Source organism: Melopsittacus undulatus, chromosome 3, assembly GCF_012275295.1.
Source record: "Melopsittacus undulatus isolate bMelUnd1 chromosome 3, bMelUnd1.mat.Z, whole genome shotgun sequence".
NCBI lineage: Eukaryota > Metazoa > Chordata > Aves > Psittaciformes > Psittaculidae > Melopsittacus > Melopsittacus undulatus.
This window is the reverse complement of record NC_047529.1, coordinates 107960326-108100784: the sequence shown is the minus strand read 5'-3', so window position 1 is coordinate 108100784 and position 140459 is coordinate 107960326. Positions and strand designations below refer to the sequence as shown.

The following is a 140459-nucleotide window of genomic DNA, read 5'->3' as shown; positions in this document are numbered from 1 at the left end:
CACACGTTCCCTCTCTTCTGACAGAGAACAAGAGTTTTTAGCATGTGTGTGTGTGTGTTTAATTATGTTGTTTAACATATCCGGAATAAATTAACATCCAGACTGAAGAAAAGAATACACTTAACTACTTCTCCCTGGCAGGGATAGCTTTATCAGCATTGTGTCTGGGGGCACACATGCACAGATACATGGGCAACATATCCATCCCTGCCACTGTGCAGGCAACGATACCTAGCCGGCGTTGTCCTGCCTGCACCAGCACTCTGCCAGCCACCTCGATTGGAGGGAGAAGCATCCTGAACCCTGGCCACAGCCCTCTCCTGGTTAACCTTCAAAGGTGCATGAGCAACAGCTTCTAGAGCAGAATACAGCCTACCTGGCAGGGGAGCTTCTCCCCATTACTGAACTCTGAGGCAGAAAGACTTTAAAGGGACAAAGTTATAATGCAATTGGTCTCGGAGGCATTGCACTTGGACTGGTCCTTGCTTCAAGATGTTGGAGGAGAGAGGGAGGGAATTCAAACTCCTGTGAAAGTTGTTGTCAGACATAGAATCACAGAATAATTTGGGTTGGAAGGGACTTTAAAGATCATCTAATTCCAACCCCCTGCATACAAGTATTACATGTACAAATGTCACACGTTACACACACTCTGGAGTAAAATAAGAGATCACCTCTCAGCTAAGGACGGAAATCATTATTCACAAGGGATTGAACATTTACTCAATCCTGGCATCTCCTCCAAAACATTTATTTACCTGAAATCCAGAAAAGTGAAATCACACTGCAGTTTGCATCTGCTGCTCTTTTTGATTCCTATTCCTTCCCAGCAGGGAGAGATCCGTCTTCTTGCCAGCTGTCTCAGAGGGTTGAATTGTGAGGGTGGGGAAGGGAAGCAGAACAGTGGAAAAGCTACAGAGAGGATAAAAAGAGATCAGGTGTGACAGTTGGAAGGGATGGGGGAAAAAGGGGAATCCCTGAGGAAATCAGAACAAAAAGGTTGGTGAACCCTGCAGAAACTAAACCTGGGAACCACAAGCACCCACCATTTCCTTCATTAATCAGCTTAAAAACCAGCAGCAAAGGGTGTCTCTCGTTTCCCTCCAGCATTCATTCATGAAAGATGTCAAGCCACTATTATAATCAGGTACTCAATAGTGGCAAATGCTACTGACAGCTAATTACAGTTTGCATAAAGATTTATGTCAGAGTACAGACATAATTTCCTTCAATGGCTCCTGATATTTTTCACTGCGTAAAAAGTAAAACCAGGCAATTAGAAAACATGTGTCTGCTTCACAGTGAACCCTCTCCTCTCCACTGATTCCTCAAAACATTTCCATGCCATCATGGCTCAGCTGGCTTTCTGTACCTTAGCAAGAGCAGCTGGATTTTCCCAAACAACACAAAGAACACCAGAAAAGCCAAAAAGCCAGCAGCCCTTCTTTTCCTGTTTCCCCTCAAACACTCCAAACTATCAATGTACACTTCATCTCACCCGTAATATTCAATACATACTACAAGTACTTTTCTCCTCTAAGGCACTGCCATTCGTATATTTGGAGCATTGTAAAAGCTTCAGGGAGTCAGCTCCAGAACTGTCTTACAATGAAGGGAAGCATGAGTCTGTGAGCTCTCCTTGCATTCAGATTAAAAACACTGACAGCAAAATGAGCAGGCAGAGCAGAGACCTCAACTTGGGCATCCTGGACCTCAGATGGACAACATCTCCTTGTACATACAATGTGTGAAAGCCTTGAGAGCACAGAAAATCAAAACCAAAGCCAGGCATCTGGCAATCCTCCAGATTCCTTCCCCAGTGGCACCTTGCACAACCTTCTGCTCCAAAAAGCCTATGAAATACTCCCTTCTGGCTATTTATTAAGTCAATTTTCTCCTCATTTTGCATACATAGCATAGGACAGCTCCAGATACCTTTTTTCTACCTCATTTAACAGCAGCCTACAGTAACTATAGAGACCTCCTCATCTTAGGATATCCACTCCCACTTGATTCAATTACTTCTGACAACTTACCATTTTACTATGAGGCTCTTTCTAGGACAGCAAATTCATCTTTTCTTTCCCTCCAGGTAACATTAAGGACAGGGACTCTAATTTATTCTATCTCTCCAAGAGAAATAGTTCTCAGTGTGTCTGTGGTGCTTTCCCAGCACTATTACACATATTTCACCAGCTTCATCTTGTACTAAGGAAAACAGCAAAGGGATGTTTTACCTGCAATGCCTCCGGTGTAACCCTCCAGCCAACACCAGCAGTGACAAACAGGCTGGCACTACCCATTGTTCTCCTTTATAGGGCAGCTTTTGCCACGCCTTAAGTAAACGTAACTCAGTTGAAATCAAGTTCAAGGCCAAAAGCAAGCAATCTGACTTGGGTGTAATAGTTTCATGCAGACATCATACCATGGAGAGATATATATACAACTATTAGCCATCCAGGATGAGTTACGTATCAATGCGTGTCAGCTGACAGATTCCTGTTAAAGACATGCTTATTAGCAAACAGGATTTGTTTGCACCTCCCACATTTTTACGTTATCTGTTTTCCTCCTCAAACCATCAGGAAATGCAGCAATCTCCTTGGATCCAGGCACAGCCTGGCAGGAATCACCAGGAGAAGAGTTATCAGAGCTGTGTGTCATTCTTTCTGCAGCAGCAAATGCAGGCTAATACCTGTTAGCATTTACACTGGGCTTTTAAATTCACACCAGTTCTCCCACTTGGTATTTCATTTCCTTCAGAACTGCTTGAGGAATTAAGAGTTATCCATATATTCAGGAGACCTAGGGGACCAGACTTCATTAGCCTAAAACCTAAAGCCAAAGAACCAAAGAGTATCTAGCAAAAGTATGGCAAGGAGAAGGTTATTTCATTTTTGGAAGGCCAAACTGAGATAGCCTAAAGAGACACAAAATTCAAGGGAATGAGTGCAACACATTCTCAGGGACACATTCCCTGGCAGCAATCCTGAGTGTATCCCTATAGACTGTAGGCATGTTTTTGAAGGAAAAGCACTCAATGTTCTGGTGGACAGCAAACTGAACAAGAGCCAACAATGCATCCTTGCAGTACAGCAAACCAACAGCATCCTGGGCAGCATAACCAGTGGGTCAAGGCAGGCAGGTGATCTTTCCCCTTTGTGCAGTGCTTTTGACACCGTATCTGCAGTGCTGTGTCCACTTCTGGGCTGTCCAGTGTAAGAGGGACACTGAGAATGCAGTAAGTCTAACAGAAACCCAGCAGGATGGTCCGGGAGCTGGAGTACACAGTGTGAGAGAAGAGGCTGAAAGAGCTTGTCTGTTCATCTATGAGGGAGAGACCTAATTGTAGCCTCCCACTATCCAAAGGCAGTTACAGAGACAGACTCCTGAATAGGAGTAGCAGACAGGCAGAGTCCTATTGACTCTGCACAAGCAGCAACAAGGATAATTAACACAAGGTTGGAGTAAGAAAAGTCTTCAGGGTGGTTTAGCCCAGGAGAAACTGGAGCATCTCCACCCCTGGACACATCAGCTGATCAAGGCCATAAACAATATCACCTAACTTGGAAGTCAACCCTACTGTGAACTGGAGTAGGAGTCAAGGGCCTCTGAGATCCCTTATCTTTATGCTTCACTGTTTCTGGAGATGCAGCATCCAGGCTGGCTGGGCCCTATACAAGTGGGACACAGCAGTGGCAGCACAGAAGCTCACTGTGGTTGCAAAGGTCACTTAAAAACTGCTGTGGTTAATACCTTCAAGAATTGCTTTTCATACCCAAGCCAGCAAATGGAAAACCACCTCAGGTTCTGGTTGCATGTACATAGGAGGGTAGGTACTTAACTCAAGAAATTACCTTCTCTTCTTCAAGCTATCACAGCTTATTCATCAAAAGAACAGTTACTTTGCAGTGAATGTTCATGGAGTTTAGCATGTGGATTAACAAAAAAATTGATCAATGCATAGTTCTTTCCTTACCCAAAGTGATGGAATCACCTGATTTGTTCAGAACAAGACTTCCTAGTTGGACTGCAGTCTCTTTGAGGTAGAATGCTAGCAGTTCCCATAGCAGCTGGTCGCTAGGAGCTAAGGGAGATGAGAACATAAAAGTGCTCATAAGAAAGACAGTTCAGCTTCCTCATCAATATTTAGTTTTGCTCTGTGAGTCTACAAGCTGTGTACTGCATCCTGCCGACTCACATTTTAGGGCTTTTGTTTCCTCTTGAGATGTCACCGTTTAGCAACCTCTAACAGGAAACGCATCCATGTAAATTAGAGCAAAACCTGCCCCAGAGAGCAAAACAGGTGCAGTTTTCCTTTAAGAGCTGTTTTCCACAACCACTACATAAATAAAAGCTGATTGCTCCCCCAGAAGCAGGGAGCAGAGATTTTCTTCATTGCAGGAAAGGAGCTCTGGGGTGATAAATGCCAGTGCTGCTAGCTCATCTGACAGCACGCGTGCTGTTAATCGCCTCCTCTCTGGAGAAACGGCAGGTATATTCCCCTCCAGGTATGGTGATTCATTGTCTGGAACTGATATCTCTGCTTAGATGGTGGATTAACATGATTTAAGAAATATTCATTGCAAAGTTGATTAGAAAGCACCATCACCAACCTGGCAGGAGATTTCAGTTATTGCAGCATGACACCATTCCGAGATTGTCAGCTTTTCTGCAGAAGGCTGTATTGATGTGTCCATTTTCACAGTGGCTCCAGAGAAGGAAACCCATGAGGCTGAGGGATTTATGTGCAGTAATGAGCCTTTGGATTATTTGCTCTCCTAAAGTGTTTGTGGAATCCTCCCAGAGAAAAGAGGCATTTGAGTGAAAAGTAGAGGGACAAATGGGGTATTTTCTGTTAGCAGTACCATACCCTGCGAGGTTGTGGCAGATACAGCATTGCCCTGACTTGAGGTTTGATATTGCGAGCAGGAGCTTTAATCCACCTCAGGGTAGCTGCACAGTTTAATCCGCTCAGGAGCAAAAGATGCTGAGGGATCACAGGAAACTTAGAACTGCTTCTACTCTGTCTGCCACCACCTCAGGGTTGTTAAAAGCACAAACAAAGGAGGGGCCCCTGTGGTTCAGACCAACAACCGCCATGTGTTCCTTCCCCTGGTCCAGCAGGCACCAACATCAAAGTGCATACACCAAGACGAAGTGTTGAACCCCTGTTTTCTGTTAGCATGGCATATGAGGTCTCAACTGCACTACAGAGTTTCACCTGTTATGGGATTTAACAAACCTTTATTCCTCTCTGCCCTGGAATAAAACGACACGAAAAAGACACAAACCACAGGATTCTTTTGAAAGGGATTTTAAACTAAGTATATTTATCTGCTGCCCGCTTTACCCAGCATTCCTGAGGGCAGGCTGCTGTTCTCTGTAGCCAGCAGCAAGTTTTCTATCATTTTCAGGCAGGGAGGACAGCATAATGTTTTCCAAGTACTGGTGGGAGCTTTGGCATTAAGGAAGGCAACTCTCCTCCCTCCACCCACAGAGCGTATGTACCAAAGTATTAGAGATTGCTGTCTTCTGCAACACTTCAGACATATGTCTTCATTTCTTATTTCCATGGCCTTTACCCCTGTGAAGATCACACTCATTTTAGCAGAAATACTCCTAATTTACACCATGGTAAGTAAAACAGAAAGACAAGGGATGTTTCAAGGGTAGTAAACACAACAATGTGTTGCGTGAAGGGGGGATCTTCCTTTAATCCCCTTCACCTTTGTAGCAGTGACTGAGTGTCCCACTGCTTTTGCATTATGGGACTTACAGGAGAATGCTGTTAATCCATTTCATTTCCTCATTCATAATTCTGTATGTAGGTCAAGTGTTACCATTTATTTGCTTCTCTCAGTCAAGATGCAGGGAGGCTGTGAATAATACTGTACATAGACAATCTCCTTTGCTCTGCTTTTATGCACTCATATTTCTGGCAGGACCTGTCCTTCTAAAGCACAAACTTTTACGACTGTATAAACTATCAGGCAAATAGCAAAGTCCTACTTGAGCATCTGTTTTCACCCAGCCCTCGCCCACGAGCTGCCCCTTGGTGCAAATTCACCATGAGCTGCAGCACTTTACCATCCTCACATATGAATCATTTTGTTCGTAAATGAAGTACAACTGCTGCTGGAGTGAAATGTGGCAGCTGCTTAACAGTACATAATGAATCCGCATAGCCAGATCCTGCTGCCTCTTGATGGAAGGGGGATTTGGTGTAAAAAATATATCCCTCTGGAGTCCTTTTTCTTTCCAGAGGAATATCCACCAACTTCAGAACTACAGTGAGGAGTCTTCAAGAATAAAAATGAAAAGAAGGAAAAAAGAAAAACCCCAGACAGCCTGCTACTGACACCCATATTAGCACTCAAATTCCCCAATGGAATATTTTTCCTTCAGAAAAATGACAATTTTTATAACATGAAAGCCACTAGCAGTGAATTGTCACCATGAGAAAGACACAATGCATCTCAATAATGACACTAGGCTCCATTTTGGGTTTGGAATAGGTACATTTTTTGCTTATGAAAAACCCATCATTTCAGGATCCTCCCCCTATTATCCAAAAGATTTAACATTGCAATGTAAAAATGATTCCAAGTGTTGCTGCAATAGTTCACAACATTCAGTCCACATTAGTTAGCTACATTCAGTTATTTCTCAGAACATGATTTCCCAGGAAATTACGGACTTGGTTTTCCATTTGAATGAGGAACAGAATGTGAAAGCACTTTGAATGTACTGAGCCCCTATAAAATTGAAAGCCAAGTTTGGCCCCACAGCAGCTAACACTGAATCGTTCTAGGGTAAGAAAGAGTCCATCCCATCATCATGGGTAACAGAAAGCCATGACAGCCATGACATTATCCTTACAAGTGACATGGATACCCTATCATCTGTTCATAGCACTGCTGGTTTGCTTTACCAAACTTAGCTTCCTGAGCAGTAACTAGCAAAGTAAGTGCACTAAGTGAAGGAGCACTTTCGCCCTTCTCACCATGGTGTTCCTCATCTACCTCTTCATAAGTGGCTCTTGCGTTCCTTGCAGCAAGAAGGGCCTCTCTCAAAGTCAGACTTTGTGGAGGATACATCAAAACGAAGTTCTTGTTTTCATCAGCATGTTATCCCTTGTTTGGTATTGCTGCATCCAGCCCTTGTTAAAGCCCTGTAGGCATGAGATAATTTATTTCACGCCTTTTTGTTTTGGTTTTGTCTTAGTGAGAACAGATTGCAACAGTCTCACATTTGTTTGGTTTTTTGGAAGCATCCCTGCCATCCTCTAATGAAGAATCCTTGGCCTGCAGATTGTTCACAGACAGTTTACTAGAAACATTTGCAGTTCACAGTCCTTGCCTCAGTCTTTGCTGACTAGTGGCATATATTGCACAGCACAGCTTCTTCTTCCTTGACATCTTGTCTTTTGTAAGGCATTAAGAAAGACGCACAGCCGGTATTCCAGTCATAGGCAACTTGCTGTCCACCTTCCACAAGACATTCAACACAGAGAGATAGTAAGGACTGCAATTTGAGACAAGCCAGACAGTTGCTTCGGTATTCCATGTTCTTCAGCCCATACTCAAAACCTGAAAGCAGGGTAACCATCTAAACCAGGTCAGAGGCAGAAGAGGAATATGAAGTTAATTGTGGCAAACCCTAATATTGTCACAGTGGATAAGACCATGAGGTGGCTGGAAGTCACAAGCATAACATCCTGGCCTTGTCCTGTAAGAAGCCCTTGTGGCTCTTCACCACACAGCAAACATGTATCCTGACTGCTGGCCAATATATTCAAACATATTGGTTCCATGAAATACAAACAATGAAGGAGAAACTGAATTAATTTCTCAAACTAACACTCCCATCAACGAATTCCTGGAAAATCTAAAAGGTTAAAAACCCAGCAGGCAGATGTTTTTGATGACTTTGGCTTTATCTTCTCTTGATCCAACAGAAGTGACCTTGTCTGGAGCAATAATATGTAACTGGAAGGTAACTAGCACCTTAAAAAGCAAGACTGTCTTGAAAGAGGATGGAAAGCATGCCAAGAGACAGAAACCTGTTGATAATATCTGAAAGAAGCATGCTCATCTCAGTTGCCATGTTAGGCAAGACACATGTTAGGCACAGGTCTTCTGCCTCCAGACAGGGTAGCAGGAAGCTCTCCTTGCAGCCCCAGCGAGCATGGGCACAAGACTCCCAGGATCATGCCCCATTTTCCTGGAATACGCAGGGTGCCGAAAACAGATATTTGTGGCATTTGGACAGATTCAGAATGTGTCCCACTGCAACCAGGAGTTACCATCCATTGCTCTTGATAACTGACACTCCACAGTCTCTCTCACATACATTGATCCCAAACTCACACAGCATCTCCTGCCCAGCAGAAGATGAGCCATAGCACAAGGTGGAGTGTGTTTTCTGTCATTACCCTGCTTTCAGCTGCTGCTAGAGCTTTGTGTTACAAAACTCAATCCATGCTCCGTACCCCCTCTCACTAGAGACCCATTTGGTCTCTCTCTAAGAATAATTTTGGCCAAGAAAAGAGTCATCTCACAGTATTTGTAACAGCATCAGCACTTGCCAACATCACAGGGTTGGCCAGTTGGAAAAACCCAACACCACCACATAAAACCAACCAAACAAGCCAAACCTAAACATAACCACCCTGAGTATAGTCATGTTTTCTCATGCTGATGACTTTGTAGCCAGATGCCTCTGAACTCATTCATCTGATGGACAAGTGAGCAAAATAGTGCCCCTAATAAAGATAGTGCAGCTTATCCTTGAGGCTATACCTGTGCAACACCGTTCACTGGTGTTGCTTGAGCTCAAATCAAAGGAGATGATGACCCGTTATTTGAAAGGCATAGGAAAGGTGGCAAAGCCATCAAGAAAATCTCCAGCCAGAAGTGGGCTCCTCCAGTAATAGAGACAGTTTTGTTTTCGAGGGCTGCATTCAACAAAGGAGGAAAAAAGCAGCAAGAAGATATGGCATAGAAAGAGTTAAGGGATTTATTTGGATGAACTTTTAACACAGACTTGGAAGGAAAGACTGACTGTTCTTTTGCAATGTGGCTCTAGTGAGTGCTCTAGTGCCTGGGACACATGAAAGGCTCAAGCCTATTTGAGCCAAAAGCAAAGACTATCTGCTGAAGGTCTAGAGGTTAAGTATACAGTTTAAGGTATAGAGCTCAATGGTGCCCTCCCTGGGGCAGTCATCCTCAGCATCACAGCATCAGGACTCAGCATGGATTCAGGCATACAAATGGCTAAATGCCTGTTGGAGAAAAAGCATCCTCCCCATATTCTGCTATCCAAGAACTGTGAGAGTCTGGCTGTGACCTGTATGAACAAATACACCAGCACATGCCGCTGCAGTGCCCTTAAAGAGTTTATGTGTTTGCTCTCATTTTCCAGCTTGTTGCCACAAGCCTGCGGTGCACCAGGCATGCTGGCTGGCATGACATTCCTCATGCTGGCCCTTTACTGTAACTTCTCTCCCTGCAATGTGCCGGCAGCAGGCTCCCATTATGTGCATGAGCAGCTCCAGCCCTGAGCTCTTTTGTCAGGATGAAAGTCTCTTCTCTGAGCTGCACAACATGCTTTGATAATGCAGGTCTGCTCTCTCGGAGCTGCTCTATCAGTATGCAGAACAATGAGGATTGGTGTTATAGCTGAGGTATTAATTAAATACCTTAAACAGATAGATAAGGCATTTAGCTAGGGCTCAGTGCACGCAGGGAGAGCAAGGCACCAGTAGAGAGAACAGCATACAGTCCCTAATGAATGTTTCTGACACTTCTCATTGACATTTCAACTAATGTTCTTCCCTGATTACCTATATTTTACAATGTATTAAGGAAGTGCATCACAGACTGCATTTAAACTTTTCCAGCCAAACTGTGCTATACTGCTGAACACCTTTTCCCTGGGGGAGGAGAAGGAAGAGGACTAAATCCTAGAAAACTCATGTGGTCAAGCACAGGAGGCTATAGGTCATAAACCAGGATAGAAACAGGGCAAAATTATAGAACAAGAATATAAATAGAAATGCAAAGTCTTTAGTAACTTCTGTGAAAACTATTTCACTCAGTAAACAAGTGTCAAATGCAAGGCAATGCCTGAAAGGGAAGAAGGACACTAGGAGTGGACAGAGCACAGTAAGACTGGCCCCAGGGTACCAGACTTGGAAATGGTTGCTCCCCATTCAGGTGAGCAAAACTGCTATAATACCATACTGGGAAGCACCCTGAAGAGTTTGGAAATAGACTGGAAAACAATATGATAGTGCCTCAATTCCTGAGGCATTTTTAGTTTTAACTTTTTCTATAACAAAACATGTTAATTTTTAATTTGGTGAGCTTATTAGAAAATCCCACACCAAACCACAAATCTCAGTATACCAGCACTAATATAAGAGAGGTTTTAAGATGGAGCAAGAGCTGGATGAGGACCTGTCACATGCCCCATAATCCACTTGGTGAGAAAGGTCTCATCCTTCCCCAGCCTTCAGCTGCTCTGATGCTGGTGAGCCATGCAAGAAGGCAGTGAGTATGGAGCAGAGCTCAGCAAAAGCAGCTCTTCTGACTCACTAATTGGAAAGAAAAGGCAACACCATCCTAACAGCTCCCAAGAACAATCAAGGACCTTGACTGTGCCACAGTGAACCATCGAAAGTTTGTTCTCCAGAGCAAGATGAGACACTTTGAACTTAAAACAAAACAATGCTGGGACCATTCTGTACTGTCATGTTTTGTTTGCTAATGTGGAATAAGGCTTTGAGGCAATACTGAATCAAGCCCCTTGTTTACTGCATCCAAGAGAAAACTCTGTATAAGCATGTGTGTGATGTGCCGAAATGAAGACTAAGCTATTTCTCTCCTGCAGTCTGAATTTCAATTACTGTGCTTGTTGCAGTGTACTGAGACCAGGCCTCACTAGCCATTAGCTGGAGAATCAAACTATAATGTGTTTGACTCAATATATGTCCTAGTGAGTGACAGAGAATGGTATTGAGGAGGAAATATTGCAGGCTGTGATGGATCAGAGTCCTAGAACAAAGAATTACCTTCCTCTTCTCCACTCCCTTTATATCCTCCTACCAAAGCACCAGGGATGGTCCAATTAACTATGGGCTACAGATAGCGTTGAAGCATCTTACAAGGAAGTCACAAAGATGGGTATCATACTAAATAGCTGGATTGTCAGAGAGAGACAGATGAGGTCACTGTATTGCTGGGTGACAAAACCTGAAAATGGTGTGTATAGATACCCCATCCTGCAGCTTCTTTGGGGCTGCAGGCTGCTATTTATTATGTGCCTCATACAGTAAGACTTTGATCCCTGACTGGAGCTTCCAGGACTTCTGTAATCCAAACAGTAATAACAAGCAATTACTCCATGTCAGAATGATAAATTATTAAAAACATTTTATTGTGTTTTAACAATTCGGTATATAAAAAACACAGGGAAGTTTCTGAACACTTAATCTTTAATCTTTTTTCAATTAACCAAACTGATTAGTAAATCTCTGGGCATTTTGTTAATGAGCACAGTTATGTGCTGTGGAAAAGACAAGTGATTACCATAAAATTACATTTTATGAAGGTTTCTATGCTTTTGATTTACTTGCTGTGTAACCAGGCCTGCAACAGGATGGATATACAGCCACTTTTTTAACTCCCCCTCCTTCCAATTACACACCCGATGCCCTTCTTGCCACTACAACCAGTGGTACCTTAGAGGCAGATTAGATCCCATAATCTCATTCAACACTGAGCAATAAATGCAGAGTTAACAAATCCTTGTTACTACTCACAGTGGACTATGCTGAAGCTGGTGACTGGGACTGCCAGGGCTGTGCCCCACTGTGTATTATCAGGGCACTGCAAGGAGCTTGACCCATGTGCTTTTATACCCCTTGGTGTTTGTCAGAACCCCAGAGAGAAAGTTATACTGGTGAAGCATTCACAGAGAGACAATCTAAAGCGAAAGCAGAAAGCATTTAATTGGAAAATGAATTCCCATTCATAATTCAAGAGTCCATCTCTGAAACACACCTGAAGTCCTTGTTTCTCTAAGCAGGGATTAGCTCAAGGTCTAGATTTCCCAATAAAACTATATACAACTGCCTGCTGAGCTTCGGGATGTGAAACAAATGCCACTGGCTTTGACAGAACGAATAAACAACCTCAGTGTAGCTGGGAGCACATCTTTTAGGACAAGGCAGAGGTACCTTTGCCCTGCCTGGGGTCTGTGGCCACATCACGCACAAGCCACACACAACTAGACTTCACCAAATACAACAGGATATGCCAATGGCCTGAGTCTGGCACTAAGGCCAAGAGGCATGTGTCCATACTGCAAACTTTCTCCCAAAGGCAGGCAATCTGATCCAGGCTGGCAGGGAATCTTCACCTGCAAACTGGCAGATGGTAAATAATAGTACTTCTTTGCTAGCCATCAAAACCAACCTTTTTAGGGTTAGTTTCAGACCTGAAGAAAAGCTCACCTGTCTGAGTGCTTCCCTGCTTCTTTTCATCCGCATCTATATCAATAGGTCCAACATAAGATACTACATCTTTCTCCTATGCTGATTTTGCTCTTCATTTTCACCATTCCTCTCCAGCACTTTTGTAATGCCTGCCCTCGCATCTGCATCGGTGCAAAGCCATTTGTTAAAGCTTATATCAAGTGATTGAAAAATAAATATTTGCAAACACCAGATCCGCTGACTCTACCTATTGATCACTACCTGGTGTTGTGTTCCTCATGGGCAGCAAGTCAGGTGTCACCAAAGCAAGGAAAGTTGACTTGTGTTGCTTTCATCATCTGCAGTAGGTATTAATGCCTGAATTGTAGTGCCCGAAGTAGGATTATAGTTAATGCAACATCCAGAAAGCCTCATTAGCACCAATCCTTCCTTCTGAGCTTGGCTTTGATTCACACGTAGATGTGTTTACTCTTGATTACATAAATCATTTACAAACATCTCCAGTCAGCCCTGTGGCTCATAGAGCAGGGCTGGATCACAGAGTGTTCTGCCCCAAAGTCACACCAACACCTTTGGTTTTGCACATAGTTATACCAGGTCTGAACTCCACCCTTGCACGTAACTGGGTTACTCCCATTGATTTCTCTATCTCTTTTCCCAGTGACCAAGAGGATGTGTAGCCAGGAGGTGACTGGGTGGTGGCAGTGTGAGAGTGCCTTTCGTAATGGCGATGGCAAGGTAGCTCAGCAAGACTGTGAGCATCCCCATTTGGCAAGTAGGTCAATGGGGTGGCATTCAATGGAAGTATAATCCCCTTGTTTTGCTGAGGAATTATCTTTCTTCTTCTTTTAAAGGCTTTGTTGTCCATTTTTTTCCAGGTTCCTGCTATTGTCATGTCACTTTTCTACAGACTTGCTTCTAAATAAGTTTACTTGGGAAGGATATATTCAAAAATGGTATTCTGAGCAAAGCTTTCAGTCCCAGAAAATGGAATGAGTGTTGAGCAGACTGAATCACTGAAAGTAGACTGAGTTTCTGTCATTTGGGTGAAATCACACAGAATTTCTGCATCAACAGACTATTGCAGTGTCCAGTCTGTAGCTAGCGACACGCAGAAAGCTTTGCTAGGAACACTCTTCATTAGAGTAGACATTCACACCAAAACAAATCATCCTCCGCCACCTGGGTCTTTTTCTGGTAAAAGGGAAGATATAATATGTGACAGATGCTGATAACTTTGCTCAGAGTGCTTCTGCAAGATATTCAGATACAGCAAAGCAATGCATGGATTAAAAATCTATCCTTGTCAAAAGAAGCTGGAGAGAAGTCCACTGCTATCATTTATCAATAAGCAGCCCACAGCTGTTTCTTCCTTACTCTGGGTCATATTCTGAAGGCACAGGCCCAGCTACTAAGGATTTTAATGACCTATTTTTAGCAGTATAAAACATGGCTAAGGTCACACTGATTTTAGGCAGAAAATAGAAACACATCAGGTACCTTAATGCGTTCAGACCAGCTGATCAACGCATCAGCACAGCCAGGAGTTTGAATCTCAAATACCTTACTTTGAGCTGCTCACGGACTGAAAAATTTATAAATCAGAAATGACTAATGGCCATATTCAGCAAATAATTCCTGACAGCGAATGCATTTGAGAAGCCCTCAATCTGTCCATAGGAAGATCAGAAATGATAAAAAGAGGTGACTTTGGCTGCCCTTCCCTGGGAAATTACCTTCTTGCAGGAAAACCCGGATGTTTGGCTCCCAAGAGGAGCTGGGTAAGCCTGGGTGCAGCTGAGGGCATGCTCTTGGCAATAATAACACCTGCCCTACAGAAACCCTTAGGAAAAAGTTTGCAGAAGCTATAATATTTATTAATAAATAAATATCAGTCATTCCATCTCCCGTGTTGGCTCAATCCATCAGGAAAAGAAACATCTGCTTCTGCAGTGGCTGGCTGATCCATCTGCTGAACTGCACACATGGCAGTAACAAAGTGTTGTGAGGTTTTGAAATTGCATTTGCTACGAGATTAAAATCGAGCAGACCTGCAGCAATTGCTCTAAAGCTATATACATCCAGTCATCAGCCAGCCACCAGAGCACTGCAGCACGGGCACCCCAAGGTGACTCCAAGCCCTCAGGCAAGGTCCCTGCCTGCAGAGGAGCTCCCTTTTGGGCATCCAACCCACTCCTCATTCCAACCAGGCTGGGGGCTGTATTCAGGGCAATAGCCAGCCCAAGCCACCCAGGCTAGGGGAATCAGACAGATGATTTCACCTTTGGGATGATAGCATAGCTCTGATGGACACCAGCCACACACACACTGAATAACACTGCTCCAAACATACCAGTTCATCTTCCTGCTCCCTTGGGAGGCTGGTGGGCATCAGAGACAGAGGAAATACAACTCTCAGTTCCCTCTAACTCAGGGAAGTTCACTCTTTTCCTCCAGGAAAATGTGCTTGAGAAAGAGTGATATGGCACAGAGAAGTATGAGGAAAACAGTAAAAGAAAGAGCCCTGCAGAAAACAATCAAAGGAGGAGGAGGGGAGGAGGATGTCCCTCTCCCAGGCTCCCGTGCTCCCTCTCCTGCTGCTCCCCTATGATCACTTGACAGGGAGAAAGTCTTTTATCGGCACAAATCCAAACCTCGCTCACTCTTTCCCTAACTTTCCAGAAGGGAAACATTTTGGTACCTTTCCACCTCTGTGTGTGCAAGAACACAGGAGAGCAAGCACACAGGACCATGGCACATCCACTGGTGCCACATCCGAACACCTTATTCCATATCAAATCATACATCAGATACATTCATTTTTCCCCCTCCTGCACAGATATGATTAAATTGAGAAGTTGTCTCTTGCTGCGAGCAGATAAGCCCCAGCCAGCCACATGGTTCAATGCTGGGTATAGACTTTACTGTCAGATACTGTCTAATAAGCCAAGCTGTTTGCAGGCCCTTTTCTTTCTTTCCTTTTCTTTTTGGGGTTGTTTTGTTCGGGGCTTCACTGCACCAGCAAAGCTCCTCCAGGATCCTGGGCAAACCACTTGCACTGCAGTCAGCGCATGGCACAAAGGGTTTTCACTGGAGTTCAGTGTAATTGCTGGCATTTATCACTTTAATAGCCTAATGAAGGTGAGATGTAATTAGAAAGGGTGTCAAATGGAATATGGAGTTTGTTTTACAATTACCTATACAGCGGGTAATCACTGGCACAGAACAATGCCTTTTAAAAAGCTGGTAATACGTGCCATAAATGTCCATCACTGGGTGACTTCAAGTGACCCAAAGCCACATTCTGTAATTGCTGCCTTTCTTCCTAAGCACTTGAAAGTGAAGACTGAGCCCCTCCCAAGGGGACTTTTCCAACCAGTGAAGATGGTTTATATCCACACAACTCAGCCTGTGTAACTGTCACCTTAACATCATTCCCACTTGCAGAGTGATCAGCAGTGATTTTGCTTGAGTGATTTTTGTCTGTGTAAGCAAACTCAAATGAATGCAATAATAATAGGAACTCCCAGAAAAAACACGGCTGTTGCATCAAAAAAAAAGCCTCCAGAAGCTCACAGAGCCTTCCCATCACACACATTAAAAAGAGGGAACATACACATATATATAAAAGTATAACTGAGAATTAAAAGCAGGAATTTGCATTTCTTTTCATTTTACTCAAAGGTTTCATACTCGGAGTGAAGGCATTTTATGCAGTTGGCAGGGTGGCCGACCCTTATTTAAGGCAGAATGCCTTAAAGGCACGAAGAACACTTTTCCTGCTGCTAAATAAATACCAGAGTTTGTTGCTTGATGGATATTTTGCAGTAAAGTAATGATGGCTGATGGTGCCATTAGCAGATAACACTGAGTGGGAGATCAGAGACACATGCAGAAGCCTCCTGAATCCAGCAATCATGTACAAAGTACGACTCTCCTGAAAGAGCTAATACTGTTCTGAGTAACAGAGTATAGCTTTATTTCGCATAATCTCTTAAAGGCTGGTCAGACTACTGGAAGAGTGATTAATTCAGAGAAACCAGCCCTTTCCTCTACAGAGCACAGCCATGGACTTTGGTACTTAGCTAACATCATGAGGATGCTCTAGTTCTGGTAGTTTTCTCCAGACGTTACTGCTGTAGGATTAATACCCTATTGTACTGACATCCTTCTGGCATTACCTAAAATGGGCTTCAATTGTGCAGAAGGCAGGAAAGAGGTAAAGTCGACAATTGTACCTCAAAAAGACAGACACAGTGAAAATGAAGCTTGCAGCTCTAAGAGTTTGGGCTTCCCTCAGCCTGGCTGTAACATGAAAGCAGAGGGTCTTGTGCCCGACTACAAGGTGCTTCCATTAAGTTAATCATGACAGGGCTCCCACAGGTCTTACAAACCAATCACTGGCTCTGCATAGAGTTTCCCTACTGCAGTTGCAGCAGTAGGTTCGTAAAGCACTCACAAGATGACAACAAAAGTGTTCTTAGCTACTTAACAGATGACACTCCTGTCACTAGTCCACCATGTAACATTTTCACCAGACAGTAGAAAGCATTTGAGTCTTCCAGAACCATTATCCTAATAGCTGTGAACTGAACCCCTTTCTGCTTTATGTGACCAGCTATAAAGGGTCTGGAGTCTCCCTGAAGACATTCAAATCCCACTTGGACACGTTCCTGTGTAACCTGCTCAGGGTGTCTCTGCCTTGACAGGAGGTTAGACCAGATGACCTCCAGAGGCCTCTTTCACCCCTAATGATTCTATATAGTACTTTTGAAGAGTGTGGTCACACTTACCTAAACATTGGTCTGCCTCTTGATACACACTCCCAGCCTGGTCTTCATTTCCTAGCCTAAACATCATGCATATCACTTCCAGGTGGCACTCACTATCATGGTGACATATAAGTCAAGTTTATAAGCTCCTTAAAATCCAGGTTGAGGCCTGATTCCAGCTTCCCTTTACTTTGTGTAACTGTCTGAAGCTACACAAAGAGGATATGAAAATGACCATTCCAGAGAAGCACCATTTTATACTCATTTTTTATACTCACCTTCAGGTGCCTTCACAAAGATGAGGTAGCAGCTCAGGTACTCTCTTTCTTTTGATCAACTGAACACAGGTTTTCACTATTCTCAGAAGAAACTCTTCCTGCTTACAGTTATATTGCAGAAGACAATCAGACTTGTCATTTGGGGACCATGTAATTACTTTCTGTGTGGACATCCCATACATAAGAACCAGCACAGATTGCCCCAACAGGTGGGAGCCTGCAGAAGCGAGAGCCTTTTCCAATGCAGAGGCCATATAATGACAGTGATGTCTCAGGGAAAGAGATGCTGCTAATTGCAGCAATTAAACAGTAATGATATAATTAATGCAAAAATTATGCATGGCTTAAATCCAAGCTATTGGAGTGCAAGAGGTATTCATCATGCCTAGATGAAAATCATTCCTGTTGAGACGATATCAAATTCGCTTTATGACTTGATCATGGATAATGGTTACAGGTAATTCAGGGAACAGTGACAGACTGTGTTCAGCAGAAGAAGTAGCTGATGGTAACAGCAATGAAACACAAAAGAACTTTAAATTTGACTGGGGAAATTGAACACTGAAGGTGAAGCTATCTGAAAGTCTTGCTATAGCAAGACCATTCAAAGTCTGACTTCCATTCCCAATAAATCCAAATGGACATTTTAGTATGTCCTCTTCCAAATGCATGACAAGAAACAGCATCAGATAATTCAACTGGTTCACTTTACTTTTCACAAAGCAACTTCACCAAAGCAACCTTTGGTGAAGAGTAGGTTTAAAGAAGAGCATTAAGCCTGTATAGCTGCATGTCACAGTTCCAGTCTAGCATATTCACAAATCCTTAATTTGAGAAATGAAGGCAATTAATTGAAAGTGAAACTAAGAACTTTAAAGAAATTTGTATGATATTGGTTAAACTTCAGAATCTGGGTATTTTCAGAGAGCTGTTACAAAAGGGTGAAAGTCAACAGCAGTCAGTCTGTTCTGTTTGCTCCATGCCTGCCCCACCTCTCAGCTCCTTCTGCACTTTGGCTTCTGAATTCTGAAAATCCATTTTTCCATATCTCAAAGAATGTCCCATCAGAACCTTTAGGTTGAAAGCATATTTGAGAAGGCCTCATAAATCGCAAAGGAAAGATTTGCTTTGCCATATTCAAAGCCAGTTGTGGCAGCCCACAAACATCAACAGTCCCATCAGCCAGGTGGCTGTGCACAGTGACTCCCACAGTGTGAGGTGTCCCTGCCCATGGCAGGGGGTTGGAACTAGATGATCTTAAGGTCCTTTCCAACCCTAACTATTCTATGATTCTATGGTCAGACCAAAGACTATTGCTGGGATTGCCATTTGACTGTGCAGCAACAGCAGAACTGTGAAATGCTTAGAGCAGTTTGGCTGTGCTACAGGTTGAGAGCATTGTATCTTAGTTGTCCTACAGAAATGCTTCGGATTTACAAAGTCGAACTGAAAACACGGGCAGCACCAACCCTTTCCTACAAATCCAGCTTGAAATATTACTGTATTAAGTGTTAGCTTACAGGAACTATATTATTTGTGCTTCCATGTTGGGTAGCTTAATGTAGTGATAAATAAAACCAGAGTGTTTGCTGAGTATTACCATACATTTTAACTGATTGGTCTTCCTATGGACAAGGACATTGTTCTCAAGGAATAGAAAAGGACTCTAAGCAACCTCTAGGCTGAAAATACACAGTTCATATTAGAAAGCAGCCTAGCAGCTAGTGCAGACTTTTCATGTGTGCTGTTTTTGTCCCATGGTCCACACATAATCAACTTTAACCAACACCTCAGTGGGAAACCCAGAATCCTCTCTGGTTTCTCACCAAGCCACTGGGGTGAAGTCAGTTTTGACTTTCAGAACTCCCTGCTAACATGTGTACAGCTTTGTCCTCCAGTAGCTTTAAACACATCAGGTTATTTGCCTCCAGCTAAACGCAGAAAGCCCTGAAGTCCAGTAAAGTGGACACAGTATTTGTGTTCATGCAAGCATGCAATATATTGGCCATTTGGCTTTACGAAGATATCTTGTTTGGTGTCTAAAGAGGAGTAATAGCTTTCCATTTAGACTGTGGAATCTACTGTTTAATAATAAATACACTCCTGACATTGTTAAATGATAGCCTGCTTCTAATAAACCCCCTGCTGATCCGTGTGGTGGTTAGAGTGGGTAATTCATCTTCCTGGGCTGTTAAAACTTTAGCTGCGATTATAGAGACAACATGAATCAGACACGATCAGCATGTCCCCTGCTGGTCTGCTCATTTTCTGCCCGTAACAAAATACTGGCTAGTTTCCTCTTTGTGTTGCAGATCTTATTATTAGTTGATTTCATTATTAATCACTCCTAAGGCTTGGGAGGCTCTTTCAAGGCACGTTATGCAAGGGATCCACATGGTCTACAGCAAAGGGCCACTCTACATTCATGCTCATACTTCTCTCAGGCTACTTCTCTCAGTTGAGTTGTAATCCCTTTATGTTACTGAGTGAAGAGCCTGCAGCCACACTCTTGGCTTCAGAAGAATGAACTGAGTGCTCCAGTTTTTAAGTTGATTTGATACCAGAAACAAAGAAAAAAAAGGGGGAAAACAATAAAATTGTATTATCTTCAAATCTGGCCTCAGTAGCTCCTGAGGATTTGGCTTTATGAAGTAGCTCATAAAAGCCTTCCTTGCCATCATGCCCACTAACATCCTTTGGTCTCACACACCGATAAGGGCTTTATTTGAGTGATTTAAATTAGCTGACTATACGCCAACAATCAGGATGCACCACACAGCCAAGTGCCCTAGAAAGAGCAGCCTCCAAGGAACAACTTCCAACTACCTGAACAGACCTGGCTTCTCACTCCATCAAGGTTTCACCAGAGGTAAATGGGCTCCCACTGGAACTACTGAGGTTGACATCAGCCTGCAGGAGCAGGCACATCATGCCAGGAATACCTAGGCCATCAGCAGCTCACCACTGATATCCTCCACAAGCTATCACTGTAAGCCTCTGGAGACAGAGCTCCTCAGGCCCCAGCACAGCCTTGTACACTCGAGCACACAAGACTTAGAAACCCCTCATTGCCTCACATTAAAACAGATCAGGGCTGACCTTTCAGAACACAGACTGGATAGTGTGTAGTCCCTTTGCATCCATCCATCCACCCTCCCACCCACAGCTGCTGCTATTATTATGACACAAAAAGTTGAAGGCAGGTTAAGGACATGTTCTTTCTCTTCCCTCAATCCAGTTACTTCTTACAAAATCCAGATGAGGCACCATGAATTTTTCCTTTCCCTTCTGGATGCTTGCGATCTCTGGCACCTTTTGACAACTACCATCAATTATTGTGATACATGAATATGGGACCTTTCCTTTCCACAGCTGCATACAAGCAAACCAACAGAAGGTTTTCTTTCTGCCACAGAAGACAACAAGCTCAGCTATGAATGTCACCCTCTCCCTTGCCCCTGGTCAGCCATGGTGTTTTTCCTATTGTCTCAGGGACAAGCTGAATTTCATCTCCTGCTAGGAGTCCATCTGCTCCTGTCTGGGGGTAATGCTCCTGCTAAGGGAAAACAGCAGTGCAGGACCCACAAAACATACCCAGTCTTGGCACAAATGGAGCTGGTAGCCTTGTGCTGAGGGAAGAGAGGGGATGACTGCAGACAGGACTGCAAATACACCTGTATCTCCAGTACCAAAGTAGTGTCCTAAACCCTGATACCTCTTAGATATCCTAAAACTTAGATGTTAGCACACATCAGGAAAAGCTAATACAAAAGACCAAGAGAGACAGGGAGGAAGGGGAGAGAAAGAAAGGAGAAGGAAAGAAAGAAAAGGTGATGGTTTTCTTGTGTTGTCCCTTTTTCCCCCTCTCACTGCTTTTCCCTTGAAAGCACACTCTCTGTTTTGTTGTTTTCTGTAGGTTGCCTGCCAAGGTACCTGAACAGACACCAGCTGAGGACCACACTGAAAGGGAAAAATCAGCCAGAGGAAGGGAGAAGGAAAATACAAGACACTGAATTTATGCAGGGAGAAAAGCAAGCTGCATGCATGGGTCATGGTCCAGAGCCACCACTTACCAACTAGCAGCCCAGGTAGAACCTCACAGACCAGCTTGCTTCCTCCTGAAGGTAGCAGGAGCAGATAAAACTGTTTCACTTGTCCTAGTAATATGCTTTGGGTTCCACCACCAGACCTCATGAGTTTCTTTGATATGATTGGGAAATACAGTACACCTGTCCTGAATTAGAGTAGATAGGTTTATCTCATTGCAGAGCCAACTCACAGATGGGTAGAGATCAGATCAGCTGTAAGAAATGCCTTTTATTGTGCAACTTGTTATTCACAGTAAGGTGAAAATGGCTTCAAAGGTGATCCCATGTACTCTGAGGGACATCTTCTTCTCTCTAATGTAGTTTATACAAGCCAAATTGGGTTTTGCTTCAAACACCTCTCTGCAGAAGAAAATCAATTTCAAGATGCGATGGCTGTGATCTTTCAAGCTAAGGATACATTGCAAATATACAGTGTTTGGCAATGCAAAGCTGCAGAGGCAGGACAAGTAATGCCCATTGCCAATGTATGTGCTGTGTCCAGATCAAGGTTTCACTTTCAAAGCACTGAATAATCCATTGCCACTCGAACAATGGTTTTATTAATGGAAGTGAAAATATGCTGTACATAGATAAGCAGATTCCTTTTAGCCCTTACAGCATTCCAGGGCAGACAGAGTCACTGGTTCTGTTATCAGTCACAATAATAAACCCTGACAGTGCAGGGTGCTGACCTGAGGTCCACAGAGGCTCTCTGCACCCTTGGAACAGGTCATGGTCAGACGATTTGTACCATTCTTGGTTAGTCCCTGGTCTCACCTGAGCCACTGCATCAGCATCAGCATCATAGCTCCATAGATTATTGTGAATCTTGTGAACCCATTGACAGTGCTCTTCATCAGTTAATGTGTCAGGCTGTGCTTCCCACCACTTCCCACCACTGTCAGACCTCCGGGAAAGCTCCCTTTCACCTTAGCTTGTCCACAGTCCTTCCCAGATCAACTCCCCAAGGATTAGTAAGGCAGGGAAAGTAGCCTCAGGATGAGGATTAGAAGCACTCTCTCTCAGCACTGCATGTTCTTTTGGTTCTTGTGAAATGATCATTGCTGTGTGTTCTTGTCAGCAGCCTGGGACAGCTAAAGTCCAATAAAACTCTTAAATAGTGTTGGCTTAGCCCAAGAGGATCAGAGCTAATGTTAGTAATATCTTTGGATCAGGTTGTGACTGCATATAGACTTTGAGTGCAATAAGAGAAAACAATCATTTCTGCCAGAGAAAATAGGCTAGATATTTATGAGGTGATCCAGAAATGGTGAGCAGGATCAGGATTTCTGAGAACTGCTCAAAGTGCCTTTAACACTGTTTCATCTAAAACATTACAAATGCAAGAACAGCATTACAGTACCAGGATGCTGACCTCCATTAAAATAGGCTCAGGCAGCTTCTCCAATGCTGGGAAAAGAAGGCATGGTACTGTATCTGACTGCTGCAGAGACACAAACATAAAGACAAGGGTAGGAGAGTTGGGCTTGCTCATCCTGGAGAAGGCTCCAGAGAGACCTTGTAGCAGCCTCCCAGTGCCTAAAGGGGGCCTACAGGAAACCTGGAGAAGACTATTTACTAGGGCATTAAGTGACAGGACAAGGGGAAATGGCTTTAACCTGACAGAGGGGAGATTTAGATTAGACATTAGGAAGAAGTTCTTTATGTGCATGAGGGTGCTGAGGCCTTGGCACAGGGTGCTCAGAGAATCTGTGGCTGCCCCATCCCTGGCAGTGTTCAAGGCCAGGTTGGACAGGGCTTGGAGCAACCTGGTCTAGTGGAAGGTGTCCCTGCCCATGGCAGGGGGTTGGAACTGGATGAGCTTTAAGGTCCCTTCCAACACAAACCATTCTATGATCCTCTGCACAACAGACATATGGATCATTATGTATCTCCATGGTCATAGTTAGCTGGGACCAGGTAGTGCATGTTTAAAGCAGGACTGCTCTGAAGGACCACAGGAGCACTGCAGAGGCATGTGTGTGCTGGTGTGCTCCCCACACACCTGACCTTTATTTCCTGTAACTCTGCTCAAATGATAACCATCAGTGGTGGTGGTACTAGATACCTGAGTTGTGATAGTTGCATCAGGCTCTAAGTGGATTTGGGCAGACAGATAACAAGACAATAGCCAAGGGCTAATGAGAGCGACACGCACCCTGCAATAACCATAGTCCTGGTCAAGGTCCAACTCAAGCCAAGTTTGGAGAAAACCCTAACTTCTGTAGTCTATATGCAGACATGACTACAAGGCAATTTTCTTATTCCATAAATAGCAGACAGCCCACAGCCCATCAAGCTCTCCTGCACAGCAGCAGGCTGCACACGAGGATCTCTCCTTGAGTGGGGACACCTCTCCAGTTTACTCCTTGAGGCTGAGAGATTCCTTGCTGCAACAGGTCCTTGGTAAGTGATTATCAGCATGATAAACTTTGAATTCTTAGCTAAGTGCTATAAAGGATTGATTGTGCATATATAATGCTTTAGGCATAAACTGTTGACCAAATCTTAGACTAAGTCTCGACCTAACCACACCAAGACTCCTATCTGAGAAGGGGGTCCTTTCTGAACCTCATGCTCAAAGGGAGGGTCTCCTTGACAGTTTTGTCTGACAGTGTCCTCTATGCAGTAAATACTCAAGTGTACCTTACCATCAAATCTTGCTAAATTACTGTAGCATTTAATAACAAACTTTGTTAAATCACTGTTTAATATCAATAAACACATTGCTACTTCTGTCTTACGAGTGAAGTGTGTCATTCCATCTGGGACAGCATGCTCTTTTCAGTAAGGAAACTGAGGATCAGGTGGACTTTGCTCTGGTGCTGTTACAAACCTGACCCTGTGGTGTAGCTAAAAGTGCAGCCCATGGCCAGATCATTCTGCAGAGGGTTCTGCCACAGCATTAAGGTGCTTTGTGTGCTCCCAGTGTCCTGGCAAAGGACTCCCTACTGTAGCACTGACAACTACTACCCTACAGTGAAAGCAGCCCTCTCTCTCACATAGGGTAAAACTAAGGAATTCGAAAACCAGTAAGATTTGTATCAACTTGACCTTTAGATAGGAGTTTGCTTCTTCTCACTTCTCTTATTTTGAGGGGTGGCAACAGGTTAGCCAGGACACTTGTGTCTGCAATCAGCTCACAGCCCAAGGTAAGAAAGCTTGGGTCAGAGAGGCTGCAGGAAAAAGTACCTTTACAATCAGTAAATTTGTTTACACTTCAGAGCTCTTGTTTCACCCTTCTCTTATAAACACCCTAAACACATTCCTACTGACGCACAGACTCCAAAGCCTTCCAACCTGAGAACAGTCCTGATTTTGCAATGTCATTCATTACATGTATCCGGTTGCATACAAGCTTTCAATGCACCTTTTCCTCTTTTTCCTCCATAGTTTGTTGGTTTTACAATTGAATATAACCCTGTATAGTAACAGCATCTTGTCTGGACACTTTTTCATGTAAATCACACTAAAATGAGAGACACCACTCATGATGGAAACTCAATACATTACATGACCAGCACTTAGGCAAAACCCAGCCTTGAAACTCAGTCATGTTTTCTTTTGTGCATTACAAGCAAGCAGCTTGGATTTCCTCAGTGCCCAGGTAATACCAGAGAAAACAAAACAGCCCCCTACACCACAAGAGCAGCATTCTTACCTTCAAATATATATGTTGCTTTTCGCCAGCTCTAAGCTAAAATGCAGCTCAACTCACAACTTAATTAGACTCAGTTGGAGAAGTAGTAGCTTGTAACAGGTTTTTATTCTTACAGGGTTCTGAAGGCACTTCCAGTGAGTAACAGAACAGTGGACATATGGAAAACATCCATAAATCTGAGATAATTCCACTGGATTTCAGCCCTTATGCCTCAGTGTAAGCCGGACATCCATACAAGGCTTTCCTTTAACTCTTCAGCCACCTAAAGCAGCTGCGTCATATTAAAACTGGAGCTGGACTGATCGTTCAGAATGAATTTAGCCAGAACATAAATGAGCTACAGTTTCTGCTGCTGTTCATGTGTAACCTGCTTGATTTTGCTTCCTTTACCACTTCTACAAACAATTCTAGCCCACAGCTTTTCACTAAAGCTTGTAAGATTTGGTATTTCAGCAGCACAGATCTTATTGCACAGTTGTGATCAGCATCCAAGCCATGAAGAATACCAGCCTGTTACACTATGGACCCTGGTTGGTTTAGGCAGCTAAGCCCCTACCCACTCCCTGCCAAACAGGATGGGGGAAAGAATCAGAAGGGCAAAAGTAAGGAAAACATAAAGACAGTTTAATAAAGGAAGGAAAACGAAAGAAAAAAGCCACCCAAAACCAGCCCTAGCCTACTCTCTGGGGCATTAGACTGAGAGATGGAGAAGGCCTTGACATTGTGCAAGCAAAACAATAACTAAGACATTGTGTATTATCAAGATTGTTTTGGTCATCAGTCTAAAACACAGCACTGTACAGGATACGGTAAGGAAAATTAACATTCAGTCTTCACTAAAACTCTGGGAAACTGAGGCAGGGAAGTGAAGGAAGCTGTCCCAAGTTTCTCCTTAAAATAGAAGAAGGGATTAACACTCAGGGCTGGTGTTTGTCTTGAACTATAGTCCCCCCAGCCCCATTTTCCTCTTGCATCAAGGACAATCAAAGATCTTTGAATTCAGTTTCCATCTCTTTACCACAAAATTACTACATTGGAATGTTGTTAAGCTGAGGTTCCAATCGCTGACGGTTTGCATTGCTGTCTTATAGTACTGTGCTCTTACAGGAAGAAGATGAGTGTAAAATACTTGGTAATCACATAAGCAGCAAGGTAGACTTCTCCAGGCCAACTAGAACCAGATAGATTTGTTCCAAATGGAGCATGGATCTCCTTTGGGAGGGAAGGGGAAGGCTAAGGTGCATTTTGGTTGTTTGGGTTTTTTTTGCATAGCCTTGTTTGGCTTTTTAAAAGTTCTAGCCCTGAGTTTCCTGTTCTGAATCTAATTTTCCCAAGGCACAAGAAGTGACTTATCTGGAATTCATAAAGGCTGTCACAAAGCTCAACAGCCAGGATAAGAACCATATTTTCTACTATCTTTTTCCTTCAAGTCAGTGCAAAATGTTACCAAAAAGTATTACTACCAAATGACACTAGGGCTTAAGAGGTATAGGCACAGCAGCCCATCAAGATACACCTGTCAATGTCATGTATATCTGCACAGCATGATAATAGATGTCTAGGCAAGTAACAGATCCAAAGCAAAAAAGGTTCATATGTCTCCAGTGTATTTTAGTGAGCGAAATAAAGGTATGAGTTGGCTTTCAGCAGCAGTTAACCTTCCCCCTGACATGATGCAAGGTCTCTTTGCAGGGATGCTAAGCAGAAGATTTGCTAAATGCCATATCGGGGCTAACTCTGGAGACTGTGGGTTCGTTGCCTGCTTATATAAAGCTTCCCAGGAGTCAGGCTGATACTTTCAGACTTCTCCAAAAACACAGCTGATCCATAGGGTTAATCTCTTTTCTTGGACCATGAAATAAGCTGCAGTCTAAGGGTTACAGCTGATGCGTGAGACACAATCACCAGCTTGCAGAGCGGCCACTGCTTCCCAGGTCTGTTAGGTACTTGATGGCTTTTGTGCCTGCAAGAGATTTAGCTGAATGATGCTGCTTTCTGGTAGGAGACACCATGCCTGATGTCACCTTCCCCACTACCTGCCTTCCACCACCCCAGACAAGTTCACAGTGATCACCTTTAGCCCATGTTTTTTGAATAGGAGTTTGGTATAGCCTTTGGGTTTCCCAAAAGAGAGCTGAAATCTGGTCAAACAACTTCTTCCTGGAACACATCCCTGCAGGTCCCCCACACACGGGTAGTGAGGTAGCTGTTTCTGCTAAGGCAAGGAAGAGCAGTCCCTGTTTAGAGAGCTTTGGCAGTCAGCAGAACTGCTGTTGTCAGCTTTGGTGGCAAATAATAAAGGTAGTAAGGTGTGAGGTGCTGCTCAGAGTTGTACCTGCCGGGTGCTGGACTTTGAAACTGATGCCAAATTGTTCAGCTCTTTGAATTTTCAGTCAAAGTGCCAACAACTGGGCACAGTACAGGTATGAACATGTTAAGTTTCAGGCTCTTGGGAGCTGATTTCCCTTGTAAGCACTAGACAGGGAACTACTACCACTCGCCTGTCATCACCGGTGTGAAAAGTAGGTGTGGTATTTCCCTGGTTCCATCAAATAGAAGGAACCCAAGGTCACTACCCTTTCTTTGTAAAATGGGTCCATTCCATTTTAAGTGCTTCCCTTTGTTTCCTGTGCAGAGTGGTGACATGGAAATAATGCCATGTCCTGCTATGAAATGACAGCTTGCTCCAGCCCTTTCATAACCGAAGTCCTTGAGGTTTGCATCAAGGGAGCTTGATGAGGTTAGTAATCACTGCAGCACACAGAAAGCATTTATACCCTTCAACCTTTTGTACATAAAGAGTTACACTGGTTCTGCCTCTAAAGCTGGAGATTTACGTATACAGCTTTCTCCCAGCACTGAGGGAGGAGAAACTGAGGCAGTGAAATCCTGAAAGCCAGCAATTTATTCAAGAAGGGATGCTGAGAGCACTCAAAGGCTTATGGTATTTTACCTGTAGCTTGCAGCGCATGAAACAGAGGGTAGGATTTTCATTAAACCCTAGCATTTTTAGAAACACAAACTGTATTTTCTGTCAAGTCACACTGACAGCCCTGTTCAAGTTCTTTTGGAGAGGTGGTACTACACAAGAACTGAGTGCACATCTCTTGGTGATTCACTACCTGTTACTTGTCGCTGTAGTGGGAGCTGCTCTGAAAGAGGCTGGAAAGGAACTTCTAGTCCTAGGACCAGTCTCAAGACCCCGTATTCTGTCCTATTCTCCTTTGGCAGTCACCTCACTTCCATATGGTGATAGCAACGGGTATGACCCCTGGTTAATAACATATGTCCAAAAGCTGAAGAAACAATCTCTGCCATGTCTGCCTATGCCAAGTGACTCTGGGAGAGGGGTACTTTGTGACCCAAGGTTCCCTGCTCACAAGTGTGACTGGGGGAATTCCAAACCTTTCCTTCAGTACTTGGCTACAAGATACCTGGGAAGAAATACCAGGTAACATTACTTTTCCTTCTAAAAACAGTCTCTAGTTTTCATTACCTCCTCTGTTCACTCGGTAGCAGCACTTCGTGGGAGTCCTCTCTTCTGTAGTTGGGAAATTGGGAAACAGAAATATAACACAATTACCTTCAATTACCAAAACTATAACCTTTATGGAAGAAAAGTAGAAATTTGACTTAGTCCAGAAGCAGTGAGAGACACATAGCAAGACTGAGGGGAGATTTCAGTGATCAAGGTTCACCCGTGACCTTCAGAGAGGAGAAATAATGATGTTACTGCCTTTCCTCCCAGCTTCACAGCAGTTTATATCCTTTAATCTCACACACTGAATCCTCTGTTTGCTTGGGCTTTGGAGATTCAACAATCCCCATGTGCAGTTAGCACAGAGCAGGATTCCCCCTGCTCCTTGCTGGTTTAATCCTGGCCACAGCCATAAATGACTGCCCTGCCTCTGTATACACAACATGTATGTGGATCAGATACAGATTCAAAGGTGCAACACAGCTCCACCCATGCTGTCTGCAGAAGACAAACTCATCCACAGCAATGAAAAGTGCAAAGATAAATCAGTGTTTGCCACTTGATCCCAGGTGACGTTTCTTAGCATCCCTTGGCACATCCCTCTTTGCACACCTGCCTCACCCCCCAAAAGCCATTAAAATGCTTGTTTGCTGAGTCCAAGTCTTCTTTTGGTGTCCAAGGCCCTTCTACCTGTGTTTCCAGTGAGATTAATTCAGTACTGTGCACACACAAGTTCTGTAGTGCCCATAGCAGGAGCTTCGGTATCGCTCTAAAGCATTCCAAGTTTTTTTGCCATCCCTTCTCTTTGAATGTATGGCCCCCAACAGGCCAATACTGGCTGCATGTCTTGCAGGCAACATGCGTTGTTCAACCTGGAGCACCATGTCCTTATTTTTATTTGAATGATCCTTCTCTTGTCCCATAGTACACAAGAACCCCAGTGGTTTTGCATGTGAGCTCCATCTGGTGCATCTTGACTGCATGTAGCAACACCTCAGTGCCCATCCTCACTGTGTAAGTCCTCCAGTAGGTCAAGACATCACCATATCCCAGCGCTGACTCATGGCTGTGCTCTCACAAGGGTTGATGACAAGTTCTTTGGTACTCTCATTCGTGTCCCCAATCGTCTCAGTGTCCAAACAGAAGCGTGAAGCTATGTGTTCAATGTGTGACCCAACTTTACCCCATCGCTGAGGAGAGAAACACATGCAAGAGGAGAAACAGGAGTGAGGAAGCTTCCTCCTCGTTATGCTTTTACTATGCTGTTCCTGCATCAAGAGGAGAGTTGTCACTAAGCTTTTGTGGCCTGATGCTGAGAAGTACAGGGCCCTCAATCCCACATGGAGCAGAGCACACACTGAGCATTTCTCCCATCAGAAACACACTCATTTAAGCTCAGCCTTTGCTTGGCTTCAGAAAGATAGTATGTTACTAACAGCTTTTTCCCCAGGTCATTGGTTCAAATGCCAGCTCGATGATTAATTGCAGGGAAATGTTAGCATCTGCTGGCTGACTGGCAGCCTGTGTGAGCTAAATTACCAGTTTTGGTTCGACTTTTGCAGATAAGTATCCAGATCACCACCCACACTAATAGACATCCTTATCCACACACTCATTTAAGAGGCAAAGGGCTGAATAGGCCAGAGTCTGTACTCCCAGATCAGCTGTGCCTCCCAGATGAAGTCGGAGCACACAGGCCATTTGATGTGCGCTAATACTATGCTGAACAAAAGGGAACTTCAAAGGAAAAGGGGGATGAATGAAATGGCTTACCTGCTTGTTGTCACCTTCTTTGCAAGGTGACAGCAGCACTTGGGAGCCAGGGAAGAGGGTGTACACAGACAAGCACAGCTGCTGCTGGCGGACATGGTGGTTGTATGTGTATGTCCATTCCTGTAACAGGAAAGGAAAGAAGGTGAACGATCAAGGTTCATTCTTAGCATTCTTCTACCTGAAACGCAAACACTTTGGTTTGTTGGATGCTGTCCCCTCCGAAACCAAGCACAGACCTCACTGACCTCAAGAGACACCTGGACTGGTCACTAGGATGTTTCAAGCTTCCCAAAAACTGTCACTGGGGGACTGCAAGTGCCAAAGGAAATGTCTACAAAAGCTGCTGGAAGAAAGTGGTTCATGAGGCAAAGGATTTCATAGCCAGAACTGGGCTGTGGCTGGGGACCAAGTGTATGGAAAATCAGCAAAAGAGGGACAGGAATACCACTAACCACACAATACACAATGCTCTTTTTCCAAGGAAGAGCAGCAGAAATGCTTTGTAGCTGGCAGCAGGAGAGAGGTGATGTATAGCAAATGTTTGCCAGTCCTGGGATTCTGCTCCCAAATATCACAGAAATCAGGGCTAAAATTCCTCTTTGTATCAAAGGAGTGGGACCTTCACTCTGCTGGTTTGCTGTGACCACTGGGCTGTCTTGGAGGCTTTTATTTCTCATGCTGCTTTTCATGGTCACTTTCTTTATCAGTTCCTCAGCCCAAGAAATAAACTTTGGAGGAGCAGAGACTTTTTCCTGTGTAAAACCTGCAATACAACAGGAGCTGTCTGGGATTATCCTCTTTCTCACTCGTGGATGTTTTGCTTGGGAGAAAAGGAGAAGCAGCTGATAGTTTGACCAGTGTTTCCCGATGTGCTGGACAAAGTATCACCCATATACAGATACACTGCTTAGGCAAGGAGTATTTCCCAGAAGTTTACTCCAATGTTTATTCCAGTTGAATGTCTTTTATCATTCCCAAGAGCATCTCCTGAGGATCTCGGACTGCCCAGGCAAGGGTTATCTCTCTGCTGTTTGTGTGTGTATAGGCGTGAATTGAGCAGGGATGTTGACAATGGAGGGGAAGGCAGAAGTTAGTCTGGGTCTGGAAAATTGAAGGGCAAAAGATGTTCCTGGGAGATTGCAACCTCTCCTGGGTGCCAGAAGGGAAGTGAAGAATGGCTGCCCTGATCTCAGAGCTGGGACGCCTGCAGCTGCCCTGACTTTGAGTGGTGAAGGCTTTGGGTTGCATTAGTATGAATTATCAGAGCAGGGAAACACTTCCACCCCTTTGGTATTTGTCACCGTCAGCAGCTCTAACTCCTCTCTCTGACTCCAAAACAGCTGCAGGCGTTGAATTCCTAGGAATATAAGTCCCATTTCATTCGGGTTTTTAGGCTTCTAGAAGGGAAAACACACCTCTTCATAGCAGACCCAGGTCCACAAGGACTTCACACTGTGATCTCACACCCTGCACTTCTTAGCATACTACTCCTTACCAGCTAGTGGAAATAAAACCTGGCTTTCTGAGCAGCCTGCCCAGGATTTCAGCATGTAACAAGCATTCATTTTCAAAGCCACAGTCTGCACCCAAAGGGCCTTCTGGCAACTACTTCTTTGTCAGATGAAGCAGGGTATACCTGATCCTGCAGTGAACATGTTCCAGTCATCCCAACCACGCACACTGTCAGCTGCTGTGTAAACCACCAGCCTGGGAAATCAGGTGCCAAATTAGTCCTGCATCTGTGAAGATCCAAGCCCTACAGGGCAAGCTCCAACATCTGTTCTTGGCGCCCGTGCTGCTACAAACTGCTTTGAAAACCTGCTTTACATTTTTAACCAATTGTTCCTCATTTGAGGACAGGGCTGGAGCTGCACCCACGAGGCTCCTCAGCAGCAGCAAGTTAATCCTGTAACTCATGTATATATTGAATCCCCCAGCTAAATCAGGCCAGGATCTATTCAAACCTTCCTAATACCCACATCTTCTCCAAGCAGGACCATCCTCTCATTCAGCAAAGCACTATGGGATGCACAGGGTGGTGATAACCATCTCTCCTAAGCTGTTGTGTTCATCATAAGAAGTGAAGCCTTCAGAGCTAGATATATGCATCAGTTCAATAGCTGACATTGGATCCTCCCCTCTTGCCCCCAGGCTGTCCTGCTACTGTCTTTATCTAAACTGACAGATTTTCACACAGTTCTATTTTGACAGAATGACTTTCTATGGAACCCAGTCCCGTTGAAAATGTTTTAGGCACTTCCAATCATGCCTTGTCTCTTTCAGCCCTAGATGAAAGCCAGAGAAAATGATGCAGAAAATGAAGAAATTTGAGTAGGGGTGGGAAGAAGTCACTTGAACACCACAGAACCCATGAAAACCTTTGAGTTAAATGGTTTTCACCATTCACAAACATGTAAAGGTTTATCTTACCCCATCTCTTCCTTTATTTGTATCAGTTGGGATGACAATTCCTGCTTTTTTTCCCATGAGAAACTACATTATCTTCTAAATCCCAGCACAGGAAGCATTCACGTGGCCAGCAGGGAAGTAACAGCAGCAGAACCTTGCACCCCAGATGTTGTAGTGAGCCAGGCAGCCCAAGGTACTCCTAAGAGCAGAGACCTTCAAATAGCTAACATGGCTTCAGGGCTGCAAACTGGCCTGAGGAGATGCCAATGGGCTTTAGGCTACCAAGGAAACCAAGATAATAGGAGGTGAAACTGCAGTCAGTATTTCCTGCCTTTTCAAAGACAAAGATGAAGTGGTGGTGGAGCAAGGAGGAAGAACATAAACATCTACACACCACAACCAGCAATCTCCAATCTCCAAAGCCTTGGATAACACTAAGCTCCATCTGAGGCTTGTGACTGTTTTTCAGGGCTTTAGCATCATTTGAGCAGGCATCTGTCACTGTTACTCAGCATCACTGTGAACTGAGGAAATCATTTTAAAATGTGACCTCTGGTTTGGTGTAGCCTGTCAGGAGGAGAAAGCAGCCTCTCAGTCTAGCAAGGAGCAGCCCCATGGGAGCCCAGTGTTATGTGACAGCCCTGTATATGCTCTACTGCTTGTGCAAGAGGTCAGTTGTACCCTAAAGCTGGGGTAGCAGCTAGAGGAAGAAGCCAGAAGCAACCTCAGCCCTCAGTTATCTCTGTAAAATCACAGGGAAGGATTTCCTAAGGCATATGACTGCATGGGTCACCTAAGGATACCAGAGTGCTTCACTCATCAAAGGGCCCTGCGATGGAACTAGCACTTAGACGCATCTCAGGAGAGGGAAAGCCAAGTACAAACAGTGCCCACGGCAGCCTGAATGCAGAGGTGACACTGCTGCCAGCCCCTCTGGTCTGCTGGCTTAGCCTGGCTCCTGCAGCTCCAGCCTTCCTCCAGCTAGGGCAGGATGTGCCCATGGGGGAGAGGAACAAAGACTGGGGAGGCAGGTGAGAAGAGAATGTTTCTGGTTGAGCTGTCTCAGGAGGGACCTGTCAGGTTAGTTGGAAGAGATGCTAAATGTTTGCCAAAGGAAGTGCAGATCTAGTCAGCCCACAGAGCAACTCAAGCCAACAGTACCCCAGACTCAATGCCACATCAGGCAGATTATCACATTGCATTTCCTTCATGACAAGAGTCAAGGACACGTCACCAAAATGCAATGGCAGGGACTCACCCACATATTTTGGGGGCAAGCTTAGGAAATGGATGCTGCAACCTTCCCACTATTCCCTTGCTTGTCTATAAGATGACTAAACTTTGCATTTATCTTGTGGCTACTGCTTACATGTGTGTGAATATCTAGGCCAAAGTGTCTTTTTTTTGTCTGACATATGTCAGGTTTCCTGAAGCTGCTAATGATTCAAATAAGTCCCAAAGTCAGATGTCTGTTCCAAAGATCTATAGACTGATGTCAACTGACACTTAGTTTGAAAAAACACAACTACTGCTTCATCAGATAGACCAGGACAAGGTTATGATCAGTTCTATTCCCTCAGATGCATATCTCCTGTGATAAATTAAATCAACCAGTTCATTTAGTAAATGAGACACAACAAGACATAGAGTACCAAGGCTACAGTGGGCAGGAGCACAGGCAGAGTCCACTGTGCCCTGGGGATTGGCAGCACTGCACAAAGATCTCTGCCAGCCACTACTTCAAGACGGCCACCTTGGCAGACAGAGCCTGCTACCAGACCTCTGGAGAAGAAAGAGCCAAGCTGATCCTAGGCATGAGAAGACAGGGCTCTCCTGCACAAAGATGAGGGGTTTTCTTGTGCCTCAGTGCCTTTTTTAGGTATTTAGGACTAACACCAGACACCAGCACAGAGGGTTTGTGAGATCTGCTAAGGGTGTAAATCTGATTTTACTGCAATGAACTGTTCTCAATTTACCCAAAGTGTGGATGTGGCCAGAGGGCTCACAACACCCTTTCCCTGCACTATAGATGATAAAACACTAAAATAGAGAGAATTTGATTGCCATCTGATAGCTCCTGTTCCTCTCTTCTCAAGCCATGATGATGTATGGCACATCAGATCTTCTCAAGCCCAGTCCCAGCCTGGTAAAGGGCTTGGGGAGCCTAGTATGGAGACAGCTACAGAAGGGCAACCAGGCAACCAAATCCATGCTACTAACACAGATAATAAAGGATCTGGATGGCCAGGGTATTTCCACAGTTCTTACTGTATGCCAGGAAAGTACAGCTTTGATTTAGCTAGTCTATTTTTCAAATGATGAAGCTTAGGATAAACAAGATGTCATTTCAGTATGTTAAAAGTGAAGATTATTGCTCTATTCTTGTATACTAAATACAAAACTGAGTGGTAAGACATAACCTGGTGACTCTACCCCCCATGTTATCCACAAGTTCAGGTGGTCTTGTAACAACTGTGTAACTAAAATGTAAGTTTCTATTCACAATGAAAATTTAATTATCTTGTTTCCATCTGAAATATTCTCCATGGGTGCAAATAACAGAGAACTATCTTAGGAAGAAAGATAAGAGAAAAGGTTTTTCTCTATTCCTGCCTGTGTATTGAGTGTAGCTATTCAGCAATCTGTTTGTAGTGCATTTTTCTGTTCCCCTGCAGAGTTAGTCCTGGATGTGCACAAGAAACAGAGCTGCCATCCAGCTGAAATGTTGACCTATTGCAAACTGCTGTGGAATCAGAATGGGAAGATGAATATTTTGGGGCGTGAAAGACTGAAAAAAATTTCCTGTGCAGAAATGTCAAACAAAATGTGCTTGATGGGAATGAAACAATCCAACCTGTTGGTTGTGACCTTGCTCATTTTAAAGTATAACATCAAACTGATGTTTTAGAAAGACCAATACCTTTCATTTTGAAGCGCTACTTTGCAGCAGCATTTTCCATTCTGCATTTCCCAGATTTGTTTTTTTAAACAGCCAATTAATTGAAAGTTGTAATTGTCACTGAAACATCTTCTTTTAACTTCAGCAGAGCTGGCCCTGCGAAACATGATGACCTGCTCTCGTCAGCTCACTTCTCCTGCTGTTTCACTGCTCAAAAAGTCCATGTAGCAGTGGAAGTTAAAAGAGAATTCCAAAATGTGGAAACTAACCCTTAATATTCCATGATTCTATGATTCTGTAACTGTAACTATGCAGTACTTGCAGCTATGCTCACCCCATAGTAAATATAACTGCAAGTACCACATACTTACATATCAGTGAGCGTGGTAAAACCCTGGCACAGGTTGCCTAGAGAGGTGGTGGATGCCCCATCCCTGGAGACATCCCAGGCCAGGCTGGATGTAGTTCTGATCTGGTTGAAGATGTCCCTGCTCATTGCAGGGTGTTGGATTAGATGGACTTTCAAGGTCCCTTCCAACCCGAACTATTCTGTGATTCTATTTTCTGAACTGACAAAGATTCAAGTAGCCATTGTTAATTTTACCACACTGTGGAGCAGATATTATTTTCCTGACTAAAGACAGGCATCCAACTGCATGCAAAAGAGGTGCACATAATGACATGCTTCATTTGCACATACAAATGAGGGGCATTTTCAGCAGCATCTCCAGGCTGGGCCTTTTATATGCGTAGCTACCTGATTTGAATGTGTAACCATGAGGGTTAGGGATGTACAGTCAAATGGAAGCAAGCACACCGTTGCCTATTAAATTATTTCACAACACCCCTGAAGAAGTGGAAGAAGTGAAGAAGTGATTGTTATCCTCCCTGTTTTATAGATGGAAATGTGAGAGAACTGACTGACATACCCAAAATCACAAAGGCAATCTGAAGCAAAAGTAGGTTTTGAGGCTCTGTCTTCAGGGTCTTGCTTCAGCAACTCCACTGCAAGGCACATGTGCTTGCTCCTGGCTCTAGCATTTCCAAGAATATGCTTTTGAGAACACCGATTCATGTGGCTTTTCCTCATGTCAGTGAGACTGGAAAAAGCAACATCCTCCTCATTATTCCTACTAGCTTAATGGGCAATCTAATACTGAGAGAATGCAAACTATGAAGTTCTAAATACCATTGCAATTCAGAGCACTTTGAAAGAAATAAGCCTGACAGATGAGAGGAAATTACAGTTCTCTTTGTCTTTCTCTGATCAATGCAGATGAGAAGCGCGTGGCATTCCTGAGCAGCAGTAAGCCCTCAGCACAGGAAGACACACACATAAGTGGTCCATCCTGTACAGTGTGGCTCCTGCACCAGTCCCTGCCCAGGGCCTCCATTGAGGTAAGGAGGACTTACCAAGGTTTAACTACATGGTATCTTAGGAAAGGGGCTGGCAGAAGAGTTAATCCTTCAACAGAGCTTTAGCAAACTTGGGAAATCATCTTGAAGCTGCCCCAGAGCCTTCTCTCCAGCCAGCAGCACAAGGATACACAGCATGTCTTACCTGTGCCGTTGCTGCTGTGCCTTTGCTGCTGATACAAGGATTTAGGGTCAGGATGGGGAACTCTTGGGCTTCAGACTTGTGCGATTCCAGGCAGCTCTGCCTTTGCCTGATCATCCCAGTCTGATAGAGTGATTCCTCAGGAATCCTGTGGGAACAGCATGAACACAACATCCCTACTGCCCCAGCACACTGGTACTCAAAGGGAGGCTCAGGGGGGTAAGAAGGGTGCAGTGGCACCATTTCACCTTCAGAAAATGAGAGTGGCAAGTTCTATTACAATGCTGAACCACTGAGAGCAGTACGTGGACTGGGACACTGCAGAAGCAGTGCTCAGAGATGGATGGCTGGCCTTTATAAGAGGCAGAAATAAATAACACTGCACAAGGCAAACAGAGGAGCAAGGAATAGATTGTGAGCAGGCTGAAGGTCAGCCTTCAGCTCACAGCAGCGGGGAACTTTATATCAAACTGTCACAGAACCCTGGCATTCCCAGTGAATGCTGCTGTGCAGTGCCATGCATGGCAAAAAAGCAGGTAAACACTGTGATCCTGCACTCAGCCATTGCACCAGCAGGTCCTGGAGGTATCTCCAGAACTACTGCACCCCTCCTGATGGAGGCTGGGGGAATGGATGCAATGGTTTCTGGAGTATTTTTGGTGACTAAAACAGACCTGTGTAAAAGCAGCTGTGGAAGTGCATATGAAGGTCAGCATTAGGCTAGATGTAAGGCAAAGCCACCTGAATACAGGTCACAAAAAATCTTTTCATAACAGAATAGTCTTAAATATCATGGAACAGTTTGAAAGGACTGCAAATCAGGTGGTTTTTTTGTAAGCAAGAATCTTTACTATGAGGATGCTGAGGCGCTGGCACAGGGTGCCCAGAGAAACTGTGGCTGCCCCATCCCTGGCAGTGTTCAAGGCCAGGTTGGACACAGGGGCTTGGAGCAACCTGGTCTAGTGGAAGGTGTCCCTGCCCATGGCAGGGGGTTGGAACTGGATGAGCTTTAAGGTCTCTTCCAACCCAAACCATTCTATGATTATATATGGAAACAGCCCAACAGCTCTATGATGGATTTTCTACCTCGGGATAATTTTGTAAGGGAAACTGTCTACTTCCCTGCACCACCTGTCCTGCAGCATGGACAGGAGGATACCTGAGGAAGCTCCAAGAACTAAGAGAAATAACTAGTGTTTTGCCTCTCACCAGCCTTACAGCAAAGAGACAAGGAGTCTGTAACACTGCTCAGAGAAAGCAGGCTCATAAATGAACCATGTCACACTGTGAACAAGCTGCATTTAAAGACAGCACAAAATTCACTGTGAAGTCCAAAGGAGGATGAGACTGTGTCTGGGGCAGGGGACTGGAGGTGCAGAGGAAAGCTCTGTGGGGCAGGAAGGCTGGGGCATCCCATCGGCCTGCTAGAGACTGGTGGAGATCACACATCCATACCGGAGCTCAGGGTAAACATTTTCCAGGTACCACTTGAAGCTGTGGCATTTCAGCCTCTTCCGTAGCTCCACTCTGCTCTGGATGCTGTGGGAAGAAAATATCATAGAGGTACAATGGAAATCATGAAGCTGAGACCCAATGCACCAAAAAGAAAGGCTGAGAGAAACCCAACAGATATTGCAGTGGCAGCAAACACAAGAACATCAGCAGCTGTTTTCTTCTCTCTCCTGCTTGAGCTTGGGTGGTTATTTTGATCTCAGACTCTTTGGAGGTCTCATTTAGTAAAGCGGCATGATGACACTGCCATTTTAACAAGGAGTCTAGTGTTTGGTGGATGAAAATGTTCATGGAAAAGTACAGCTGTTTAAAAATGGTTAGTAAAAAAATATGCTATTTACTATATGCAAATAGCATTAATTTATTAATGCACTAGGAGACTAATATATTCTGCTGTAAGTTTATAGGACTACAGGAAGCCTTGATTTCCCAGAGTGCCTAAACACACCTTTAAGTCAGCAGAAGCTAATCTCACAGTGAAATACTCCTTTCTTTCATTAACCAAAGCAAAACTTTTGCTGAGGGATCCTGCTGTATAGTGACATTTTCCAACCTCCAGCTCCTCCCTGGGCCAGCCTCTACCTATGGAGCTGTTCTGAGCTGGCATTTACAGAGCAGTGGGAAGCCTCCAGTACCTTCCCTTTGCATAAGCTATCTTCTCTACACCCTCATATATGTAGTAGAACAAAGCTGTTACTTCATTCAGTGCTGACAGATGGGGAGAGGATATGGATTCAGTGGGAATAGGTTAGTCACCAGGACTTTGATTTATTTATCCTGGAGATTGAAGAGTAGCCACAAGGAATTTGGGATTGAATTTGGAACCCCCTGTGGTCTAAAGGAAACTTTCTAAGGAAAAGAAGAGCATATAAAAATGTGAAATAACCACAAATCCTTTCAGTCCTCCTGACAGGGTGATGTTTCTGACTGTCCACAGGACGAATGGCAAACTCCCTCCTTCTCTGAGACCAGAGCTACTTGTTCCCAATACCAAGGGCAGGACACAGGCAGAGGGGGATTTCCCCCACCTTGATTTGATTCACTCACCGGGATAAACTAGCACAGCATACAAACTAGCTCTTTATATGTTTCGTTGCTGCGCTCATAGCAGCTGCCTACCATTAGCATTTAATTGAGCGTTACTACAGAAACAACACAGGAGGGTTTCCACATCAGGGCAACATCACCAGGAACACACGCTGCAGAAGGCAGGACACAGGCAGGGACAGGCACTAAACACACTTACTTTCCATAAGGTCTCCCCTGGGCTGCAGGACGAGCAGCATAGTAGTACCGCTTGAAATCATCCATCCACACCTCTGCGGTGCGCTTGGTGTTCCTGAAGGAGGCAACAAAGGACAGTGAAAACAAGGAAGCCCCCAGGGTGATGGATTGACTGATCCATCCTGCTCTCCTCCCATCCTCAACTTGGTCACTGCCTCCACCCAAGCCACCTCTGGGCCACCCCACCCCTCAGTAGTAGAGAAGGTATTCCTCCTCCCCATTATTCCAGGGACCAAACACAACAGGCCAAAACTTGCATGAAGAATTCACTATTTCAAGCTGGATGCTTTGTTGCTACCACACTCAGAACTGAAGCTTCTCATAAGCATCATCTCCCAGGCAGGTGTGCCTTGGGTTATATCCAGTGGTTGGGATGGAGCTCTGAAAAGTGGTGCAAAACTTGCCAAAGATTGAAGGCAAGTATTTCCTTTGCATCAATCCTGAGTGGACTCTCCTGCTTTGCATTCCTGGATTTCACAGAGGCAAATCTCAGCATTCAAAACTTAAACCATCCTGGCCATAGTGCTGTAGCATAAATGTCAGTCTTCCACATCAGACAGGTTTCTGCAGAGGAATCTTCTGTTGGCTTCAGATGGCTCTAACTCTCCTTGCAAATAGCTTTGTCACTCCATGCCTGTCTGCCTACCCCTGCCTGGGTCAGAGGAGTCCTCCAAGCCCCTGCTCCAAGGCAGGCCAGGCTCCAAACTATGGTTACCACACTACTAAGCTGCAGTTGCCATGGGGCAGGCTCTGGATCTAACCAAGTCCCATGTGGCCAGAAAAGGGGATAGTCTGGATGTTAAGCCAGTACATCACTGGAACCTGAGCCATCTCTCACACAGAGGCTGTGTGGAAAAACATCAGGATCTGGCAGAAAGATACTTTTTGCTCACATCTCTGTTTAAACAGAGCTACCACATAGTATCAGGTTGCCAGAAGCTGCTTCTCTCAGTCTATATACTGTAAGATTAAGTTTTAAGTTGACAGATACCATAAGGTTAATGAAATCCCAGCTCCTAATGCTAACAGATATGTATCTCCAGACTGCTTCTCAATCCCTTGCTGATTCATGGTGCTTTTTCCTCTCTCTATAAGGCCACTGCAGTAGTCCTAAGCGTTTTTGCTCAACAGATGCCTAAATCCCAGCTTCTATGTCTGTACCTAACCTTTCCCAAACTGCACGGTGTTTTTGTCCGGCTTCCTGATCTCATTGGGGTTTATAAGAAACATGGAGACAAATGCTGAGGCTGACACCCAGTTGTTGATTCAGACATCCTCAAAGTCCCAGACAGTGGTGCCTGAGGCGCAGCCAGAAGGACCGTACCCATTCAAGCTCCCCTTGCTCCTCCTGCAGGTGATGCAACGCAGATGCTACTTTTTCACTCAGGTTTGCAGCAATTCCATCGCTGGAGGTTTTGCCACATCCCAGCCTCTTCTGCAGGAGTCTTATTTCACTACTAAAAGCAAGAGCCTTCCTCTTGACTCTCAAATTTGTGCCCACCTCCTTGATAACAGCTACGTCTTGTGCCCCTCATTGCCATCCTTTTGAAGCAAGACAATAAGGTCCCCTTCCTGCCCCACACACTACTGGCTGGAAATCACATACAAGTGTAGCTGAGAGGTGTCATTTGCACCGGTTAATTGCCTCATGCAAAGCTGCAGAGAGCCCAGGTCAGCGTTAACCCTGATGCAGGTGGCTGGGTCTTCACAAACACAGTTGGAACCCCACACTAAAAGGAATTCCTGGTGTGTAAACATACACATATGCAGTTTAGCTGGAAACCAACTCTGCATTAAATGCCCTGGTGCTTTCCTCTGTCATTTGCTTAATGAACAATGTTCAGCCTCATGCTCTAAAAGAGGAGGAAATCCATCCCGACTTCACTAGCTGCTCCCATCACCTTTCCCATGCCTATTCTCACTTCTGGACTGCCTCTTTTCTTGCCCCCTGTTTCCAGGAGCCTAGCTCAGCTCATTTCAGCTGGCTGTTTCAGTACCAACTCACTTCATGTTCCTGTGTTTGTGCATGGGTCCCCTTCAGCTGGGATGCCCTGGCAGTTCCTTTGGTGTCCCTGCCAGCAAGGTGCAGCCCAATGTGTTCTGCTGGCCTAAGGGTCTAATCCATTTGCTGTTATGGCAGTTAGTGCTCAGAGATATGCTGTGGCCATCTCTCCATCTCTGTGCTGATGAAATGTACCACGTCAATGTCCTATTTCTGTCATGTTATCAACACTGTAGAAACCCCAAGGGTAAGTCATACTGATTTGCATTTCCTTTGGCTCACGGGATTCCTGCCCAGGGATACTGTGAAGTTTCCCAAGCAAATTTTCCTCAGTGTCTCGTCTGCTCCCTGCTCCCCACAAGGCAGCACCTTATTCTGTTTCCCTACAAGACAAAGCAAGCACAAATCACTTACTTAATGTATGTATTGGCATTTCCCTCTGGAAAGACGTATGGATGTTTCTTCCGGAAGACATGTCCGACGCGGCTGCAGGGGATGATTTCGAGGCTCCCTCCACACATCCACACACGGAAAGAGATTTCTACAAAAGAAGCAGCTTCAGAATCTGGTCTTACTGTCCTAGAGCAGGCTGGATCCTGGCCTTACCTCTCACTTCATCCTCTGCCACATTAAACTGGGGTAAATCAATTACCAGAGGGGCTTTCTCAGGCACAACTGCCTTAAAAGTGTGTTTCAAAGCTTCTTGTGAGCTGTTTGAAGTCAGTGCACTTGAAACTTGCCTGTAGCACACAGGTGCCATCAAAATAGCAAAAGGGAGATAGTAAATAGGTCCCTTTTCATGAGGCCCATTTACATCACAGCATCATCTTGCCAGTTTTGTGCTCCCCTCATTACTTCTGCAATGCCTTTTTTAGTCATTCCCCTCCATAGAGCTGTCAAGTTCACCAGGAAAGGCCATGAATTCTGTTTATTAAAGACTACAATAGTCATTATCTCTATGAATCTACCATTGATTGTGTAAAATGAACAGAGAGCTATGCATCCATCACCTGTCCTATAATGAGCAGGAGCTTACCCTGCCCAGCACGTACTCTGGACCACGAGTGATGATGTTGTGCCAACAAGGCAGACACCTTAACAAAGGTTGATGGTGGGAGGGATTACCCCAAAAGTCTGGATAAGATGTCAGTATAGGAAATGCCTCCTAGTTCCCGCAAGCCACTCTCTGGCTATTCCATGGGAACTTCTCATGGCAAATAAGCCTGTGGCACAATTGACACCAGAAGTTATCGGCTCTTGGCAGGGATCTGGATGAAATCCTAGCTGGTGAGGTAGGACAGGTGAGCAGAATGGCTGATCTAATGGGTCCATCTGGTCCTAACACCTGTGAAGCTATGAATCCACAGCTATATTGTCAGACAGCCATGCTTAGACAGGACCAGCATGGAAAAGAAATGAAGTTAAGAAAAAAAGGCTTCTGCAGTTCTTTGCATCCTACTTTATCATCCGTTGACAGTATAAAGCTGCATGTAGTGTGTACCTACTCTAAAGCTACAAATACTTTTCACTTCCCACACAGACAGAGTCAGACAGGAGGACACCCCTTGTCTTCATCAGCTTGTGCTCTCAGCTGTCCCCTCACATATGCCAGCACAAGGATGGCTTGTCCCCAGGTCGGATGCTGGCAAGACAAATGCTTGTGACAGGAATGCCATTTGTGCAGCACACAGCTTCTGCTCCTCCAATACAGCCACTGCCAGCCCACAAAGCTGCCACCCCTCCAGAAACAACTCAAAGCTTCGGGGAGCAAAGGAGAGTTGTAGCCTGCACCTCCAGAGCCTCCTCAGCACACATGGCTCAGCCACAAGGTGCACAGTGCTGCAGAGCAGGAGACAGATTCATGTCATTCACATCCCTTCTCCCAGCGCACCCACCTTCTCCTTAGCTGATGGGAACAGGAGGATGGCATGGCCTTTATGCACAGGTCCCAGATTCAAGGCTTGAGCCCATCGCCAACAGCTGGCTCTGGCAGAAGGGTCCAACAAAGGCTGTGGTGGGAAAACACAGCAGGGAGAACTATTTCTTCCCCTTCACTGCTGTGTTTACAGGCAAGAGTCGCAACAGCAGCTGGAGCCTCACCACTTTCCCCAGTGCTGGCTATTAACAGGCCAATAAAACGTGCCCTTGTGCCACGTCCTGGTGCTATATTGGGAGCAACCTTAATCACAGCTGCAGGGAAATGAGATTACAGCAGGAGGCAGCTGCTCTAAGCTGCTGTGCTCGGATCCTCTCGCACGTGGCTGCTGCTGTCATTTGCCTGTGTGTCACAGTGCTGTCCACACCACCAGCGCTGCTCTGTAAAGCAGAAGGGTGCCCGATAAAAGGGGACAATGAGCAGAGCAGCTGTGAAGCACAAAGTGGTTGCTGTGGTGTGCCTTCACCTCCTCTGGTCCTCCTGCTCAGCCTGAAGCACTACAAGGGAAAGACTTGTTCCATTCAGTCCCTGCCTGCTTTGAATTTAAAGACTAATGAAGAGGTGAGCTGAGGTGATCTCTGTGCACTGTGAACTGGAATGAGAGCACAGTGCTGGGGAAGCAGGAGATGGTGAGGAGTTTGAGCTCTCTGCTTCTGACATGTTGCACCCTGCAGACCCTGTTCCAGCTCCAGAAGAGGCAATTAAAGTGCAGGTTTTGGCAGGTAGGGATGACCCATGGAGCCATCTGTGGCAGCTAAGAAGCAAGGTCTCCACACAAGCAGCCAGGAGCTAAATGCCTTGAGAAGAGGTAAACTGAGGCAGCATTGAAGGCAGGGCATGGGTTCAGCTGAGAGAAGCCAGGGGAGCAGGAACCAAGTGTGATTCACCTGACCCTCAAGAGATATCCCCAATGAGGGTGGCAGCTCCGAGGAACGCTGAGGAGAGATGTGAGCAGTATGCACCAGGCTTGGTCTTAGCTTGGCAAAATACCTTTAGCACTTCTTTCTGCTCTGCAAGTCCTTCTACCATTACTCATCAACTTGTCTACTTGGAACTAAGTAAATCTAAGAAGTAAAACACCTACAGTGTCCTCCTCCTAACCCAAACACACTTACTTTTGTTTTGCCTGAAAACTCCAGTCCCCTCTGTCTGCCTGGTCAATAACACCAGAGGCAGCAGCAATGCTCCCCTAACCAGTCCTGCATCCCCTCATGTCTACGCTACCAGAAAAAGCAGGGCTCGCTATAAGTGCCCTCAAAATGAGCTGCTGCTGGGTCAGCTCCTGCTCTCTGTCACCCACCCAGGACTGAACAGGGCCAGCAGGATCCCAGGTGCCCTTGCTTGTGTTCTAAGGAGAGGTGAGACACGCTTCCCTCGATGGGCATCAGCTTTGAGCAGGGTACACTCCTGCTCTCAGGACGATGGGCAGGATGGAATCTGCCCTGCTGCTGTGCAGTCCTGCACTTCTTTGTTGCAGTGTTAACCTGCTTAGCTTCTCTTTGTCACACCATCCTGGGGCAGCATCATGCCCTGTGGCACAGCCAGAACACATTCGGTCAGGACCAGCCTCACTGGGCATAGCACGAGTAAGGCAAACATCACACTACATAGGATGGGCTATAACCACAAGCAAGAGGCACAATGCCTGCTGATATAGGGCACCAGACAAGCTGCCTGGATGGAGCTTCCCTGGAGGGAAGCCCTGTCACTGTTCATCTCCCAGGAGCAGCTTGGGCTGGCTGCTGTCAGAGATGAATGATGAGCAGACACGGACAGCGGGTCAGGCACTGTGCAGCAGTCCCTCTCCTCCTATCTAGTTCCCTTCTTGAATGCTTTTTTTGGGCCACTGATCCAGTGCTCCACTCCTAGTTTTGCTCTGAGCTACCCCACTCAGAGGAGCAGATGCTTTGAGTCAGTGCGGTGGCAAGACACCCACCCACAGAGAGAAAGCATGAAGGAACGAGATCCTACTGCATAACGAGATATGAATAAATAAAATATGCTAGAGGGAAAAGGCATGTGAAGGAAACAACAGTGCCAGGCAGCGGATGGGTTACTGCAAGGCGGCAGCATCTGTTCCCTTGGATGACTGACAGCATCACTGTGTGTGTTAAGACACAAGATCCTTCCTTCCTTGCTAGCCATACTCCCCAGAGGTGTGAGCTATTAAAACCAGGTTCTAATCTGTTTCCCTGACATAAAGTGCCTCCCCCTTCTTTCATGGATACAGGCCATTGATCTGACCTGCAGCATCTCTAGGACTTCAAAGAGAGAACAGCCCTGCCTGATCCAGCTCTGCTTGACATGGGGGACAAGGGACAGGCTTGTTACCTCTTTCATGTGCCCTTTCAAGTTTGCATGCAGATTTCTTAACACCCATCTTGGCCTGTGACAATGGGCAGAGGAGACTGAATTTAGCCTAGCTCTTAATCTTTTTGTTTTCATGCAGGAAAGTGATAGCGTGAAGGAGAGCCTGGCAGTGCTCAGCCATCTAGTGATACAGGAATGGAAAAATAGCCATGTTACTTTGCTTGCAGCATGCCAATGGAGTTCCTGTTGTAGGCACTCTGCAAATTCAGGGAGGCACTGGTGTCTCAGCTCATACTTTCCAAATGCTTTTGTCAGACAATGGAATAAGACACGTCTTTGCTTTATTAATGAGAAAGATAAGATAAGGAAGGAATAGGAGGGTGCATTTGATGTTCTCATCTGTTGGTAATACTAAAGCTGAAAACTGTGATTTACACATAGAAAAATCAAAGGAGCATGGAAGGCAGGGAGTATAAACAATTGCTCACTTCCCATCACTCCTGGGTCCCTTACTCACCTGATACCATAACTTATGAATATAAGTGAGAGAAACTATGCAGGGCATTCAAGGCAAAGTCCAAAATGACCTTGTATCCAGCTGGCATGACTCAGGAAGAGAAGCCAATGCTGCAAGGCTTACAAGGACGAAAAGTGACTCACCGAAGTTCTCCCCACCCCAGATGTCCATGGCACTGTCGTACTTCCCCAGGTGGTTGAAATAGGCTTTGTCAATCACAAACAGCCCCCCAGCAATGATGGGAGTCCTGCAGAACAGGCAAGGAAGAGGGGACGCACACTCAAACACTGCTGCAGCACCTGGATGCACAGAAGCAGCCTTTCCCTTTACCTCCTCTTCCATCATTGGGACATTACCTAGGCACCTCCTTCTCACCAAACAAGGACAACACCCCTTGACTGACATATCTGAGCCTTTCTTTCAGCTGCCTTGGTATTTCGTTGTCAATCATAAATTGCCTGGCACTTAATGACCGCTAATGCACCCGTCAGCACAACTCCTACAAGCCCCAAGTTCGGAGCCCTGATTGTAGGCTTCAGCATCACAAATGCACTTAGCGCTCGGGGGGGTTACTCACTCAAACAGGCTTTTTTGCCTGCAGCCAGCCTATTAAGAGCACCATTCCACTGGGGAGGGGAAGGCAGAGCCAATTCAGAAGGGCTTTTTAAAAGCCATCACTGGCTGTGTGATCTTTATTTCAAACAGGGTTATTTTTCACTCTTTGGGTTAGCCAAGAAAACCGCACAGACAAGGTGCATGGAGGAGGGAAGGCAGGCCCAGAAGATGTCTTGAGACTTGCCACCCAGCACAAGTCCCTCCACGTGGGACATTTCCATGTTTCCTAAGCTTTAGCATAGGCTTGGGAGGAGCTGCTGCATCCAGGCTAGTCTCCACAGTGCCCTACATGGCAGGGCAAACAGGACCGCAGGAAGAGCCTTTGGGAAGCTAGCGACAGCTCCTGTTAACAGCAACATCCTAAGGAGAAGCAGTGCTGGACTAGGCATTTCCATTTGTACCAAGTGGGGTGAGGACACTGCCTTATTTTTAAGTGATTGCTGAGCTGAGAGAAGTGGGAGTGTAGAGCACTGGGCTGTTCCCTAATCATATTCAGCAAACCATAAACAGACTCCTTCTACCTTTGTGGCACCCTCAGGCCCTAGTTTTGGGAGGTGAAGCTGTACTGCAAAACCCAAGCTAGCCAGAGGCTCGCTATAGGTATTAGGAGTCCAGAGCTGCCCTGGAAGCACTATCACACTGCTATGGTGCATGGTGACACACATAAGGTGTCAGATGAGATGCCTGTCCATGTCCCAGGTGCCTCCTTCCCCCTCTTGACTTACTTAATGGGTTCAGTGGGATCAAGTCGTTTGGCTTTCTGCTCTGGGGAAAGCTGCTCCCATTTGAAATGCAGACTCCAGTCAAAACCTAAAACCACAGTAAAGAAGTACCATGGGGAAATTAGAAATGAGTATGAATTAGGAAGCAATGCAGGCTGCAGAAGACATGTTTGATGGAGTATTTTCCCCACTTTCAAATTACTTAAGCCATGGAGATGCAGCTCTTGGGAGAAGAGTCCAATGACTAATATATTTTACTACTGCATATGAACCAGAAACAACATATTGCATTACAATTGCAAAGTCAGGCACTCCAAAGGCAGGAAAAGTCAGAATTAAAGCTGCTTCTGAAACCTCACTTTGTTCCCTTGTGCACACAGATATATGCTCTGATGGATATTGCGTGCTACAAATAGCACAGGCATACTAATAAGCACTGAAGTTGCATCCTCCATTTGTTGCCTAGACATCACCCATCTCCTCCTGTCAGCAGCCTGCCTTTCAGTGCTGCCAAGGGTGACCCTTGTTTCCTGCTTGACCGCCTTACCCACTGTAGCAAAGACCATTCCTTACCTGTCTCTAAAATAGCCTGAAAACAGCCAGCGGGGAGCACTGAGGAGTGCTAATGTGCTTTTCACTAGATAGCAAGAGGCAGACCTGAGGGGGAGAGCCACCGGCTCCTTGGGCCAGTGCATGTTCACACCATGGCATGGATGCCTACAGGGTATGCCTGCAGGACATCCATTCACATGGCTTGCACTTACCTCCTCTGAGGTCCGAGGAAGCTGCCACATAGGCAAAAGTGTCCAAGTTGATGATGTCAATAACAGGGCTGACCACTCGAGTGGGATCCTGGAAAGCAGAAGACAACCTATCACTTCAGATCAGACCACTCAGATTGGTCCAGGGATTCTCTAAACTCCTGGGACACCAGGTGGCTGGAAATTTTGGTGCTATTCAGGTTTATTAGGGCCATGTGCATGTCACTAACTCCTCTTCCTCAGCCATCATATCCATTCAACCAAGGAATTAACGGCAGCAGCATCAAGAGGTAGAGGTGTTGCTGGGAACCAGGGGTGTGATGGCAAGAGGCGTTGGGAAAGCAGGCACTGTCCCTTCTGGGAAAGAGGACTGTATGATGCTGAGCTAGCATCTCTCACTGGCTTTGGCTTCACCCACAGCCTCTCCCTGTGCATGTACTTGGAGCCCAACTCAGCTGGATGCAAAGCTCCATCTATCTTCCGCAATTTCAGCAATGTATTCCCCTTTTGCCTCCCTTAAATACATTTTATTGGATTCCAGAAATCAGGTGACAAACAAGCAGTGGAACCAACAGAGGAAAGCCATAGGCAGGCAAGCATCTCAAATACATCAATTTTTAAATGTACAAACTGTGGGGATACAGATAAGAGTTTTGCCAATGGTGTGAAAGGGTTAAAAAAGACCTGAATTATTTAAAGGAGTTGGTGGTGATTTAATGAACATCTTGTTATGGGCAGAGAGATTATACAAACAGTTATGAACAAAAAGATCTACAGGAGGAAGAGACTCTGACAGCTTTCACTGGTCTCTTATCTCCCTTTTTCCTTTCAAAAGCCCCGAACTCCAATTAGAGCTCATACTTCAAGCTTTCACCCTTGCCAGATCAAATTGTTTTTCACAGCCATGCAAAGGAAAGCATCTGAGCACCACAGGCTTGCTCTCTCCCTCAGAAAACACTTTGGTTTAGAAATTGTCCTAATAAGGAAGCATTCAGCTGCAACTGTAGGAAGAAGCAGCTGAAGGCCATGAGCTGAGAACTGGATTAGAGCTCAGGTTTTCCAAATAAACATGACAAATAGTTGGTATTTCCAAAACCAACCTTATGATTGTTAACATGAGGGTCTCAACATGACTTTCTGCAAGTCAAATATCTGACTGAAAGGGCAAGGTCTGCTGTACCTACATCCTGCATGGGGAAACTCAAGTCATGTCCAAGTGCAATGAGCCTTTCAAACCCACCATAGCTGCTGCACAGTGCTCTCCCCCCCCAAGAATAGCAAAGCATCCTTTAGTTGCCTGAGGGAGAGGGAAAGGTCTTAAGCAAAGCATCTGCTTTGCACACTGAACACTGCAGGGAAAGGTTCATATCTACTCATTTAAAACTTGTCCATCAAGCATCTTCCATTCTTGTGTATTGTATGGCACAACTTCATGAAGGAAAATCCTCTTTACATCACAGCTGACAGCATTACTACAACAGGCTAGCCTTCAGCAGTGCAACCTTCCCTGCCTCACTTTCCCTGCCACATCCTGAGCACACTTATGCTTACTCAGCTTTCATGAAGGTCTCTGTGACCCTGTAAAGAGAAGCCCAGCATGCTCAAGAGCACAGCACTGTTATGATTTATTTTAGGTTGAGCACCAGATCTCATTATAGGCAGCTTCACCCTTATGGATTTTTTAATACCCTGCCATGCCAGGGCATGTTACTATTAACAACACCAGAATCTTCAATCCTCTTTCACAGGAAACTCTAAAAAAACCTGAGAATTCACTTTTCCAATACACTTCTCAAACAAATCAAATCATGGAACTAAATGAACAGGATAAAACTCTGAAAGTGATCCTGAAGACAACAGATACATTTCAACCTTGGAAAAGAGCCTTGACTCCAGTGTGCCTCCCAGCCTCTATATCACGACCTCGTAATGGTCAACAGCAAGGGCCATGGTTGCTCCTCTGGCCCCACAGAAGCACTAGGTAAAGTGAGAGGGTCAGGCTGCCTCTCACCTGCTGCAGGGGAGTGTTTGGTGTGCTTGAGCCTAAAGTGGGGATTCATCCACTGGTTCATCCTATTGCCATTTGTAAATCCTGCTTTGTGGTGAGCTCATTGAGTCATATTGTAAAAGCACCTTGGGCTGCATAATTACATTTTCTGAAGAGTTATTCAGTGGAAATGCACCACTAATGGCTTTATTTGTTCCGTAAGTAAAAACAGGAGTCTGTGCCCACGCACTCACAAGCATACACTTGCAAACATGCTGGTGCAAAACACCCACTGTCATTGCTGCTCCCTGGAACACACACATTCCAAGACATGGGTCTGAGATGCTGTCTCTTCCCCCACATGCCATCACTTGTCTTACACTTTCTAGCCCTGCTTGTTTCCAAATCCATAAGCTTGGCATGTGCTGCCTAAACCCCAAAAGTGGGCGTCAGACAGGGGGAATGCCATCGGCTGGTGGGAAAGTTCAGTGTGGGGCTTGAGGGGCACCTTCACACGGTTGCATGGTGGCACACACAGGCTCTGGGGCTTTCCCCCATGGAAAGCAGCAGGAATAGCTGCTCTGGCTGTGCAAATGAAAGAGAAGTGATGCTCATGGTGCTGGTGAAAGTGTTGGGTGTGCTTCGAGGCACTCACTGTTCCTTTGCTTCAAACTTAAATCACATTAGCTCAAAGCAGACTGTTCCCAGGAGTAACACAGTCAGAAAATGCTCTTTCTAGGCAGCTGATGCTCACGGCAGCAGTGGGACAGGAAAGCCATCTCTTTAGCACAGCCTGAAGGTGGCAGCAGTAACATTTCATACACTTCATTGATCAATGTTTTAACCCTGATGAAGAGATGGGTATGGTGGGCCTGGGAAGAAGGAAACGGAGGACTCTGCCCTTATCCTGCAGCTTTTGCAAGCAGTTAAAAGGCAAGCAAGCAGGACCCCACTTGCTTTGCAAGTCCGTTGACGCCCTTTATAGTTAGTATCCCTTGCTGCCTGAGGCTGAAAGACACTGGGCAGGGTGAAGGTGGCATGAGCAGCAGTGCAAGCTTACAGGCTGCCTTGCTTCCAGACAGAGATTAATCCCAGGAGATCAAATAACAAGTTCATGGAGGTGACATGTGCCTTGGATGCTGTACAGACCATGATGCAGTGAAATTCCTATGGTGATTCTGCACATGGCATCCACATTCACCTACCCCATGGACATTAAATGCGGGGCACGGTGCTGGAGCTGTGCATGAAAGCAGATCTGCCTGTCCCCTTCCTGCTGACACTGCTGCCCTTCTGCCAAAACACATCAAAAGCTCTGCCTGGGAAAGAGGCAATTGCTCTGGATATTCCTCACTGACATACAGCAGGGCTTCAGCAGAGAATGAGAGAAGCCTGCCTTAGGAAAGCTCAGAGGAACAACTGATGCAGTGAAGTTTACTGGTGCATCCCATCTTGGGACAGGCTAGCTACAAGGCTGGAGTGAGGTATCATAGCAAATGTTCTCCTAATGCCACTGGAGCTGCAATCAATAACATGAAAGGGCCATTTTCACTATATCTTCATCTATCAGCAGCACTGTGGTAAGTACCAGCTGCCCTCAACCGCTGCAGAGGGACCTGAGTCTCAGTGCTGCATCCCACTTCCCCCGTCCCTGCACACAGAGGATGCACAACCCAGCCAGCACAGCTATCACATATGGAGGTGTGAAAAGCAGACACCTTAGATGAGGGGCACCATGAGCATCAGCTGAGCAGGTTTCTCCATGACCCACTGCCTTGGCTTCCCCTTGCTCCTCAGTTGACCTTATATCAACATAATTCAGTAGTGCCAAAATTACTAATAAATACTAGCAATCAGGAGCCAGAGGTGTAGCAAGGGTGGAGGAACAAGGCACAGCAAAGGCAGAGGAGCACGTGTCCATGCTGGAGCTAAAGACTTCATCCCCTGCACTGTGAGAGCAGGTCACCAGCACAGAGCTCCCTCTGACTCAAGTGACAAGGCACCCATGGCCTCCGTGCACAGATCTGGGGAGAGAGTCACCAGCAGTGAAAGGCGAATGTCATTGTCTGCTCTGAAATCATCAGAATTTAAATCCTATTAAATCAATTTATTAGTGCTTAATTTGCATGAAATTAAATTCAGCCCCTATTCAAGGAGCCGTCACTCCCTTAAATCATCAGCACTGAGCATTTTACATGAGTCTAATTAAAAACGCTGCTGGAGCACTGCCCATGTATTCCCCTTTCACCACTCAACATGTGCCTGCCAGTTACAGACCTACTGCACCTTGCCCTGCCAGCTCTCCCTGCTGCGGAGATGGTCCCACCTGGGTGCTGGGTGTAGGAAGACCAGAAAAGGCCACCTTGCACCCTAAAAGCTCATTGTTTCCTTACTCAGATGCCTACATGCAGTTGGTTTATGGTTGGGTGGTCATGACAATTAAGAGGGAAGAGGAGGTGGACATCGATGATGCATCCCCTGAGGGTGGCCGTGGTCTCTCAGAATCACTCACCTCTTTGATCCTCTGCAGCAGAGGGAGCAGCCAGTCCTTATTCACCTCACAGTGACTGTCGAGGAAGGTCAGGACTCCTGCTTGTGCCACATCTGCCCCTCGGATTCGGGATCGGATCAGACCTGTTCAGGAACACACTATGTCAGCTACCACCCAGCTAGCTGGACAGCATCCCTGGGTGCCTCCAGCATGGTCTCCTGCACTCAGGCATCTCCTGGGTTTTGATCCATTTACATCCCATTCAGATAAAATATGGCTTAGGTTCATTGCCTCCTTCCAGGCACTTCCATGCAAGGCATGCCAACCATTTCTCAAGGTCACAGAAGAAAACAAAAGGCTCCACCAAGGGCTCACCATAATGATTTATGGCATTTACACCAATCCTTAATTTGCACAATTATTTCTGCTGTCACTTCTGGGGCAAAACATGACCCAAAATGCTTTCGTAACCCCATGCATATAATAAATCCAGCATAGATGCATGTCTGTGGGGAATGGGTCAGAGGAGCCAAGGCTGGGATCACCTCATGCCAGAGTTAGGCTTTTCCCTACTGCACCCCTCTCAATGTCTCAGTGACCCCCAGATCTCTCTGGGGGCACTGATGATGTACAGCTCAATGGGAACACATATTCCACCAAGGAAGAGGGTTGGCTCTCAAGGTGCTAAGAGTCTGCTTGTCTCATCAGGGCCCTAACGGTGAATTCAGAGTCCTTTAGAGCTGGAGATGGATTGTTGTGTGTTTGTGAGAGAGAGAAATGAACCAAGGGAGGTCATGGAAAACAGCTGCATACAGGGGTTTCACACATGACTCTTTGGCAAGATCATTGCTCTTAGAGATGCTCTGTTCCTATTTATACAGGAATCAACTGGCTTTCCAACACTCCTGCTGCTTGCTGCCAATGCTCAAGTGAACCACAGTGTAAGAAAGGAGATGATCCATTGGGAAACAAAAGGACATAAAGGTTGTTCAAGGGGAGCAGAGCTTCTTGATGAAGGACAACAGTGGTAACACAAGGGGAGATAGGGATAGATACAGAGACAGAAGAGTTTCAGGGAGCAGCCACACATCAGGTCTATGCAGAAAGAGGTTGCTGACTTTCATATTAAAGTTCCCTAGAGGAAAAGGGTCAAGGAACAGCCCCTGAGCAGGAGGAAGAGGGACAGGAGAACAGAGCCTGGATGCCCCATATCTCTCAATGCAACTTCCAAGATGCTGTAGGTAGGCATGGACTGTTGCACCCACCTCAGCCCTCCCCAAATCCTGGCAGGTCCTGAGGGGTACAGCTTCAGTGATGTATTAAGTGAGATAAGCCCTCCAGGGTGGGCTACTCAGAACACAGGAGAGAAAGGTGAGAAGGAAGTGCAGGTCTATGGACACTTCTCTTACCCTCCTGCAAAAGTGAGTGTATCTCTTACATTGAGGGTGAGCTGAAACCTTCTGCAGAGAGAATCCAGAGACAAACCCTTCCTGCTCCTCAGTCTCCCCAGCCCAACACACGCTTGGGCTCCCACCTTTGATTTTCAGCATGGAAAAACTTCTTCGACTTTGGTTTTGGTTTGTTTTCCTAATGCCTCAAAGCAGGACTTGAAAACACCCATTCAGACTATGGGCAGCCGGAAAACGTCTCACAAGGTTGCCAGCAGCAGCCCAGCAGGACACACATTCATCCTCCATGGATCCCTTTTTAGTCTTCCAAATATAATTACTTATTACAAAAAAGAACCCAAAACCCAACAAAAAAAGCCACAGAAGCAGCAGGAGCAGATCTCGTCTCCTTCATCAGAGCAAACATCTTTAAGCATAAGACCCGGGGCTTCGTTTTGCCTGCTCTAATTTTCTGGCTAATAAGCTACAGCTGAGCCCCACTGGATATCTTAATATCCCATCTTTTCCAGTGAAAGAGGGGGGGGATCCATTTCAAATCCCAGCCCTTTATCACATTTCCTTTTATCAGCCCCCTGTGTATCGCGGGAGCCACTAACCACCCTTGTCACCCATTCCATGGAGGTCCCCCATGGCTCCATCCCCTTCCCACCATTGAAAACTGTGTTTCCCAGCTGGGTGGTGGGCAGACAGCTCTTACCTTCTCGCCGTCCATTCCGCAAGCACTTCACCTTGGGGAGCTTGCACAACAAGCGGCAGTCATCAGCTTGGGAAACACAAAGGGAGGACATGTCACCCTCAGCCTCATGGTGTCTGCCCACAGAAATGGTCCTAGGGGAGGTTGGCAGCCTGGAGAGGACCCCATCCCACACTGGCTGATGGTTTATTAGGGTGATGGCACTGCTGGGGCACGAAGCCTTACCCCTCGGCTCATGCTATGTAAATCATCACTGGCACAGCAGCAGTTTTCATTAAACTAGTGAAAACCCAGCAGATTCACTGAATTACGCTGTAAAATCAGTGTAGAAAAGCTTTGGTTGGGGTCAGAATCTGACTACTTGCACATTAATGCAAATCATTGTTTTTAGTAGCTGCAAAGCAATGCAATGCTGTGTGATACATGTCTGCCTGGCGGGATAGGAGCTTCCTGAGATGGCCTGTCAGCACTCAGTGAGGAGAAAGGGATGGTCAAAGAGAGCTCTGTGTGTGGGCTGAGGGCTCCACATGCCCTGGGCAGCAGGTACATGGGGCAGAAAGGCCCAATAACTACTCACACCCTAGCTTGTTTGGTCCTGCAATCCCACACACAGTTGCTGCCATTGATCTTACCCTGGTGCCTCCTGCAGCCCCAGCATCCCTCCTCACTCAGATTTATCCCAACAAGCTGGAGGATGCCAGAACCGGGTCTGCAGGTAGATGCACCCATTAGAGCCACCTCTACCTCCACGCACCCAAGCTGTGACCTCCACATCCCCATCATGCTTCCCACCACCTTTCTTCCTCAGCACCACAAACACACACGCATGTGTCCCTTCCCCTGTGCTCACCCCTTGTGCCCACACACACCTCTGAGCACTTTCATCCCCTCCAACAATCTTTGTGGATAAGAGACACCAGCGCATCCATATCCCTAACAACACAGGTACAGACCTATGTTGCTCTGTGCACACCAAAGGAGCAGAAGTGTCAGGGGCTGGCTACAGGCCTAAAATGGACATTTGCTGGGAATAGTGGGAACCTGCATGTAAAACATCTGCATCCCAGCAAATAAAAGGTCAGCAGGCAGAGAGAAGTGAGAAACAAGACACAACTGGATACGGTATAAAAGCACCGATTGCTTGGGTTGCAGGAAAAGAACTGACCATGTGTGAATAGCATATTATGCAAATACCTGTGTTTTATGTAAATGCATGCAGAATAGATGCCAGCAGACTCTGGCTATCACAGGAAAGAAGATGTAAGACAGCTGAGAAGCACTGATTTCAATAGCCAAGGGGCTGCTCTAAGTTACATGAGACACAGGCTCCCCACTGGTGCTCTGGGATGAGTTTAAACCCAGCCCTGCTCCTTCTCCCCAGCACATGCCACTGAGGAAGAGGGGAGCTGCACTCCCACAAACCTTTTTCCTTTCAGGAAGTCAAATGCTTTGTCTATTTAGCCAAATACCAGGTATTTACTCCCTTCACACTTCAAAAAGCCAGCTCTGCTGTATGTCAGGGCAGCTCGAGCCCTTGCGCCTTCTCCTTTACTGGCCCCCATGCACTGGAGTCACTCCAGAGCTCACCATAATGATTGCAGCCCCTTCCCCTGGCTTCAGCAACTTCCCAGGGAGGTGTTGATGCTGAGAAGTGGGTCTCGTGTGAAATCTGTCCCTAATGGTCTCAAAGGCAGTACCTATTTATAACATCCAAGGGTAAAGTGTAGCTCTTTTTTCCTTTCTTTCCCTTTTACACCTCTCTGGCTTTGTTTTCACATTTCCTAGTAAATGACTGCATTTTGCAGCTTCTTGAAATGGGAGTGCCATGGACCGCTCAGCCTAGGTGTAATTTTATCATCTTTTTTATACCTGAGAGGTTTTTTGAGCACTTACTCTCAAGCATCTGGATCTTCCACTTGCCCACATCACTGGGCAAGGTCTTTAGCTGGGGTGGTTCCCTGGGGCTTCAGATACTGACTTCTGCTGGAGATCAGACCTATTGATTTCAGTTGAGTGATGCTATTAACCAGGAGAGAATGGCAGGAGGACGTGGGCTGTCTGTGGTGTACAGTGCTATTTATGTAACACTATCTCAGAAGTTGGCAACCCACGCAGGAAATCCTCTTTACATGGGTGAAAAGAGGGTGAAGAAGAAATCAAGAGTTGCTGGCCACCTACGTAAACATATGCAGAACATACGCATACATCAAGAGGGACAGACTACCATTATCCTGCGCAATTCCAGTGCGGTCAACCAGGAATTGCTCCTGGCTGCAGCTGAAAACCAGACCAAGGATACTATAGCTGTGGTAGGATACAACACTCAGGACTGGATCATGTCTACTGGGCATAAAAATCTTCTGTTGTGCACTTTTCTTGTGTTACTTTCATGAGAAAAGGTTTGATCATTTGGAATTTGAATTATCTGCATGGCAATGCAAACCTTGCTCTCCACACCTACAGAGTATTCCATTTGCTTCCATTTCAACAAACTCTCCCCCCTCTCTGCATAAATCCCACTCTCACAGGCTCTTTTGGTTTTGCCCCCTCCTTTTTAAGATAGAAAGGGTCACTTACGATCATCACTGAAGTCATCCACTAGTATGATTTCATGGACGAGGTGCACTGGCGTGCGGTTCAGCACACTAAAGAATGAAGAGAGAAAATCCATGATAGCGCTTGACCAACTCAACAACCCAGCCAAATGGGATGGAAAAGCCTAAGAACTGATATCTGCCAAAGCACAGAAGACCAGGCTTGGATTTCCAGAAAGGATATACTAGATAAGACCCAGAAACCAGCCCCCACCACCTCCCAGTAACCTACAATGCCTGACTACCAGTTCCCTAACACTGATCAAAGAGCCAAGTGCCCAGTAATAGAGATTCCCCTTACTACCTTTGTGAGCAAAAGCAGAGCACCACATAAAGCCAGGAGACACTGGCTTTTCAGCAACATGCACATCACTCCAAGTTTCCTAACGGGACTTACAGCAAAGCTGCCGTCACCCGGCCACCTCTCCCGCAGCTAATGATATGGTGTCTGCCAACAGCAGGGCCAACACAGAGAAAATTACCCAGCTCAAACCCATCTTTACAGAGCTCACAGCTGCGATTGGACAACTCCTGTTTTCATGTGTGAGCTGATTGTGTTTCAGACACTGCCAAGAGGATAAGAGCAGGGTTGGAGGCCACCTATTTAATGAAAGAGAGGATGTGGGTCATAGCTCCCTCCAGATGGACAGACGCTGTGAAACGTGGCTGCAAGCTACGATCTTCCTTTAATTATGCCCCCAAGAGTGGGGGTTTTATTATTATCATTATTAAAAAATCCAGAGCTGTTCTCCCCTCTTCTTGCATGGCACAGAGGTCACCAGAATTACATGGGCTTGAAATCCTGCCCCAGCACCCAGCAAAGGGCCGAGGCTGATTTCTTGAAGCAGAAACCTCAGGGCAGCCCTAAATCTCCTAAATGCTTGACCTGGGCTTTGGTAATGCCAGTTGGGATGTACAGGCTTTTCCAGCCTTTGTCATGAAAGTGGTTCTTTTTTCACACAAGATCTAAAATACCCCCGGATTTCACACCTGAATCTGCCTTCTGGTCTGAGTTAGAAAAAAACTTCAAACCTGCTATTGGCATAAGAGGGCATACACCCCGCAGGCTAACCCTGAAGCCCCTAATACCTCCAGCTCCTTATGGAGTTCCCAGGCTCCCAGAGCTCCACCAAAAAGCCTAGAAGTCTGGGAAAACAACATCACTGCCCTAGACCTTGGTCAAGACAGCTCCAAAGGGCAGCATCTCTAGAGGACCTGGATGCTCCGGAGCCACCAGCCCAGCAGGCAGGAAGCAGGAAGGGTCTTGTGGCATCACCCCCAGATATCTCAGGCTATTCAGTCAAAGGGCTGCATAACTCCTATAAAACCTTCTTGATGGAAAGCCACAAGCCCACCCAACCCTTGGAGTATCTGTGCCTGTTGCCAGATACCTGCTGCCTGTGCTGGTGTACCCCCACCACATCAGTGCTGGAATTACAACCCTGCAGTGAAAAAGAGTTGAGCTGGATTTCTTTGGCAGGAGAACAGGACATCCCATGGCAGATGGTGGAAACTGATCCTCTTTCCAAGGTGTTTTTCTCTTTGTTTGCTTGTTTTGAATTCCCAGCAGAGATCTGAATCAAAGAGGATTTTATCTTAGACTGGAGTGGGTAAGGCTGGCAGCTGCCTTGTGGAGCTCCTCAAAAACCACTTCCAAGAATCACTTTGCTTGGAAACACAATCCCTGCCTCCTCCAGCTTCAGGATCTTGGCAAAAGCCATGATTTTCCCCTACTTCGGGTGCCTTGCATGTTAAGGTTGGGGTGGGGAGGAAAAGAAAGCTGCTGTCCCCTAAGCAACAATCATGGTGAGAGCCCCACATCCCGGAGCTCCTGTGGCCACCCCAGCATCACTAAGGCAGAGTTAGACAGTGCTGCCTCACCAACACCCACTGCCTGCTCTAAGTATGAGGAACAACAGCTGCACCCCCTGCTCCCGCTGAGGCACAGAGAACAATTTAGATGTGCTGTTCGTACCTGTCAAGTGGGTTTTAATTATTATTATTAATAGGTTTGTTATTTTTACAGAAAATCCCCGTATGCGAGAGCTGAGTTCAGCAAATTCCTGCAGCTCAGTGTCAGTTCGGAGAGACAGGAGAGCAATATCATGCTCAGCGGAATATTTAACAAGCGCTGATTGCCTGGAAACCCAACTTGGTGAAACCTGCAGGAAAGGAGCAGGCTTGTAAAAAAGCCAGCAAAATAAATAAATAACCCACTGAGAGCAGGAGCAGCGGGCAGCTTGAATATTCAAAGCCTGCCTCCACCCAGTCTCCCCTATAGATTCAGCTGCCAGAAGTGCAATGCAGGGTGTAACTCTACAAAAGGGAGGTGGTTACAAAGGGGCTGTATCTGCTTTAGCTGGTACCAGCAAGAATAACTCAACCAAACCCACTTCACCAGGTTGTAGACCTGGGCTCTAAGCAGTTCTTGGTGCTTTAAAGGGATTCCCCTCAGGGCTCCTCTTATGGAAGAAACTCCAGCAGGGATGGTTTTGAAGGCGCTGGGCTGGGCAGATGTACAGCCCAGCCTCAGCTCAGCTGCAGGCTCCCACTGTTCCTAGGACAAGCAGTTTGCTGCCAGCTCTGTGCCTCTCCTTGCCACTCCATAAACCAGGGGTGATATCCCCTGATGCCAATGATGGTGATCAGTGGGAGGCAGAGGGGTGACCAGAGCAAGGGAGAAAAGGTCAGTATGCTGTCTGATAAACAAAGGATGTCTCCACAGACTGATCTGGCTCCATGAACCCCATTCCTCCATGGGGTTAATGATGGACACTACCACAGGTGATGCAGAATCCCCTGGAACTGTGAGCAGCCTCCCCCTGTACCACTACAGCCCTGGTGAGGATGGTCCAAAAGGTTGGGTCAATCGCAGCTGTAGGGGACCCAATGTCCACTGTTTCCAGCAGGCTTTGAGCTCATTATAACCCTTACAAGTCTGTGCACAGATACCTGAAAGCCCCCAAATTACAGCAAAGCTCTGGGCCACTTGATGCAGGCACAAATTGATCCACAGCAAAGGCTGGAACACCATGACTACAGCCAACTTCCCAATGCAGCCAGAGCAAGTGTGCCAGCTTTTCAGCAAAACCAGACTCACACCTCCAATGTATTTTGTACCTGAGCTGTATTAATCACACTGTAACACACCCATGCCACTGGAAACACAGGAGATTATCAATACCCCTCCTGCAGTGCCCCTCAGAGAGGATGGGAAACAGAGGCACCAAATCCTGCAAGTCCCTGTAATGTCAGAGATTTTTCTCCTTTTCTTTTCCAGATAGACTATAAAAGCACTTTTAACAATTCAAAGACAGCTTTTCTATTACTTGTGCCTTTGCTCAGCTTTGATTTTTTTATTACACTTTCTTTTCTTCCATATGTGTGTACATGGCTTTTTTCCCCCATTATATGTGTAAAATCAGAAGACAATATTCTAGTGCTTTGAAGTCCTTCTGTTATTTATAGACTTTTTTTCCCCTGAAATCAAATATAGGTAGATATACTGCAGTGATGGGCGTATTTTAACGAATCAAACCAGCTTTTAAGTTCTGTTAAGCCAGAGATCACAACGCTTTCTCCTTTAAATTGCCAAAAGACCTGCTACCATTGGAATGAAAACTAATGTCTCTAGTACAGAAAGTGCTTACGCTTACTCAACCCATTAAGACCAGATTCACTGCTGATTTATCTTGAAAAGTTAATGCTGGAATTTTTCTGTGTATCACTGGATTTATCAGACGTTATGAAGATGCAGACATGAAGAATGTCATTGTAGGGTCCTTTTTCTGTCCTCCTCAACAGTTTGTTGGGATCCTTTTCCACCTACCCAAAGGTAAGCATTGGATCCAGCAATATCATCTCTAAATAAATCATAGAATCATAGAATGGTTTGGGCTGAAAGGGACCTTAAAGCTCACCCAGTTCCAACCCCTTCCCATGGGCAGGGACACCTTCCACTAGACCAGGTTGTTCCAAGCCCCATCCAACCATCCCATCAAAAAAAACCAGCATCTGAAGTGTCAGAACCTGTCATTAAAGCCAAGTAGTTAATTCTACTATGATAGATAATCACTGCCACTACCTGTAATACACTGCATTATATAGCACACGTGTACACATAATTTACATACATCCCATAAAGCCCACTTTCTTTATGTACAGGGCAGGTTCCCTTTTCTCCCAAACAAGATAAACAACAGGGAGCATGGATGATGTTTATTAATGGAACATCCAGACCAGTGCAAAAGTCATCTTCTGGCCAAAGGCTGGTATGGTTTTTGGTCATCACCCAGAATACCGGTTGCTTTGTAGAAGTGACTGCGGACGTGGGTCCTCAGGAACTCATGAACCCGTTAATTCTCTCTATGGCAACATGCTGGGACTTGTTAGGGATGAAAAAACATCTTTGGGAGTATAATAAACTATCAGAAGGGACAAAGGTCACAGTTATTGAAATCAGACCGAGCGCGCAGAGAGAAAATGCCCGCCAAAATGAACTGCTTCAACAACCCAAAATGGCTAATTATGTAGGAAGAGAGGCATCACACCAAGAATAACCATAATGAGCTTTGATTACACTGCGGCTTTCGCATTTTATTCTTTCAAATACCCACCAAGCTCTTTGAAATTCAAGAGTTCTCTTATGTTAACATCAAAAGGTAAAAGCGCATGGAGGGCTCTGTACTCAGCCACCACGAGAGATGATTAGCAAATTAAGAAGAAAAAAAAGTCCAGGGTTTAAGCAAAAAGAAAGAAATAACAAAATAGTCAGCACAAAGTGCTAATTATACAGTTTCTGCACAACACCTGGCTTGTTTTTGCTTCTTTAATCAGGCTCGTTTCAGTTATGGCACACACTCTATATGGTACTGCTGCTGCCTAAGGAAGGAGGTGTGTGGCTTTGTCATTCCCCTTTCTCAGATGTGCGTGGATGCAGACATCTGCAAAGGGGAAGGTGTGAGGTGCTGGCTGTCTAGGACGTCACTTCTCTTACTTATAAGCACCAGAAAATGAAAGGCATGATACTCTCTCTGCTAATTAATGTTCTAAATATTTGATGTGGCATTCACAGCACTCGCGTCAGGACTTTTGCCAAGGGATGTGTTTTGGTTTGTCAGCGAGAGGTGGATAATTAAGTTTCCTTATTCCTCTTCTGTGCTTCCCAGCTGCAAGTTTGAAGAATAAATAAAGACCACTGAGCAGAGTGAAAAGGACTGTCTCACTCTCTGCCTCCTACACTCCTCTCCTGCCCAGCCTGTGCCAGTGCTGACAGGCCACCACGCTCCCAACACCACCCAGATGGAGAAAGTCACACCATGGTGGTCACTGGTAGGAGCAGAGCATCACCCCTGCCTGCCTACCTGCAGTTCTGCCTCCCCCAGCCCTGCCTCCAGGGCAGGCAGTGGTTTTCTCCCTGATGCTCCCAGGGATGTGGCAAACACCCAGCCTTGCTCCCTGCAGACCTCAGCAGCAGACAACACACAGCATCCAGCCCTGAAAGCACAACTGATCACCCAGCATTGGCCACATCTTGGCATGTGAGCATGCTGATGACTGCAGAGAAGGAACAGCAAAGGAAAGGAGATGATATTCTCATAGGCAAGCTATGGAGTAGATCTCACTATCAAATGGATAATGAGATGGGGAGGCACTATTACCCATTACTGTCTCAGCACCCAGCCCAGCCAAGGCGATGAGTAGTGCATCTTTCCCAACCATACTGCTCCTCCTCCTCCAGTGACTGCTATAGCTTTGGGGGCACCCTTAAGTTCTCCCTCTGGGGGAGCTGGGCAATGAGCTGGTTTCATTTCCCAAATCCATGCTAACACAAGATGGAAAAAAAAGAAAGAGGAAATTGTATTGCTTATTCTCTCCCTTGTCCTGCCTTCCCTCCTCAGGTTTAGTCATATAGTCCCACCCCTAGACTGTTGAAGACTCTCACTGTCTTTGATTCACCGAGCCTTGGAGCTTGAAATACATAAAACCAAACCGCAGGGGGGGAAAAAACCTGCCCAAGGTAATTTGGAAAGGCTGAAACAACAACCCAATGGTAGTTTCTTCACTGTCTGCATAATAGGATAAATAAATATAATCTCAAGAGCTACTTTGCTATTCACCTTTCTGGCCTCTTCTTTCATTTTCTATTTCCCTTTCTCATGACACCCATCCCCTATTTACCTGCACTATTGTATGTATTCACAAGCATAGTTACATCCACATTTAAAAATTATGACTACAACATTTGCAGAGATATGGGCATTCATCTAATATAGCTTTCTGCCCCCCATCCTTTTTTTTCCAGCTGGCAAATGGTCAGAGAAAAGATTATGAAACTTAATTCATTATTCAACACAGTCCAGTAGCTTTACTCAATAACTCTGATGATGCAAATTGTTCATAAACGAACCATCATAAATGCTCCCAAAGTAACTTGTGTAAGGGGTGCTGTGGAGGCCACATGCTGGTGCCTCTGTTTCATGGGTCAGAGCACTCATATCCTCCCCAAGAGACACATGCAACATACTTAGCCTCTAAAACAGCTCAGATTTGGCACTCAGTGAGCATTAAAGCTCTCAAGCACCTAGAAAAATGGTAGGAACAGCAAAATCTCTCCTTCTCCTCATGTAAGTGGCCCCTCCTGCAAGAATTTATGTTTTCCCCTGCTAGTGGGTGCTTTCACCAGCATTTCCCTCTGCCACTCATCCACGGTGTCCTGTAAGACCAGGCAATGCCCATTTGCCCTGTTTCTTGCTCCTGAATGAGAATATTCATTTTGCAATGAGATTGGAAAACACAGCTTACTGGAATTCAGGAAACCAGGTTTGCAACCCAAGATCTTATAGAATCATAGAATAGTTTGGGTTGGAAGGGATCTTCAAAGTCCAACCCCATGCAATGAGCATCTTCAACTAGATCATGTTGCTCAGAATCACATCCAGCCTGGCCTTGAATGTCTCCAGGGACTGCACATCCACCACCAGCCACAGACAAATCACCTCTCTGTTCCTCAGACCATGTGTCACCTGGGTTATGGCAAGAGTGTGCTTTGGTGATGTACTGGGAAGAGCAGGGTAGAGAAGCCCATTTCACTCACTGCCATGTTAAATGTGCTTAGAGACACTTGGCCACATACTGCACTCAAAGGCACAAAGCAGTATCAGGAGGACAGAGGGTTTTTTCCAATGGCCACGGAGAATGATCCATGTTGTTACAGCCACTGTGGGATGGAGTTATGTGGAAGATCTAATTAAACTAGCCATTTTGCTGAACAAGGAGAGGGAAAAAACAGAGCAGTCAGAAGGCACAGCAAATTAACCTACAGAGGCTGAAGAGGCTCTCAGCTAGGTCTAAAACCAGTCAGAGAGGTGGCAATGTGTACTATTGTGGCCAGAGAGGAGCAGAGTAGAAAACACATCACCAGTAGAAAACACATCACCAGCACAACTTGCCACCAAGGGCTGGTACCCCTATGGCTGGTGGGATCAAAGCAAATTTATAAATACTGCATCCAGGTGGAAAACATTGAACCCTGATGCCAGGAAACCACTTCCAAACTGAGGACCAGAAAACATAGGATCAGCTCAGGAGAGCTCAGGTTCTTAGCTCAGGGATAGGCAGGGGAGATAGCGACATCATGACAAGGTTGTCATCTCAGTTCCGCACTGCCTGGGCTTGCCTCTGCAGTGCAGCTCAATGGGATGTTCCGCAGGGCTCTGTCACTGTCTAGAGATAAGCTTACAGAAAAGATGGCTCAGAAAGGGCCCCAGAGCTGGGAAAAGCCTCCCCACAGACAAAACATGATTGTTGGGATTGCCAGAGCAGGTGAATTTAGAGGAACAGTGCATGCAGGCAAAGCTGTGGTGGAAATCACATGCAACCAGGTAAGGGAGGCAGCAGGGCCAACTAATGAAGTCAATCAAGAAGAGGAACAAGGAAGCAAGTCTTTTTATAGCTGGAAATCACACACTTCAGAGAACAATCTCCTCTAGGAAGAAAGACATTCAAACTAACTTTGATTTTATTTTTAACTTTGACATCATTTTAGTGAACAATTCTTTAACGAAGCCAGATATGGGGGATCCAGGTATAAGAGCCCTGTCACAGGTCTAATGTTTCTCATGTGACACTTATAATGCCAGGACAGTGAAGTGCTAAGCTATGGAGAAATGAGATTAAAGTCAAACTCTGCACGTTACATGTTATAAGCATCCTGTATCTCAGGGACAGAGTACTTGGCTTTGCCTTGAGACCTCTGTCACAATGGTAAACCTATGCAAGGCATTGTAAAGATAAAACAGAAGGTCCAGGACCAAGGAGGTGGTACACAGCACCGAGCATCAGTGCTATGCACACCCAAAATCCATGCACTCTAGAGAGAGAAAGTGGTGATAGATTATTAAGCGTGAAGTGAAGGAGATGGGATTGGGCATGAAACCATAAAGCAAAGCAGGAATTCAATTTCAGGACTGTCAAACTCACTTGTGGCACTGGGTGCGTTCACCTGAGGAAGGATACTGTTTTCAAGGAAGAGCCCAGTGAGGACATGATGGTGAATAGGGCACAGCTGAGGCCTCCCCACTCCGTCCAGCCAGCAACACCAGTGTTACCACTACCAGCAATGGCAAATGGTCCCTGGGGCTGTCGGGGCTTAACTGGCAAGGCTTGCAGCAGAGCACAAACCTTCCCTATGTGGGCATGACACACATCTCCAAAGCACTTATTGAGGGCACAAAGCAGAGAACACTCAAGCTCCCTACAGGAGGACCCACCAGCAGAGACCTGTAGATAGACCCTCAAATGTGTAGTGGACACTTCCCTATATCTTCCCACAAGAGAACTTGATTCAAGGCACACACTGAGACTGAGCACTAATTTCAGAAACCTGTGGTGAAAATGAAGTCTTCAGTCTATCCACTACAGCAAAACACAGCCAAGAACAAAACAACAGATGAAGGAATGGCCACACGCCCAGAGCACTCCACCGTGTATCCAGAGGAGTACACAAAACGTCCTTGAAAATCTATCCTGCATGTGCACCATTAGGGCTTCTCAATTAACAAGTCTTTCTGGCACTCAACGGGTCACTGGAGAAGCTTAAAGAGTACTACCAGAGCCGACATCTGCAGAATAATAGCTGTCCCTAGAGGACTGGGAACAAATACAGCTGAGCACTGACACCCAGCTGGATATAAAACCTCTTATTCCACACTCTGTCTAATCTTCTCTGCTCCCTCAAGAGTGTCCCATGCTAGTCCCTGCAAAGGGAGTACAAGTACTTACTTTCCTGAGCATCCCACTGTAAACCCTACTTCTCAGAGACCAGCTTTCATGCTGATTTCTCCCCATAATCATTTGAGACTGTAGCTGGTAGGTCTGATCCCATTGCTGCTGTGAGTGCAGACACATTCTCCCTTTATTGACAAAAGCCCATTTCACCCTTCTTTAGGAGCAGACTAGGAGCTCTTACCTCCGAATCGTCCTTAGCAGGGTTGACCTGGCCTCATTGTGGAAGGTGATGATGACACTGGTGGATGGGAGGTCCTGGCGATAGTGCAATGTCGTACACCTGGGGAGGGACAAAGAGGAAAAGGCTGCATGAATCCTTTCTGAAGGAGTCCAGAACCTGCCAGGTAAATCACTGAGGCTTGAAGCAGCAAAGAGCTTAGCTGTCATTAACAGGAAGAGAAAGGAGGCACTCAGCTCGCAGCCCTTTAACATTGCTTCCCAGCTTGCATACCCTCCTGGTGCCACCAGCCACACCACCAACAGGCAGTGGGAAGATAAAGGTCCTCTTTTTTCATATTAGCAAGGGCAATGCCACCTTAAGCGGATACTCCCCACAGAGGTTAGCAAGAGGGGATCAGAAATGGGTCCTTCATGCTAAAAGTCAGGCATGAGTGATGTGCTTGCTAAAGGCCAGCTGCCTTCATGGTTTTGTGAGCTTCCTGGGGCTTTAGGTGCCATCCCAGATGTACTGGTTTAGTGTGATGAGGTTTTGCTTCTTAAACTGAGGCAGGGGCATAAGCACCCACCCAGCTGGTGCCACCAGCAGAGCTAAGAGCATCATTGCGACTCCAGCTCCAAGTCACCTCACTCTTGCCTCCCAAGGCAGCAACTTCCACCAGCTGGCTGCAAGATAAGTCAAGTCCTGCTCCTAGATGGATTGTTTCCTTATTCATTCTGTCTTAATAGCACAACCTGACAATAGGGAAGATTGTCATTTAACACTTTCCAAGCCAGCCTGCAGAAGGTGAAAAACCACAGCTGCAGCCACAGCCCCTGCTGCCTCCTTCCTAAGAGGAAACAAGACTCTGTAATTACATTGACCTTTAGATTATGAAATCTGTGGCTTTTAAAGATCAAAGCCAGCATAATCCTACCTCGGGAAATCCGGATACACCTCTTACATCTGTCCTGCTCTTTCCAGGTCCCTCTCAGTCCCTGCAATAACCTTAAGACCAATGGCAGGAGGGCACCAGCCTGAGGAGCTCTCCATCCCAGCCATCATATCCCTTTCCATTCATATACCACTTGCCTGCTCTCATGTTAGTGCCCAGTTGCTAACACTATCATCTCAAGTGAAGCAGTGAAGAGGACTGAGAAACCTATCTTTCAACAAACCATCACTTTTCTCCCCCAGAGTTCTGGACCACAGTATCTGCAAAGCACAGTGAAAACAGATGGAATGTTTAAACTGGGGATGGAGAGGAGAAAGCAAAGAGTAGCCAGATGTTGCTGCTTTATGCTAGCAGCATGGCACGTTGCACCTCAGAAATGCCAAAATGCTTGAGGTATTCTTTTTAACAAGAATTGTTCACCTTTTAATTTTGAAATTGCATTTCTGATTATTCACAAAGTGAACTTAGTGAAAAGAAAGTGTGCAACAGGTAAAGTAATTCCAAAGATAAAAAAAATGACATCTTAGGTGGGACAAAATATTTGCAAGCTGAATCAGTTGCTGCTTTTTCTCACTTTTTCACTCAAAACCTTACCCAAATCCTATCTCAGCTTGACAAAACAGATGTCTCACTACTACCTTGTCCTTTCAGCATAGTTACCAACCCTAGAAATTCATCACTGAACCAATTCTAATTCTAGGTGCATCCACAAAGGACACCAAAGTTGCACAGCTACTCCACATGCAGGAGGAAATTCAGTAACATTGCCCTGCGCATCAACACCCTCATTCATCAAAGTTACATCAGGGATGCTCTAAGTAGAGGGTTTCAGAATAACTAAGCAGCACCAGGTCATGCCCTGAGCTGCTCATCTGGGTCACTGTGCTCCCTTACATCATCTAATAACCAACTTCAACTGAGCTTTCCCAGCACAATATGATGAGAAAGAAGCTGCTGCTGCTCTGTGCCTTTTTTTGCCACGCTCAGGCTCAGATCTCGCTTGCTTTGTGGAGCTGCAGGGACAGACTACAACAATTGCTCTCCCTGTGCTATTTATACACCATTATCTCCTAACTGTTCCCAGATGCACATCCTTCCACCCACTTCCAGCGCAGCATCAGGAGGGGTGTCTGTGGAGCAAACAAGGGAAGCTATTTCTGGAAAAGAAGGAAAGAGGGTGGAAAATACAAAGTTATCAATACTTTACTTATGCTATTACAATAGTTAAGGAGCTAATAATTAGAGGTGCAGTGGATGTGTGCTGTATCACCCACCAGAAGGAGTGTTGGGGATACTGCATGCTTACTGCCAGTGGTGCAATGAAGACTCCTCACGTGCTTTTGGAAGTCTACATTTCTATGCACCAGCTCAGCCCACCCAGGCAATGTACATGTGGGAAACACTGAGATATCATATATAAGCACCTCCAGAGCTGGGTCACTGGCTCTGCAACCCATCCACTTCTGTAGCATCCTAAAGGTGGAACTGAGGACTGTGCTGCTGCTACAGAGCAGGCAGGGACACAGCAGCCCCCTCAAGCCTTATTCACCTCTGCAGCTAGCACTGCACCACAAGTGGGACTCACCTCTCCAAAAATGAGCCCAAATGGGTTAGGCTGAGCTGCTGCATCTGCCCTGTCTCTTCTAGGGTCCTTACGTGGCCCTGGCTCTGCCCTTGACCAGGATTTTATCCCTGGGCCCATCCTTCAGGAGCTATCCCAAAGTTTCCTATAGTTGGTCCCTGATTTTTTTTTCCTTTCCTCTCCCAGTGTAACTGCAGCTAAACATCCTGGCTCCCCAGAAGGCAGATTTCGGTTTAAGTTGTTGACTACAAGTGTTTTTTTGGCACTTGCTTGGGTAATAAAACCCACAGCTTGGAAAAGCATTAAATCCAGCATGTCCAGAATTATTTTGTGTGACAATTACATCTGGGGTAATTTCAATTTAATACCTCACTGCAAGTGAAAATTGCAGCATGCAGCCCTAAAATTGCTGTAATAATGAAAATAAACCCGCTAAGAGCTGCCTGTGCTACCTCAGGCTGTCACTGGATAAACATTTTGTGCTGGTTATGGGATTTCATAGGTCACCCAATTGCCAACAAGAAAAACAACAAAAACAACACCCACAACATTTTCAGGAAACCAATGAAATCATGGGGTGGGTTTTTTTCAGATTGTTCAAAAAAACCCAAAAGTTAAAAAAAGGAACATTTGCAATGTGTTGAAACTCACTGGCTAAAGCCATTTCAAGTTTCATGCTTGGAAAGCTTGCAGCAAGACAGGGGAGCAAGCTCAGCACAGCAAGTGCTAGTAGCAGCGCTGCTCTGCTGGCTCACAGCATCAGGGGAGGACAAAAGAAGACAGAAGCTTGGCTGGCCTGTCCCAAAGCTCCAGAGAGAGCATCCAGCCACAGAGACAATCATTCTGTCCTCATGCAAACCCAGAAATCAAACTTCCCTCCGATGGGAAGTTTCACTTTTCTGTTTTAAGGTTATTCGCCATTCAAATTTGAAATCATTTGAGACTCAGGAAACTGTGAAAGGGGCATTCTGGATGCAGACACCTTCGGAATCACCCTTGGAAAGTCCCATCCTGAACTGGCCACTTGCTGTACTCCCTCCAGGCTGGAAGGAGCAGCTCATCTCATCTCTGTGTTCCCAACAATCTTGACCTCAGGGATAAATTACTGCAACCCATTTGTGGGGAAAAGGAGCAGACAGACAGAGCTCTTCACTCACCATAGGAATCACAAAGCCCTCCCACAAAGTCCCAACCTTTGGACATTCCAGCAGCCCCCAAAGTCTGTCATTCTTATCTCTTGGGTTGCTTCCTTCTTTGTGTTCCTATTCAGCAAGACTGTAGCCCACCCTGGGTGGCCTCTGCACACAACCATTCCTGCATCCCTATAGGTCCTCCTCTGGGGCAATGCATACCCATTCCCAGAGGATTTCAACCCATTTTACACTTAAAATGGCAGACTTAACTCCTAGTGCCCCTCACCAAAGCAACAATACACTGCTAGGCAGCACAATGGCAATGACTGACAGTGTGAACAGAGATGGACCCTGCTCCTCAGCACCTTCTGGTCCACCCTGGGCTCATGTAGACTGTTTTCTCCTTGACACCATCACATGCCCACAGAGCTGCAGTGTCTCCTGAAACCCACCTCTCACACTCACCCCTCTCCTGTGCCCCATTAAATTCCTCCAAGAGATTATTATCCTCATCCCACTCCCCCTGCCAGGCTTCTGCTCATTCCTTTTCTCTGCTTCAACAGCCACCACTCGCCAGCAGCTCTGCTTTGAATTTTTAACGCTCTCCATGAATGTCCAAACTCTCCCTCCGCACAGATCACCACTTCCAAACTGCTCTCTGCATATTTAGTTTGAACAGACAGCCTCATCAGACAGAGATACACATCTTTAAGCTCCCTCCTGGCTCTTCCCTTCTCTGTGGAAATAAGTGTGAGAGCAGTCTTGTCACCACACATCTAAACCAAGAGTGTTTGGGTTGGTCTGCATGCTGTGCGCTCAGAGGGCTCTCCTTCTCACATCAGCGCAGGGGACAGGGACCTGCCATCAAGTTCAAACTTAAATAGGAGAGATTTAGGTTAGGTATAAGGGAGAAGTCCTTTCCAGTGAGGGTGCTGAGGCGCTGGCACAGGTTGCCCAAGGAAGCTGTGGCTGCCCCATCCCTGGCAATGTTCAAGGCCAGGTTGGATGTGGCTTGGAGCACCCTGCTCTAGTTGAAGGTGTCCCTGCCCATGTCAGGGGGTTGGAGCTGGATGAGCTTTAAGGTCCCTTCCAACCCAAACCAGTCTGGGATTCTGTAAGAACTCCAGCTGCATTGCACCAGCAGGTAGCAAACATGCCTGGGCTCTTTATGCCTGCAGATGCAGTATACACCTTGGTCATACCTCTCAGGATATCCTCTCAGGGTGGCATACCCCCCAGCCAGTGTGAAACTACTGTGCCTAAATGCTATCTTTGAGCTGAAGCAAAATTACAGGTGACTTCCATGAAAATACTCTAAAAATAGGGACCCTGAGCATATTGCAATTCAGAGCTGTAGAGCAATGTATGTGCCAACTTGTATGGAAACTAATGCATTCATGGAGCTTACTGCTGGACAGCACCTTGCACTGTCTGAGCTGACCTCTGGGTTACAGTCTCTGGCATTTATCCCAGCATTTTGCAGTTATCCATGCATTAAGCCCAAAGACTTCTGTCTGACTGCAGAGTACCTTTCATAAAGTCATTACTTCATGCCCTCCAGGGATGGAAAACCCAAGAAGCACTGCTCATGTTACAGTCAATGCATCAGTCTCGTACAACTGTATAAATGGGATACGACAGTTCAGTATTTGCATGACTAGAGCACAGAGAGGGGTCAGTGGCCTTCTTCATAACATTCACCTCCCATCACCACCCTCGGTTCTTCTCAGACAAGTTCATAGAATCATAGAACAGTTAAGGTTGGAAAGGACCTTAAGATCATCCAGTTCCAATCCCCCTGCCATGGGCAGGGACACCTCACATTAAACCATGCTACTCAATGCTCCGTCCAACCTGGCCTTGAACACTGCCAGGGATGGAGCATTCACAACTTCTCTGGGCAGCCCATTCCAGTACCTCACCACCCTCACAGTAAATTCCACCTTTTGTTTTGTTTTTAACAACACAATTTAACTTTTTTTTCCCTAAGGGTTCACATGAAATTTAGATTTAAAATTGGAATCCAGATTAAAGCTCACTGTTAAAAGTGTTCCTGGGAGCAGAGGTAAACTGCCCAGAATGTGACAACACGGGTGTTGAGTGATGATCTGCTTGTAATCGATACATCTGAGCACACAATGGTTTCCTTCATCCTCAGCAGCACCCCAGGGATCCACACCAGTCACAGCTGGTGCAGAATACAAGACATCCTGCCCCACTGGCTCCATGATTATACATCATGGGTTAGCACCACTGGGGAGCAGGAAAGATGCCTTTATACAACACTCAAAGGTGTCAGATTGTAACATGTCATAGTTGCCCTTGTCCTCATCCCACAGAAGAACTTAGGTCCTTTGGAACATCTTATCCACCAAAACAAAAAATAATCAAAAGAATTCAGAGAAAAGGTAAGACCTGTGGCTAAATCCCAATTTACACAAGATATCTTTAGGTCAGGCTCTCCACTGCCTTTTAATCATGACACTAGAACACTGCCCTAAGAATCCTGTTTTTAAACAGTCACTCATCCCTTACTCCAATAAATAGTAAGCATACAGTGCTGCTAAGTCAAGCTGTTTATCAAAGACATTTACTTCTGCACAGAAACTCATCTCCCACGGTGCAGAAGAGAACAGCACTGTGTTGTGGCCCAGCTCTCAGACAAGGGAATTAAGAAAACATCAGAACCAAAGAACAGGACAAAGAGCAATTTTGTTATACCCCAGGAAAAGGGTACCAATACCTAAAGGAAGCTACAGGAAATCTGGAAAGGGACTTTATACAAGGGCATGTAGTGACAGGATGAGGAAGAATGGCTGTAAACTGAAAGAGGGGAGATCTAGATTAAACATAGAGAAGAAATTATTCACTATGGGGGTGGTGAGACACAGGTTACCCAGAGAAGCCGTGGCCGCTCCATCCCTGGCAGTGCCCATCCAGGTTGAACGAGGCTTGTAGCAACCTGCTCCAGTGGAAGGTGTCCCTGCCCATGGCAGGGGACTGGAACCGGACGAGCCCCAAGGTCCTTTCCAACCAAAGCCATTCTATGATTCTATTCAAAGTGTCCACCCAGTTCATTGTCTTTAATGTTTTGATTGGAAGTTGGAATAATTTTTTAAAGGCTATTTTATCCAGTGAGAGAAGAAAAAGAGTATCCCATGACTTTGTGCCCTGGTGGACTCCTACAAATTATTCACTATTGCAGACTGATACTGAACATACAACTTTAGGCAGACTCAGAGAGCAGGACTGTACATTCACAGAACTAAGCTTCACAGTTCTTCCTCAAACCATCCTTCCTGCATGTTACCTCATGTCACTCAGCTTTCAGAGACTCAAAATCCTACTTTGTCTTCCCACACTTCCTAGTGGCCAGCATCTCCTCCTCCTTCTTTGTCAACACTTTGCCTCACATCAATCAAGATGAGGCTGCAAAGCAGAGGGCTGGCCATGGTCTGCCTTGCTGAGCATTTCCAGTGCCACCATGCACCACGTGCACTGGCTGGCACCCAGGCCCATGCCAGGGGACAGATGTTAGCAGTAAATAGGCTGTTTGCACATTCTACACTTGGGTCTGGGACAAAGACCCACTGAGAAAGCTCTGGGGTTTCATCTATAACACCAAGAGCTTCAATGCTGACCACTCCACCAGGACACATCACAATCTGAATGTGAATGTCATAGCTCAGAGCACATACATGACCTTTATATCATGATGGGAAGAGCAGTGGCTGTAGCGATTGCCACCATCTATAGACTCTCTTGAGTCTATCCTGGTCCTGCAGTTCCATCTCAGCAGGCAGGTGCTATCAAAACACCAAAAGGCCTAGAGCAAAGAGAAGCTGAAAAACCAGCTGGAAGGTGGAGGACTCCAGAGAACAGCTATAACAAAAGGAAGTAAGAAGGGATGAAGAGTCAGATGTCAGCAGGCGATGCCACATGATTTCAGGGGATGCCAGATCAGTTTTGCCTTGCCAAAAGTGAAAACCTACCCTTGAAAAAGGTCAATAGGATTTCTCTGTGCTGGGCTGGCATGTGCCTTGGGTTGACATTCCCAAAAAGGGACTGGAAAACCCTGAGGGTGGCATGCAATAGCCACAGCGCCTGCTGGGGCTGGGAGAATGGGGGCCATCAAAAGAGGAATCCCCTGTTGAGCAGACGATCTGGGGGTGTGCAAGGGCTTAAGCGAGGGTGAGGAGGCACATCTGCAACAAATACTCAGTGGTGGTTAACATCAGAGCTAACAAGGAATTATTCAGCAGGCTTTAACTAGATGTAATTGTATAAAACTGTATGGAATACCATCAGGAAAACACTGCCAGGGCACTGAACCATTTCTGGCTGTAGATCAGGCTCCAAGAGGAACCTGTCCAAGTCCCCACCTCTCTCCTCCCCAGCACATGCTACCACAAAAATACCAGAAAACAGGCAAAAAAGAAAGCCCTCCCAAGGGTAGAAGATGCAGCTGCTAATGAAAGAAGTCTTCTCAGCTTTCCATCATCAATGTGCTACCATAAATGTGACGGTCACAGCTAGTGCTTGCCTGAAAGCTTCTGGAAATTGAAACAGTGCTATATTTGGGTAGTGCACAATTAGTATTTCCTCTAACTCACTGCTTCTTTCGGTCTCTTTCTTTCTTTTCCCTGCAAGATAGATATCTAAAAAATTAATCAAACAGCTAAATTCGAAGAAAGGGGGAAAAGCAAGACAGTAAAAATAACCTGATGTGCTGCTGCCTGCGAGCCTCAAAACTGACATGATGATGCATTTATAATTCATTAAAGATTCGCCGGAGTTTTGTCTTTGAAAAAGGGGAGGGGAGGAAAAAAATGAACCTACTAAAAAGGAAGGAGAGAATAGCAGGGCTGCATTTAAAAACAAGTTAAACCAGATTGTGTGTCTTGATTTTCAAAGCAGCTCATGAATAATTCAGTCTTCTAGGGCTCTCAACACAGACTCAGGGTCTGACTTGCTTCTTGACTCCCCCCCTCCCCTTACTTCTTCAGAACTGAGGAAAAAAGAAAAAAGGAGCCGAGAAGAATAAAAAATAGACAACAAATAATAATAACAATAAAAGAACTTTCTCTGTTTTCAGTAGAATTTTAAAATGTGGCCAGATTTCCGATGCCAGTTTCACTGCAACCAGAGCTGGCAGCAGAGGTTTTCATGTGGTGAAAGTCAAAGCAAATCCTGGCACCTTGCACCTTCCTGGAAAACCATCAATCCTTTATTGAAGGTCTTTAGAAACCAGGACAACCTAAAACTATATCTTAGAGGGTCAGAACCACGGATGTAAAGATTCATTAAAGAGGATGCTTTCTGACCAGAACTTCCTGGCACCACATGGCAAATGAAAGCAGATAAAGTCCCCATCCCCACAACACCTCCTTAGTCATAACTGGAGGATCACAAACTCATCCCCACGCTGTGACAGCTCAAAAACACGAAAGCATGTAGGGATCTGCAGCTCTTATAGCAAAAATCCACCCAAATGGCCCTGAAATATTTTCCGTGATCACCCTCCTTTTGCTACAGTTGGTGGAATAGGATTTTAAGGTGCTGAGTAGCTGAAAAAACAAACAAGAGTTTGATGTAAAAAACAGTGGCATGGCCTTAATTATCAATAGTAGCGAGCCTTGGAGAATTAGTTCCATCACTTGCTAATGCTTGACTTTGAATTCAGCCTATACAAACATACTGGGTCGATAGAAATACCAAGAGAAGCACAAAAGTTAAACAAACAACTTCATTCTATCAGAATTACTTGGGGCAAGCTATCAAAGTAATCAATGGCACGTAATAACTATGAGTCAAGTGGTCAATACATTACAGTGGTCAAAGGCAGAGGATGGCTCCAGCAGAGAGTGATCAATGGCACCCTGGGAATGCCGAAGCATTTGGTGATGAAGCTATCTATGTCCATCATGAATCATCAGCAGGCCCCACCATGGTTGAGGTGGGCAAGACGTTGCTCCCTATGAAAGATACCAAGACAAGCAAGGCTTTCTCTTCCCTATAAAAAGCCCAGGATCTTCCCTGTGCATTACATGGAAGGAGACATATGGAGTTTAAAGAGAAGACCCCATGCTTCCATGGGTTGACCAGTGTTTGCCCACCTCGAGGGCCACAGCTGGGACTATGGTCAGTCCTGGTCTATCAGAGACCCCCGTCCCTTCCTCCAACAGGAAAAAGCTCTCTCCCCAGCTCAGTGACTGCCATGGCCTTCCCACGTCCTCCCACCAGTGGTTCCTGCAGCAGCTGACGCACAGCAGAGCATCACTTCCACTCCAGCACATCATTTGTTCCAGAGGAGCCCAGTGTGTACTTTTCATCTGATACTCAAAATCACTTGCTTTTAAATACAGCCTGTCATCTCTAGATGACTACAAGCAACAAAAACATTTGAGATCTAAATGTTTTTTTTTCCTTTTCAGGATGAGAATAACATCCTTTTGTCCTTCATTTTTTCTGCATTTCAACTTTTAGATTCACTGAGAGCTTTGCTTTCAGTTTATCCTGAAGTTGTCATCTCCTGCCTTTTTCTTAAATAATCTAAGAACCAAAATACAGCCGTTCACACAGCTCTGCTGAGCCCTGTCCACCCGCACAGACCCCACAGGCTGGGTCCAGAGACGTGGCATTGACAACAGGGATGTAACCCAGGGTGTTCCATCTTCAGCCTTTCGAGCAAGAGCAGCAGTGCTGGTACCCAGCCATCGCTCACCTTGAGATGGAGTGGCTTGTCCTCAGGGCACAGAAACGGGCAGGTCACTGTTTGGTATTAAATTCCAGCCCTCCCTCCTCTCCACTGCCCATCATGACAGGGACATGCAAAAAGATCCCTGTGCCACAGACAGATATCTGGGGAACCAGCTTTTATCTCTGGGTGAATGTGTTGCAAAAGTGGAGCTAATTAACTGGGGCTCTGGTTTTGAAAAAGGTTAATATTTTATCACATGTCTTCTGTCTTGAGGAATAATTAGCCTTGGCAGTACTAGCTCTGTTGTTTCTCAAGGGACTGAGCAAGGGACTGGAGCCTGGAGAGAGACACGTGGTACTGATGGAGAGACAGCATCTCAGCTCTGGGCTAGCAGTACATCTAACCAGCAGTTACTTCTCAACACTAAACTTCTGTAGAATATTAATGGAGGCAAAGCCCTGCTCCAAAGCCTGTGCCTGCTCTGTTTGTCCTATCCTATGTCCTCAGGTACAGGGGATGCTTTAAACCAAGGCGCTGTGACTCAGCCAAGAGCTTCACAGCTCTGGCACCAGAGCACTAGTCCAAGTCCCTTCTTGTCCCCAGGCACTGCTGTCAGTGCCAGCTCTGAGGGGTTCTCTTCACTTGTTGCACCACTGCCTTAGTCTACACCAGAGGGAAATCCCAAGGGCTCTCCTAACTCTTCCATCCCAACCATAAACCTGTTCTCATGAGCGTAACCAACTGCTGAAGCAAATTCCCATAGGGACTGCACAGAAGTCCCCAGTGCTTGCACAGCAGTCCTTGTGTGGTACAACGCACAACACTCCGCAAGGCTACCAATATAGGGCTGGAATGCAGATGGAGGACTTGGAAAAGGGCAAGGAAAGGGTCATTTGAGATTGACCCAGACCTATTTTGTGTGTGCATTTTTCTCAGAGAAATACACAGTTGGATGGGGAATTTCCAAAATGAAATCAAAACTGTCTCATGGTGAAACAAAACAGAAATAACTTAGTGAAGGAAACCTAACATGGGGATGGGAGGGAAGTAGGGTGGCTGTGGAAGCATTTGCAGCTTTTTTGCTCTCTAAAACAGCAATTTTTGGCAAGCAAAACACTAGTCCAAACAAAATAAAGGTGTTCTCCAAGGAAGGGACAGCTGGGATGGAAGCCGTGTCTGTTCCTGACTGAGCTCCTAGGACTCTTCTTGGGAGGATGCCTGTCCCATACAAATGATCTCCCTACCCGCTAGGAAGAGGCACTGTGGAGCTGGGACAACTTGGAGAAATAAATCACAGCAGCAGGACATTTAATATTATACCATGTTGTTTGCTGGAACAGTCCAGAGTCACCAGAAGCCAGGCTCCAAGACACCAAGGTCCAATGAGCTCCTCAAGTCCCCACACTGCCAATCCTCTTTGCTCTGCAGACACCCTTAAGCCAAGAGCACGGCTCAGGAATGGTTTCTGCTCACTGTGCAGACAGGTGCCATAACTCACACTCCTCATACAGCTCTTTCAGATACAGCTACCTTTGCCCTTCAGGAAAGAAATGAGTAATACAGCCACTTAACTGACACATCCTCCTGCATTCAAAACACTTGCCTGTACATTTCCATCAGCTTCTCATGTGGTCTAGCTCAGTCCTCAACTCCTTCCCAAGAGTTGCCTTCACCCTTCTCACTCAAGAAAATCCAGGAAGAGGAATAGCATTGAAAATCCACTGCTGCAGAGCAAGCACTGCCACATTTGCCATTCCCTACAGCATCCACACAACCAACCCTGCTCCTGAAGATGCACCCACCTCCCCCTGCCCCAGCATCACTTCCCAGTACCGCTTTTAATGAAACCCCCTCACACTGCCTTTTCCCTATGCAGCTGCTCAAGATATGAAACTGCAGTGACTCACTTCAGATCCTGTCCCCTCGGTGACCATGAGCATCCAGAACCTGTGACTCCAGGGCAACTCAGCGTCACTTGGGCAAAAAGCTGAGCAGAGCCACTCTGCTGTCAGGGTAAGTAAGATATAGGACCTCCAAAACCAACAGTGTGGGAGTCCTTTGGCCTTGATGCAGTTATCCTGGTGGTAACAATCACCTTCTGTCTCTGTAAAGGAGGCGATGTTGGCTGACTGGACCCACTGCCACCAGCTCCAGGGAGTGATTAAGCAGGGATTGGAGGGCAGAGCAGCATCACAGGCTGTCTCAGACATCAGAGCAAAATCCAGGGTTGAGTTGGGATCTCAGCACTTGGAAGTCTCTCTCCCCCCGAGGGAGGCTCAGGGATCATGCTAAATCCCAGGACAAGCACCTGTGGAGCCAACATGGACTATGGCAGAAGATCTGTCACATCTGAGGAGGGAAGAACAAGCTCTTAAGGACAAGTGGATGTTGGTGTGATGGTCTGGCCATCACCCTATGGCCTGAGGTCACCAAACATATCAGCATCACCCAAGCAGCAGCACAGATCCTTGCTTGTGAAGCACATGGATGAAGGTTTCCACTCAGTTCAGCAGTCCTCCATCAGGGTGGCAATACAGCAATACACAGATCTACTACTGACATAATGAGCAGTCCTGGAAAAGATGGCAGGCAGCAGGATTGGGAGGCTTTGGCAAACATGCTTCTATGTGCACTAACCCCTGCTCTCATTTAGATGCACTTGTTATGAGTGAGTGCACAATTAGACCCATAGGGTCTGCAAGATAGGAGAGATGGATAAATCCAAGACTCTAGCAACTTCAAAGCCTGTTACACAAACACAGGCAGCTAGGGGAGAAGAGCTATGACCTACGTGTGCTGCAATCAAGGTTTGTAAACTATGTCAGCTCTTACAAAACGCTGGGCCAAGCTGGAGAGGCAGGAGCCCCAGAGGGCTCAGTGGTTTCTGCAATGAGAGAAACCTGCACTGATTTCATAGCTGACCCTGTTTCAAGCAGAGACCTCCTGTGGTCCCTTCCAACTTGAATTATTCTCTGATTCTACAAAGTGCCTGTTTTTGATTAATGGCTGTCTTGCTTTCCTTGCTTAGCTGCCAGCAACTGCAGAGCTCAATACTCCTTGTTCTCTGTGCTACCTGAAAACAATCTCTCTGGGTTTTGATCACATATCTGTTGCTTAAACCTCCTTGGAGTTTCAAATTCACCCAGAAGACTAAGTACAAAATGCCTCTGTGTGTGGCAAACACTCCAGATAGGCTGAATCTACAAAGCGCAGAACTGAGCACTTCTGAGTGAAAGACTCAGATTTTGGCCCACCTATAGTCATAGATGGGTTAGGTTTAGTCAACAGGCACACAAAAGACAGTGTTGGCCCATCAGCAGTGGGCAACAAACTGGCCATCAGAACCATGAGGTGCTGGTACAGCTGCTTGATGGGGGCTGGGAGGCCAAAATAACTGGTGTGTAGTAAGCGCACATCCTTACTCAAACTACACCTCACCCTTAAGTCTTTGGCCAGATGGGACCTTCCCTGTTTGCATCCTCTAACTTGAATTTTGGGTTTCATGCTTCAGTTCATCCAAAAGTTTCAGCTCTCCATCAACACAGTAGTCTAAACAGCAGGTATAAACTCCAGCACAACCAATAGATAGTGGGTTTTGATAAGGGGAGCTCTGTACTAGGCCTTTTGTTAGCAGACAGCAATTTTTCCCAGCTAGGGAAAATGACTGTGCTGGTAACCAACCTGTATAACAAAGGTCTGGATTCCTGGAGAGATGAAGAGCTTGGAAACAGGATAACTACAATGAGAAGAAATAACAATGAAAGTTCCCTAGAAAAAGGAAAGAAATCCAGCATCACATGGCAATTCCCTTTTATATAGATGGTATGTCTGGATCCTAAATGGTTGATCAGTGGTTGTCAATAGTGTGGAGAGCAAGCTGGCTGCCCAAAGCTGTGTCTCTCACTGACTTTCAGCTGCCCAACTGCACTAATATAAGATAGAGAACATAAGATACTTTCTCTCACATCACCAGCCTGTGTTAGCTATTTCTATCATTGTCAAAGTGTTACCAGGTTGCACAGCAGAGGCATGAGCAATTCTCTCTCTTGAAACATTGCCCAGCCTGTGAAAGTTCCACAGGCCACAAAGGCCAGCTAATCAAAGGCAGAAACAAAACCTTGGCCAATACAGGCAGTCCTAGCTTATCCCCATGACACACAGCCCCTGCTCTACTTGATGGACAGTTCTCATATCTTCATCCAGAGATCTCAGCCTAAGAATGTAGAGTGCTAACCTCTTGGGGTCTGGTGTCCAAGAGACAAAAGCAATCATGACACTTCCTAATTTCCTACTTCTATCTCAAATGTGTCTTCCACCATTAACTGTTCTGCTGCAGGATCATGCTGTGCTCTTGTCTGTCACTAGAAATAAGGAAACCAAGACCAAAAGCGTGGGGATCCCAGATCTTCCCTTACACAGCTAATTCAGCCTCAGCATATGCTCTGCAGGCAAGAGAGCCAGGAACAGCCTTCACACATACACGACTTTGGCCAAATATGACAAGCCTCATTTTGTAATGAAATCACAAATGCCCTGGCTCTGCCCAGAGAACAGTGGTAACAGCTGGAATAATAGATCAAGGGATAGAAAACCCCTTTGGGGTATTGCTGGCAGTCACACAGCAGCTAATAACAAACCCCAAAAGCAAGAAGAGACCCGTAGCCCGTTGCATCCAGCCACCTCCAGCCCACACAAGGTGCTGCTGGTCTGCTCCCCGCAGGACATTATGCACTTCCTATGGGTGAGCACTTACAAGGGACACCCATCCCACACAGGAAGGTGCAGGACAGAGCAAAGCCAGCAGCATGCACATGTGTGTGCATGAGGACATCTCCAGCTTTCACCAATGTTGAGATCAGAGATGTGGGAGCACTTGAATATTCTCTCTCCCCCATCCTCCTCACTTGCCTCCCTCCCTCACATCTTAGACTGTATCACTCCATCCATCCTCATGGAGAGAGGTCCACCCCACTGCACTCGAGACAGCTCTGCTCAGACATAACCTGCTCCCTGCTGTCCCACCACCCCTCTGTCCCAAGCAGATGCACCCAGCAGCACCAGGCACAGGGATACCATGTGCACACACCCCCCTATCCGCATCACTTCTTCCCTAATCTACAAGTCAGCAACTCACAAGACACAGCCTGAATAAGCAAATTGTAAAAATAACAGAATCCCTCAGGACTTGGTCTGCATTATGCAAGGAACTGGATTAGCTCAGCTACAGTCCAGAGACCACAGTGAGAAACGGATGGAGGCAGCAAAGGAAAAGGCAACCATAAACCAGGAAAACCTCTAGATTTGGTCCATCTGGGTAACATCCCTGCAAACCTTCCCTCAACTTCAAAGTGTGTTTGGCCACCTGCATTAGGTACCTACTTGCTTTTGCCATGAATGGTGGAGCAGATCCCCACCTCTGTACTGTCTGTGCAATAGGATGGGTTTTTCCACACGTCCTCAGACATTTAGTTCCTCCTCTGGGGACTCAAGAAACCAGCCAAGAAAGATAAGACGACTAAATCCCTATGTGGGGTACAAAATGCATTTTTAGCTGCTGAGACCCAGTGTTCACCTCAATTCATCTCAAAGTGGTTTTGGTCTAGTGGGCAAGGAAGTTGAAGGAAGACAAGGCAATGAGAAATGTCCAAAGGGATCATAAACATGCTAAGCCAAAGGCAATGCTGTCAAAATCTACTTTTCTCCTCTTCAAATCTTCACTTCCAAGAAGATATTACAATATCCTCAACGCACTTGACTGCTTGCCACTCCTGGGATGCAATCAGCTCAGCCAAAAATGGAGCCACTTCAAAACCTGCCTGCAATACAGCTGCCCTCAAGTGATCTGCACATGGCTGACTACACATGCTTTCACTTCCTGCACACCAAACGTGTTTGCATGGGACACAGGGAAGGTGCATAGGGGCAGAGGTAAGCAGTCAGCCCCACGTACCTGTGGCCATACACGGGTACCACACCTGGCAGAGGTTCCTCCCAGTCATCCCCATGCACTGCACTGTCAGGTATTTTTGACCACCCCAACTAGAGGTGCTCCAATGTAAAGCTGAAGGTGCAGCCTCTCCATCCTTGGGATGCACACTGCAATTAATGGGTCAAAATAACTCTGTGGTGGTTCTGCTCCAGGACTGAAATCCTGACATGTATGGACCTTGAGAACGCAAGACAGCAGCTCTCTGGCCTAGGGGAGCATCACAAGCATCACATCATCCCATCCCTCCATGAACCCATCCTATGAGCAGAGCAGCTAGCCCTGGACAGCTCTCCTCTACAACAGACACTCTCCAGCTGGCACTGCATGGGGGTTTAAGTGAAGAAACCAGAAGAAATCTTACAGCATGTGATGTTCCCCACAAAGGGAATAGGACAGAATATAAGGGCAGAGCTTTTCTAGAGGGCACAAGTTAGTGTGATCCAGGTCCTCAGTTGCCAGGATGCTCATCTTCAGCAGGGTGCAATGCCTGATATTCATATCTGCCAGTATCCCTGCCAGCCTTGCATTTCAATCATAATTGGATTTTAGCAGCTGCTTTCTCTCTTTTAGATACATACCCCTCAAGCAGCTGTAAATTTCAAGTTTAACTGGGTAGGTAGAGCCTCTTGTAAAACACTTGGGACTTGGGGAGGCAGGGAGCTTCAGAAATTCAGAGGTTTATTGCCTTATGTCAGGATTTGAGAGGGCTCCATCCCTGGCCTTGTTGCTCCACTAGCTCTTGAGACAGCACTACTAAACTCATGTTGGTGCTGCAGAGAAAAAAAGCAAGATGAATAGAGGAAAACAGGCAGCAGGGATGCTTGAGGCTGGCTGACGTGATTTGCAATAGCTAGAGAGGTCTGCTGACGGCTCTTACCTCTCCTGCAGCAACTATCCTCTCATCTACTCTCATTGTCCCTGATTTCGCCTCTCTGCTTCATTCCATCAGTGAGCACAAACCCCAGCTCAGGTTGGTGCTGGTCATAACTCACAGTCCCAGCCTAACTTGCAGCCACAACAGCATCTGCACATCTATTGGGAGGCGGAGGTCAGCCTAGGCAGCATATGGAGCAACTGATGGTGAATACCAGAGCTCCCCAGGAGCTGTCTGCCACAGATGGAGAAAGCCCAGGAGCCATCATGACAAAACCTCCTGGCTGGAGGCGACGCATCCTCCCTGTTGGCTTTCCAAGCCACTGAGCAGTACTGGAAACCTCAGCTCCTGTCCTGCTGTGAGCATGCCTGGCACTGACTTACTCCTGCTGCTATGGTCCTGTGGTTTGTCAGTGGGAGTAGCAGAAGGTGGGATGTGGAGATGAGGTAATCCCAATGGCATGTGGCTACCATGAAGGAGAGGGACTAGCCATCCACTCCAGCAGCATCAGCTGGCAGCATGTGATGTGGATGTGTCACCTAGATCTGGGTCTGGCCTGTTTGTGTGGTCAAGGGAATTTGTAACCCCTGACTTTTGGTGGGGGTGAGATATTCCACCACAGAACCATGCAAGGAGAATAGGCATCCCTAGTCAACATGCAACCAGGAACACCATTAATGGCAGTGAAATACAGGCAGGTCACCAGGAGCAATGCTCCAGCTGTGAGATCTCCCAGGACAAGGAACATAATGCAGTCAATAGAAGCCATGACATTTCCCTGGCTGAAATCACCCACAAACCAAGCACAAGGTTGCAGCCCTGCACTGGCCAGAGGCAGGCAAAGAGAGCCCCCGTGGCTTCTCCAGCTCAGATTCCTTGGAGCACTGCAATTCTTCTCCATCTGAAACTATTCCACTGGCTGCAGTCTAAAAACAAAATCAATCCAGCAAACATTGCTAAGCAACTGGCTGTCAGTACCACATCCCACCCTGACGAAAGTATTTGCCCTCTCCAAGGCCTCCTCTGGCAAGGAGCTTGCTGCTCAGCCCTTGCCAGATTTTGTACATTTAGATATGGTTGGCAAGTCCAGGTGCTTGGCTGGATCAGCAAAGAAAACTCCAGGAAACCTTCTGCAACTATCCTGGTGAAAAACATCCTACAGAGAAGCTGTACGGAGCAGCATTCCCATGTCCCAGACCCTGGATCAAGATTATGAGATGCTGGTCTCAGGGCATTACTATGGTCTGCAGGTCTGTAAGTCTTGGTGCTGCCACTTGTCATGTAGAAGAGAGAATAAATGGAGAACAAACATGCTGAAAACCTGGTTGCAGAGCTAGATGCTTCAGGCAACAACATCTGGGTGGGAGGCTGGGGAGAGCCTGCTTGCCCATGGTGATGAACTGAAGAGTTAGGTGAGACCTTCTCCAAAGTCTCCTGACCCCTCATGTGAGCTGGGCATGAGCCCCTTGCATAGTGGTGCCCCTCAGTACAGCTCCTGGCACGGTGCTGCCCCTTGGTGTGGGGCCTGTGTTAGGATGTACCTTCCCCTAGGTCAGATGGAGCAGAATTAAGGTCCCACTCTATGGGTTCCCCCTCAAACAAGCTTGAGCACTTCCAGTCTGGCTCACACAAAGCAGACTGAGCCAGGTTTGCCACTGAACCCAAGTCTCTAAGCACAGCCTCCAGCAGGTCTTGCAGCTCTGAGGGCTTCCCATCCCTCCTGGTAGCCTGGTCCACGGTACTCTGCTCTCCCCTTCACAGGAGGGACCTCTCCTAGTTAGCCCCATGCTGAACTGTCTTTACATGTTCTTGCACTGCCATCAGCAACTTCTCCCTGCTTCACAAGCAGGCCATGCTCATCCGTGCTCTCCCATCCAGATCCCAGGTTGCACAGTAATGATGGAGCATCACCTGTGGCACCTCCTGGGACACTCTGCCCTGAGCAAGCATTATCTTTCCAGAGAGGGCTTATCTCTGCACCTTCCTCTCCCCATTGACCACTATGCCCAGACCTTTCTCCCTGCTCCATCAGCGCCTGCCTCCCCTGTATCTCCCAACAGCCCCATTTCCTCTGCGGCCACTCTAATGCTCGGCTAATGGTGCGCCATCCGCAGCGTTCTTCAGACATATTCAATAAATCAGAATCCAATTACCGGGTTAAGGAAATTGGAAGCAAATGCAATTAGCTCCAGCCCCTCCCTCATGCTGTGCCCTTGCTTCCTCCTTAATGAGAACTTCTCTTTTGCAGGAGCACTCCGTGCCGCATCCGCCCGCCCAGGAACAAGGTTGCTGCCACCGCACAGCAGGGATACAGTGAGGGGGCAGCTGAGTCGATCTTCCCTTTTAATAGGGCAGGTGGTTAATATCCCTGGCATTAATTCTCTCCAGGAATAGCACACTCGCTCTGTGCTCAGCTATAACTGGAGTCCATCAGGGCTGACAGCTCCTCACTGGAGAAAGGAGCATCTGGTCCTCACTACGAAGAGGAGCTAAAAGAATAAATAAATAAATAAATAAGCATAAGGCTTGCTATAGGAATGGAGATCTGGTGCTGCTTCAGCACTTCAGCCTAAGTGCTGCTTTTGGGCTGGAATAGGGGAAATGCAGAGCCGGATCGGATGCTGGGAGCTGAGCTGCTCTGACCTGGGAGCAAGGTGCTGTGGCTGGGCCTAGAACAGAGCATGCACCAGAGCAGTCTGTCCACCAAAAGGGCTCCCAGGAGAAGGCAGGTGAGGACATCTGCTGCCAACAGGCTGGGATGTAATGCCAGGCACAGCTCCTTGGGAAGCACCAGCTGCGGGCTGGGGATCACCAACAGGGGCCCGTATGCTGCCCCCTCAAAGGACAAGGAGGAAAATTGCATCAAGAGAACCTTGGGAGTATTTTCTACACCAGCATCACTCTATCCAGCAGACCAAAAATTAACCCCACCAGCCATCAACAACCTGCAGCTGCAAAGGGCAGCTCTTCCTTTATGGCCTCTGGCAAGAGGTCCTTTGGGCTCCAAAGGATATGTTTGATTACAATGGTGCTGAAGTGGCTAGGAACCTAACAAGTTCTTGCCTTCCTCTCCCCCTCAGTTAGCTCTGACATTAGCTCCTCTCTCTGCTGAGCAAAATAAGTGCTCAACCATTATTTTATCTCCCTTGCACCATACCACTGCTTCATCTGCAGAGCAAGAGTGCACAGCACCAGTTAACACTTTGCCTATTGTAAAGATGGGTTCTCACATACCCATTACTTTTCTGAAGGAGCAACAAAAAAAGTCTTTTCCTTTCTTTTTCTATGGTCCTGGAATAATTTATACAGGTTTTAATGAATAAGTTTAGGGCTTCCAGACATGTCAAGAATTCAAGCAAAGTGAAAGATTCAATCCTAAAAATACAAGCCAGGCAAAACTAATCTCAAGTGCACCCACAGGGCATGAGTGAAGAGCCCACCTAGCATCCCAAAACCATGTCCCTGAGGGAGAATGAGCCTATGCACCCATATAATAGAGTTTAATGAGGAAGATCAGGAGAAACCAGGGAAGAGGCACAACCTGTGATGACGGGTGTCGCGGACAGCACGGTCACTGGGGATCCTCTCACTCTCCCTCTGGTTAAAGGCATGGATCCGGTATGGGTCCTCGCCGCCCTTCCACCTCCGGGCGCTCAGGTACCTCCGCTCTTCAAACTGATCCCAAAGGTCGTCCCAGTCCACGTCCAAGCCCTGCACACACAAAGTCAGCCCCATTAGAGAGAGAAGAAACCAGAGGACACTTGACCCCCCTCCAGAGGTGCTCACCCTGCAGCAGGGGCAGGCACCACAACAGCAGGCTAACAGGGAGCTTCATTAGGTCTTCAGGGTTTGATTTTTCCTTAGGTCTTCAAACAGCACGTCAAAGGGAGCCTGCCAATTTGAATTTAAAATGACTAATTGGAAATCAGATTCAGGTCCCTGGTGGATCCAGAGAGACAGCACAGGCTCAAGAAATCTAAAGTACAAAGGTCTTATTAGGGTTTTGATCTTCCTCCAGCCACAAAACAAAGGTATTTTACATCCCCATCACCCCTGTAACCCTTCAGGCAGGAATGAGCCATGGGACGGGAGCAGTTTCATCAAGCACAATCCCATGTTTCCACATCCATACCCTGCCCTAGGGCTCACTCAAGCAACAAGACCCTGAAATAAGGGGGGCATCATCCTCCCAGCCCAATTTTGGTCTGTCTTTGCTACAACAGGTGTCCCACCGAGGACTTCAGCCATACTGCAGGAAGAAGAGCAGGGAAGCTTGTGCCTCTCTGGTCCCCCAGCTCAAAAAGGAAGGAGGAGCTGCATTTGGAGTTATTCAACAGCTCCGACAGCCATCAGGGGGTTTAAGCATCCCTTGGCAGCTTGGTGCCATCAGGAGGTTTAAGCATCCCTCAGCAGCATGATGCTGTCAGGGGGTTTAAGCGTTCCTTGGCAGCCAGTGAGCACAATACAGCACTGATAAAATCTCGTTGTTACGGCAGCACAACCTCTTTGATCTCAGCCTACCTGTAACACAGAGACATGCAAACATCTACAGACATCTCAGCCCTAAGAAAATTGTGATCTTATCCAATAATTGATCTTTTCTTCTTTTCTTCCTTTAACCCCCCTTCAATTCACACCATCTCAAAACTGATTTTCCCTGCTAATATCGCAAAATGAAGCTTTTGAAATGGGCGATTTTTATCCTGTAATTGATTTTACTTGCATCTGGCAGTGCATATACTCTAGGCAAAGGAAGGGGAGGAGGGAGCGCCAGCTCCTGCAAGTGAATCACAGCAGGACCAAGCCAGGCACCTCCAGCCACAGGATGCCCCACACCACCCTGGGTCACAGCAACACAAGCACCCCCAAACATCCAACAGAGCCCAGGGATGCCAGGGTTTACAGATACAAAGTTGTATCCATCCTCCCCAATGCAACCCCATGGTCTTCTCAGGAGCAACTCCAGCACTTAACCCCATTGCAGGAAGATAAGAAGAAATCCCCAAGCCACCATCCATACCAGGAGAAAGTTACTTTGGAGTAGAGTGAGGTGTCCCTGCCCATGGCAGGGGGCTGGAACTTGATGATCCTAAGGTCCTTTCCAAGCTGAACCATTCTATGATTCTATGAACTGGGAGAAAGTTGTTCAAGTCTGGGAGAAAGTTATGAAACCAGTAAGGCCACTGCAGGAAGTTTATGAGGAGGATGGATATAACCTGCCTGAGGACTTTCGGGAGGATCAACGTACACAGGGTGATAAATATTCCTTATGCTTTTTCTAAGGCATCTTGCAAAAGGGGATTTACTGCGGCAGTAAAAGGTGAGGGGAAAATGAGCCCATTGCATTGCCCAGACACTGGCAGCCTGACATTTGTAGGTCTTCATGATGACCCCGGGAGGCCGGGTGCTGCTAAAACAACTGCCACGGAGTTGCAGATCCTTAATTTTAATGCTGTGAACAAAAGTTGGTTTTGCTAAACTTAATAAGAAGAGAAATGGCTTTTTAAAGTGGCCGCATGGCACTCTGGGGTGTTGGATGTGTATGTATCCTTTTATGTTTTATTAACTGTCAGTTAAACCCAATAGCCTTGGATCAGCCAGATCTGGGCAAGTGTCTGACAGCTGGCAGATTCCCATGGGAAGCCATGGCATCAGGAAAACTGGAGCTTCTGCACATGCTATAAGGGCAGCAGGGCTCTGGTCAGGCCAGCAGGAGCATGGTGCTGGTGCACTGGAGGGTCCTGCCACATGCCTAAAGGGCTGGGACAACATTTCCCCAGCATCCATCTAACCCCACTACCATCCTCTTGGTGGGGGGTCCCAGTGGTACATGGACACATGGAATTTACCAGTGCCTCATCCCATGGCATTTCTTTCTCATTCTGCCCCACGTATACGTTGTGTCCAATGGTTGCATTCTTGGTTCACACTGCAATGAATAACAGCCCCATAAAATCTCTACCTGAAAGTCATCAGCCCACCTCGATTCACTCAGGCTCTCCTTTTTGGGTTGAGGAAAGCTATAAGTAGGATGATTCCTAAATATCAGGTAACTAAATACATATCTGAGATCAAGAGCAAATAGATGCTCCTGATAAACTGGAGATGAAAGTGTTATTTTAACCATTATCTGGCCACAAAACAAGCTCAGGGACTGGGTTAAGTTTCTCAGCCAGAAGTAGGTATCTGGCTTTGGTCATCTGCTTTCAATCCACATCTCCTGAATCTTCCGGGTGTTCTCCAGCTTTCCAAGGCAAACTTCCCTACAAGGCTAAGTGAAACCACAGAATCACAGAATCCCAAGGGTTGGAGGGGACCTCGAAAGACCATCTAGTCCAACCCCCTGCAAGAGCAGGGTAACCTAGAGTACATCACACAGGGACTTGTCCAGGTGGGCCTTGAATATCTCCAATGTAGGAGACTCCACAACCCCCCTGGGCAACCTGTTCCAGTGCTCTGTCACTCTTACAGTAAAGAAGTTCTTCCTGATGTTAACGTGGAACCTCCTATGCTCCAGTTTACACCCATTGCCCCTTGTCCTACCACTGGATATCCCCGAAAAAAGCCTAGCTCCATCATCCTGACACCCACCCTTTACATACTGTAAACACTGATGAGGTCACCCCTCAGTCTCCTCTTCTCCAAGCTAAAGAGACCCAGCTCCCTCAGCCTCTCCTCATAAGGGAGGTGTTCCACTCCCTTCATCATCTTTGTGGCTCTGCACTGGACTCTTTCAAGCAATTCCCTGTCCTTCTTGAACTGAGGGGCCCAGAACTGGATGCAATATTCCAGATGCGGCCTCACCAAGGCAGAGTAGAGCGGGAGGAGAACCTCTCTTGCCCTACTAACCACATCCTTTCTAATGCATCCTAGGATGCAGGACACACACCCACCTCCCAACCTCACTGCACAAAGCAGAGGGAAAGTGAGGCAGCATCCTCAGATGAAGAGCTCCCAGCTTATGCAAGTGGTGGGAGGCAGAAGACCTCCCCAGTCTGCACCCAGGGACTCCCCCTTTCCTTGTTGCCTGATCAGGGACAGGGAATGCCAGTTAAAGTGTAAGGAGGAATCCCCTTCACTCACCCAGAGACAGCGCATTGGTCACAGGTTACTGGGTACAGTCTTCATTATAATATTTCCGCCATGTATTATCACCTCTTCCTCACACCAGAATCCTGTCTTGGGAGTTATTTAACTGATGTGCTGAAATCTAAATTTAATTTATTATGATCTAACTCACTTTAGAAGCCAAATTACCCTGCACTAGAAAAGGATCAAGTCAATACTCCACTTGCCTTCCTATTTATCTTCTACAGGGCTCCTCTCTCCAAGTTTCATATTCATTTTCTCTCATGTACTAGTCATAAATTTTCATTTTTTTTCCCTTGGAATTAGGTAATTTCTCTTTCAACATTGCAGTTTAATGGCTGGTATTAATTATGGGAAACACAGTCAATGCTTAAGAGAGTTTGAGAGACTCAATGAGTCTGCAGGAAAGAGAAGAAAATCATATCCAAGAGGTAGTCATCCACCCTCAGCCACCAAGCACCACCCTGCACTGAGGGCATCCCTGGGGGTGTCAATGGGAGAGATCCCCCATGCAAAGGGACACAGACAAAACTCAATGAGGAGAGGATTTTCTATCTCATATCAGCACGTAGCTAAGAGCTTATCCACCAGCTCACTAAAACCACCTGCTAAAGCCACCCCAAAAAGCTACCTGCCACCAGGGGCAAACAACAAACCCCCGGAGCAAGCAGGGACACAGCTTTTCACTGCAACTGTACATCAAGGACTGAAAGCCTCTCGGTGCAAAGATGTAATTCATCATCTGCCTCTTAAATCATGGCTTGGAAGCAAGAAAAAAAGGGGAAAAAAACCCAAGAAAACCCAAGGAGCAGTGCTGCAGGGGGAAAGCGGGTCATTAGCAATAAAACTACAATTTTCTGGCAACTGCTAATGCCTTGTTTATGTGGATTTCTGCAAATATGACATTTTAATGGCATAATAATTGTGTGATTACAGTACAGCAGAGATCGCTGGAGCGGCAAGGAGGAATGAGCAACCCAGCCGGCTGCTGCTGCTGGACCGCAGAGGGATGCTCTGTCCCTCCTGCCTGCACCCACTGGGAAGGTCACACTGGTCCCCAGGGCCAGGATGCATCATCCCAGGAAGAAAAGGAGAGTGTGGTGCAAGCCAAGAGGGCTCTGATTCACTTTCTTCTTTTGCAGCACTGTTGTAAAATGAAGAACTTAAGCCTTTGCTAAAATTAATGCTATTTTCCTTTTAGAGATGCTGGATGTTGCTGTTAGACCAAGGTGGATTGGACCAGCACCAAGTGGAAAAAACTCATCCCTGCATAATACATGACCAAACCTGACCAATGCCTCCCATCCTGCCTTCATGGGACTCAGGGATTAAGAAAAGGAGGAGAGGCAAAATAAAGAAATACATCAGCCAAGCAAAAGGTCCTATAAACAAGCAAAAACTCTAGAAACTTGGATGCTGTGCAACACGTTGCTGCCCAGCCAAACTCGATCCCTCCTCTGTCTCCAAAGGTTGGAGCAAGCGTGTGTTTGGCACAGCTCCGGGGCACTGGAGGCAGAGGGCAATGTTTCAGCAGGAATTGCAACCAGGCATTATACAAATGAGATTTAAATGTCTCACTGAAGCGCAGATCCCCTGCAAGCAGCAGGTTCAATTATAGAGCTGTTACTGGCCAAGGCACTAATGCCATCTGAAAGGATTGTAATACTTCAAACAGGGTAAGGCTCATCCCTCCTCGTCCCCTGATGCCAGCACTGAGAGGGTCGGCAGCCCCAGAGGGGAAGGAAGCAGGGCAGCATCATGGTGCCTCCATCCTCTTCCCTATCTCCCTGAACAGCCCAGATGTGCACTGAGGTATGAGATCCTTGAGTTGAACTTTAATGTAGTTTTCCCAACACCAGCGCCCAGCAGCCTGGCTTAGCCCTGTGTGCACATCCCAGTGGCCTCATCCCTGAGATACAACAAGGAGACAGACAGGGAGCACCATAGCCATGCTCTTTGCCCTGTCTGAAAAGCATATGATAGTGACAAAATCAGGCTGCAAGCCTCTGGAGAGCAAGCTTCATACTCATCTTACAGCACAACCTGCAGTACATCAAGTACCACTCAGCAGCAAACAAACACCAACACTGGAAGGGTCCTTTCTTTTTTCCCCCTTCCCAAACTATATAGCCCCCAAGCCAATCAACCACCTAAATACAAACTTAAGCAACTCCAGGCATTCAGATGAGCCCCCAGAAATCCCTGTTTAAATGCCTGAAGTTAAGTACTTGCTTAAGTGCTTCAGTGGCTCAGTGCAGTCTTCTCCAGCTTTGTGCTGACATCAACCATACATGGGAAATGGAGGAAGCTCTGGGCCCTGGCTATCATCCACCCTTAGTTTTCTGCTCCATTGGGATTTCAGTTACAGTTCCTTTATTTGAGAGCTGAGAAATTCCCCCTCCTGCTGACCAGTAACTGGGCACAATATGAAGCTGCACCTTCATGGCAGGTCCTCTGGGATTCCACAAGGAAACACAGCAGATCCATGTCTGCAGGGATCCTATCCTGCTCCAAGGAGGACTGTCATCTCCCTCTGCTTAGAGGTGATGTACTGCCTCTAAAGGAAGACCTGAGTCTGCTCTCACCCCACTTCCTGAGGAAGAAAGGGAAAACCCCACAAAATTAACCTTAATAAAATATTGATACGGATACCTAATTAAAGCAAAGCACTTCTCCAGCAAAGCCGTGAGGCCCCTGGAGATGCTCTGAGCATTCACCACTAGGCTTCTTGATGCCACTGACCTTTCCCTGCATGCTCACATCACAAGCATGCTGCTCCTTCTGCAAAGAACAGAGCATCGCCTTGTCCTCTGCTAGCTTCACAGGGAACGCAAGTCCCTAAGCACCTTCTGATAAGGTCCTTCGCACTTTCTTCCAAGTAGAATCATAGAATCATATAATAGTTAGGGTTGGAAAGGACCTCAAGATCATCTAGTTCCAACCCCCCTGCCATGGGCAGGGACACCTCACACTAAACCATATCACCCAAGGCTTCATCCAACCTGGCCTTGAACACTGATGGAGCATTCACAACCTCCCTCAGTCAGCTCGGAGTTCACACCATGCTTATCAGCAACTGCTTGCTGCTCCAGAGCCAGGTTAAAATATACCCTCACCTCCCACAGGCCACCTGGGCCTGAGCTTCACATGTAGATGATGCTCCTCTCCCCTGTAGCACAGGCCACTGTCCTTCCTCTATTGAAGAGACAATGAACGCTGCTGGGCAACCCATTCCAGTGCCTCACCACCCTAACAGTAAAGAATTTCTTCCTTATATCCAGTCTAAACCTCTGCTGTTTAAGTTTTAACCCGTTACCCCTTGTCCTATCACTACAGACCCTAATGAATAGTCCCTCTCCAGCATCCCTGTAGGCCCCCTTCAGATACTGGAAGGCTGCTATGAGGTCTCCACGCAGCCTTCTCTTCTCCAGGCTGAACAGCCCCAACTTTCTCAGCCTGTCTTCATATGGGAGGTGCTCCAGTCCCTGATCATCCTCGTGGCCTCCTCTGGACTTGTTCCAACAGTTCCATGTCCTTTTTATGTTGAGGACACCAGAACTGCACACAATACTCCAAGTGGGGTCTCACAAGAGCAGAGTAGAGGGGCAGGATCACCTAGAAAGGCCGTTCTATCACCACCTTTCCTTGCCTCCTGCCCAGTTTCCTTTACCTGTCTCCGTCCAACCCTCGTCTCTAATGCCCACTCCTATGTGGGAATTGTCAGGGTTTCTCCGTGCACACAGATGTTTATGTAATCAAGACACCTACTGCATCAAGCAACAGGACTGGCAAGTGGCCATGGAACAAGACTTAACATTTAGGAACTAGATGACAGACTTCAAGAACTACATCTGTAGACGCTGCCTGGACAGAAGCATCCCTATCCAGGTTCTGGAAAAGGCTCCTCATATCATTCCCACACTCAACTAGCATCAGCGCAGGCTGTTGGCCACTGATTCAGTGCAAGGAGCTGACCCAGGGGTCTGGCAGCTGGGCCATCGCTAAGTGTATCACAGCTAGAACCATCTCTTTGTGTATCTTCTTCCCTGTATCTGTGGTAAACGATATACAGAGTCTGAGACACCCTCCAGAGGCTTAAATCTGCTAAAAGTCTCCAGCCAAATACAACGGCGTGAAAAGCCACCAGAGAATTATTGATGCTTTTTCCAATAAAGGCACCAAAGATTTAACTGCAAAACAGATGGCCAAGGCAGCCACCAAAATGGGGAATTTATTTGCAAATCAGAAGCAGGGGACTTCAAGTTGCAAGGAGGAAAAGATGACAGATTCATTGCTTTGATGAAAAGCCAAATGCTGTTTCCAGGGCTTCCCTTAGGAGAAAGCAAGTCAGCTCGGAGTTCACACCATGCTTATCAGCAACTGCTTGCTGCTCCAGAGCCAGGTTAAAATATACCCTCACCTCCCACAGGCTGCCTGGGCCTGAGCTTCACACATAGATGATGCTCCTCTCCCCTGTAGCACAGGCCACTGTCCTGCCTCTATTGAAGAGACAATGAACACTGCTGGCAAGCATTGTACACCCCAGCCACATCCCAAGGAATTCCCATGGTGATGCCCATCATGCTGAGGAACCTTCTGCCTCCCTGTGACTATGGACAGTAGTGCAGGATCCAGGTCACTGACCTCTAGAAACAACATCCAGCTACAGAATCCCCTGTGATCCTCCCACTTGGAAGGATGCTCTTCCTTGTCAGACCCCAAAAGCAGGTGTGTACAGCAACACCTTGCTGTGTAAAGAACACAGACTTAATTCCTTAAAGTGATAAATTAGCCAGTACGATAGCCTGACATATGAAGACAAATCCTGTACAATTAAAAAGGGAAGGAAACCGATTATATCCTCCTGGAGAATACTGCTGCCTGCTTCTGTTTTATTTATACGTTACACTGTATAATGAGCGGAATATTTAGGAGGTCAGCACAAACCAAGCTGCTGACTGGACAAAAGAGAAGACCCAGCTCTGTTTGTGCCAGGAGCCAAGCAGAAGGATGGAGAGGACTTTTGGTCTTCTCCTCTTCCCCCTGCCTGCAGCAACCCTGAGATGCTGCGGGGATGCTCAGTTAACTGCTCACCTCCAATTGCTTGTGCTCAGGCTGCATCGGTCTTCCCAAGCCTCTATCAGAAAAGACTGAGGTTTCCATCCTCCCCTCAGCCCCACAAGAAAGGATGAGCAAAACCAGCCCAAGCTTGTTGGCATCTGTGAACTCTTCTAGTGGGTGTGCATATGGTAATTCTGGGCAGCAAACAAGACCAAATAAGTTTTTGAGAGTCTCTAAGATAGCCTCTGCTTCCTTTGAGACAGGGGGGTTTAAAAGATTTCAGGTTTAAAACACAAAAAATGTGGAACACATCTGGTCTGGAAGCAGCTCTGCTCCACAGTGAACCCTTTGGGTTGAAGGCTACAGTCCCCACCAGTGTCCCGACCAGCACTCCCATCAGAAGTGGGACACTCACAGCTATCCCAGGCCCTCTCCATCCTGTGCTGGTGCCACTGTCCCCAGGTGCCTTTGCCCCTTGCCAGAGAGGGTTCTGTATCCTCTCTGCACCAGCCAGGTTCAGCTCAATCCCAGGACCATCAGAAGTCAAACACTTTGGGTAGAGCCCACACTCATAGAGGGTAAATAGAGGTAAAAGGAAGCTCTTGCTTGGACAGACGGTGTGTTCTGCTTTCCTTCTGTGCCTTTACAGGACAGACACGAGCTGCTTCCCAGCCATGAAGGTCACACCAGCCTTCCCAGGCTTCAACAGGAGCAGCAGATGATTTAGTACTTAGAAGCCCATAGCTGCACTTGGTCTCCAAGTGAGCTTCACTTGTTCTTCTGTAAAGGAAACCAAAGTAAAAGCCAGAACTCCCACTAAACCACAGAGACTGAGCATCTCAGCTGTCAGGAAATGCCTCCCCCTTCCCTATGGAGCTGCAGGTCCCATGTACCAAAAGACTGCCCAGGATGGAGCATATCAGGGGGAAAGGAGAGCAGGGAGGGGAGAGTAAAGGAGCCAGAAGCCAAAGTCCTGCTCTGAACCCAGCCCTTAATAAAGCAGGCAGCTAATCCAACCCACACCTCCAAAGCAAGGAAGGGATCGTGCTGTTAATACACTCAGCATCCTCGACCCGACACGGCCCTTTCACAGCAGCAAAGCCTGGGGTAATCCATCTGGTAATTGCTTCCATAGGGATCTTTACACAGCTTTAGAAACTAATGCTACTATCCTTCCCGGAACAGCCACCTTTCCAAACTGAGCAGCAATGTGGGGCAAGGATAACAGCAGCATATTAATGTGAAAGGAAAAGTGCCTCCAAGGGAGCTCAGCCTTTATTTTAGCTTGGTTTATTCTAATGGTGGAGTAGGAGGAAAAAACAGAGGTTAAAGAAATAGATATTAAAGCAAAATAAAATAACTGCAGATACACAAGGCAGCTGTTTGCATGGCTTTAGCTGTCTTCAGGAAGCCACCAGCTTGCCTTTCCCCTCATCTCTGTCAGCTAACTGCTTTTGAGGAGCAGAGCCTTACCAAGTGGGCACAACCTGCTCCAAGGAAGGAGCTCAGCAAGGACAAGAAATACCACCAGTCAAAGCTCCCCATCCCTGCACTTGATTTCCAGCTCTGGAAAAGCCCCAGACTCCCTCCAAGCCCTACCTTGGTGTTCCAGCTTCGCAAGGCTCCCATTTGGAGCATCACCTGCACTGAGCAGCTCCAGTACAAGGGAGCTACATTTCTCTTCCCAGCTCTCACTCTGCCAAGTGGGAAGTGCAGAGGAAAACCCTTGCTGGTCACTAACCAAAATACCCCAAGCTGTCTTGGAGAACTTCCCTGATGTATGCACACCGTGCAGGGATGCTCTACAGGCCAGCACCACCATCAACAAGCAGTGGTGACCTGCCTCCTCATCTCACACACACACATCTTGCAGAGACAGGCATGTCTGTAACCCAGAGCTGATCCTCAACATGTAGGCAAAGGGAGGTGAAGCTCAGGTCCCAGCAACGATGCTGCAGGGTGCATGTACTACCCAGCTGACAGCCCTTCCTCCCCCTGCAACTCTCCTCAAGGAGAAATTAGATATAAAACATTGGTGACAGCAAAAACTGATCTAAACCTTTGATCCTTAGGTACCTGCTGCTGGAGTGTCTGCAAGCCCCCGGGCCTGGGAGCGACATGATTGACAGCACCCGAGATACAGCAGCACAATTTAGAGTGCATGTGTCAACCCAACCTTCTCCTATCTCAGCTCAGTAATAGGAATAAAAACCCCAATGGCTAGTGAGAAATGCACCGTAGTGAGGTAGAAATAAACAAGCCTGTTGAGCAAGGACTGTGGGCCTTGTAAGCACAAGGTGGGAGCACTGAGAAAGTGCTGCTACTTACATGAGCAAACCCTGATCAGAGCTGTGGCTGAGCATGGGAGCTGTGGGACGTGCATGGCATGGGATGTGGCAGGTCTCTGCAGTAGGATGAGCCTGAGGATGACATGAGACAAAGCTCATATCAAAGCCTGAGCAATATCTGAGGGTAAATTTGCCCTCAGAATCATCCCCACTGGGGGAGAAGAGATGGTGCTGGGAAAGACGCACAGCAAAGACCTCCTTCTGACACTGCAAAAGCCACCTGCTTCGCTTGAGGGACACCCTTAAGCAGCATTATGCTTCCCAAAAAACAAAGCAGACAAATGAGCATGGAAATACACATGCCAAAACCCCTCCTGCTGTGCCCATGAACAGGCATGAGCTCAGCTTCCCACATTGCTAGTAAGATCAGGGATGCAAAATGAAAACAGAAGGGAGGGAACAAAACATAACCAGAAAACAACCAAAGCTGTAATTGGGCTTGTAGCAAACAACATCTGTAATTTGGAGGACAGCAGTGTTACCACCAAGGGCCCATTGCTGGAGCTCTCACACCCGGAAGGATGCTGGCTCATAAAGCACTGCTATGTCACAGCCCAGGGATACAGGACAACCATCCCTTCCCCTTTTCCCTGACACACTGACAACATCTCTAGAACCAAAAAACCCCAAATCAGAACCATAAAACCCCCTCACACTCAAAAATAAAACACAATCCCGCTGTTAAGCCACCTGATGCAGAAAACCCAAAACACCTCCCAAGAGCATGTGGATCTGGATGGAAACCAGTTACCAGGCATTAAGCTTTGCTGTTATTATTGGAAGAAGAAATAAAATCTGTGTTTGGCAATGGTTCTCTCACACACATAGACACTCATTTCACTGCAATAAGCAAAAGAGCACTTTTGGAGTCATCAGTCAGGAGAACATAGCATGGAAGTCTTGATGAGCAGCTCCTGCTTGCACACATTGGCTGATGCAGGAAGAAGTTTTCTTCACCATGAGCAAGGCTGACAGCTCCTGGCATGCTCCTGCTTGGCTCCACCGTGACTCCACACACCATGGAGGCAGCAAGCCTTGCCACATACCTCAAAACATCAAACCCCAAAACATGCTGGCTTTTGGTGTTTGGCAATGTTAGGCTTAGAGGGAGGTGGTATCTGTGAGCAGCTTCTCACAGCATAGTTGGGTGGCAAGTCAACACTTGCTCCATTCATTGACCATAGCATCATGGAGGCATCACTACACAAGGCTTGTCCACCCATATACCAGAAACAAACTGATAGGCAACACCTCCAGAACCTCCACACTCAGAGAGTCAGCACCAAAACAGCCCAGTGCTCTCTTCAATGAAGAGCATATTGTGCTGGATGAACACATTAGTTCCACCAGAAGCGGTGCAAGATATAATGAAGGGAAAGGTCCCTGAGCTAGGAAAGCTATGGGGGAACAGAGGAAGTACCCCACATGGCACAAGGAGAGGAGAGCAGAGGCTGTGCGCACTCTCAGGCAGCCTCACACCCTGCTGGGCCATAACTTGTCCCACACACCTTTGATGCCCCTTGCTCCCACAGCAACATGCTCCCGTTGCTGGCAGCACTGCATTAAGGATTAGGTAGGATCAGATGCAGGATAATACAAACGAGGTCACGGTTGCTGCTGACAGTAGCTGCAAAGAAATGAGGAGCTGATCTTCCCAGCTGAGAGATGAGATACTGCTAAACTCCACCCAGGCAGAAAAGGAAAGGAGGGATACGGCTGAGATCAGGTTAACACAGCTTCTTTGCCCACAGATTTGGGTATACCACTGGAGTGCCTGATGGTCTGCAGCTATAAGGGGAAGGGACTTGCCTTGCAGAGGAGCCATGTCTCCATCTGGACTTCCTGGTGGAAATATAGCAGGGAAGCTCCCAGCCACTGGTAGAAAGTCTCTCACACCACCCCTGCAGGGGTCTGCGTAACTGGAGAAGAAACAAACCCCTTTTGTTTGGATGGTCCTGAAAGCATGAGTCAAACCCCATGTTAGCAATGCTGTTTCATTAATGGTGAGTGTCCACTGGCTCATTTCTCTTCCTGGGTCTTTTTCCATCCTCACCTTCTACATCCCTCTGCAGCTCTCTGCTCCCAGCTATGTATATGCCTCTACCCCCCTTTGCTCCCTGAGCCTTTGGCATCAGCCACAGTGTGCCTATGAATAAAGGAGAGAAGATGGCTTGGGTGTATGGTCAGGCTTCGATAGGCACACCAGAGCAAGAAGAAGCCACAACACCTCATGGAAGGAAGGGAGGGGAGCAGAAACCCTGTGGATGGAGAAGACCTGCGAAGAAGCAGCAATGACATTCCCAAACCCATAGCAGCCAGTGCAGAGGTACTACCAGCAGTTGGGCAGGCAGGCAGGCTTGAGCATCTCAACCAGCACCGGTCCTGATGGCTTTAAGAAAACCCAGACAACTGCTTTTGTATTTGATTTACTGCTTTTAAAGTTACCTCCAGAGCACAAGCTCCAGCTGAGCATTTTCATACTTTTCCTGCCTTTGCTAAAGCCCAAAGGAGAAAAATCTCCCTTGAGATCTGAAGATGGACACACCACCTCAGGCTCCCAGCTCTGAACTGGATGACCTGCCACTGCCTCATGCACAGGCCTGGGAAAGGCAGGGATGCAAAGCCGAGGCTGTAATTCCTGTTGCAGCCCCAGCAAGCCTGCACACAGATGGCAATGGGACCAGTCCTTCTGCAGCCGGCAGCATATGCTGCTGCTGCCCACATCAACGCAGATGCTTGGAGAGATGCACCAGAAATAACTGGTTATACAAGCCAAGACTTTCTCCTACGCAGGCAAAGAGTTTTAATCCCAAACTACCGGGTACAGCTGAGTGCTTCAATCTATCTCCCTCTTTCTTCTTGAAGGAACACCATCTCAAGGGCAATGAAATGGACCTAAAAAGGTGCTGAGACAAAAGGTGGTCAGCGGGAGGTACTGGTGGCCTGTGACAGCGATGATGGTGAACGTCTGTATGGCAGAGCTTCTGCTCTTGGACTGCCAGTGACCTTTATGTCTACTCTGAAACAGGGGCAATAGTGCTCACTTAAGAGTCTCATGCTGAACTAATCATTGTGAAGTGCTCTAAGGTTCAGCAACAAGAGACAGAAAAGCAGCACTAAGTATGAACAGAGCCGTGCTCAGGAAGACTAATGGCCTGTGCCGTGCTACAGTCCCTGTAAGGCATCTCTAATACCACTTAGTGCTTTAGAAGAGGATGCATGCAGTCTGGTGGCATGGATACACCCTGTTCCCTTCCCTGGATGGGTACCAGTAACACTTTCCTGGCTCCCTGCATTGCAAGCAGGTCCCATCACAGACAGGCACAGCCAGCATGGTACCCATTGTACCACCCCGCTCCAAAGCTGCTGAGCTGAGGAACGTGGAGCAAGGAGAAAGAAGGAGAAAACATACATATATCTAGTGATGCTAAGGGAAACAAGTGATTTTAAAAGGCCTCCTCCTCTCTGCCAGCTTCTGACCTGCTCCTGGGCTCTCTGCCCAGCAACAGCACCAGGCAGGGTGATGTGCAGGCAGGGCACAGCACGTTGCATGGCAGCGCCTGTCCAGGGTTGCTATGTACTGAGTGATGGCCAGCACAGTGTAACACAGCCAACAAGGGGGTGCAGAGAAGCAGAGGGGTGAGAGTGAGGGTTTCAGTCCTCATCTGGCCCCACAGCATACTTCCTTCTTCATCCTAGGTGGAAAAGATTGGTGTGCCCATGGCTTCCCCCCTGCTGAGATTCTCATTTCTACTCCCAGCCCCAGTTTTCCACAGCCCAGTTTCCTTACAGGAATATGGAAAATTAGACATATCAGTGCATATGCATCCACAGGCATGCACACCAAGTCCTTCCGGCTCATTTACACACCCTTCCCTGCAAAGAGCTGCCCCAGGGATGAGCTGGGGGCATAGAACAGGAGTGCCTGGGGAGCAGGGTGACAGCCATGCACAGAAGGGCTGCTGAGAAAGGCAGGGGTGTGTGGTCACATCTGCCTAAATACTCCAACTCTGATGGGAGTCTTGACAGTGAAAACCTGGGGAACACCTCTTCTGAGCACCCTGCTGCTGCCAGCACTCTCCCATCTTCTTGTTTAACACCTGCACAAACCTCTCTCCAATGCATATGTCCAATCACTGCTGAACCCACACAGGCTTTCAGCACCTGAAAGAGGCTGTTGTGGAGGGCACCACAAGCACCCTGCATCCATTCACGCTGAACCTGCCTCGATAGCTCTCTCTGATGATCCCAGCTCCTATCCACCCTTTTTCTGCCATTAATGATCTTCCAGACCTCCAACACAACCCTGCTCCTCCTGCTAAGCAGCCCAAGCCTACTTCTTGCAGAGAAGCCACCCCAAAGCCTTGATCAACTTGTTCCGTACCATTTCCACCTCTCCAAGATAGCAGTGAGCAAACAGCAGGCAGGATTTGCTGGGGATTCACTCTCCTTGCTCTCGCCCCTTGACCACTCATAGTTCACCAACAACACAACTGACCTACAAGACTACAGAGCAACAGGCAGCAGAAACCTCTTTACTCTTAAATATGATGAGTCCAGAGTACTAAAAAGACCTTTTTTGAGTGCCACAGCTGAGCTCTGGCAGACTTACTGTGGCTTTTCCCTCACCCCGATGCCAGTTATTTCAAATGGGAATGGGCAGCTAGCACTAACTGGAGCAACCAGCACCAAGCTAAGCTCACCAGCCCCTTACTTTCTGAGATACAAGTGTTGAAAATGAGGAATAAAATTAGAATTCTTCTTTGTGTTTTGATCTAACATTTTATCTGTGTTTGGAAGCAGCAGGGAAAACACATGGGAAATGGGAAGCGAATAACCAGCTCAATAGCAGCAGAAGCCAGAAGAAACACTAGGGCAAATAGGGCAAGCTCTGCGAGGCTCATTTTAAAATGTTCCCTCCGCCAACACAGACGAATATTTGAGCAAAAAGATATTACAGAAAACCTCAGTTGACTCACGAGGAACAAGCACGTTAAATATAGAAAATAAATTAAATAATTAAAGGGCAAACGAAATGGGATTTTAGCCCTGTTTTGTGTTTAGTTTTTATTACATAGGGAGCTCCCAAGCTGCTTTGTAATTCTTGGAGTGGGTGAAGCAGGTGTCATAGTGAGGTTTTGCCATGCTCCTGAGCTCTATTTCCCCCCTTCAGGAGGCAACGGGGTTGGTGCAAGGAGCTCTCCTCTGCTGGTGCCACATGTCCCCAGGGCACAGCACAGATTTATCCAGGGCTCCTCATCCCTTCTCCACATCCTGATGGAGCAGCTGAAGTGCAGAGACAGTGAGTGCTTCGCCCAGAAACTCTCCATGGGATGCAAACCTGATGGGAACGTGCTGTAAGCCATTTGCTCACCCAGGGCTGCAGGTGCATGTGGCAGCTCTTTGGGCACAGTCCAATTCAAGCCTAAAAAACCCCACAGTTCCAAATAGACTTTAAAACCTTGGGACAGGCTGAAATGTAGGTTACAGACATTACAGCCAGATCCTGTTACTGCCAGGAAGGAGCCAAGCACTGCAAATTAAAGGTGTCCTGGCACTAACCCACCCCAAATGCAGCTCCTGGCCTCTGCTCTCAGTCTCATCAATCACACGTGGCAAAAAGGGCAAACTCTTGCACTGCTTTTGAGAGCTCAGCACTGACATGGCTCACCAAGGCTTTTACCAGTCCCCAGGAAGAAAAGGGAAGCTCCTTGCTCAAACCAGCAGGAAAGCCTAAGGAGGACCAGGAATAAAAGAGCCATGTGCTCCTATGATCCCAGGAACTATTCCCAAATATTGAGGCAGGAAAACTCTTGTGGCAAAGCTGTGCTGACAAGTGGGGGAACAGCAGGGCTGTCAGCTGGGCATCACTGCCCACACCGATGGCTCTGTGCTTCCACAGCCTGCAGGATGCAGTGGACAAAGGATGCAAGAAGTAGGATAATGCCAGGGAGGGGATAAGCTCAGAGCCAGGCTCTTTTATTAACATCCCCCTTCTTTCTACCACCTCACCTCCCAGAAAGGTCCCTTTCCCTTTCTGGACTGACATCTTCAGAGTTTCCATTGCAGTGAGGTCAGCCTCAGTGCAGGGCAGCCCACAGAGGTGATACAGGAGAAATGGCTTTAAGGCAAATCTGTGTCTGTGATCAGGAGGCTGAACACCAGCAGCATCAGCTCCCTAAATAACATGCGGTGTCTGAGGCTACACTGCTGATCTTGGCAACAACCTCTTTCCTCTCAGCTACAGAAAAGCTATATATAGAAGAACTACAGACATATATATATAAGAACTACAGACATATATATATATATATATATATATATATATATGACTTTCATATTATATTGCCTTTTCTAAAGAGTCCAGTAAAGCACCACGAAGTCACTTTTCCCAAGCAGGAGACTGACATGCCCACAGCTAAGCAGTGTTCCCTGCTCACCATGCCACACTCCTCTCTGTCTTGAGCCCCAAGTGCCTTCTCTTTTCTACTTGTGCTGCTGGAAGTCACGGAGAGGAAGATTAAATCTTTGCCATGGCAAACTAATTGAAACAGATCCAATATATTCCTTATCTTTGGCAGCCTACCATCTTTGCACTTATCCCAGCATCAGCTTTAGGAGAATGGAAAAAGAGAAGTGTATGTTCAGGAGTGCTAGGGCACAGAATACACAGCCCAGGCGGAAGGGACAAGTACAAGCAATTAGTAACAGGGTTGTGGTTAACGGTTTGCATGTTTTATGAACAGGCTTATGAGCGATGCCTGTTGCTCACAATGGGCTCTGCATCCCTATAGTAGCCAACAGTGCTGCTGATGTCCCCTTCAGTGTGTCTGTAATGTACCACACTTGCAGCAGGACAATGAGGAAGAGGAGGTGATGTGATGTGGTATCAGTTGGTCTCCTTCCAGGAGGATCTGAAGCATCAGCATGCCACCCTGCCCCCCAAGGCATTCTGCCCACTGCAAGTGCCCCCTAAATCATCCCCTTGGCTCCCAAGTTAGTCACATCCAATCTGAAGCATCACATTTGCTTCCTCGGGCTGTAAGGCAACCTTTAGAACCAACCAGAAATACTTCAAGTGGTGGCCTGTTGCTTTCCCTGCCCTGCTTTAATGAGTGTGGCTCAGTGTTTGGTTTTAGTTGCAAAGTCCCCACACTCTGCAAACCAAATGTAGCTGGAATTGATATCGAAAAGTAAAGCCACCTACCATCGAAAATCAAAGCACTGCACTGCCAAAACTGAGTGAGAGGCACAAAGCAGGGAGCTTAAATAAGGAGGGGGGGAAGTAGAATTTCCAATAATACCATGTTTTCATCTGTAATAATTTGGGAACTGGTAATGACACTGGAAGGTGAGCTACCCTCCGCCCAAAGGGACATGGCTGTTTATGAAACCATCTGGCTGTCAGCTGCTCCAACACCATGCAAGAGGTGAAGTGTCAGCTTTACATAGAGCCAGGCTGGCAGCAGCCCCATGGGCAGGGAGAGGGTGCCCCGACCTCCACATAGCAGGGGGAAGGCAAAACAGATGCAGAAATCATCTGCAATATATGGAAGGGTAGCACCCTGTGGTTTATAGGGGGTTTCATTCTATGCAACCTGTTTACTTAGGGAAAGGTTTTCTCTTCCTAAAACAAATCATGGTTTTCTCAAAAGCAGGCACCAAGGAATGGCTACAAGAGAGTATTTCTTTGCTTGTAAGAAAGCATTGTACATGAATGATCACATTCTGTTTAATGGGCTGTTGAAACAGTGTAATGCCAGCCCCTTACGTTACCCTGGTTCCTAATGATTGTACTGACCAAAACTGGAAGGAGATCGACTTGGCTTTCCTAGTCTCTGCAATTATATTCTGCTCAGACAAAAGCTGAATAGCAACAGGTAGGATGATATTTAATGTACACCTCTATACCTTGACGTTGTCTGCTTTGAAATAGAGTACTCCTGCCAGTTACTGGCAGTGAAACTAATAGGATTCTGTAAAAATCAATCCATAAAGGCACAGACACTAAAATGAATGGTTTCCTTTCTGTTCCGCTTACGGGAGGGCTCTTTTATGGATATCTATATGCTGGTGTAAAAATTTCAGGAACAACTTTCTAGGTCTTCATTAAATTCAAGGGGACTTTTGTAGAGAAGGCAGCTTTAAAAGAAACTGCTATTTCACCCCATGGCTCGTTATTACCCACAAACCTAAAAGGGTGATGCTCACCCCTAAGAGCTGCCCCAACCACGTTCTGTTCCCAATGGAGTCACAGAGAGCAGAAAAACAAGGTTGAGGTTAGGAGAGAACACCAAGCCCCATGCCCAAATAGGAGCCACCGAACTGACACAACATACCTTCCTCCATTACCGTCCTTGCCCCTTCAAGCGGCTGCTGCACCCACAAAAGAACACTGATAATGGCAGAACACCCCAGGAAAGCTGCAGTGCCAGTGTCTGCCTGCAGGCAGGGGCACTGCTGTCCATGGAGGGTTTGCAGAGAGAAGTAAATTCATTAACTAAATCTGAGCGCTTTGGAGCAGGCCAAGGTGAACGGCTCTTGGTAAAGGATTTAATGAACACCGTGAAAAACAAACAGACAAAAAGGTATTTCTTCCTCACCTTACCCACTGTGATAAAGGCAGGGTTTGGAGGTTGTTGGGGGTTATTTTGAGGAGGCAAAAAGACTTCGTGACCTGTTTCTCTCTCCTGAAAACATGTTTATCAGCACAGCCCGCATAGAGACTATTCCCATTTCTGCCTCCACAAGGATACTTCTTCCAAGACCATTTTCCTGAAAGCACCACAATGATTCCTGCCCCAGAAGCACGTGGGAATGCTGGGCATACCCTTGCATTGCTCACCAAACCAGCTCTGCTTCCCCTTCTCACCTCCCAAGGGTACAGGCTCTGGCGTTAGCCTTGAGTGCCATTTTGTGGTCCCCAGCACCCTGATGCAGGCACGGATGTTGTCACACAGCTTCTCCTGCCTGACTCTGATTTCACTGCTACCACTCATATATAGCACTCCAAGGGCTGAAAATAGATGGGCAGATAAGAGCCAGGTCAGGCACACATAGTCCAGATGTCCATGGGACATCTTCAGTCCACCCTGATCCACAAGGGATATAAGCTTCTCAGCTCTCCTGAGTAGAGGAGGATGGTGACCCCATAGACTGGCTTCACCACTGCTGGCCAGTAACACTGACACTAGCCACTAGCTAGAAAGCCACTAGCACATCACCAGATCCTCTCTCAGGAATAATCTTCCACGGGGCTTACAACTACCTCAAACACAAATTGGGATAAAGGGAAAAAAGTGCATCCACAAAGATGTAGCTGTACTGTAGGAAAAATACTTCCTAAGTGCTCCTGGTCATGACAGATCCCAAGGCACACAGCAGAAGTTCACCACAGCCTCCTGGCCGGCGGCCAGGCTTGCAGAATTGAATTTCACCTTATCCTCTTTCACCTCCTCCTTCAGCCATACAGGTTTTTCTTCATCTCTCCTTCCTCACATTTCACTTCCAAGGGCACAGGACTACAGCAGCATTGGTTTTTCTCCATATCCAGCCTCAGGAAACAAATTGTTCCCAATCCATCTGACCAGACACCTCACCTCCAACACCAGCCAGGAAGATGCAAACCTCCCCATGCTGGTTAGCTACATACAACTCCCTGAACAAGTAATGCTCTTCCCCCATTTTTTGTCACCAAGACACCCAAGTCACAAGACTTGATTTTTGCCATCTCTTTTTCCTCCTCTTATAAAAACTGTGGCTGGAGATGGCCATGCAGGTGTCAAATCCTCCTGCTGCCAGCCACCAAACCCCGTAGATAACTTTTCATTCTCCATTTCTGCCAACCCAGGACTCACTACAGCAAGACAGATACCCAAAACTCAGCAGCATGGTCAAGGTGAGGGCACAGTCCTGAACTACCAACCAGTACTATAACTTCGTCAGCATTACTAACTCTTCACTTTCCCCTCAGACTTCTGATTTTTCACCAACAAGAATGACAATTCTCTGGTGATTTAGCTGAATCAAGCTTATTTTTAGTTAATTTGGGTGAGACTTTGCTAAACTTAGCTAAGTAGCTAAATTTACAAAGCGTCCCCCATTAAATCTTCCTGTGTCTCAAAAGTTCCCATCTATAAAAAGAGAATCATTATCACCAGTTTGTCTCCAGATGACAGCAGCTTAAATCATTGCCACCAGACATCTGGTTTGCAGCCCGTCGGGAGCCGTCAGGCTCTGTTCAGCTCCAAGTGGATAATTACCCACTGGTGGATATGCCACCAACTCAGCTCCTAACATCCTTATCCAACCCCAAAGCATGGACCAGGGCTGAGGGACAGGGTCTGGGCAGCCCAAGCACCCAGAGACTGCTGATGCCTGCTGAAATCAGTAGAAGACGTATGTCTTGGGGTCTGTCAGAAGGAAAGTGCTTTAAAACTGGGGGAAATAAAGGAAACCCAGCTAAGGGAGGCAGCAAATTGAGAGGTTGCAACCTTGAGAGCTGCAGACATTCAAACAATAGTACCTCAGCTCAAGCCTTCCCTGCAGCTGTGGACAGCAGGACTATAAATTGGCCTATGATTTAGCTCCATTTGGTGCCCTCTATTCAGCCTACGCTGTGGATACCAGCTTTCATCCTTATCTCCACCATCCATTAGCTGCAGTCAGCCAGCGAGGGAGGAAGGCAGGGTGCTAGTGCAGACCTGCACACATGGGAACCCTCTTTCTCTTCCCCAGCAGGTCCCACTGCAGTACCTCGAGTCATCACTAGGACCATGCTGCTGTGCCATGGGGCCTTAGTCAGGGTAACTCTTCCATTTCATAGCCCATCTGTTGTTGAGTACACTATTTTAATCCCGATTTTACCCTTTTTTTAACCCCCATTTTTATCTGCTCCGTCTCATGACATTAAAGCCATCATTTATCTCCACAGCACTGGCAAGCTGATTTACTGCCTCGATCAGCAAAGCTCTAGCATGAGCTGCGTGAAAAAGGGATGCATCAAGTCCAACACACAACAGGGACACGGCAGGAGAAGAGGGAAGGACAGAGAGGGCAGAAAATCACCCCATGAATTAAGAGCACCAACAGTACAATTTTCTTCACTCTGACTGCAGCAAATCCAGCAGGATGGGGCAATAAGAGAGATGGACAGATGCCCTGTTGGGCACCCCATGGAAGATGGGAGGTTTGAGGCTAAGATTTGAGCAACACCAGGCAATAGAAAAACCAGCTACATCAGGATCAATTCGGAGCATTGCTGCTAAGGATCTACTTCACTCTCCTGCTCCTGATGAGCAGCATGACAAGCTCAAATCAATGGAGGCTCCACAAAGCCTCCCATCGGTACATAGCCAGGCATCCCCATCACGCTGCTCACCCTAACTGAAACCGACAGGGGAGCAATTAAACAACAGATTCTTTAATGTCCTCCTCATCAGGACTCTTCTTACCCAGACCCTGTGAAAGTAAGCCATGGAAATGAGACTCGTGTGGAAGTGCCAGCCTGGCAATACCAGCATCGAAGAGAGGGGCTGCGGTGCCTCTGGGAATCAGCCCAGCATTTCCACACAGATGAGGATGTTCGGCTCCACACTCCTCTCCCAGAGACCCATGAGCCCTTTGAAAGCCCCTGGCCCATGAGCTAAATACAAATCTTCATGGCCAGATGGGTACCACGCATTTTGAGCTGAATGGGAAGCACTGGGACAGCTCTGAGACAAGCCATTCACTTGTGATAGAGCTGCAGTTGAGAGGGGAAGCAGGCAGGGAAGATGGGACATGGCCTTGTGAAACAGAGAGGGATAGGGAATGGCCCAATGAGTGAAGCAGGTTACCAAGAAACTGTTTTTGGTTTCTTTCCCTAAAACACCTGTCAGGCTGAAGCCCCACTCTGCAGTAGCTGAGGTTGTGTGCAAGGAACAAAGCTTTGATGGGGAAATGGCTGCATCCCAGTGCCAGCCAAGAAAACCTGGGATCTGGGACGACTGCACAGGGAACAGACATTGCTAACACCGACTGATCCATAGATTAAAAAACAACAGGGAACAGCTTCCTCCCAGCACCCAGAATAGATTAGTATGGAATGGAGCTCTGGCACAATAAGCAGCTGCTGGTTTCAGCTCCAAAAGCCTCTTCACCACACTGCCGTAGTACCCCTGCTACTCCCCCATTTGAAGCACTACCAAGTATATATCAGTTTATGTACATATATATACTACACAATTTACTGCTTTTCCCATCCTCACCTGAAAAAGGGATGACGAGAAGTGGCATCACACACATGCATACCCCTCCAGTCCCTTTCTCTTGCAGTGCCCATGTCCTGTTCTCTTCACCTCTCTGCAAGGGGCTTTTTTCCCATCTCATTTCATGGCTCTGAACTGTTCCCCCTGTGTTTTGTTTGCTTTAAAAATGCCATTAAGACAGCAAAAAAAGGAAGCAGGCAGACGGGAGGGATTCAACTCTGCATCTCCTGGCTGGAGGGGTTTCACACGCTATTCAATGCAGCATTGGTGATTTAATCATCGGTGCGGTGCTATTGCAAACAGCAGCAGACAGCAGAGCCTGCAGGAGTAATGCTCCCTCTAACAGCATGAATATTAAGGGCATTTAACAGCCCTTGTAATCGCACTGTGGATCCCTGCAAGAGCACAGCCAGGCAGCGTGAGGGTAGGCACTAAACCATGCTGCTGGGCTATCAAACTTCACTGTGCTTCTTACGGCATCTGAAATCAGCCCCACTTACTGAAAAGCGAGCGCTGGCTTCCCAGTGTGTCCTCTCAAAACTAAATCCCATGTGGCAAAGCCCTCAAGCACATGCTGGGATGAATGGGGTGGTTTTAAAGCCTCCTTTTTTAAATGCTGGCCTCATGTGGAGTTTGAGTCCCTGTAACATGGAGCAAATATGAAGACCTTCAGCAAATTAATCCCTAGTACTTGCACCTGTAGGAAAGGATTACTGGGGGAGGAAATGAAATCCTGAGCATGGCACGAGTTTAGCTGTGCCTCAGAACTAGAGATGCAGGATACTTTTCAGGTCAAGCACTGGTTCATTCTCAAAGGAAATAGATCCCCAGCTTTTACACTTCTAAAGTTTCCACTTTTTTATTGGATTAGTATCGTTCTGGAAAGTTCCCTGTGATTTTGATGCCGAAATGGCCAGTTATCTATTGCAGCCTTCTGTAACAAAACGCCTGTGAAATACAGACACTCCTGGCCTATGGACATGAAACACAGCTTTGGAAATGAGTTTAAAAAGTGGGAATTCATCTGCTTTATCATTTGGATACAGTAATGGCTGCTAGTTCTGCCTGAGGATGGGGAGAACATCTTGAGATCAAGCCTGCACTCAGAAAGAGAGGTGCCCGCTTGCCCAGGGCCATATGCACAGCTGGTGCTAATGCCCAAGCCAGTGTTAATACCATGAGATCTGCATCAGAAATCAGTTGATCCCAGCTGATCTTTACATCTAGAAACTCAAAACTTACTGGCTGTGAGATGGTGCAGCCAAGTTTCAGCTGGACTAACACCCTTTAGCATTGCCAGGTGCTCCCACCTCCCCAGCTATCTCAGCACACAGGGAAGGGAAAAACATACCTGGCCTTTCATTCACACCTTTAATTATTCAGCTTACATTGATATAAAATTAATTGAAGCAGAATAAGCCTTTATCCCAAATATAGGTGCCTGCCGGCAGGCAGCACTGACATTATAAGGTGCAAATTACACTTTATTTAATGAGTTCCTTTCCAGCTATCACACAGGCAAACCCATGTACTGCTCCACCTATTGCAAGTGCCTCTATACCAGCTACTGCCACAGTTCTACAACACTCGGACTAAACTGCAGATGTGAACGGGCTTGGTTAAAGAGCAGAGGTGTTCTTCATTTCCAGGCTGCAATCCCTTTACAAATACAGGATTTGGCCATGATGCTGGCAGCAGGACCTGATCTCCAAAGCACTGAGAGCAAAGAAATCCTGTTTCACAGAGCACCATTTGTACCTATTGGGGAAGGTCAATGGCACTTCACCTTGCAGCAGATGGTGTCCTCAAGTGCCAATGCATTTTCCTCCTGCTCCACATATGCAGGCAGAACTTCTGCTGGCAAAGACCAAATTGGAGCTGCTTTTCCTTCATTGATCCTGCCTCCAGAAGGGAAGGGGCTCGCACCTCCCCAAGCCCTGCGGTGCCTCAAGTGAAGAGCAGCATATGGATGATGCTCCCCAGCATTCAGGTGCCTGCTGGAGCTCACTCTCCCTTTGCAAGGTAGACTGTGTTTATATTTGACATTAGATTTTGGAAACACCGTGTTTCTCAAGCACACAGATGCATCCAGGAGGTCCATGTTGAGGAGGCACATTCATATCTGTGCACAGTAATGTGTCACCAGCCAACATAATGCTTTTCCCATCATAGAATCAACTAAGCTGGAAAAGACCTTTAAGATCACAAAGTCCAGCTGTTACCCCAGCACTGCCAAGTCCATCACTAAACCATGTCACCAATCTGGGTTTTACCACTTACAAATCTAATTTAAAACTTCAGGTATTTCACTCAAGAATGTTCCCATGACTCCTGTTTTGAGGCATCCTTCCTTCTCTAAGCTCTGGGACTGGGACTGCAGACTGGGGAGATGATAACCTTTCCAATGGGCTCATATGTTCACTTTTCCCCCCACAAGAATGCCACCAAACCAGGCAAAGTGAGAAGCCTCTGTAAAGCCCCATTTTACACAAATACCTGATGCTGAAGTCTCAGCAGATATCAGGCTGTCTGCATCCTCGATCTTCTCACCATTTCTAGCACTAACCAAACCCTCACACTTCACCTCTGCAAGGGGGACATACTTCCATCCGTATTAATCCGGGAGGAGTGCAAACACAATCATTACTGCTGCAAACCCCTTGGCTGCTCAAGCATCTAGCACTACAGGAAAGTCTACACATGCACAACATCCTCCACCCATGGGCTCTGAGGTCAGCAGGGAGAGGTGAGGGATGAAACAAATAGTTGATTCAAGATGGAGCAAAGGCCATTCAGCATGCTGGGTCAGTACTCCTGTACATCCCCACATCAGCAAGGATTCAAACTACACCCATTTCAAGGGACTAAACTGAAGCAGTGATGGGTACAGCAGCATGCTCCAAGATCTCTGTCCTGGTTTCTGAACACCCAGAATTTTTGTGAGTAGTTAATGTTATGGTAAAAAATGTCAGAACTGAAAGAAAAAGGGCAAATTGATTTTCCTCCTTGTTTCCCAAAACTTCAACCGCACAGTAGAAACACTACCAACGGATTCCTGAGGAGACATGTGCCATCACACCATCACAGTAATCTAGATATCCATCCATCCATCCATCCATCCATCCATCCATCGCTTCATGTCACAGTAGTGCAGCAGCGACAGCTGGTGCTGACTGGCCCCAGGCAACATTTGTTGTCTTCTCCACCCCAAAACCCAGCTCCTCATGCACCATGACCAGCAGACAGGACCACTGGGGCACCATGGGGATAAGCACCCAGGCCCAAGGGATGCACAGTGGTTGGTCTTTTCTGGTCTTTAGAGACCTAACCAGAGATCTCCCTATGGGATGGGAGAGCTCTTGCAATACCACAAGGAGCACACCATATGCAGCCTACATGCCGCACACAGTTTAACTCTGAGCATTATAAGGATATTCATCCGTTTTGATCCCAGTGGCAGGAGCAGATGGCTGGTTAACACGTTTGAGTCTCTCTCTCTCCAAATGACACCATATTATCATGCCAGGAAAATGCAACGGGCATTATAAACGCCACAGCTCTTCCCCACTCCCTCCCCATCTAGCTCTGCTGTTGCCAAATGGCAGGACCGTGAGACACAACAGCTTCCCTCCCACCTCCTGAACACCAGCTCCAGAAGCCCCAGTACATCTTCCCACTGGAAAAACCACCTCTCTTCTTCAACCAGACCCCAAGTTTCATATTTTGGATGGGAAAAGTTGAAGTGTAAAGGGGCTGCATCCCGAACATACCTTGAAGCAGATCCCAAGATATTATTCAATCCTGAAAGACCCCAAACCAACCCATTGGGTAGAGTAGATTGCCCTCACTCAGAGGGGAAAAAAAAGGCTTTTAAAAAATAAATAAATCAATGAAAACCAATGTTTCATAAAAAGAACTGACCTAAGCCGTTGAAAATGAACCTGCTCACACCTCAAACTCCTCCCTCCCATCTTGTCTCTATCTTTCCCAAACCAAGCCACTCAAATCTCAATGCATAAGAAAGGAATGAAACCAACCTCCCTTATCCCAGGGCAGGGGGGGGCTGCAACCAAGGTCCTCACCACTGAACATATTCTTGTCTTATTTGCAAGCCGTGTACCTCCATAATGTGTTATGAGGTGTGCTTGTAACCAGCGGATGCCGACAGTGGTCCTTGAGGAGGAAATGGTGTGTGTCTAAATGCAGGCAAAGCTATTTAGAATGCCAGGACAAAGCAGCCTCGCTCTCCTTGCTTGGGCCAAATTACATCCTTTGGACTTATTCCTTCAGTGGCTTCAAAATAAAAAGAATAATCTGTCTCAATTTCCTTGGCTCTGAGAATAATGTTTGGAGAATAGGAGGTGATTTCATAGCTCGTTTGGTTTTGCACCGCACGAACCCTGTTCTCCTCATATCGCTTTCCAATCAGTTTTATTGTTGGCACTTTCAGTAGAAAACCAAAGAGGGAAAGGCTAAAACCTTCTGTCACACTTGAAACGGAGGGGGAGAAATGAAATTAAAGAAAGAAAAAGAAGAAAAATAATAATCCATCCTTCTCTTGTCTTTCAGCCCGATCGGAAAATGAACCTGTTTTGCTTCTGAATCAATTCTCTTCTGGCACTGCACTTCCTGCAGTCCCTTCCGAGACAAGATGCAACCATTAGCTCACTTGCTCCTCCAAATAATAACACAAAGCCAGAGCTCGAGCTGTTTTGCAGTAAATCATCACTAATTTCTGCCTATTTGGGGCAAGGCAGGGTTTGGCAGGGAACACAAGGCCCCCACCTCCAGCCCCACCAGTGCCACCACCAAGACCTCTGCATCCCTTCTGGCTGAGGGCAGTCTCCAACGCAGTGTGTGTTCCCATGGAGAAGTGAAACCAGTACATTGTCCCTTCACCTCCCTCCCTCAGGGCTGCAGTAAGGGTTAATTAAGGCTCATAAGGAGCTTCCAAACAGCAGGATTGAAGGCAGACTATTAGTACTACTAATGCCACCTCCACAATCAAATCAGTGAACTCCAGCTGAACCTCTCACCACTGATCATTTTACTGAAGGCACATGTTAAGGATGAGAAATCATCCTCATCCTCCTCCCAGCATCCCTGTGCCACAGGGCCCCCAGGATAACCAACATCCATGCCACAGCAGGTACCTTCCAAGGTACCCTGTAGACTGATACAGCCAAACCTATGGCTGCGCTGACCATCACAGCAGTGGCTGTATGGGAAAGCCTATATCTAGGTAGCCCAACTTCCACTGCTCCTATGGAAATACACAGGAAGAGCAGAGCAACGCTGATGTAGACAAGCAGAAGATGGGGCCCAAGATCTCCTCCTTGGCTCACTCTTCCCGTAACGCTGACTCCTGCTGAGATTTTGGAACCAGAAAGGGGAAAGAGGGTGGGAAATCAATTTAATTGCAGCTTAGTAAGCAACTGTGCTTAAGTGTAGCTGGCAAAATCTGAACAATTCACTGTGAGAGAAAGGAAGGGGGAAATGGCTTTTTCATTGCATGGGAAAGTGGATTGAGAGTAAACTCCCCCCATATCATCTGCTCCTCACCCATTCCTTCTTTAAACAGGAGGAAGCCAGCAAGAAACACAGAGCTAACGCCAGCAATCTCCCACTCGCACTACTCCAATTAATAGTCAATCCGCTGCACCCTTTGTCGTTAGGCTACACATAATTACCCCTTCACACGAACGTCTTTCTTAAACAGATTCTACTTCTGCTTTCTCTGCAGATACACTCGCTGTAATTGGTTTTATTGCACCAAATGCTGGGCTGCCCTCACAGAAGGGAACAGTTATAACTGCGTCTCTCTCTCCCAGCTGCAGGAGGTTGCTTTTGCTTTCCCACAGCTTCTCCCAAGCTTGCTTTTCCCGCTGGCAAAGAGCCTCGAGCATAGGCAAACACACCCAGAAGCAACAAACCCTCATCCCATGGGCTGCACACATTGGACACACGTGTCCACTGATGCAGCCCTTGGCTTGCAACACCTCTGTTCAAACCCAGGGGTTTACCAGTGGCATCACACCTGCACTTCCATGGGCTTGTAAGATGGTTCTATTTGCAAGGCTGCCTCTATCAGTGATGCTCTTCCAGTGCCTGTGCTCATCCAGCTCGCACCTCCTAAACCACAGCAGTTCAGTAGAGTGTGCCCTGGCCTCTGCACCTTCAACCAACCTCTCAGCTTCAGAAGGAAAAGTAAAACTCCAGTTTCACTGTCATGACCTACACAGTGCTCCTGCTTATAGACCTTATCCTGCAGCCATCCCTTGTGCCCAGCAGCCCTGCCCGTGGGGAGGCAGGGATCATGCTGGAGAGCCACAGTCTCAGCAGAGCAAGAGGAAGTAAACCCAGCCAAGGCAGGCCTAGGGCCATGAGCCCATTAAAATAAATCAGATGGTGTACTCTTATCAAAGAAAGAAAGAGCAAGGAGGAGAAAACTGCCGGGGTTTTTGAGTAAATAATCCACTTCTGTGCGTATCTGAGGTAAGGAAAGGATAAATAGGAAAAAAAAACATCTTCCCTAAGAGTTAACATCTTCTGCAAGCATGGAGACACTTAGAACATACATGCTGAGTCTATTACACAGCTGTGTCTATCCAGACACAGAGGTGGTTTCAGAGGCCTCACAGCTCAAAAGCAAGACTTTCCTTGTCAAGCCAACTCTAAGGGTCACCAAGGGCTCAGGGCCACAGGCCAGAGCTGAGCACTCCTAAAAACCCAGCTGAAGGAATATGGGATCCCCTGTCACCAACCAAGGGGACACTGCCCCACCACACCAGCAGGCAGGGGATGCTGCAGCCCAGAGCGATCCCACAGGCAGCACACAAGGATCTTGACAGAAGTGGATTACGAGATCACAACACTCCTGAGCCCAGCTCATCCCAGGAGCACCACCACCTCTGACACCCCTTTGGTCCCACAGCAGTGGGATGCTTCCAGCTCTTTCTGTCCTTCCAGAGCACAATGAGAAGTATTTGTCCCCTGGTGCTCAACACCTCTTGTCAACAAGACACACACCAGCTGCATAGATGTTTACTCAACACCTTACCTGCAAAGCAGCAGGATCCCTGTATTCACTCTCTCCTTCCCTGGTAACTTCCTTAAAGCACCAAGCTAGGAAAGGCACCTGGGCATCCCAGTGCTCACCTTTTTGGAAAGCAAATGGGTCTTGTTCAATCAACATTTATGCCCCCATCAGTCACAGCTGCAACACAGAACTCCATCAGAAGGTAATGGGAGCAAAACCCATTCATTGTAATTACCAGTGGAAAATTAACGGGGTTTTCATTGACTGTTTATGGTGTCACAGGTATCTCAGAGAGCACCTTGACATGCAGTGGATAGATAATCAAACAAGATGCACAAGGCAGTAAGCTCACCATTTGGCCACTGCTGGTTTAGCAGGAACATTATTGGGTGCTGACTTTAGCAGGGCTTCACACCTTTCTCCTGCTCCAAGAGGACACAGGTATTGATGGCTGTGCTGGGAAAAACCCTTGCCCAAGCCCATCAGAAGGCATGCAAGTGCTTGAGAAGCAGCACCTGTTGATGCAGCAGCAGACCTGTCCTGTATAGTCCCACAGAGAAGGATGGTTTGACCATGGGTTTCTATTTCCATACGCATCACTAAATATACCAGCAGGAGAAAGCAATTGGATTCCACCCCCTCCTGCATCAGCAAAGCTTTGGACATCCTGGAAAGCCTGGGTTAGCGCCCAGAGATTTCAGGATGAGCTTTCACCAGCAAAGCATGACTGAAGTTTCCTCTTCTCCCCCACCCTGGACTACCCAAGCCCCCAGCCAACACAAGCCTTCCCAGCATTAAACATTCTGCCTTTTTGTTCCTGACAGCTTCGCCACTTCACTCCCTTAATTGTCAAGATATGAATTTGTGCAGGATACACAGTTATTTTAATCTGTTAAGTGGCTCTGCTGCTATAAAACTGTCAGGATTTTAATATCTGGAGACTGTCAGCTGAGCTCCAGGTGCCGAGGCTTTCTAGTTGGCAATGATGCAGAAGGAAGCGCAGGCTGGTGCGAGGCACACAAGTGCAAAGCTGGCAAGCGTTCCTCTGCATCAAGGTCTGATCCTGCAGGATGCCAAGCACCTCGGAGCACTCTGAGCAGGCAGTGAGGATGCTGAGCCTCCCATCATCTCCCAGGAGTCACCCCCAGCTGCATTTGCACACACTTGGAAAGGGGCTGTTGCACTGCAAACACTTATATGAGCCAAGCTTATCAGGTCACTTCTTTCAATAAAAGGAACCTTTCCTCTGTACCTTTTCTCCTGCAATCCAGCCCACGATGGCCCCGCTTTCCCTCTGGAGGCTGCCAGCTGTGCTTTAGCCATTCATGGAAATGAAGAGAAACAAAAACCCCAAACCCAACATAAAACATCTCCCCACACCTCCTGCATGCACTGCTGGTCCCAGGTACCAGAGCCCAGACCCCCTGGCAGCCCCTCACTGCTCCCCCACTTGGGTCTGACATGGATTCACCAGGTGAAGGAGAGGAGATGACCAAGGGGCTGTCACCCTACTCCAGCACAAGCCAGGGGAGCTGGGATACAAGTGAAGCATTGCAGTAGAGATGGCCACACGTACTCACAAATCAATTTGGGAATTTGCTTGTAATTAATCCCGTGTATCAGCTCCCCTCATTATTTCTTAATGTAATTAAGTTATTAATTTAGATGTCCCATTCCCCTCTCTTTCCCATAGCAAAGCAAAGGGCTGGATCAGAGGGAGGCAGGGGAGAAGCCCGGTAGCATTGTGATACCATAAACCCAGATTACCAGAGCACATGCCAAGCCCTAGTGCTGCCTCCCTGTGTGACTTTAGGTGGGCCACTGGCAGCCTGATTTTCCAAGAGGGTTGAGCGACTCCAGCTCCTCTGGAGTTAAGGAGAGCCTGAAGGATACAAAGTTCAATTAACCCCTCTGGGTCCCAGTTTATCCAGGTGGAAAACTGCAGGCAGGGAGACAGCCTGGAAATAATTAAAGCTTACAAAGTGTCTCAAAACCCTCTACCAAAAGGCAGGGAGTGCAGGAGGCATGGATGAGTCCCAGCTGATCCGTAACCCCAACCAGCCCCATGGACCTTATACCCTCACCCATCAGATCCGACTTTCCTGCAGGCTGAGCCCATGGCTGCTAACCAGGCACCCAGCCAGCCATGAGGGCAATGCACCCTGGCAGAGGCACGCACACTGCTACAGCTCCTCTTCTCTGCCAATTTATAGGACTTTATAAAGGGCAGGCAAAGGGCAAGGGCAGGTTTTGCTTCTGCTCTAATAGGACTTGATCTGCCCTTTGGAAAAGGGAAAACAAAGACAGCCAAGCTCCAAGTGACAGCAGCAATAACAGCACTGGAGAGACTGGGGAAGTTGTCCCAGGAATAACTTCATAGGGCTAAATGGAGTGATGATTTGCTTCCATGCTCTACCAGCCCCGCGAGGTTACTACACCCCAAGAAGAGGGTCCTCCGAGCCTGCCAGGCATCACACAATGGTGAGAGATGCACAGATATGGGATTAGAGGGGAAAACAGGAGAAAAAGAAGGGGAGGGAGGTGAAGCCAGTTTAATCATAGTAGACAGTTGTGCCTGCCTTGTGGGCAAGAGCAAGCTCAGCTACTGCTGCCGGACCTGTCCCAGACACCCACCTCCTCCAAAGCACAAGGGACCAAGCCACAGCATGCTTCAGGGGTAGGCAGGACTCAAAGACCATGGTGGATCCCTCACACCAAGGACCTACTCTTCAGAGACCTCACTAACCAGCTCTCCAGCTATAGGAAAAACCATCCCAAACCTTACTTTGGGAAGCTGAGCACTGGACCTGGCACAAGATTTGGGATAAAGGGCGAGGGGAGAGGAAAGCACAGACCAAAATAACAGCAGTGGATGGGCAACCCCTCTGCACAGCCAAGGGTGGCAGTGCTGTGAGCAGCAGCTCTGCTGCCTGCCCTTGGCAAGCCACCAACACAAGCTCGGGCACCACTGGTTTCCAGCACTGGACACGTGCCGTGAGCCCTGCCAGGACACAGTGCAGGCAGGAGGAGGCATTACCAGCTGGAGCCTAAATAGGAGGGTCTAAAGGTTAAATCCACACGAGGGGTGATATATGGTACGCATATGGCTGCAGAAATAAAGCTTGACAGAGAGAAGGCAGAAGGGAGGAGGGAGGTAGAAGCAAACGCATCAGAAACACTGCCAGGAACGTTGATGTGGATTTGTTCCATTTCTTCACCATTGCTGCGTTACAAAGTTTGCGCTGCTGTTAGAAACCTACTACATCCACTTGTTCCTCAAGGAACCTGGGAGGACAAACTCTAACTGCTTATCACCACAGCCAGTCCACAGGAATGCATCACCAGGCTTCTCTCCAGATTGCAGCATCCCAGCCTCTGGTACCCAGAGCAGCTCTGCACTCCTCCAGAGGGGTTAACTGAAGTGACACCACCACCTTTGCACACTCACAGCCAGCTTAAAATACACAGACTGGTTTGGGTTGGAATGGACCTTAAAGCTCATCCAGTTCCAGCCCCCTGCCATGGGCAGGGATGCCTTCCACTAGAGCAGGTTGCTCCAAGCCCTGTCCAGCCTGGCCTTAATTCACACTGCTCAAAAGCAATTTCCAAAGCTAAAAAATGTAATGCATTAAAAAGAAGAAGAAGAAAAAAAAAGACTGCACTCTATGGATCTCCAGGGGACACAAGTGTTTTGATGGAAAATTCAGAGGAAATGAAGGAGAGGTGATTTTTGCAGTCAAATTGCTGGAGTTATGGCAACTTGGCAGTTGCAGCTTTGAAACTTAGGGGCCTGAGCCTGCATGATGGGAGAAGTTTGCTTTACCAGCTGTGGGAGCCCAGCCCGGACCCTAACAGGGGAGCCTCGCATAGGAGGGGGGAGTTAAAATGGGCAGCAATTCAGCTGCAGCTGATGCGAAGGGAGAAGCAAAGTTCATTTTAAGGAGAGCACAGGAGCTGTCATCAGACAGGGCAGGTCTTATCCTGCAGTTTTTAAGAGCACAGTTCTGGCAGAAACCTGCTAACACTGAAGCATCATTATGGTTAAGAAAGCACTTGTTTAACAACTCCATTTCCAGTGAGTTATTGCCTCCCCCTGCTTAAATAAATAAATAAATGCATCTATAATTATTTATTTTGGGGGCTGAAATTGCAGAGATTCATTCCCCTTTGCTAGGATTGAGAGGTTTCTGAAAGCCTGAGAAATACCTCCTCCATCATTTTTAGTTAAGAAACATGGAAAACCAATAATTCCTCAGGATGAAAAAATCAAAGCAAGCTTTATGAGCTCTGACTCCCTCCCCCCCCCACCCTAATCATTAATTCAGTTGCAGAGGTGACACATATATGAGGCTCTCCAAAGACCTGCCCAACGCATATTGTTGCCTTATGTCACAGGCCAAAGGCTCAGCTGTGTGTCACTGGTGCAAAGAAAGGGCTGAGGGCTCGCAGTCTTTCTCTGCCACAATAACACTGAATCACAGAATCATTAGGGTTGGAAGAGAACTCTGGAGATCATCTATTGCTTAATGTCAGCAGATTTTCACGACCTGGGCTTTAACCGTGATTAATAGTCAAGATTTACAGCTGTATAACTAAAAGCAGCATCTAACCCATGTCCTCTGGAAAGTTAACCCTCAGCTAAGCTTGTTAGAGAGGAGAGGGCATGGGACCTTACTCCAGAGAAGCTGCTTGCAGCTCCCCTGCTTTTCGCAGTGGCTGGGCAGCAAAACTCCTCTGCTTCACTCCGTGTCGAGTGGGATGCTCTTTACATCTCCCCTGTGCTGGTACCCCCTGGACTCAAACATGACACACAAACAACGCGATGGCAAATCCACACAGGCTGAGACTCATAGGGCAGTGCTCCTCCTACCCTGCAGCTCTGCCACGGGCTACCAGAGGGTACTCCATCTGCTCTCCTCTCCGGGACAGGACTGTTGGAGCCCTTCTTGTATAGGGGGAAGGTCGGAAACACTGCGTGACCCACGGGGGAAAGCAGTCACCTGGCCCCTATGGGGTACATAAAACACGCGCCAGTCTCCCACCTCCAGGGACCCAAGGCCCGAAGCAAGGGATGCTCAGAGTTGGCAGTGGGGCAGAGGACCGGTCCCCGAGGCTTGGGGAACCCCGACGGCTGCGGCCCCCTCTGAACCGGGGCCGAGGCGGGGGGGAAAGGGAGCGGATGGGGCTGTCACTGTCAGAGGCTGTGCGGAGAAGAGGGCACCGCGTCCTGGAGGGGGTAAGGAAAGGGCCCGACTCCCCCCCGGGCACAGAGCCGGTGCGAAACTTTAAGGGCAGCGGGATGCGGTGGGGATCCCGAAAACCGCCGGGAACTTCTTCCCCGGGCGGCTGCGGCGTGTCCTGCCCGCCGGCTGCATCCCAACGGGATGGCCCCGGCCCCTTCCTTACCTCCGGCGTGCGCTCCTCGGCTCCAGCCGCCTCCAACTTCCTCCTCGCCCCGAAGAAGAAGAGGAGGAGGGCGGCGAGCCAGAGCACCCCCAGCAGAGACAGCGCCAGCCGCCGCGTCGGCCGCCTCATCATCCTGGGGAGCGGGGGGAAAAGTCCGGTTGAGAAGGGGGATGAAGGGCGGTGGGAGCCTCCCGGCAGCGGGGCTAAGCGAGGAGCGGGGTCTCGCCTGCCTGCCTCGGAGCCGGCGATGCGAGTCCCGGGCTGTGCATGCTCTGCAGGGGAGGGGAGGAGGAAGAGGAGGAGGAGGAGGAGGCGCCGGGAGGAGGGGGGCTGAAGCCGCTCGCCGAAGGTAGGTGCTGCGCGCAGGGAGCTGGGTCGGACCGGGCCGGCCCCACCGGCGGAGGTGCGGGGCCGCACCGCTGCCCTGCCCGCTGGAAGCAGCCTCTCGGGGACACGGAGAGCTCTGGTGTGCGGGGGGGATGATCGCGGACACCGTCTCTTCACCCCCTCCGCACAGTGCCTGGGTCCAGGCCACTTCCCCCCCGCGCCTCTGCGAAGTCGGTCCCGGTCCCCGTCCCTATCCCGGGGCAAGGGGAGGCCAGCGCTCAACAACACACAGAGGAGGCTCAGACATGATGGGAAGATTAATTTATCCAATTGAAGCAGCAGGGGGAATTCAGGTAGGTGGAATTTAATTACTGGATTTGGAAGAGGAGATGTGAGCCTCCGGAGCTGTCAAGAGCACTTAAAAAATAAAATCATAATCATCATGCTGTTGGTATGCTGGCAGCAGCTCGGTGCCGGGCTGTGGTCCTGCGGGAACAGCCCTCAGCCATAAGCCCTGTCCTATAGGGTGATCCCTGCTGGCTCCGCACACAGCCCCGGCACAGCGAGCCTGTCCTCGCAGGGCAGCCAAAGTGGGAATTACAGGCATTGCTAGGAGAGGAGAATAAAACCAAGAGTGAGACTCCAGCAAAGAGCTGGAATCCCTGCTCACCTGCCTCACTCACTGCTTTTCCAATCCTGTCACTGACAAGTATTGCACGAGCTGAGCAACCCCTTGCAGAAGACATTAGAGGATAAATTAAGTATTGGAGCAGATGTGAGTCATTCATGTTAGCACAAAAAGTATAGAACAAACCCCATAAAAACAGGAATCCATGCATAAAGTAACATATGGAATGAAACGGAGATAAGATGTCAAATGCTGGAAAGTCCGATGCACATGTTGTAAACAACCTCTCCATGCATTTCCCACACACTCCTCCTGGTTTTATTATTTCCTGCAGTTGTTTTCTGTCACTTGCTAATTTATCATTTGCCATCTTCATCCTCTGTCCTCTGATTTATTTCCAGGGCTCAGGAAGCCCTTTTCCCCTAACATAATCCATGCCTCTCAGGCCCAGCATTCACACAAAGATGCCCAGATAAAAATTTCATTAGCAACCACAGAAAGGGGCATTTCTTTCTGTTTTAAGGGCATCTGATTCTGAAATGCCTTTACCAGAATGATGCATTCCAGGTCCAGCAGGCAGGCTTAGGTTGAACTTTGTTTTACAACAACTGCAGCACAGCCAAGCAGGAGCAGAGGTAACCAGGTGGGAAGAGGGAGGAAAGCCCTCATGCCCTGGAGAGCCACCAGCCCCACACTGTATGGGAAGCCCACACCAGTCTGAAAATGCCACTTCTTCATGATGTGCATCACTTGTCACCCCAATGAACCCTCCTCAATCCATGCTCCAGGTAGAAAGACCACCGTGCTCAGCTCTGCTATCAGGAGAGGTCTCTGTCCAGCCTAGTCACCTGCAGCTGGATGCAGGTGTTGCTCTGTTCCCCAAACTGTTGCTCCATGCTTTCTGATGAAATCTAAGGAGAAGCATCTGAGCAACCCTCAGCAGCTGTGGCACATCAGCAATGGCTTTCCACATGCCTTATAGCTGTTGTTTTACCTTATGCCCACCCCAGCTATTGGCACAGCCTGGTTATTGCCTCTCATGCACCTCCATCTATCCCCTTTGGAGCAGGAATGACTTTCTGGTCATTCTTACCACAGGTAGAAAGTAGCTGCTGGTGTTTTCCAGGCTGGGATGAAGTGCCCTCGGTGCTGTAACATAGTGTTGCCCTAGCAGGTTTGCAGGGAGTGCTGAGCTCTTTCAACCAGACCCCTCTCTGTGCCAGGGGAGCTTTTCCAGATAAGAGCACCTGGGGAGGTGTTATCATTCAAAGCTGGATTAAAAACCTTGTCTTTTCTTGGAGATCAAGCTTTCAGCGGAAGTTATTAAAATATAGGGGAGAAATATAGAAAAATATCAGGGAAATACATTACAAATTAGATTACAGGTGAGGTAATAAATAGGAGATACCTGACAAAAAAGGAATCAGATAATGCTATCTTATTACCTTGAGAAACAACTCCCTCTGCTGAGAGAAAGCTTTATTGGCAGGGCTCGGCGCTGTGATGAACAGCCTGCTGGGCCCCACAGAGATAACGGGCAAAGGCCGGGCTCTTCTCCGCTGGCACTGCCGGTACATCAGCGAGGGTGATGCTGTAGGACCCCGGGACTGCTGGAGCCCTTGGCTCTGTGCTGCTGTCCTGTGATGAAGAGAGAGGTTCTTCAGCCTGGAGAAGAGAAGGCTCTGGGGAGACCTTAGAGCAGCTTCCAGTGTCTAAGGGGGCCCTATAGGAAAGGGTTCAAGGGTCTGTAGTGACAGGACAAGGGGAAATGGCTTTAAGCTGACAGAGGGGAGATTGAGATGAGACATTAGGAAGGAATTCTTCCCTGTGAGGGTGCTGAGGCACTGGCACAGGGTGCCCAGAGAAGCTGTGGCTGCCCCATCCCTGGCAGGGTTCAAGGCCGGGTTGGATGGGGCTTGGTCTAGTGGACGGCATCCCTGCCTGTGGATCTGAATGATCTTTAAGGTGCCTTCCAGCCCAAACCATTCTGTGATTTTATGTTTTGAGCTCTAGCGATGCATCCGATCTCTAAGAAAGGATATGTCTCCTGACTGTGTGCTGGGACAGATAATATATCAAGCAGATGACGGTAACATCTATTTAAACAAGAGCAAGGTGAGAGTACAAATCTGAAGGTTCAGAGTTATTTGAAGTCATAGACTTTCAGAGACTCATATAAAAATCCTACTGCAATTCCATTAAAACCATGGCAATAAAAACTATCTTCTGTTGTATTATGTAGCCAAATCTTCCCCATTTTTCTCAGTTTTCAACTGAATCTCAGATGCTTCAAAGGTGAGGTCCATAACACACTGTCTGTTTCCAAGATAACAAAATATAAGGCCAGAAGTACAGCCAGACACAGAAAAAGCCAGTCTAGGAGATGGATATTTAGCATTTGTTAGTATCAACATTGCAAAGCTGATGAAAGTGACTGTTTCGTGAGAGCAAAACCAGGACATCCTTTCTCAGTGGAAGAGGGACTTTTCACAGTTGCAGCCTCAAGGGATGGCCCTTTGAGGTCCTGCCTTTAAGGAAAGGGCAGCAAGGGAAAGTAGCTCTCCTTGCTGTTTCAAGAGCATCTGTAAAGTATATTTCAAGGGAGTTTCCACTCACCAGGTCTACAAACCAGCTGGGCTCTGCTTTAGGAATACCCCTGGGTTTGTTTGATTCACATCTGAGAAGAAACATCCACAGAGAGAAAACACATTTCTTTTCCCAAAGGACCACGAACAGTTTGCTGTTTGTTCTGGGAAAGCTGGAAGGGGCTTAAATTGATGCACTCGAGAAGTGATCAAAGGGAAGGATCAAAACCTACCCCCTACTGCTGAGGGGTCTCAGCTGAACATCACAGGCTATTGTAAGATGCAACAACACTGAGCTCTGGTCGAAAAGTGGCTTTTAGGATATGGAGCCTCTCTGCCAGGGGAGGGTCTGGTACAGGCAGGGGTTTTGGCAACTCAGCTCTCACTGCTGCTTATGGCAGTGCACCTTCCCTACAAAGAGGTGCTGCTTGTGATAGCAGATATATCAGAAGGGATATGCTTGTTTGCAAAGCTGAGACCAGTGTTTGAAAGGGTCATCAGAGTCATGTGTGGTTAAAGAGATGGATTTCATTCAGTGATACCTCTGTGGTCCCTGCTCCAGGCTTGGGGAAGAAGCTAATCCAGAATCATAGAATCATAGAATAGTTAGGATTGGAAAGGACCTGAAGATCATCTAGTTCCAACCCCCCTGCCACGGGCAGGGACACCTCACACTAAACCATGTCACCCAAGGCTTCATCCAACCTGGCCTTGAACACTGCCAGGGATGGAGCATTCACAACCTCCCTGGGAAACCCATTCCAGTACCTCACCACCCTCACAGTAAAGAATTTCTTCCTTATATCCAGTCTAAACCTCTGCTGTTTAAGTTTCAACCCGTTACCCCTTGTCCTATCACTACTGTCCCTAATGAATAGTCCCTCCCCAGCATCCCTGTAGGCCCCCTTCAGATACTGGAAGGCTGCTATGAGGTCTCCATGCAGCCTTCTCTTCTCCAGGCTGAACAGCCCCAACTTTCTCAGCCTGTCTTCATACAGGAGGTGCTCCAGTGCCCTGATCATCCTCGTGGCCTCCTCTGGACTTGTTCTAACAGTTCCATGTCCTTTTTATGTTGAGGACACCAGAACTGAACACAGTACTCCAAGTAAGTTTCTCTTCCCCTCCTGTGCTTCATTTACTGGATTTAACCATGCTGAGGACAGGGCCAGGAGGGGATGAAGAGCACATCAAGCTGCTCCCAAATAGCAGTTCTGGCAAGTTGTGGAGCATTGGCATGTTTCACAAGAAGCCCAGCTCTGCCTCGTCACCCAGCCACTAAGGTGCCAGCCTGGGTGCAGGGCCTTGGGGAGAGCAAGCCAACACATGCCCCTTGCCCAGACACCATCCTGACAGCCCCAACCTGCTCCCAGGGAATGACTCAGAGCCGCTTGCCTCTTGTCTAGGGGTGGAGATGTGCTTCGGATGCAGTCACACCAGTGAGTCTTCCAGGCTTATATTTAACACAGGAACAAGAATCCCTTTTTGGATTTGCAGCTGTTCAAGAAGCATTCAGGTCACTTGGTCTGTTCACAATCCAGTCAACGTGGGCAGAAGCAGGGGAGAAGCCAGCAAGTCCTTTGCACAAGAGCAAGGGGAGTTTGTTGCTTCGCCATGGGGGCTCCCCAGCTCTGCAGCACTTGTCAGCACCATGACTTGGATCCATGGCATGCTGCTGCAAGGGCTCAAGAGTGTAAGGAGCTGGTGGTTCCTAGCCACAGCTACCATCACACAGCCTTCAGGGTCGTCAGTGGCAGCAAGGACCCTCTGCCATCTCCATCAGTACCCTACCTTCTCCAAAAGCAGCTTCCATGAAAGCTGTTGAAGATACTGTGAACGTTATCCCGCAGGTTTTGTGGCAGGTAAGCTCTGCTGTAAAAGAGATACAAAGGAAAAAAGACCAGTGCTTATGCTGAACAATGTTCTCCCTGTGGGCCCTCAGAGAAGACCACAAATGTTAAAGATAGCTCTGGCTTAATGCCAGGAGGATTGTTAAGTTAAAGTTCTTAGAACAGAAAGTAAATGGAAAAGCTTTACAATTGTCTCTCTCCTTCCCCTCTCTGATGTAACAGAACTGCAGCTTGTCCTACATCTACAGCCTAAACTGGAGGGTCAAACTGTGAAGCACTCACCTTCTCCATGTGGCTGATGATATCACTCTGCGGCTCCTCACCTACTGCTGCAATTAGAAAGGGAAAAGGAGGAATTCCTACAGGATTATTGCCACTTCTGGGGTTGCAAGCAGATCTTTTTCAGGAGTAGCAAAGGGTTTGTTTTCTTTTTAATTAAACTGCAAGGGTTGTTCCCTAGCAAACTTTCCATGATGACATCTCCAGTTAATTAAAGGTTTAAGCTGACGGGAAATGTTATGCATAAGAAAATAAAATAAAGAGGAGAGCTACTTTAATAGCATTTGTTAATTGAAGTTCTCATCGAGTCAGCTGCAGGAAGACAAGCTGTTCCCTCAGTAGATAGGCACCAACACAGAGCCAGACGTTCGCTTGCAGCTCCTGGAAGTCAGGTTCCCACCTTCAGTCTAGCTGGTGTGGCACCAGTGGATGAAGCAGTGCTGAGCTCACTCCCCACTGGGACAGACTTCTCCATAGTCAGATTAGGTGAGAACAGGAGGAACTGTTGCCTATCACAAGGCATTATATCTTGCATCTTTAGCAATTGCAATCAAATAGCCACCCACTTGCACTTGTGTTTAATTCACATTCTCCCCAGCCTTCATCTCCATTTGCTGCAGCACAGGTTTTTCTGGATTAGATTCAGCCTTTTTGCTATCTCCCAGCATTTCCAGGTACCCAACAGTGCAAGTATAAGCAGGTGTGGGAACAATGGCCAGAGCAATGGGAGATGTGAAGGGACACACATTAACTTAAGCATATGGCTAGGGGACATACTAGGGAGCACAAGAACAGATCCCTTGGGCAGTGCTCTTCCACTGTGACCACCTTCAGTACTGTTCACTGCTTGCTTTTGACCAGCCCTGCTTTTACGTATCTTATTGCCACAATAGAATTAAGGCTCCTGGGTCCTATCTCCAGCTGCCTCTGGTGGTTGATAGCCTCTCCTGATGCTCTCCAACACAGGCATTTTCTGGGAAAAGCCCATGGATAAATGAAGGCTGCTGATCCCATGTTTTTGGAGCATTTTGGCTGGGGAAGCTCTTTAGCTCCAGGTCACTGCATCAGCAATCAGTGGCAGCCCCTGCAAATGGACACAACAGAGCACTTGGGACAAAAGGCAGCAGATAGCTTCATGGGTCAAGTCACAGCAAAGGACCAACAGCAAACATAGCACAGATGAATCTTTACCAGCAGCACCAGAGCCTATAAAGTTCTGGGCACCCTACAGCCCTCAGCACCCATCTCCAGGGGAACCCCAGTGCTGCTGTATCTCTCTACAGGAGAAGCAGAGCTGCTCAGCTGCCTCCCAAGGAGATGCACTCTATGTGCATGCACACATGTGCACACACACCCATCCATCGCTAAGGAAGTGGAGAAACCTGCTAGACTTCAGACCAAACCTTTCTGTTACTCTTCATATGCTAAATCAGTCCTGCTGGCCAGCTGCAGGAATATGTCCCTTGGACGTGTTCAAACCCATAATTGTGGTTTGGACAGGTCACACTCAACAGACTAAAGCACAAGTCAGGTGATGGGTGAGAGAACGCATTAGCCAAAATAAACCTTTGTCCTTAAAGCACCTCTGTTGCCTCTGCCCTTTTGTGTGCAGGTGTTAAGCAGACTTTAGAGCCAAATCTCTACTTCTGTGATATGTAAGTATGGCCTGATGCCAACTGGGATTTAGGCATTTATTAACACAGCTGGCAACATGTAATACTGCACCAGACGTTTTGTGGGAAGGAGCATTTTCACAGCTGGATGAAAAGTTTTGCCCTGTTCTCCCTCCTGGAAAATTTTCCATAGGAAAAAATCTTGACTGTTCATCCCTCCCCTCTCCTGAGGGATCCAAAACCTGAAAGGGGTGAGCCACACTTCCCCAGCTTCTTAAGATCTCAATCCCATTATTTAGGTGAAGTGTCTAGGAATAGATATTTCTTCCAAATACACTCCAGCACTTCAAGTATAAAGACAGAGTGATTTATATTTGATCAGGCAATCTCCCACTCTCAAAACTAAAGCTCCAAGGGGCTAACAACTAACCCTACATCCCCTTGAAAAACAGTTGAAAGCAGATAGTTATTCTGTGCAAAAAGGGTACAGAATGTCAAGGTCTATGCTTGCTCCATGTGGATCTTCTCACGGGATCCTCTGTGATCTCCTGCATGAGGACACAAGCTACAAATCCTGCCTATCTCCAAGGGAATAATATGCTACTGCAAATGTGCTCAGGTAGATTAACATCTCACCCCATCACCAAATCACTGCTGGTCAGAAAGCAAAGCAGCAGCTAGATTTCCCCACTAGCAGGTCAGAATTTCAAGGCTGCTGTTTAGAAAACAAAGTAATGTTTAATTGCACACATTTGTTTTGCTGTTACTGAGCAAGAACAAGTTAGAAGCCCAATAGCATTACTCTTCCTTCCCTGCATAACACTGCATTAATGCATTCAAACCTGTTAGAATTTGTTAGTCCCAGAGGCCTTTGTTGAACCAGAATGATCAATAGATGCAAACAGAGCAGGTAAAGAGGCAATCGGAGTCCTAAAAAGTTGAAATATCTTCCATTAGGACACCATAATAACTTCCCTTGAGCAACCATTGTAGTAGCTGGTGCTATGAGCAAAGGGACATCCCAGGTAGGTGCAACACAGGAGAGACACACGAGGAAAGAAACACATCCTGCTTTAACCACACAGAGCAAAATGTGCTCTGGACAGCAAGGTGTGCTTCAAACAGCTTGGGCTATCCCATGCAGGAAAGGTATTTCACAGGAAATTGTGCATATGGGAGATAATTGGAGGAAAGTGCTCCAACGTTTCAGGTTCTGATCTCCTCGCAGTAATGAGCACACAAGCAGATGATGCATATGCATGAGAACATAATTAAGACTGGTAAACCTGGAAGATTTTCAAACTCTATGGCAATTACCAACTTAAACACACAAAAAATTAAGATAGCCTTATACCCAAAGGAAAGTTATTATTCAAAGTGCCTTGCCTCATTATAGTTAGCTCCAGCTCAAACAGCAGGCTAGTGAGCAGGGGAGAGCTGCCTTCCAGTAGCAGCAGGTGCTCTCCCTGGGACAGAGGCAAGATGCTGACATCCTTTTGCTCTGGCCAAGACATCTCAACCGGTCCCAAAATGCTTTATGGGAACAAAAATAGAAAGCAGAGGGCATGCATGACTGGCAGCTTGGGCTCCCCTGTTGCTCTTTGGGCCTCTCTGGTGAAGAGCATTCACGGACAGGGAGCTACCCTCTGTAAATAGATTCACTAAATAAATGTGGTAATTATACTAAATATTATTCTCAGTGGAAAGCAGCAGGGAAATGATTTGCATAAGAAATGTGGATTATTCATGTAAATGAATGTGTTATTTGTTTATAGAAAAGATGAAGTCTTGTCTAAAGACCTAGAACTCAGCTATAAGTAAAAGCTAACACTTAAAGGAAGGCTCATGCCTTCACTGTGATCTGCCCACCTTTATCAGATTCATCTTTGCAGGACTAGGTGTGCTTTTCTTATCTGTTCATTTTGTTAAAGCTTAGACTCCCCTCAATGCAGGGGATAGTTCATCTTCTCTAGGGACACTGTTTTAGCTGCCATTAAAGTGTCTTTACAAGCATTCAGACTTTGAATCTTTGTTTCAACAAGCTGAGTCTAGTGACAGGAGAAAGAGGAGCGGTTTCTGGCTTTGAAGAGCTTTACAAAAAGCCTGGCTTGGGAGGATGGATCCTTTCATTTTCTTCATCCATGTGCTGGATGCAAGGAGGGGCTAGGTCCTCGGCTGGCTCTGCCCTGTGTAGTCCGGAAGCAGCCTGGAGCAGGGGGGCAATAGGATGTCAGGGCAGGCTAGCACAGCCTTACAGCCCCCAAGAGCTAGGCCACTCATGGAAACAATGTGTGTCCACTTCCCACTGTCTGTGCCACCCCATGTCATGTTCACCAAGGAGGTATTTTCATCCTGCCACCTGGGCAGTGCAAAAAGGGTTAATCCCATTGCAATCACCTCCTATTAACATCAGGACAACCTCGACCCTCATGGCAGCAATCCCAAGCCCAGTGTTATCCAGGAAGGGAGAAACACTGACTTAACACAAAATGCAGAAAGGCACTTTAGCTGATGCTGCAGCACCTTCACCCTGCCACTCACCCCTGCAGAACAGCTAACTCAGCTCCTGGACCCATGCTGGACTTTGCCCTCAAAAACCTGCTAACTAGAGGCAGGCCTTATAGTGCAAACTGTATCCTGGGCTGCATCAAAAGGTGGTCAAGAGAAGCAATTCCCTGCCTCTTACTCCACTCTGGTGAGACCCCATCTAAAGTGCTGTGTTCAGCTCTGGGGTCCTCAGCACAGGAAAGAGATGGACCTCTTGGAGCAAGTGCAGAGGAGGCCACAAAGATGGTATGAGGGCTGGAGCACCTTTGCTATGGAGACAGGCTGAGCAAATTGAGCTTGTTCGGCCTGGAGAAGAGAAGGCTCCAGCAGACTATAGCAGAAATAGGGGTTCCTTCTACTGGACTCAGCAAGTTATTCTTGCAGCATATTGTTTTTCTATTAATTCACCCCCTAAATTCCTTATATGCTCAGCTATCTATGTGTTAGTTGGATATCCATTTCTTTTTTTTTTTTGCATTTGATACAGCTAGTTGTGCAAAACTCAATTGTTTAAACTCTCAGAAACTTAAGCACATTGGAAAACATTAATCCAGACAGTGGAGGCTGTGAAGTGCCCGAGGCTTGCATCTGTGCTATGCCCTGCACAGGTAGGAGAGCAGGCTGAAGTGGAACTTGAATTCTCAGTAGTGCTCATCTCAGCTGTTAAAAACCCATGAGCCCTTCAGGTCAAACTACTTTGGAGATGCTCAGGGTTATTTCTGTTTTCTGTGTTTGCCCAGTGAGTGTTGTGAGGCCAGGGGTCATGGCTCTCTGCAGTCCCCAAGGACAAGCATCTTACCATGTGGCTCACATTTCTCCACTATCACAAGGCAGGTAGCACAATGTAGGTAGAAGTTGGCCACAACATATGTGGCTCAGCACGGGCATCACCTGGGTTGCAGAAAGGGGGTCTGTGACAAGTGTGGCTCTGAGGTAAAATAAGACTTCCAGTGGTCTGTCCTACCACTCTCATGCGGTCAGACCATAGTGCTGGGATACATAATATGACATGAGCCAGATCCTGTGCAACTTCAGACATCAGCCAACAACATCTTCAAACAACAGGAGCTAATGTTGATCAGGGGATTGCAGGGAAAACCTTGGCCCTTCAGTTTTAATCCTGTGGTACATGTGAACCCATGCCCTAAGAGTAGGAAACAATTTTAAGACTGGGGTTATGACTCTTCTGAGATGTGTGTAAGATTAAGGCACACATAGCAAGAGTGTGTGATGTTGATTTTGTTTTCTTTTTCCTTTTAAAAGGAAACAGAACAAATGACAATAAACACCCAAGTTGCAGACAAGGGGCAATACAAAATCTCATACCCAAAGCCATGCAGCCCTTCAAGATACTTCCTCTGTCCAAAATGGCCTGTAGCTGGAAGGGGTGTGCTCACTGTATGCTCCAAAGCTCTGCATCACCTCCTCCATTTTTTGGGGAAACACACTCATATGGGGCTGGATCTAGAATCTTACAGAGCAGGCATGGCCCTGGTTTCTGGAGTGGTATTCCTAGCTGAGGCTGGGTTTGAAAGGGACAATGGAAAGGGATGGATAGTGCCCAGGCAAAAAGGCATCATTGCCACTGCTAGCATCCAGGCTGAAAGCACCCAGTCAGGGTTGCTTAAGACCCAGTTTCTCACTCATGAGCTCCAGCTCTTCAGCAGCACAGAGCTGCTTTCAAGCAATAAGTGGTTTATGTCTAGCTGCAGTGTATTTATGACAAAGAAATCCTGCTTCTACCTGAGGAAAAAAAGGAACTTTAGAGCAACTACCTCTTTCATTTCGTCTTGCTTAATGAGCACCAGCTATAAACATCCTTCTCATAGTCACATTTGCAGGAGCATGAGGATCTCCATGTTCCCACAGGGTGCTCAGCTTTTAACCCTTCCCTCCATGAGATGTAAAAATGACTTATTAGGAAAAAAAGGTCTTTTTAAAATATGACTCTCCATAGCAATCCATATCATGGGTCTTCTGAATCTGAAAACATAATTCCCACATTTGCTCACAGTAAATATTCCATCAAAATGGGCTCCAGGAGAAAACTGGATTTTTTTATTGCATGCTTTCTTAATAGAGATCTCTTGTGCTAGGTTATGAGTGAAAATTTTCCTCCTCGGCGGCAGCAGTAGCCAAGTCTATTGCCTTTATCTCACAAAACAGCTGAAACTTTGTACAAAACCCAACTTTGCTTTCTGCCTGACTCTTATTGTGAGTTTGAGCCTCAAGGACCAACCTGACCCTCCAGCTCTAACATGAATAGTAATAAAGGGGACATGTAATTCATAGAATCACAGAATGGTTTGTGTTGGAAGAGACCTTAAAGCTCATCTATTTCCAGCCCCTGCTACAGGCAGGGATGCATTCCACTAGCTCAGATTGCTCCAAGCCCCATTCACCCAAGAATAATGTTCTATGGCACTTTTCACCTCTTCCTCAACAAAAGTTGGAGATAAGCACAGGCAGAAAGCACTTCTGCCTGGTATCTGCAGCCACTGTAATACCAGGCAGGTGCTTTAAAAGTGGCATCTGTCTCTGGCACCACAAGGCTGGGTAGAATTAGCCAGGATTTCATAGGTTTTTTCCTTTATCTGTGACATGTCAGCTTCCTACATTACATAGCTGATCAGAGCAAAACAAAGGTCTGCCTGCATTGGAAGGGAATGCGATGGAGACATTCATTTCCCCAGAACAGGTAGTGTAACAAATCAATCCTGACTGCACTGATAAATTGAACTTCAAGCTTGGTGATACTGCTTTTCAGGTCTAATCCAGTGTAAGACACAGCAGGAAGGAAAGGCAAAGGCACTCGTTAGCATTTCATTCTGCAAGGAGCTGCTCCCTGAGCAGGGAAGAAAAAAAGATCATCTTTTCTCCCCCTTTTTCAGCACAGCATTGCAACTGTTCTTGAGGAAGGCGACACAGGGTGCAAGGGTATGTGCAGGGGCTTGCGTGCAGATAGTGAGGTGCAGAACCACCCAGTGATGGCTGGCCTTTTGCCAAGCCCCAGACCTTGGGATAGGATCATAACTGAAGCTCCTGGATGCCAGTGAGAAAGAAACATCGCTTATGGGAAAAATCTGGCTTACAGCAGGATGGGGATTATAGAGCAGCATTGCTTTGGTACACAATGGAAAGAGGAGCTGCTGGACCAGGCTTCAGGAAACTGAGGTTCAGGTCAAGTCTTGACTACAGAGCTCCAGGCTGAACACAGACAGATCGCTGCCTCCAGGCACTGCAGAATCACAGAACAGTTTGGGTTGGAAAAGACCTTAAAGCCCATCCAGTTCCAACCCCTGCCACAGGCAGGGACACCTTCCACTAGCGCAGGTTGCTCCAAGCCCCATCCAACCTGGCCTTGAACACTGCCAGGGATGGGGCAGCCACAGCTTCTCTGGGCACCCTGTGTCAGGGCCTCAGCACCCTCAGAGGGAAGAATTCCTTCCTAATGTGTAACTTAAAATCTCCCCTCTGTCAGTTTATAGCCGTTTCCCCTTGTTCTATCCCTACAGGTCCTTGTAAAAAGGCCCTCAACCTGCTGGTCACTGTAACAAATACTTATTTTTCCACGTAGATGGGAAGTGGCAAGTCCTGCTTGGAGGTCACGCAGCAGCCAGCACCTTGGGGATCTGATCTTCCTTCCCTCAACACTGTGGCAATGTAAATAGTAACAAAGGGGATTTTTGTCCTTAACTTTTCTGAATCTAGACGTAAAAATCATACCTGTGGGAAACTCCAGCTTTTCACTCTTCCACATTGGAGCACAGGGTTGCATTCAGCCAGAGTCCAGCAGGACTAACACTGGGAGAAAAGTGTCCATAGGCTTCTGTGTTGGGGCAGAAAGCTTGAAACATTGGCCTGAAAAGCTCACAAAGGAAATAGAAACACTTAATGTCTCCAAATTTTGAAATCCCATTGATTCTAATTGAGCCTCCTGGTGGGTTGCAGGACTAGAAAGGAGGTGAGCAAGGACTGTTTGGTGGACACTCGGATTTGACAGTGGTTTTAACTCCATGTTCCTATGTTGTCTCTTGATTCCCATTACTGCCCTTTGCAAAGGTCTGTGCCACTGGGACACCTTGCACCCACTCTGCTCAGTGGCCAGCCTCTGGACACTGCCTGCCCTGGGAAACAGGCTTTTCCTTCCAAAAGCTTCAAAGTCCTCATTTTTATGGCTCTAGTGCAATGAAAACTTGCCCTTTAGAGGTCCTTTTTCTGTGTCATGGAGTTAGGATCACACATACTGCTTAATAATTAAAACCAAAGCAACATTATTCATTCTACACAGAGAATCTCATGATACGGTCAAAGTCCACTGGCACAGCTTGGCCAGCCCTGATGCTGGTTTGTGCAGTAGCCACTTATATGAATGTAACGCCTCCCTGCAAAGAACTGGAATGTGCTTTTACATAAGTCTTGCTGGCCCCACTGTAAAATTGGTGAAGAGATATGACTTCAGAGAGAGAACTATACTCCAGTGTCTCAACAGCATGTAGACCTTCAAATTTTAATTGACTGCCCAGAAAGAAATATACTGATAGGCAGAAAAGCTCATCTGAAACCTGGACCAGGTTGGTATCTCTCCAAAGGTGGTCATCCCTACCTGTCCAAGGGCAAGAACCCCATCATCTTGATTTGGGTCACTTGTCTTGGGGACATTTGTCCCCAGAGGACAGCTCTTCCCTCTTTACCTGAAGCCAGATGTCAGGTCTCTGACACAGCTCTTACCTGAGGCCATGAGCACTGCAGCCATGCTTGTCACTCCTTTAAGTCTTAGACCCTTTTTGAATCCTGTGAAGCTTGAGAGTAGAGCCTGTCCTGTTGCCATCTGGCCAGAAAACCTGGCCATGCAGAATGCACGCAGCGAGGCTGACAGGTACCTGCTGTACCCTGACTGCAAACTAAACGTGTGCACCAACTCTATGCAGGAAAAATGAAATAATTCCAGTTGTGTGTGTATCTTGTGGCAATAAGCTCTAGCTGAACATTTTATTTGCAAAGGTTTGATTAGTTCCTTTCAATTTCACCTCAGTCTTACTGTTACCGTATACCTCAGCATCCAGCTCCCCTTCTCATTCGAGCCATTATTTGCTGTTCTTGTTATTTGCACCTGCCTTTTCCAAAACCGACCTTTATTAGCAACACTAGTCTCAAGCTGCAGCCCCACTTCTCTTTCATTTCTCCTAGAGCAATACCACCCACTGCAGAGCTCAGCATCTCTATAATAAACACTGTGGATACAAACAAATGTATCCTTCAGCAGCCTTTTAGACCATTTTTTCCACAATGCACATTGTAAATGAGGAGTAATATATCTTCAGAATTGCCAAGAAAACGTTATTCTGATAGCAATATAAAAGCCTCACAGTGTCCGAGTAGGTGCCCTTGCCAAAAACATTTTATTGTGAGCCAGATAATTCAGTTTGAATTGTACACAGTTTGGTCTGATCATTCCAGTAAAGCATTCTTTACAATTCTGTAACAGCAAGTCACATGGCTCAATAAAGTTTACTGCTGCAAATGCTTAGTGATTCATGGCATGGATGAATTCTGTTTCTTTCCTGGATCAAGTAATCAATAGCAAAATAATCTGCCTGCAATTACATTGCTCTGCATTAAAGAGGTGTGAAGTAAATAACTACAAAATCTGATTTGAAAAAAAAATATGTACAACATTATTAATGAACTGCAATTTGAAACCGGGTGTCCTGCACCACAGTTTTGCTCACAGCCTGTGGCAGAGCTACTCCCAGCCTTACATGATTCTTGCTCAACTGATTACACACATTGTGCAACAAACCCAGTTGGGACTGATAGGTTTTCATCCCTTCACATCCAACAGAGTCCTGCTGTGAACACTCTGCACTCACACACAACCCCCTGGCCATCCCCGTGGGTGCCAGGGACCATCTCTTTTGGAGTGTGCTGAAACGCAAGACCTACGCTCCCTCAATCAACCTTTCTGGTTCCTCCAGTGCTGCTCCTACACACAGTAAATCAGTGTTTATAACATCCCCCACTGAGCTGAGTGCAAATTAAATCAGGCTAATTTAGCTTGCACCACCGTGTTCAGCTGCGAGCTGCAAAAGGAAACAGAGGCATGACAGTTGGGAGAAGGCATGTGCTTTGTGACAGGAGCTGCTAACTGAGCCTCTTCGGCAGCCCAGCAGGACAGCAGCACCAGGACACTGATGCTCAAGGGCTCTAGGTGTCCCTGCTCCCTCCAACCTGCTCCATTTCCCAGATCTGAACCCTTTGGCTCCAGTGACACCACAGCAGGCCAAGCAGAATAGATGATAGATGTATCATCTGTAATAAAGTCCAAACACAGCTATCTATTTATCTGGTTCTAACAGTTTTCTCATAAAAACAGAATGAGAATGATACTGTTTAGAAACAGACTGTTCTGGGGAATAAAGTGCACACTGTTGTTTTTACTGTTTAATGCCTCCTGACTAGGAACACTTACACGCAGTGGGGTTCCTGTCTAAATATGCTTATGCTGTTGC

At 46.9% G+C, this 140459-nt stretch overlaps 1 protein-coding gene across 2 annotated transcripts; it reads right to left on the bottom strand.

Moving 5' to 3' along the window:
* Positions 1–28885: 28885 nt before the first annotated feature.
* Positions 28886–126695, bottom strand: GALNT14 (polypeptide N-acetylgalactosaminyltransferase 14). Of its 2 annotated transcripts, none has more exons than XM_034060670.1 (15): positions 126522–126695; positions 88472–88641; positions 67722–67820; positions 58236–58303; positions 55662–55727; positions 53577–53698; positions 49081–49168; positions 48320–48404; positions 47123–47226; positions 42631–42757; positions 40177–40269; positions 38874–38957; positions 37422–37566; positions 30553–30672; positions 28886–29969 (listed from the first exon to the last, which is right to left on the bottom strand). In XM_034060670.1, exons 1-15 carry the CDS (start codon positions 126651–126653, stop codon positions 29811–29813), a joined length of 1662 nt encoding a protein of 553 aa, XP_033916561.1. In that variant the 5' UTR covers positions 126654–126695; the 3' UTR covers positions 28886–29810. The 2 variants fall into 2 exon arrangements, with proteins under 2 accessions (XP_033916561.1, XP_033916560.1); XM_034060669.1 differs by lacking the exon at positions 126522–126695 and adding an exon at positions 124122–124350.
* Between the last annotated feature and the right edge of the window lie 13764 nt (positions 126696–140459).

Bases quoted from the DNA above. Each gene is read 5' to 3' on its own strand.
- GALNT14 (XM_034060670.1), bottom strand. From the start codon at position 126,653: ATGTACCGGCAGTGCCAGCGGAGAAGAGCCCGGCCTTTGCCCGTTATC. The intron at 53,699-55,661 runs GTAAGAGCTGTC...GTTCCTGAACAG, and splicing joins GCGGAATGGACGGCGAGAAG to GTCTGATCCGATCCCGAATC. The intron at 30,673-37,421 runs GTAAGACATGCT...TTCCTGTTACAG, and splicing joins GCACAGCAGCAACGGCACAG to GAATGGACATACACATACAA.